The sequence below is a fragment of the Blastomyces dermatitidis genome, assembly GCF_000003525.1.
Source record: "Blastomyces dermatitidis ER-3 genomic scaffold supercont1.15, whole genome shotgun sequence".
In the NCBI taxonomy this organism is placed as follows: Eukaryota; Fungi; Ascomycota; class Eurotiomycetes; order Onygenales; family Ajellomycetaceae; genus Blastomyces; species Blastomyces dermatitidis.
The window spans coordinates 650,125-788,490 of record NW_025544788.1 but is presented as its reverse complement, the minus strand read 5'-3'; the positions used below and the strand labels follow the sequence as shown (position 1 = coordinate 788,490).

Sequence of the window (138,366 nt, the reverse complement as noted above, 5' to 3'; positions counted from 1 at the left end):
TGTCACTATGTGTCATCAAAATCCAGAATGGTGGAATCACCATAAATTAACCCTACGATCTTCTGGTATGGATGTCTGACAGCCAGTGACAGGATCGAAAAGAAGTAGTTCCACGCCCCAGCACAACTGGATGAAAAGTACTCCGTAGTAAATCCTTTTTCGCGATGTTTTACAATGAGACATGGGACATGTTCAGCCGTTGGTGATTTTTTACTTTTCCTCCTCCCTCTTTCCCTATGATTTGACTAGCCAAGCAGACAGAAGGGTGACAAAACGATACCATGCCAGCCCTATCCTGCCACGGTCCACCCTTTTAACCCATTGGCTCCCGTTCAGGTAAATTTCTTGCCCTCGTAGCTCCTCCACAGGGATACCAAATTCTTCAAATCCGAGTGCAACGTTCGGGGGATTTAGGGTTCCAACAAGTCAGAAAATCCTACACCGTATTGCGTAAGTAGATAATCAGAAGCGAAAGCCTGATTTTTTTTACAGTGATGTATGAAGGCGGGTTGGGATATCAGAAGTGTAAGTTGTCCACCCACCCACTTACAAGGCGTTCTCCCTGGACACCAACTTTCCCAAATTTCCACAAATGCGGTGAACCACTGGTGCACCGTAAGCTCGAAGCAGTCCGCCTCAGTCATCAACTTTAAAGCCAGCCCAATCCTTCGAATAATAGTACTCCCCAGCTTTTCACAACCTCGTCCGTAAGAGAAGCCAAGCACTTCTTCCCCCTATACTCTGGGGATTCTTGGAACTTGACTAGGAACGCGATATTAATTCCTTCATATCTGTCAAGCCAGAATCTCATTGTTTTTGCCAAATTGTTCTAGCTCTCAGAAAACCCTACTTCAGCTACAGAGAAAGGGCTTGTGACTTTTAGCAGTTGGAGCATATGAGATCATGATATCTAGCACTTTTGTGGTAAACTCCGCTGGCTGGCTGTCAGGTGCATTGGTCTGAATCTCAAACAGCTTGACATGGTCTGGTACCCTGGATTCAATCACACGCCAAGTGGCTTTTAGAACATGGTGAACAGCACTCTCATGAAGGGATGATGCCGCGCGGTGGACAGATGTTTTCGAAAATTTTCTGTCAAAGAAAAGGTGGCCCGATGGCGCCGCCGGTCGTCCCTGGTATGATCAGGTGAGAAAGCTTGAAGGGCGAATATGGCCCCTAACAAAGAAAGAGGATGGAAAGAACATAACTCATTTTTCGAGGTATCAAATGTGTCAACAATCTTATGAAAAGTCACGCTGAGGGAGGTCGGTAAGATGGATGACTTCATCTGCACAGCTAGTAGGGAATCGACCGGCAAACAAATCATCTAATTGCTTGTGGGTAAGGTCCGATTCGCTGGTGAAAGTTCGTATCCAAGCTCGCGGCTTCATGGATCGATCATGTTTATCACGGCAGGATGCGTGGATCGTTGTCCCACTGCCACCAATAATCATACCAAATTTGTGCGGCAGTGCAAGGGGACAACTTACCACGGTGAGGGTTCAGACACAGGGCGAACGCCATCCTCGTAACCTCGTTGCAGGAAGGACGGTTGTTACATAATTCTCTGAGATAAGAGGAGTGACGATTGATGGTTTGTGGCGCTTGAAGAATTTCCAATCCAGTTGTTGAATTACTTTAGCAAGGTGGCGAGGTCCTGGGCTCCAGCCCCTATCCCACGAGACCCGCACCACCCTTAGGTATCCATGGATGTATCTTTAGCTGCCGCTAAGTTAGCTATTGTTAATTGTTATTTTAGGGCCTGTTCGGTGCGTCCGTACTTTTTGAACGCAATAGTGGATCTCATTAAAAATAGTGTATTTACCAATTATTAGTAGCAAGCCGGTGTTGTGTCACCACACTATTCCACCTTGCCCACTGCTCTGGGATGGAGAAAGGAAGCTCACAAAAACATGTTCTTTTTGAACAGAGTCCAGAGTCAGTTCAAAAAGAATGTGTTTTTGTGAGCTTCCTTCTAACCAATATTAGTTAACTATCTTCACTATGAACACTATTCTCACTATATTATCTCTAAAAGTGCTATTCTACACTATCATACACTGTTGAAGTTAAATACTGCTTATTCATAAGATCTTGGCAAGAGATGCAAGTACAGCCGCTCAATTCATCAAACATCTGGTCATTTTCATCTGTACTTGTAAAAAGCAGCTGTATTATTAGTACAGATGCTCTGTCCACTGAACAGTCATGATATTGAGGCTGTACTTTTTAAAAAAAGTGGAGATCTGTACAAAAAGAACAAGTACACACGGACACACCGAACAGGCCCTTAGTGTAATAAGTGTAACTACACAGTAAGGCCATTCATTGAGACTTACACTGTAGAGCATCATCACATGATCAATCATGTGACCCACACATCTAATATCAGAAGAAGTTGATTCCAATCATTCATCTTTTCATGCATTGCATGTCACATTAATAAACTTTAACTGTTTTTTTTTTTTTTTTTTTTTTTTTTTTTTTTTTTTTTTTTTTTTTCATAACAACATTTTTCAGAACAGCTTTATTATAAAATTTTATCTCAATTAATTTAAAAGCTTTTATTATACTAAATAATTCTGTATTATTATTAAATACTTTAATTTCATTTTTTAAATTTAATAAATCTGAGATATAATTATATTGTAGTAGAAATTTCTGTGATGATTCTTCTGTCTCTGTAAACACTTTTTCTGCTTAGTCACTGTTATTGTAACTTTCTATTGTATATTAGAAGAATAAATACAATTATATTCTTTCTCTATAGATATTTATTATTCTTCATTTTCATCATTTATAGTTTCAGTAATTTTTTACCATTAAAAATAATTCATATAAATAATTTTCCTTAATAAGTTCACCTGTAAATAGAAATTTTCTGCTCTATTCCAGTTTTCAATTCCATCAGACAATGCAGTTAAGTGAAGATTTTCTCTGTAGTATTGAAGAATGTGTTATTCATTCTTTATGTCTGTGTTATTTTGCTACATTCTACTTTGCACATTTGAATGAAGTTGTATTTCTTTCTGTTTATGTACTGTACTTGTGTTATCTTCCTTCTGAATTCTCCCATCCCATAGAATCACAGCCTCTATGGTGGATGGACTTCTCTTCCCAGTCAACTTTCGCTATTGAAGGATTTCGCCATGGCATCTCCCAAGAGTGAGGAGACAGAAGCGCGTTGGCTCCCTGAATTACCAGACGGCGCACATCAGCGTACTATCGACCCCAGGGGCGATCTGATTCTCGTTTCAAACTGTCCTGATACATGCCTCTTCAAAGTGTCATCAAATGTTCTCTGCTTGGCTTCTAAGGTCTTCCAAAATCTGCTCATATGCAATGAATCTCAGCGACCAGCTACTACCCTCGAAATAGGCATCGCTTTTACCACAGATGCCATAGAGATACTGCTTAGAATCATTCATCTTCAGATGAGGTGCATCCCGGAACGACTACCACGCATGCACCTGCTAGATATTGCACGCTTGGTTGACTGCTATGAAATGCAGGATTCTTTGGGCCCTTTTCTGGAGCTTTGGATCAATAATTCTTTCTACATAACTTACGCCATGGCCGACGAGGAGAGTGCCTTGGACTGGCTTTACATTATGTTCGTGTTTGATGAGCACTTTCATTTCACAATGGTAGCTTCGCACCTCATGTGGACTAGTACCGGGATTGATTTGGAAGATGCCCCTGAAGGCTTTCGGTCTGTTCTCGGTCAGTATGGAGGTTTTGTTGCCACCGTATCCCTCCCGAGCCTCTGTTATAGTAGGCGAAATTTATTTCCATAGCTAATATCGAAGCAGATGAGATTAGATGTGAACGTGACTTTTATCTCCAGTCGTGGCTAAATTCTATCCATAAGGATTATAAGGCCTACGTCGGTAGTTCTGAATGCCAAAACCGCACTTGTACGGCCCAGGAATTTGTCCTCGGTTACTTCACAAGGCTTTTGGAGAAATATCAACTTCTATGTCCTCCCCAGCCACCGTACAAGGGTGTCACATTGAACGCCGTGTCCAGAATTTTTATTGAATTTCGGGAAGGCCTGGAAGAAGCTCCCCCATGCCCTGTGGGAAACCGTCATTATCGCGTTATGGAAGAGCGGCCACAGTCCAAAGACTGCAAGTTGTTCAAAATTGAAAATTTTAAGCCGTATCGGCCTCATGCCCTTATACCATTTTATGGCCCGTAGTACGCCATTCTTCTTGTTCTACGGAGGCTCCGGGCAATCAAATGCTGACATTTTTTATTTCGTGGCTGATCCTGCTCCGGGCATCTTTCCTGTTTGCCTTCAGCACTGCAAACCTTGTCAATGTTTCAACACTTTGAATAAATCACCTGTTGTTCTCGTGCCGCATAGGTGCTGCTGCATTGATGTTTCTTCGGGCAAGCCACTGTAATGTTTGTTGATTTTGAGATGTAATGTAATACTGTGTGTTTTTGTCCGTCCATAGCTAGTTAGGGTGCAAAAAAGATGAGCTACTCTGGCAAAGATAATAGTCTTAATACTTAATATTCACTCATGGAGAAGAAAGTTGCCAAAGCTTACAAATGTTGAGGTGCCACATTTATAATCACATTGGAGATGAATTTGTCTAGTCATGAATGAAACTAGAGATTTGAGTTAACTTACAAGTTAACTAGTTGAGCATGGTTAGACATAAAAGATGTATCAGCAGAGTATCAATGGCATAATTTCACAGCCTAATAAAACACTCAATACATGACAACATCGATTTGAACTATGAGATATTCAGTTGCAGTGTCTGTACTCTGTAGAACCTCCTTCTACTTTTTACTTTTTGTGTATAAGAATAGTGAATGTGAGTGCTGTATATTAAACCTGTGTATCACTATAAACGCACTTTCTTAAGTGATGAGAGAAATTTTTAATCATGCTCAACTATACTCCCCGTAAGGATTAATGTCTAAGTATCATCTACGTATTCAGTAACGTTACATGTACATATCCTACCCCCTATTTAACTCCGAGCTAATCGCTGCACCATCGATCCAAGTTCCAAACATCTCAATACGAGAGAGAGCCTGGGGTGTCAAAAGCGGATGTTAAATAGCGATGCAGTTCGCTTCCAGGTTATGATTAAACAATTTGTTAACGCACGGGTGGACTATCGCATCATCAACCAACCGCCATGCAGCCCGCTGAACTACGCCGACACAAAGAACGAGGCAGGTATGATGCCGAGTCCATCGGCTCCGTTTTCTCGGACACTTTTATGGCGCATGTCTCGTACGTCGACCATGGCCTGCCGCAATGTCTACCCATGATCGCGCTGTTTCGGTGCGAGGAGGAAGGGGAGGCAGTCTACCTACATGGCCACCCGAGCTCAAGGCTTATGGAGCTCGTGCGCGCGAATGAGGTGAAGAGGAAGGCTAGGATCGAGCGGGGAGAAATACCAGATGAAAGTGGAGATGATCGGATAAAAGTTTGCATTACGACAACGAAAGGTTGGATATCTACCCAATCCCGACTCCAAAATGCTTATATATCGCTAACGAGCGAAAATCTAGTGGACGGGCTTTCCCTCTCCTCAGCTCCAAACGGGCATACGTTCAACTACCGTTCCGCCGTGGTGCATGGCGCATGTTCGCATGTCGGAGACCGCCGTGCGAAAGAAGATGTCATGCGCGGTGTGATGGACCACATCGTAGCCGGGCGCTGGGAAGACCTCAACCCCCTCGCCTCCTTCGCGCTGTCATTGGTATTTGTGATACGCGTCCAGGTCCAGCGGGGCTCGATGAAACACCAGAGCGGGATTCCCATGATTCAGTCGCGAGATCGAGCGAAGGATGGACCAGATCGGCAGGAGCTTGTGTGGACTGGGGTGGTCCCGTTGTATGAACACTTGGGCGCGCCGGTGCCGAGCGGGTTGACAGATGATGCGCAGATACCTGAGGGGCTCTTGAAATATATCCAGGAGAGAAATGAGAAGCAGGAAGGGTATGCGAGATCTGCTGCGAAGTGACGAAGGATATGACAAATTTAGCAATAATGAAGCTTGTAGAACATTCCCCCATGCTTAAAACTGAAATTATAACGCCTAAAGTACAGAAAGGGTTCATCGAGAAGAGAAGAAGCCTTTTTCTCCCAAAGAAGTATCTGTAATGTACTGTACATGGGTTGTGAGTAAATGGCTTAGGATGTACAGTACAAAGGGGGGAGGGTCACGCCGCGCCTTCTAGGGAAACAGTAAGCCCAAGTACTAGTACAGGGGAGCACTGTTCCATAAACAGCTTTTGGACACCAGTTGGTTGGATCATGAATGAGTTCCGACTGCCATCACTCCCTCCATACTATGGAGTATGAAACCCAAGATGTGACGCTCGAGAATGTAGCCACCTACCATTTAGCTACTGGCAACACTAGTGACTATCACGAATCAAAACCTACCTTGAGAATCAACCGTTCTGATTTCTAAACATAGATAGATCAGAGTGATCGAGCGAGTAATTAGCCGTCGGCGGCAACTGAGACATGCCAAGGACAAAATGAATCTATGAGATAGTGACGGAAGCAAACCTCGCAGTTATAAACTGCTTGTGATCCTTCCAGGACAAGATCTGATGGCTCTCTGCATTGTTAGCTTCGATTCCACATAAAATCCTTCTGCTTCTTATCTCGACTATCAAGTTCTCTATTATACCAAGGAACAACCATGGCCCGTGCTTTCTCTTCGACTGCTCGGACCCTTGTCAGATGGTTGGGCTATGATAAGGAGCTTCTCACGCCGGAGTTCCAGCAGGCACTAGATCTTATTCGGTCAATGGTGCTGTGAAGGTAACTTACACAACATTCTGAAACACTACTGAAATTCTGTACTCTAAACCTCTCTTAGAAAGTCGGCGAAATCGAATCTATCGAGATTTTGTTAGCACTCCTCCTCTCTTTCCTTTGCCTAGCCTACTAGGACGTGCTACTTACATCTGTTTACATGTAGGCACCGCAACGACGGTAGTAGCCCTGTCCATCCATCTCAATACCACCCTAATGATAAAGAGCTGATTATCAGCGCTCGGATCAAGCACCAATGGGCCGGCTCCAGCCCATCACATCTATGAGAACGGTACTGGCACCATCAGACTATGTGACTGGATCTTAAATTCAAAATCAGATATGAGCTGGCATTTCCACATCACTTGGGGTTTTCTCACCTCTTGAACCCTCACTGAATAAACCAGTAGACCTCAAGGAACAAATGAAGAGAAAACATCCCCATACTCAGTTATCGGGGGGCTGTATCTTCGCCCAACACAAAGTACGGAGCCTCGTGGCTGGTCCACACCAAATACCTTCGAAGATACAGCAAGGACTAAACGAGTAAAATAGATAGTGCCTAGTTTCAATCACGCATGTACTCTCTCGTGTACATGTCCAAGTCACGGGTTCTCAAGGCTCGGATTTGTGATTTATTAGGTACAAGAGCTGAACCAAGGTCGGCATTTTCCTTTTCATGAATGCGCATGGATCCATTCATCTTGAACAAGTTCCTCCGCAGAGCTTCGCTTGCCTGGTTCCCACTGCACCATTTTCCGCATCAGACACAGAAACTTCTCCCTGTCCTCCGGTTGTTCCTTGAGGGTGGTTTCTCTCTCCTCGAGTGAAACTGGATGTTGCAAAGGGATTCCGGCGCAAAATTCACCTAAATAAGTTAGACAGAACAGAGAAAAGTTGAGAAGGGTGAAAGGGGATGTAAGTAGGAATGAAAAGGGGAGGGCAGAAAAGCAGTTTGCCTACCTTTCTCTGAAAAGAATTTGCTTGTCAGCCTACCCTGAGCAAGGAGGCTAGGCGGTGTCGGCCCAAGAAGGGCGATCATCTCAGCAAGATGTGCTCTACTTCGGTAGATCTGGAGTTCCGGATCATGTCCAGTAAAAAGAAACTCGCCTTCGAACATATCCCATGCCACACAGCCTGCGTTCCATATATCAACGCTGTATGACCATGGAATCTGGAGGATCACCTCTGGTGCTCGATAGAAGTTTGGTTGGATATCTTCCAAATGCTCGTCAATATCTCCAGGCATGGCTAAGCCAAAATCGCATAACACTGGGGGGGCAAAGTTCTTTGGCATTCTGAGTTGGCGGGACTCGCAGATGATGCGACCATCATCTAGTTCTTTCCGCGGACTGGGTGTTTGAAGCTCGCTTTCCTCAAAATGGGCGAAAACCGAATCATCAGCAATGCCGAGCATGATGTTGTCGGATTTGATGTCATAGTGGATAATCTTGCATTTAGAATGCAAAGAGTCTAGAGCTAAAAGGAGATACTTTAGTACGGCAGCCATGACTGGAACTGGTAGTCTGTGAATTGGGTTGCGGCGAAGAAAGGTCAAGACACTCTCCCATAGGGGAGGATGTACAAGGCATTTATGTTTATCCGTGGGCCCATTAACATCAAAAGAGTCGAGAAGCATCCCCACAGCTTTGCGACCAGGATGAGATTTTGAGCCTCGCTCCAGACATTTGTACATATTGAGCTCGCCATCTAATTGCTGGCCTATAGATGTAGATGTAATGAATATCTTGAGGGTAACATAATTACAGCAGCTGAAGATGGTTTTAGTTCAGGCATCTAACACAATGTTATTGGAGACTGGAGGGTCTTACTTCATGTCCCGCGCAAGCCACACCGTCGAAGTTGCTCCGTATCCAAGTTTACCAATGACTTGGTATCTCGCATTGAAGACCTCCCCAATACGAGCGGGAGTACCGCGTAGCGACATAATCTGGGATTGTCTCTTCTTCAATTTTTTGAGCTAGTGGTATCCGGGGAAGTTCGAATTGGCAAAGCTTAGAGGCTTCCATCCTCCGAACCGGGGTAGGAAACGTAAAAGCGGGGGAAGCATTGATACAAATGCAGTAAAATCAAATATGACATGGATGATACAGATTTGAAGAGGCGATGCCGTTGGATTTGATGCTGATGATGTTGGCTGGCAAACCTTGGGGTGGTGGTCTAGCGCTAAGACCGTTAACTCTGTGATTAGAGATTTGGAAACTACGGCATAAGCATGGTAGTTAAGCGCGCGTTGTCGTGTACATATATATGTAAATGGCCAATAGGTTGCCCAAGCAGTTATGGCTGCGGTGTCGTGTATTTTTGGGCGCTAAGTCAGCCAGTCCCCACGGGAGCTTCGAAAGGCTCGGCCGTATATAGCTACCATGCTAGCTTTGGGTTATGTCTGTAGTTGGACTGTTGACAATAGCCAAGAAGGAATCCCAAGAAGGATTCTAAAATAAGAGAAATATCTCCCTTGCCTCTCAACGGCGGAGATGTTGTTTGCGGGGCACGCAACTTTACATCAAGATTCCGCTGCAACAGCTCCCGATTCTTGGATGCTGTGGGGAATGTTCTAACTCTCCGCCCCGCCCCGTCCCTTCCCGCTCCGCTCCGCTCCCGAACCCAAAATTCGCTAGGGAGCTAACTATAGCCCACGAGCAGCTCTCAAAGTTGCACGTCTAAATAACGGGATCACCGTGATATCCAGCCCGGTCTACACATGTACTTGCGGTGAAGTATTACGATGAACTACGCTACGTACACTACGGATTCCGTCCTCATTTTATAGACTAAAGTGTTAAGCTGAGTAATTATTACAAGACAGAGAGTTTCCATGCCGGATGCGGCCCGACTTAGGGCTTGGTCCCGCCAAACCCTAACCCTAATTCCGCTCCATCCCGACCATTCACGCCGACTAAAACCTACAGAGCTGCTTGTATTTTGGCAAATTTAGATTTACCCCCGATTGAACTTGAGGTCTATCAAAAGCCTGTAAAGCTAGAATTCTACTTTCAAAACACACCCATCCTCACGGGGCGGAAATGACATTTCCTTTCCTGGAATATCCCGGACACCGCTGGGCAGAGTTATGTCACTTAGTTCAGGGCGCAAGCATCTGCAAAATATGGGAAACATCCCCCAGTCAGGTGAACGACTTCCCAGAACACAGTTTAGATGCATTGGATGGCGAAGAACTCAAAAGGATATAAAAGATATAAATAAATTTGGGGCTTCCTGCCACACACAGACTACTGCCATCCGCCCGACTTGTCATAACTAGTTTCATAATCTATTGGTTACATCTACAATCTGGGGCCAGTTCTTGGCTACAGAGGGTTAATCAATATTAATACGCAGCGTACTCCGTACTCCGTAGATTAGAAGGAAATGGTGTCCACTATATATATGATAGGCAGAATGTTGTCTTTGTATTGGACAGTCTCACTTACACTGTGTAGAGATGTCAAAGAATCATAGACTTCAAATTGAGAGTAGAGAAGGATTTCCCCTGACCAATGATGCATGTACACAACAAAATCATGTCATTACGCTGTAGTAAAGACTGCTTGAGATCTGCATACACCTCAGACAGGGTAGCCAGATGAGTGGCTGGAAATAAATTCTGCCCCCGGACTAAGGTGCTGGGAGGTGGTCTCGTGCATAGTCTCTGACTGAAATAGGAGAATAATAAGAGGTATAATAATAACTAGTTACCTCTTCTGTCTTGAAACCTGCTGGCATTTGAAGTTAGTCTAAATAACGATTGCGGCACTCGCTATTCAAAATAGTTACACCTATAAATTTCTTATGGCATGCGGATAGATTAGTGTACTCCGTAGTTATATCCCCAGGCGTGGGAATGCTAGCATCATTCGTCCAATTCTAGATCACCTCAATTGACATCATTGACGGGGAGGGGAATTAATCAATGACCATGACCATGCTGAGAATATCCCTGCCAGCTCACCCTTTTTTATCAGCAGAGCTGCATATTAGAGATGAAGAGTACATGTACTGTACATACATCTGTAACTCCTGTTCCTGTTGCCGTGATCTGCAGCGCTCCGTGCATTGCATCCTGCACGGTGGAGTGAGTTACGCTGGAGCTATTATTATTGTCAATTTGTCTGCGCGAATTCTCAATAATTAGTTGCCAATCTGATCTAGTCCAACACCGTACTGTGTACATGTGTGCACCCGGCGGTCCCCTCTCCATCCTGGCCACCTTGCTCGCCAAGGGATTTTTTTTTTTTTTTTTTTTTTTTTTTTTTTTTTTTTTTTTTCCTTGAGAGAATATGGCCATACGAAGGTAGCTCGCTATATGTTGTGGGTAATGATCCATCTGTAAGTTAAGTTACCTATACTCCGTACAGTTAACCTATACAGAGTACATAAATACATATTTCATGCGCTGGCACCCGGGTCTTCATCCCATCCTCAGTTCAAGTCCCAATGGAATAGAAAATAATGCGCTAGGGATTTGCGGCGAGCTGATTCGCGCTTGGCTCTGACCAGCTTTCGTTTTTTCTCGCCGTTCCTCGCAGAACCTTGGGATGTTATAGGTTTCCCCCGTCCCGCCAAGTGCCCCGTATCCTTTCATATCCTTTCACGCCTGTGGCGCCGGATGCATCTTTTCACTATTTTCAGCCCGAATCCAGCGTGATTCACCGCTTGGCTCGACTTCGCTGGCGCTGATCCAGCTCCTGATCGGCAGCCAATGCCGAGATTTGTCGCTGCAGGCTTGAAGCTCTCTCTCTCTCCCTTGACTAGCTACGGAGTACAGTGGGGGGGTATTAAGTTTGAAACCCCCCCCCCCTGGCCGCCGAGATTACACTAACCTCTATATGCTGCTTTTTGCAAAGATCTTATAATTAATATTTTATATACCATCCTGCTACCTCTATAACTACCTTCACTAGATGAGGCATTGTAGCAGAAAGATTATATAGAATACTATCATCAATAGCATTCCATGCCTCCTTAGCTGCCTCTATTAAAGCTCTTTTTGTAGCTACGCTACTGTAAATGAGCGGATGTAAAAAAGGGGTAACTAAATAGTATGATAAAAGCAGCATTCCGACATAACTGGGTTTGGGTTAGTGAGATATTCTTGGCATCCCAGGCGTGGCGGGTTCAAACTTTTAATATCTGACACTGTACTCCGTAGTTAGTTACGGAGTAGCTTCCCTCAATATGATCGATCGTGCTCATTATTGCTCATACCCACACAATAGCTAGTTCGCTGTGTACAGTACAGTACAGAGCTGCTGTGTCGAACAGGATTCAGCAAATGCTCAGCAAGAAGAGGATCACTGTGATTTTGTTATTGCCTACAAAGGAATCAGGAGAAAAGACATGTACAAAGTAAGTTACTAGTTACACCTGTACTACATATCTCTTGAACTCTTTGCCGCCCTTGTCCCTTGATCCACATTCCTCAATCCTCTAGTAACTTCTATATTAACAGAAATATCCTTAGGCCAGCCAGCTGAAGCTATTCCGTCCCAATGGATGGCCTCTCAGTCCAATCTCTGCTACTATATCTAAAATTCCAATGACGCACCATTTTTCCTGTTCCTGTTTCCTTGTGCCGAACCAGCTAATCATGCAGGTATCTTGTGCTGCTGCAGACCAGATGCGGGTATGTATAGCGGCTCAGGGCCTAGGGTTCCGGCCTTTTTTTTTTTTTTTTTTGATTATGAACTTGCACCTTGTTTTTTTTTATTCTCAAAGAAAGCTAGCTGTATGCATCCCCGTCTCCTTTCCCGCCTTGTGTCACTTCCCCTGTCTCCCCACTTCTGGGTTATCTCTTTTTTGACGTTCTCTTACTCCTACACAGCAGAGTTTTCGCAGTCAATTGGGGCCCTGTCAACATTTAGATAGACATACCATCTATACCCGTACATGTGTAGATATTGACATATATCTCCCTTTTCATATCTTGAAAAACAACTTGCTCAACGGAAACGGCTTCTACTCTTCCTTGGTCCAAAATGCGGGCTCTCAAGCTTCTATTCGCCACGGCGAGTGTTGTTTCCGCAGCATGTCCCTATATGTCAGGGGATGGGCCTGACTCCCAGAATGGCCCCCTCGATCGCCGTCAAGAAGCTTCCCACGACACGGAGAAGTTTTTGAGCCAATTCTATCTCGATGATAAGGACTCGGTAATGACAACGGACGTGGGCGGTCCAATTGAAGATCAACAGAGTTTGAAGGCTGGAATCAGAGGCTCAGTGCTCCTTGAGGATTTTATCTTCCGTCAGAAGATTCAACACTTTGATCATGAGCGGGTATGTTTCTTTCAATTAATATATATATATATATATATATATTACCAATTTTAGTCGGCTAATGTGATTTTATGTAGGTTCCTGAGCGCGCTGTCCACGCACGAGGAGTTGGTGCCCATGGTGTATTCACCTCCTACAGGGACTGGAGGAACCTCACAGCAGCGTCCTTCTTGAACGCCAAAGGCAAAGAGACACCAGTGTTCGTGCGGTTCTCCACAGTCGCCGGTAGCAGAGGCAGTGCTGACTCTGCTCGGGACGTCCATGGCTTTGCGACACGTCTCTATACGGATGAGGGCAATTTTGGTAAGCTCACTCAATATTGGCATTATCAAAACCCGTCATAATATAGCATCTCTGACTATGTAACAATGTAGATATTGTTGGAAACAACATTCCAGTCTTCTTCATCCAGGACGCTATCCAATTCCCCGATTTGGTTCACGCCGTCAAGCCGAACCCGGACAATGAAATTCCCCAGGCTGCAACTGCCCATAACACGGCTTGGGATTTCTTTAGCCAGCAGCCCAGCTCAATGCATACACTCTTCTGGACCATGTCCGGGCATGGAATTCCTCGCTCAATGCGCCACGTTGATGGGTGGGGCATCCATACATTCCGCCTTGTCACTGATCAGGGCAAGTCGACTCTCGTCAAGTTCCGCTGGAGGACTCTCCAGGGAAGGGCGGGCTTGCTGTGGGAAGAAGCGCAGACTCTCGCAGGGAAAAACCCGGACTATCATAGACAAGACCTTTGGGATGCCATTGAATCCGGAAATTACCCTGAGTGGGAGGTACGAGATCCCCCTATTCATACTAAGTTCCGCCCTTGCCTTTTCCCTCTGTTATTCCTTCTTCTGTACGTATTACCATCTTCAATCCAAGACTGACTTTTCGTACCCTTTGTGTGTATAGCTCGGCGTCCAAATGGTGGATGAGGAAGATGCGAACAAATTCGATTTCGATTTACTGGATCCGACAAAAATCATCCCAGAGGACATGGTTCCCTTCGTCCCACTCGGAAAAATGGTCTTGAACCAAAACCCAAGAAACTACTTTGCTGAGACTGAGCAGGTTATGGTAAGTCCAGCCCTTGAATATACATATATACATACGTACAAATTGTTTGGTGAAGCGTATATCTAACCGTAATTCCGCAGTTCCAACCCGGCCATGTCGTTCGCGGCGTCGACTTCACTGAAGATCCCTTGCTCCAGGGTCGTCTTTACTCCTATCTTGACACACAGCTGAATCGCAATAACGGTCCAAACTTCGAGCAGCTCCCAATCAACAGGCCCCGCGTCCGTTTCCACAACAACAATCGTGACGGTGCCAGTAAGTTCCCTATCCCTTTTTTTTTTTTTTTTTTTTTTTTTTTTCCTATATCGATCCCAAGCATATTGTACCAACGACCCCAACAGGTCAAGCGTTCATCCATCTAAACACCGCGGCCTACACACCCAATACGCTCGCTGGTGGACACCCTCTACAGGCCAACATGACCCATCACAGAGGTTTCTTCACCGCACCCTCGCGTAAGGTCAACGGCCCGTTGACGCGCGAGCGAAGCCCGAGCTTCGACGACGTCTGGTCCCAGCCTCGTCTATTCTACAACTCCCTCACCCCCACGGAGCGACAATTCCTCGTCAACGCCATACGCTTCGAAACCTCCCACTTAACAAGCGAGGTCGTCCGCAAGAACGTCATCATCCAACTGAACCGCATCAACAACGACCTCGCCCGCCGCGTCGCCCGAACAATCGGCGTTGAAGCCCCGACCCCGGACCCAAAATTCTACCACAACAAAACCACCGTCCCCCTCGGCACCTTCGGCATGAGGCTCGAGAGACTCGACGGTCTGACAATAGCCCTGCTAACCACCGGTGATGCGGACGATGTCAAAATCGCCGAAAGCCTCCGCAAGGAATTCGAGAAGGCCAACAAGAAAGTAAATATCAGACTCGTAGGCCCAGTCCTCGAGCCCAAGCAGGGCGTGACCGTGACATACTCCGGCGCCGACGGTGCCCTCTACGACGGCGTGATCATTGTCGGTAACATGGTCACCAGCGACTCGACGTACTACCCCAACGGACGGCCAATGAGGATCGCGGAGGACGCCTACTTGTATGGAAAGCCCGTTGGCGGTGTGGGCCCAGGTGGTGATCAGGCTATGAAGGCCGTTCTGGCTGCGACTCGGGCTAGAGATCAATCGCCGACGCAGCCTGGTGTGTTTGTTTCCAAGGATGTGAATGAGGGGTTTGCGAAGCGGTTCTTGGATGACGGGCTGAGGGAGAATAGGTTCTTGAATCGGTTCTTGATGGATAGCGATGCTGATCACTCGTAAGTAGATAGTCTTGGGTTGTGTGGTTTTGAACGTTTGTGTTATAGCTCCTTGCTTCTTTTCTTTTCGGTCATGAGGTGGAAGTAAAAATTGTGTACTTCTATTTTTGTGTGATCTGAGAAGCCATATTTTTGGTTACTTTAATTATAGTTGTTAAATTCAGGGATGTTATGTTTCTATTCCCGCCTTCCTTTCTTGAATCGAAATAAATATGTTGCAAAACTGACATGCAGTCCAATAGAAAGGGGCGAACTGTCAGGAATCAGGCGTAATTTTATAATATAACTCCCAATTAGTTAACTAGTTATTATGATTAACAATATATATAAACCAACAGAAACAATAAATAACTACATATTAATCAATTACGCATTATATACCAAAAACATGATGCACATATGACCCGCAGGCTATATAGAAATACAAATCCCTCCTACTCCCCACCACCCAACCCCTCTCACCTTAAACTTCCCCTCCCCGCCCGCAGTATCATACCCGCCACCGAAACACTGAACCCGCGCCCGCCTCTGCCCTAAAGATCGACCACTCCGCCACACTCGCCCCAGTCCCATTCCCCGCATTCCGATCCACATCGTCCAGCGCCTGGTTGCCCCAGATCAACAGCGTCGCAAAGCGCGTGGCCGGCATCGGCTGAGCCAGGGTCACGTTAGTCGTGTTTCCGATATAGCGGGCTATGACGTTCAGGTCTGTCGTTGCTGGGTCATAGGGGTTTGAGACGGTGAGGGAGGGGACGTTGGCGACTGTGAGTGTGCCGGGAGTGGAGGGGACGGATAGTGCTGTCGATGGCGTGGACTCCTGTTCTTGTTGTACGGGGAGACTGAGTGGAGCATTGTGCAGGACGACCGCGAAGGATTCAGGGGGTGCCTGCGCCCAGTCGAAGGCGAACCCGGCGATTTGTTCCGAGATTTCCTCATCGGGGAAGGAGACGGTTAGCGCGGAGGTGGCGTTTGCGCGCTTAGGTTGCCATTTGGTCGAGGCGGCGCCGTCCACGGCCGCGATGGGAAATTGGCCCGGTTCGTACTCGTCTGGCGATGAGACGGGTCGGCATTGCACCATGTTTCCCGGGAAAGTGGCTTGGGAGCCGATTTGGCGATTGCGGATAGTGAGCGGACCGGAGCCCGGGAGCGAATAGATTGTTACGTTTGATTCCGGACCGACATGGACGGGGATAGGGGCGTCGGCGAACTTTTGATCAGCCGTTGAGAGGGGCCGGGTATCCGTGGCACGCTGGATCATCGTATGTGTGTAATTCGAGACTGCTTTCAGGGGCCAGCCGCGCCAGTAGAACGTCCGGTAGGATAAATGTGGGATTTGAGGAGGCAGGTTGGGATCGATATGCAAGACGAAATCTGGGAGGAGACGCAGACCCATATAGCCGAATAAGGCGACTTGGTTGGCGCCGCCGTTTCCAGTTAGGAATGGATATGCGGGGTGAGTGCCGCCGTTTTCCGACCAGTTGTCTATCAGCTGCTCAGAGAACTGGAAGAATGGAGCCCGGATATATGGGGAATATGAGTATTGGGCGTATGTGTAGGAGGAACAGCCAGAGGGAGAAATTTCGTTGGCGACAATGGAAAATATCGCATAGGTCATGCCGGGGCCGTCAGGGGATTGTTTTGCAGCATACTAGATAGGCATTAGCAGAGTATAACTCCATGCGTGGATTGGGGCGAAAGGATGGACAGCGGGGGAGCGGGTTTGCCGTTACATACATAATCCAGATCACTCAGGGCGTTTTGCGGCGAATATTCATCTGTATATCTTAACGGAAACGTATTAAGCACAATATCCGCTTGTTTCACTAGAGTGCTGCCATTCATCGTCGTGTATTCTAGGGTGACGTCTGCCCCAGGGTCTCTCAACACAAGTACGTTTTCCGCCATCTCATTCCACGTTTGATTCTGCTCGAGGCCAAATATTTGACGCAGCGAATTTGCGTAGAGCAGCGTTGTAGCCATCATGGGCATGGTGAACCCCCCTCCATCAACGTGATTAGCGTATTCGTCCTAGATCGCGGTTAGGATGTATTTTTAGACCAACTATAGAGTATAGGAGCTCGCAAAGAAGAGAAGAATCTTGGAGGATAAGCACATACCGGGTCTGTCATGTTAGTGAGCGTCCATGTCGTCCCGTTCTTCTCCAGGAGATCACCATATAGTATCGCAATCGCATTATAGACCGGGAACAGCTTCTCTTTAAAATGTTGGGTATCGCCAGTAGTCACCCAATTATTGATCATCTGGAGGCCAATGTCGCCATTAAGATGGTACTGATAGTCGAAGCAAGGTCCTGTGCCCGTACAATTCCCAAACCGCCCACTAGTCCATGGATAGATCGCAGCACCTTCGGAGAACCTTGTCTGATTCTTTGACGATGTAAACGCAGTGTGAACATTCCCAATGGCCTGTCCATATTTGGAGAGACGATAATTGGTGAATGATTGAGCCGCTTGTGGAAATGCAGTAACAAGACCCGGCTGCATCCATATATCCGCATCCCAGAAGATTAGGCCGCCATATGAGTCGGAAGTCAACCCACCCACAGAAACGCTGCCCTGGTGGATAGGAGCGTTGTTGGCAGCCTGGAGGGCGTTCTCGCTCACAGTTGACTGGAGAAGGTAGAACGGATTCGTGACGGCCGTTACAGCAGATTCGATGATGTGGCTATCCAGTGGTAGCCAGCCAGTTTCCGGAAGTCTAAAATCATCGACAGAGTCGTCTGGGAAAACAGTCGACCACTCGCCGATGTGAGACTCCAAAAGAGAATTATACCCAGCGTTTGCGGCGTTTGCAGATGCGTCCTTTGCCACTTGTCCAGGGTTTTCAAATCCATCGGAAGACGCAACACCCACAAATTTAGTGACGATACTTTTCTGGCCAGCGCGTAACTTAACGTCAGCGGCCTGGGCGATTGAAGATTGGTTGATGTGCACATAGGGCGGATTGGGGACTGATTTCAATGACTCCAAGTCAACTTCCTTTGAGCCCGTTAACGTGGCATAAATGTGAGCCGTCACATTGGGTATCCCCACAGGGCTCACGGAAGTGTAAATCGCGCGCCCATCCTCACCCGAGGAAACAAATTCCGTCCGCACAGCTGAGTACCCATCGATGACATTAACGACTTTCGCCTCCACATCTGCCGAAGGCGTAATAGCCATTTGCACAACGGCCTGATTAACATTCAACTTATGCGCAAAAAGCTGGTACGAAATATGAAACGATTCCTCCCTTCCAGCAGGGGACCAAGTATACTCCCAATTCAGCAGACCGCCTTTCATATCCAGCGTGGACTTGAAATTCGAGATCTCAGCGGCATCAACAGTAGCATCAAGATACTGGTTGTTCCCCAGGTCGAGAATCAATCCACTCCAATGCGGCACGCCGCTAATCACGCTCTCGCCGCCGTACTGGTTCATCCATGGGAAATTGCTACCGTTGGTTGACGGCTGGAGATCATAGAAGCCAGATATGGTCGCGAAAGTTTGCCGGCGCGAATACAACGGCCATCCGTTGATGACGTCGCCATTAACGGGGACATCGAGTTCGAAAAACGGGCCCGCTGCTGCGACGTTGATGCCTATGTATCCGTTTGCGATGGAGCCGCGGGATTGATAGTGACCCTGGTCGAGGTTTGTCGTAGTTAACCTCCAGTTATCGTTGTCCCAGGTGACGCCGGGGAATCTTGTCAGGTAGAGGAATTCAGCGCAGTCCGCCCTATCGCGTTTTGCTGCGGAGTCGGATGACATATGGTTTTTTGCGAAGACGTTGGCGACCCTTTCAGCAAATGGGAGCGCTAGTATGGTCGAAGTGTACAGGAGGAGAAGCGCGGACCTCCATAGTTGAAGCTGTTGGGGGTTAGTCGGTGTTTTTTGAAGTTGAGAAGGAGCAGGGAGAACCTGCAAGCTCCAGTTTACTCACAGTGATCCGCATGGCTGGTGAGCTGCTTTTTCACAGGTTCCCCGCAAAAGCAAACGAGGTGATTATAAAAAACAGAGATCTAATACTGCATCTCTTTGATGACGCGTAGCGATGAATTCTGCCTAAGCTCATGTAAAGCAACATAGAGATCTACATTCAGGGAAATGAAAGGACCTTTCTGGTAGAAAATGAATATAGGGAGCGCTGTTTAGACGCGAGAAAAAAAGACTAGGAGAACCACCGGAAATTTTTACAAGCTGCGGGGAAAGTATATCAGCCCTATTAAAAAGCTCTGAAATGACTAAAAGCCGGAGCATCGCTAGCTAAAGATGTTTCGAGAGTCTAAAAATTGTAAGTTGGGGTGAGATAACTCTAATGCGTTATACTGAAAAGCAAAATATGAGCGAAGGTAAAACGAAAAGCAAAATTTTCTGGAAAAACTGATAATCTCATTGGAGTCACCAATGTCGATCACTTCTTTGGTGATGCAACATCGTATCCCTTTGGCCTACCTGAGCATGGTGATGAAATTCTGCAGCTCATGAATGAATCTCGGAAACAAGGTAAGGACCGAAGCTCGAATGGTACCCCGAGCGGAAACGGGATTCCAGCTGCTAGCAAATGACGATTGCATGATAGCTTCAGGGTTTCGGCCAAATACCAAGCCCAAGAAATGCAGGGTGGGCGTATCTAGCGCGCAAGCACTAATCATGATCATCATGACAAAAGACCAGTTACGAGGGCAGGGATCTTCCAATTTCAAAAGCAAAACAAAGTTCAGGGAAAGTTGGGCCGACAGCGGGACAGGCACGATGACAATGCCTATTTGTTGGTGTTTGGACTGGAAGGTTCAATGTTGTACCAGGGAAACAAGAGACAGCTAATATATGGACGAATGAGAAAAGCTGTAGAGCATATTAATATTTGACGGAGAGCAAATCGAAAGAAATAACCTTAAAATAAGGTTCAGTGAAGCTTCTGGCTGGGATGGATGATGTCATCGTCGAGGCTTAGTCATTGCGGTTGGTTTTTCCCTGTTTCGGACATGTTAGGGCTTGCAATGGTTCGGACTTGAGACGACGAGTATTGTCTTCAGATATTTTTTACAAGGAAATAATATATACCGATCGTTTGTTTGGAAGAACCAGCTAGGCGGTATCTAGTCTGCCTCAGCGGGCCACTTGCAAGAAAACGGTAGGTCTCCCCACATCTTGAGGAAACCTATGAAAGTGTCCAGCTGGAAGAATGGCTCTATCCCTGCTACCTCCCCAAATCCAAAACATCATGATGGTCGCTGTTGGTTGTGTAATGCACTTGCTCGTCGAATCTCCACAAGTGTGATCAAGAGAGAGACATGCACTCGAGTTCCTGATGGGATGAGATTAATGTGCCTTTCCTCGCCCCCGGCACTATAGCCCTGATACGATGAGCATCGGCATCACAAAGCTACCGACCAACCCGCCTCATCCATACTGCATTACCAGGTCCTTGTAAAATCGACATATATCCAATCATTATTAAAAGTTTCACATATGAGCCTACCTCATCCAGCAGCATCAGCCATCTCACCAGCATCAGCGCCACCTTGACCGCCTAAGCTGCTAGCTCCTTCGGCTGGGCGCCCGCTCCGTCTCCGTGCTGTTGACTGTTTATTGGCAGCGATAATGGCCCGCTCGCCCACAAAGTGGTCTCCAGTCCATTGCGATTTGCAGATCGGACATGTCTCCGCTTGTTGGCGGCGGAAGAAGTTTTGTGTGCAGATGTCGTGGAGACGGCCGGGACATTGGCGCTGGGAACATCGTTGGCCCTGTGAAACAATCTGATTAGGAATTACCGACGTAGAAATGAAGCCCCGCAGATTAGGAAACAGAGAAAAAAAATTAAAAATTAAAAAAATAAAGAACCTCTCAAAACGTACCACGGTAATAATATCCTTACAAGCCAAACAAGTCTTGATCTTAGCAGTCCTCCTACCGGCCCCCGAACCATTATCATCCTCTTCATCATTATACGTCGCAACCAGCCACCCGCGCAACTCCATAAGCGCGCGGGGACTAAGCGTGAAATAACCCCTCCGACTCTCCTCAAACCATCCTTCCTCCACGAGTTTCTTCATCATATCATCCGCCTCACGTATCCCCAGCGATTGCGCCGCGCCGGCAGCGGGTGCACCATTCGCAGCAGCAGCGGCGGCGGACTCCCTCCTTTCAGAAGCCCTAGGCACCTTAGCCAGCTGCGCGACCTGCATGGAGGTCACGGCCATCGCCTCCAGCCGCGGGGTATTGTAAGTATCAAACATGGCGTCCAAGACGCGTTTGACGAACGCGATCTCGTTTGCGTTGTAGGTGGTGGCTAGTTGGGTGAGGGGGTCGCTGGTAGTGTTGACAAGGGCGTAGATGCGGGTGGTAGGCTCTGTCTGGTAACGCGTGGAGCGGATTTCGAGGTCGAAGGGGGAGATGGCGGTGTTTATTGTGGCGATATAATTTGAGAAGTCGGCTTGGGTGATGTCTTCGGGGAGGGTATCTTGGTGGTCTAGGTGTTTATGTGGTTAGAAGTGTTCAATTTGTTTAGCGGGCGTCCACGCCTGAGGACAGGCCCTTGGGAAAGTGTAGCAATGGATGAGAATAGATCGCAGAGAGTACCTCTGGCAGAAAATATGGCAGCTAGAACAGGTTTCGCTTGCTCGTATGTCATTGTTGAGCGAGCCATGAAGGCTTGCAGGAATGCGCGGTGGCTATCATTGTAGCTCTCGTTGGCTGACATTTAGACGATTGCCAGCGCCTTCAGTATCACCAGCGGATATATGATATCTGTAGCAGATATAAAACACTGGGATGGGAGAACAAAATGTGTAACGTTGGTTTTCAACTGAAATATTTTGCATAAATATGTTTTTCTCGGCGCGAGTAATTTATCCGTTTTGGGTTATTTATTAATAAGCACCGAAGTTCTCCTTTCCTCAAAACATCAGATGTTCTTCTCTGTAACGACAACAACATCCTATATAATATAGATACAGTATCAGTCTTAGGATGCGAATGTATGTGATACACCCATCTACATTAACTAGCAGGATAGGGGTGGGCCAAAATTCTCATGGCCTCCCCGTGCTTCTACACTGAACTTCCAATTGATCCTCTAACCTGCTCTATCCCCCTAATATCAAGGGAGGAAAATGCATGGAAATACTCAATAATGAACACCTGAATATTGAAAACAAATGCAGTTATCAGAAATCAAGGGTTCTTTACTGTATCTCTATAGCTCTCTCTACATAAGCAAAATCTATATCTTCGCCTTAGCAGGCCTCATCCCTGCCTCCAGCCCCAGCCCACTCACATCCGCAGTCGTCTTAACTCCCCTAATCATATCTGACATAACCTTCCCCGTTCCCAAAGACATAGAAATACCCCATGGCCCATGCCCCGCCGCCATAAAGACACCACCAGAAGGAGACACATCACCCGATCCCAGAGCCCAATCCCCCAAACGTGCCACAATCGGCCGCCCGCTCTCCGTCCACGGGCGGAAACACAGCGCTTCCCGCACGACTTCCAAATCATCAATGTTCGCATCTCCCTCTGCATCTCTGCTCGCCACGTTCGGGTCAGCCTTACCCATCAGCGTCACTGCCGTCTTGCGGACAAGCGCAACTTTGTCTGCCTCCATCATGCCATGGGCATCACTCGCGAGCGCGGGGAGGGGGGTTTCCGAGCTATTGAGGCCTGCGAGGTATATCTCCCCGCCGGCGCGCGAGAAAATTTCAGGACTAAAGCCGCAGGAGCGTGGGTGGGTTGTGAAAACTGCATGCGCCGTTCCGGCATATGTGTCTCTTTCATGCGAGAGGGTGTGGCGGGGGGAGCGGATGAGGATGGAGTAGCCTGAGAGGGAAGTCACAGGGATGCGGGTGGGGGATGTTGGGAAGAGGGCATCGAAGGCGCGGGGGGTCCATGCGCCTGCGGCAAAGAGGAGGTTTGTACAAGGGATGGTTGATTGGGTGTTCGTGCACTGGTGTTGAAGCGTTATGCCTGTAGTAGAACCGGATGAAGAGTCCTTGATGAGCCCGATTGCCCGCGCAGGGTTGTGGACCTGGACGCCGCGCTCGATACATTTTGCCAGGAGGAATTGACACAATCGTAGCGGGTCACTAATGCATATCCACCCATGCGCAGTAACAATTAGCATTTTCCAGCGGGCAATTCAGAAGCAGAAAAAGCAGAAGAAACAAAACCTGGAGAAAAGGGAACCTACACCTGCGCCACACCCGCAACATCACTGATCCTCTCCGCTCTCCCCCCCTCCTGCGGCGTCAACCACTCCGGCGCCGCATCCGGCTCCCCCTCCTTCTTCTCATCCGCCCTCACGGCCACTTCCGCCCGACTAGCCCCCTGCCTCAGCCAATCATCCCCGCTCGCTGACTTCTGCCCGTCCGCATACTGCACCTGCAACCCCACCGCGGTGCTGCGCATGTACCCCCATTTCTCATAGCCGCCGTGCTCGCGCGCAAGCTGTTCGTGTAGGTCGAAGGAGAGGGCGCCGAGGGCGGCTTGATCGGGCGCGAACCAGTCGCGGGTGACGAAACCGGCAGCATAACCTGAGGCGCAGTCGAAGAGGTGAGCTGCTGGGTCGATAATGTGGATTTGGTGTTTGTGTCTGTTGAGCGAGAGGGAGAGGTAGTATGCAGTGGAGAGGCCGATGATGCCACCGCCGATGATTACGGTGGACATTTTTTGTATTTTGTTATTTTAGTTTGTAATAATATATAGATCAAAGAGAGAAATGGAAAGAATGAACTGTACACTATCAGCGAGTGTATATAAATAACAAACAAGCCCTCCACAGCGCTCTTTTAAGGTATATATATATATACACCCCCTCCCTCATGAACACAAGCAGCAAGCAGACCAAAAACTCCGAGCGGTCGAGTTTCTCCAACCAAGTTATCGAAACCCCAGCCCAAACTTCGGCCCGAACAAAGCTTGTATTAAATTCAAGCTGTTGGCATGCGCTGAACAATAGAGGGAAAAGACAGGATAGCAACGGGTGTTGACGGATATAGGATAACGACTTATTTTTAATGAAGAAAACAACACATCAGAATGACAAAAATACGCCCTGTAGCTGTCAATTATTGCCGACGGAGGAGATGGTCGTGCTAGGCATTTCAAATATGGGCGGGTGTTGCCCACCATGGCGGGGATAAAAGTGAGACAATTGCAAGATTCTTTGGTGACTATTGAAGGAGCATTGCAATACAGATATCGATCTTCTCTGAAGCTGTACGTCTACTCACACAATGATAGCAGGAAGAGTCGTTTTGATGATGTTAATTACGGTGCATCTCGATTGCCATCAAATATTCTTTGTCTATTTAGCCATACGCTACAGTGTAGTGGAACAGATGATCCACCCATCTCATGATACCTAAAAGAAGCGAAACCTGTAGACTTAAATTCACCGACGCTCCATCCATATACACACTAGGAATCTATATAGAAACAGTCATATATGGCGAACACAAAATTGAAGTTCATGTTTGACGTATCAGGAAGAGCAGGATTGTTTAAACGAAACAACCGTTAATGCAAAGCACGTGTATGATCTGAGTAAAACGTGTTGGTGTAAGTGCGATATATCTTAAACCAGGGAGTAACTTATTAAGCTGGGGCTGGCTAGGAGGCAGATCGAATATTCCAAAATCGGCATCTTTCCACAGGGCGGTTGATTGGTCGGTCTCGTCTATTTGGCAAACTTAAAGCGCGAAAGTCTACAAATGTCAAGTCAGCAAGATTTGAATAAATCGGTGCAAAAATGACGAAAATAAAACTCAATTGAATAAACAATTTGAAGAGACATCAGTCGAAAGATGAAAAATGGACACATGTATTTAAGCATTAGATGCCAAGAATGGCACCTTTATATTTAGCATGGAGTGTATGTTTTAATCATTTGTCTCGTGTTCAAGACGTGGGGATATACATAAACGGGGGAAACAACATGGAAAGACCAGAAGTGGAATTATCCAACATACCTACGAATGAATATATCTCAAGATTTTTTTACACGAGTCTGATATTCCTAAACATAAGCGAACTCTAGCATTAGCAAGATGTTCATCAGCTTGCTCTGAAGGATCCATTGTAGCCTGCTAAATCATCCTGGATACAGGTAAGTCGTGTGCGTGTATCAGAGAATCGTAAAGGATTCGTCATTGAAGATCGGTATTTGATAGTACAAAAGTATTCGCTCATCATGATTGTTAGGTCACGCACACGACCAAGGCGAGGCCAAAACGCTGTTAAAATCCACGATCAAAACATACAATCACCGCTGGTTTCATGGTTCAAATGATGGACTGGGCATGGCATTGTGTACTACTGCATCTCCGGCCATCGAGCTGTCTCTAAGCATGGGACGTACGCTATAGCTTCTAAACACTGGGGTTAGCAGTGTTTCCCCTTTCCGATTGTATCCAGGAGAACATGTGGGGCAAAGGAGACAAAGAATAGAATCCTCGGGGAGAGAGAAAACTATGATCAGATAGTCCGTTTGGCTTGGACAGGTAAATCACCACGGGAGCTTGATGCTCGTTTTGTATGATAGGGGCGACAACAACGTTCATCATGATAAGTTGACGAGAAACAAGAGAAAAGAGAATATTACATACCATTTGGTTAGTGTGAGCATCGACTGTAAGGTGATATCATAATATCTGTCTCCATAAGTCAATTACCCAGTCAATTGACATGGGAAATAGGAAGCTGTTGTTGCCCATTTGTTTTGTGCTTTGTGTCTGGTGAGAAGAAAAGAAGAAAAAAGTGAAAATGAAATTTCCAAAAAGAGAAATTTAAGCCAAGTGTGGATCTTAGTCATCGTAGAAGGCGGTGAACGATTTCTTCCCACGTGATGTGGCAGAATGGTACGCGGGAACCACGACATAAAACATCTCCATCCAAGAGCTCATCAGGTGATAGACATCTACATCTATACATATCTATTGCTTTGACTCTGATCCCCCTCCGTGACGTACTAAACTAGGATCAGTAAATTTTGCCTGTTGAATAAATATGTCAGACCGAGAGTTTGGAGGTACGTAGATATTAGCCCCGCACCGCGCTTGTTCTCTCGTGCATCTCGAAGCTAATCTATTATCTAAAATGGAACAGGCAATGATGACCTTTCCTTGCCCAAAGGTACTACTATACTTCGAAATAGCCATATTCCGCTCCTTATGCATTCCCACATTCCTTGTGCAAAGTGCTTCTTACACTCCCTGCAAAAACCCTCTTAACCATCTATCCCCTTGTCACCGTTATAACAAAATAAAAGGACCCCACATCAGCTAACTTCGAAATCCCCGATAACAGCAACCGTTCAAAAAATAATAACCGAAATCCTTCCCACTTCATCCGGGCAGACCTTTGCTAAGGATGCGCGCGATCTGCTCATAGAATGCTGTGTCGAGTTCATCACCTTAATATCTTCCGAGGCAAACGATATCAGCGAGAAGGAGGCGAAAAAGACAATCGCATGCGAACACATCGAGAAGGCGCTAACGGATTTGGGTTTTGGAGATTATGTACCTGACGTACTTGCGGTGGCAGAGGAGCACAGGGAGCAGCTGAAGGTGAGTTCCATTTTCTTTCATTTGGATCTTTTGGCATGGATATATGAGACCGGAGGCTGCAATATAGTATCTATCTATCAGATGTAGAACCTAAGTTACCGGCAAAGAAAAGTAGCAAGGATTTTACTGATACCTATATCAAATAGTCCCGCGAGAAAAAAGTCAATAAGATGGAGCAGAGCGGCCTCACGGAAGAAGAGCTGCTCCGACAGCAGCAGGAACTCTTCCGCTGTGCGGGCGAGAAGTATAATGCGGGCAGTTGAGAGTGCGCAGCTTGCGTACGATAGATTTTACAGCATTCCTACTCTGAGGTTATTTGGTAAGTAACGTGTGAAGCTAAATATACAATATGCCCTCCTCCGGGGGGGTACGGGGAGGGGGTCACGCATCGTGTTTCCCCTCGTGATTTTGCTAGCTAGCTGACCATAATAATAATAGTTGTTCATACCGGACAACAATAATCCGGGAGTGCTTTATACAACGCTAAGTGTGCATGGACATGTTAATTCTTCCGATTTGCACAACCCGTTTCTCCCCCCTTTGAAACGTGCCACCGCGGGACAACCAAAGAAGGGTGTCAGCCCTGCTCTTCCAGGCTCACCCTACCTACGAGCCTGAGTTGCCACGCACTATCCATTCCATCCTTCACACAGCAACGGGAATGGGAACGCGGCAATCATGCTAGGAACCAAACAGCCCTACCATGCATACATGCCCCGTGCCGCAGAAAAGGGGGCCGGGTAGTGGTGAATCAGGGGAAATCGTCCAAACGGTGCGAGCTGGCGAGGATTTGTTACGTTACTTCTACCTACTCTAGTTAGAGCCATCTCTGGATTTGGATCAGTTTCCGGCAGATTCATATTGTGTTTTATATCCACATTTATGTATAACTTATTACATTCCCCACATGGAGTCCCATTTACGATTTATTATGTATGATACCTTTCTTTTTTTCATTATAACATTTTATGCCCACTTCGCACGATAGATGGCATGAGTGACGGATGATATGATGTATCAGTGAACGAACTAGTTTAGAATCAGTCGATCTCAATTGGTGTAGTAAAAGATGTACTGCGTAGGTAGATATCTAGCTTGATACATTTTAAGGGCGACAAAAAAAAGAAGAGCAACCCGAAGAACAGGGGGGTAGAGAAAGCAAAACAAGAACAAGAGGGAATATATGTATCACGCCCCCCAAAAAAACACCAGTCCCATTCCCAAATTTATAAAAGGTTCCGCCGTAAATTTCCGAAAAGAAAAGGCAACAAAAATTCCTTTTTTTTCCACACTCGCTCGATCATCGTGGTTACAATAATACATATAGGAAAACGAACCCACCCACGCACCCTACAACCTACAACGAACAATCATGAATCCCCGCCGGCCCGGCCTCGTTATACTCCACACGGCTCAAAAACCCCTTACTAACCCCCTGATCAATCACAAACACAACCTTCGCCGCAACCTGCGCCCCCAAAAACGTCGCCTCCTCCATCCCCACATTCTGCCCGCCCGAGCCACCTAGCCCCGGAAGCAGCGACGTTCCCGCTCCCGCTCCCGCTCCCGCGCCCCCGGCACCCCCAGCTGTCGCACTAGCTGCAGCTGCTGATGAGGATACCTGCAAGCCGCCCACGCCGATTGCGCTGGATGAGCCGCTGATGCCTTGGTTCTTCCATTCTGGGAAGTATTCGGGAGGCTTGAGGAGGCGGATGGAGGTAGGTGTTTGTGAGTGGCCGGTTGAGCGGTGGTGCTGTTGGTGGTGGTGAGCGGCAGCTGCAGCTGCTGGGGAGTTCGTGCCGTGGGGGTCATGGGGATTGAGGTGGTTGGGGGTTGAAGGGTTGTTGGCGTGGGTGGCGGCGACGAGAAGGGGGTTTACGCCGTGGGCTGCTGGATGGTGGAGGGGGCCTGGGTTCTGGAGGTGGGCTGGCGTGTTTGTGCCGCCGGTTGGGAGTGGTGTGGACATTTGCGAGGGCAATTCGGAGGTGAAGATTGTTCCGGACGAAGGGGAGAGGACGTATTTTTGGGTTATGGTTGCGAGGAGGGCTTGGGGGAAGCCTGTGTTGTTTTGTATATGCCGTTAGCTTTGTTTTTATTTTTGAATTTTTTGTGTTTGGAGAATCCACAGGGGGGGGGGACACACCTTTTATTTTGCTGCCGTTTCCAAGGATGATGAAGGAGTCCCATAATTCGCTGCGCTTGGGCGCATCGGGGACTGAAAGGATGGTATGGTGGATTTGGGCGGCGAGTGTGTCGAGAATGCCGTAGCTGCACTGGTCCTTGGACTTCGTCTCGCTGGGGGTTAGTGCGAGGAATCGTTCAATCCCAACCTCGATATCGCGCCTCTGCCGAATATACTGGGCAGTAGTGCTCTGTGCGTTCACATCCTTAGGCTCAACTTTAACAAACTCATGATACTGGAACGTCGCCAGCTCCTTTTTGTAGTTGGGTAACCGAATTGGTTTTCCCGTAGCAGCATCCGTAGCTCCCTTCTTCGCAGACGTCCGCTCGGCTTTCTCCCGTTCTCTCCGGGCAAGATATTCGCTCGTATTACCACTACTAACGATAGCTGCCACGTCAAGAACGCCTTCATCATCATTGTCCTCCCCCATCACATTCGCCGCCTCAGCTCCCTTGCCCGCAAGCCCCGGGACAGGCTTCGAGGGGCCCGCTGCACCAAGCACATCCGACGAATTCGGTATTTGTGACGCCGTCTCCGAACTTCCCGGAAGTGGAATATTCGCAGGGAGGATTTCGCAGATATTGCTCCTCTTTAGTTGCTCGCACATATCGCGCGTTAAACCCTTGGGACCCAGCAACTCTTCCAGCCGGTCCGTCATCGCCTCGCCGCCGCAGTTCGCCAGCGCCAATCCCCTGCCATGCTCGTTGACACTGAAATCCGTCACGGCAGTGACGTCCGCCTTGCCATGACCGATGTCAATCACCGTGGCGTTTGCGGTGCCGTACGCGTAGCAAACGGCCAAGGCAGAGTCCATCAGACAGAACGCGGGCGTTTGGAATTTCTCAAAGACGAACTGAGTGATTGCCTCGCGATCCCGCGCGGTCCATACCGGCTGCGCGATAAACATGATGGGGGTGTGAAAGGGCGGACTGAGGGTCTTGAAGATGTGGGATAGGAGGGCGAAGAAACACGACCACTCGACGATTTCGCCGTTGCGGATCGGGTAGACGGCGCCTTCGTCTGACGTTGGATCTTCTTCGTATATTATTTGTTCCTCCTCTGGCTGCTCAGCGTTGGTAGCGGTGGTTCCCTCTTGGCCATTTTCAACGATGTTGGTAGTGGTAGTGGCGGTGGTGGTGTCCGCTTTCTTCTCGTCTTGCGTTGCATCTCCTGCTTTCGCGTCCTCTGCTGGCTGTTCTGCTTCGGTGCTATCTTTCATTTCAACATCTGATTTATCTTTCATTTCAACATCTGGTTTATCTTTCATCTCAACATCTGGTTGAACTTCAACACCATCCTCCTTTGGCGCATCGGTTGTCGCGGTGGTATCAGTCGTCGCAGTGGTAGTGGCGGGTGCGGGGACTGTCGCGGGCGCGGCCTTCCTCACCACGATCTTCTCACGAATTTTGTACGGTTCCCATTCGCCCTTCTTTTCAGCCGGGAACATGCGAGTCGGGAATCGGAATTTCGCAGGCGTGAAGGATTCGGGCAGACCTAATTGCGCCAGGGTGGTTTGCGAACCCGGCGCAATAATCTGGATGGTTAGGGGGAAGTTTTAATCAGCAGATGCATTGTGAGGAATGATTAGACAGGGAAAACGGGGTTCAAGCAGGGTTATATAGGTATAATGCATACCAGTATATGTTCATCTTTGAACGCCGGCATGGTGGGCTGCCTGTGCTGGGAGCTGTAGGAGCTGGTTGAGCGGGTCAATCGAGCTGGTCGAGCTGTTGGACGCGGTTTTGGAGCTTTGCGAAATGTCTTTTGGGAAGGGAACAAGAGGTGGCCAGGAAGGGTTTAGCGTGGTTGGAGGAGCTTTTGTCTCCCACTCTAGCAGCACGCATACTTATATGAATATTTTTATGTTAGTGATTATATACTAAGGGTTGTTGATATTACTTCAATTATGAGATTAGTTAGTTGTTGGATCTATACTAGCCTAGAATCATCACCGTCCTGGAGCGTAGCTCGCAAAGAAATAGAGACCAAAACATGAAATAAAGGCGTTATATACTCATAGGCATGTTTATCCGTATATATTCCTCACACTCTAACTTAGGACATTAACCGTTTATCAAGAAGGATGTCATTTCCAAGCCACTTGTCACACAAGCAAGAAGGCAAACCCATGATATTCACTGCAGGAAAGTCGGGCTTGAAGGAAACAACATCAAAGAAGGAAAGAAACAAGAAGAGGGAAGATAAGGGGGTTAGGAGGACATATCACCCCCACACGTTTACAAAAGGAAGACAAAAATGGATATCATGTTTTTGCGTCAAACTAGAATCTCAACGGTCCAAGGACCTGGATACTAACCCCTTACAGATAAACCGCCAGGATTCCAGGAACAAGAGCAGCGCCTGCAAGGAGCGCCGCGTGCCAGCTCCAGATACCGCTGCTCCCTGATTCGCCAGGTGGAAGGGCGACCAGATTGCCGCCACCGCTGCCGCCTCTGCCGCCTCCCGGTGGTTCTGGGACGTCAGTTGCGCTGGCGGGGGGGTCGAAGGTCGCCGTGGCGGTGTATGCACGGAAGGAAGATGAGGCGTCGGCTGAGTCTGAGGCATAGAAGGAGACGACGCTTGTTGTAGTGGTGGTTGTGGTTGTGCGGATTGTAACTGACGTGTAGAATGTGACGCGGTATGTCCTGGTAGATGTTAGTTATTGTTATATATATTCTTTGTATTCGCGAATTCCCTTGTTGCGCATGTAGCAATCGTATGCTAGCTAGCTACAACATGCATCGGGTCCAGGAGTTAGGTAGAGAAAGTCAACTTACCAGGTTACTGTCCACGTATAATAATCGAAACTGGGTCTTGTCCGTGGAGGGCTAGGTGGTGCGGGTGTAGTTCTGCTAGAACCGCCGCCGCCGCCGCCGCTACCACCACTCCCGCACACGCCTCGAGGGCAGCACCTAGGCCGGCCGTTGATGAGCCAGCACTCATACCCAGCCCTACAATGCCTACCCGCGGTCCGGCAACACTCTTCATTGTCGTTGATGCAGCCGTTATGGCAGCATTTCCGTCCGGGGCCGCAAACGATACCGCGACCGCAGCAGCTCCAGGCCGTCGAGGGGATACAGGTGCCGTCGGAGACGCAACAGTACTGTGTGCACCGTGCTGGACAGGCGCGTTTTGCCAGTGATATCAGGTCTCCTGAGTCGGCTAACGTCACGTTGTCCATCACGTCGCGGTCGCCGACCAAGATATCGGAGAAGTCTGAGACCACTTCGCCGAGCTCGAGAGCCGAGCAAGAAGCGGAGAGCGCGAGGAGCGCGAAAGCGGCTATGCGGGACCACGAAGGCATGGTGTTATGCGACGAACAATGAAGAGCGCAAAACAGAGATTGGATTGTCTATGCTGATATGGTCATGGAAAGGAGAGAGATGGGGAAGAAAAGTGATGCGTAAAAACCAAAAAAAGGAGGCATGGTGCGAGGCGTTCCCATTAAAAACCATGCTTGGTAAATCATCAATTCGAGCTTGGAATTTTTCTCTGGACATCTCTGAGCAATCAACACGCGAGGCTGAGCCTGATGTTGGGCTCAATCAGCTGTTCCATCATTTTGTGAAAAAAGGCCGCCAAGCGGCGGTGTTCTGGCGTGTGCCTAATGAATACGAGATGTTAGATGTAACTAAAGGACGAACTTCATCCCAATCAGCCAATGAGCTGGACGATGGTTTGGCGAATTCTTCTGGACGGTGGAGGTCCTTCCACGCTTCTCCTGCGCGAGTTGCTGCCAGAGAGCCTGTGCTTAAATTGGTAGGCTGATAATACGATGGACGTGAAAAACTAGCGGAGTTAGGTTGCGGCCGGTTTGGCACGTTGATGGCGATCGGCACTGCCACCGTGGCCGGCTTGTTCGCTAAAAAAAGATGACCAGGCTAGTTACCAGGCCAGGTTGGGCGTTCTTGATACCCCGCGCTGTGGGTTGGGTGAGCCCTGATCAAGCGAGACCGGATGAGATGCGTAGTGTCCTGTCAAATCGTACAGGATCTGCCCTCTGTGATGGATGGCAGATCGATGAGGAGAGCAAAAGAGCGGCGGATGAGGAGGAACAATAAGCTATATAACTAAACAATAATAATAATGAGGGGAGATTCTTTTGCGAGAGGTTTTGGAGTGATTTGTGTGTGGTGTGGAGAATAAAGTGCGGCTCCGCGTTTGAGGCGCAAGTTGCAATCGAAACCTCATTCAACACTTCTTCTTGTCCCAACGCCAGTGACGCCACAGCGAAGTGAACCCTGGAGTTGAAATGGGCAGCTTTGTTTTAATACGCTGTAATGACAGCTCCCCGGCATCGCCGACCCTTCAGGAAGCAAGAGGGCACTCGGAGCCAAAAACAGACCTCTTCCTTCTGATGTTGTGCTCTGTTGGGAAATTTCCGTAGGCAGTGTTTCCGATGACTGGGGAGAACAAGCCTCATCAATCATCTGGATCAAGCTTTGATCTGTTTTGATTCAAGTGCTTGAATCACCTGCTGTGCTTATGGCAGAAGACTCAGGATTGCAGAGACGGGAATCGCAATCGCAATATGTTATGTATGTATATGATATCAGCAGGCAGCACAAAAGACAAATATCATTCCCTCCAAATACTCATTGTGTCAACTCTTACGCAGGATCACATGTAAATTCATCATTGCTGAAATGCGGTGCGGTCAACAAAGGTAAACTATAACTATCAGAAGCGCAAAATATATTCGAGGCATGGAGCCCTGTCGCAATAGAAAGTGGCCGACAAGATGTGATGGATATTCCCGATATCTTATTAATGCCCGGCAATACGTTAAAAACGAAACAGTAGAGGACATAAAATGAAATAGCCGACGAACGAGAGCGGTAAATGCAAATGGAAAAAGATACAAGAAAATGCGTCTTTCTTCTTCATTTTGTCTCTGATCTAATGAGAAGTAATTGACTTATAGTAATCCGGGGATGAAACGTGCACTTTTTCTTTACCACCTTTTGAGAAACATGAGGCCACTTGATGAGACTCCCCAAAGACTCGCATGCTAGATTACCCTGGTGGTACTGGATGCATTGCATGATATCCGCATGTTTGTTGGAGACAATGGCAGATGTACGGAGTAATTAGGGCTAGTTTAATAAATTATACCAATACGAGCGTTTATATAAAATTACACTTATTTAACCACTAAAATCACCTATTGTGCCACGAAAGATGGACAAGGGATGGCCGTTGATTGGCCTTGCCTTGCATTGCATTTGAAGATCCCAGTTAACTAACTAAACTGAGCATCAAAAAAATCTGAAAATGGATAGGCAAAAAAAAGAACTTTTGGGGGCGAGGCCCCACATGGGACATTTTGTGGTCTCACACAGCAAATGAGAGCCATATCATATCAAGCTCTTGCAAGCAGTCGGCCTATTTGGTTCTTTTTCATTTCTCTCTTTCCAAAGATACAACACGTGGTTAGTTGTTCTTCCATCCGGCACATAGTACAGTACGGAGTAGATAGAAATGCCAGGCGTCCGGTGGGGGATCGATCATTAATCATTCGTCTTGCTTTCTGTGCATCGACAGGCATTCCCGAGGCTGAAAAGCCGTCCCAACGCATCAGGTACGTGTGAATGGTTGCTTTTTAAAGGTGCTTGGCGGCAGCTCGAGGCAATACTCACTATTGAGAAATGCACATAAATAGCCCCAAAGAACCATCTTCAATTGTATCCATTCTCTCGTATGGAAACTCATTTCCATTCAGGCTGCTCTCACACACGGTATATCTCTAGATGCACATGCATATTGTTATAACTACTCCGTACTCACGCGTCAATAAAGGCCGCATAAAACTCGGCGAAAATGTGCATGAAAGAGACGCCAAATACATACACTTGGAGCTAGCTGTGGGCACACCGCGCCGGAAGGAAACACCATTCTCCACTGGTGTGTGTGATCCCGCAACTGAGAGAGGTTCACCATGTCCAAATCCAGAACCAACTACCACCAAGGCTTAAAGCCGTGGTTACGCACAACGAAACGTCTGCCCTAATTGCTGCAACAAAAAGCCTCCTACTAGACCAAAGGATGGTGACGGAACAGGAGCTGGAGGCTCGAGCTCCGCATCCGTTGCTCAACCCCAAGGCGTTACTGTGGGTGCCTAGTTTGTAAGTCTAACTTGAGTGTTAGGTTTTATTTATTAATGACACTAATTCTAGAATTAGGCTCGTGGCAATTACAACTGGGAGGAGTGAGAAGTTAAAATCAGAAGGGTAATAGTTCAGGAAGTGTATTAGTGTCTTGCGGGATATAGCCTTGTAGCATAGAAACTTTCTGGCAACATTTATGGATTCGAATGATAGTAGAAGACGTTTTGTTCGGTGATTGTGAACGTGGGCAAAGCTAAAATGAATTCTTGAGATAAAAGCTGGGCCCACTGAGAAGATAATAGTATAACATCGGAAGCACCTTATTTCTACATGATGTAAACAACCTGTAGCCAGCAAATCCTCAACAACTGTTGAGCAACATTGATTCGTCCTCCCCTCTCACCACTTCATGCCAGAAAAAGCATTGCAGTCTTCATACAGCGATTTTATAGTGCCATAGCTATCTGTCCAGCATTTGTTGATGATATCATCGTAAACTAGGCCGCTTGTTGCAGGGAGATTCTCTGGCTCGGGCCAGCAATCATGTTCAAAATAATCATAGTAGAAGACCCGCCATGCTGCAATAGAATAAATAATACACCCAAGACTAAGTATATCAGCTCGTGACAATGGATCTTTCGCGCAGACCTCTTCCATATCAGCATCCAATGCATGCATTGTGGCGTTGGCAAAATCAACAACCTTCAAAGTGCCATTCTCAACAAGTATATTGTTGGGCTTGACATCTTGATGGAGAACTTTTTGAGAGTAGATATACCAGAAAGTCTCCACTAGCAATTGAATCCAGGTGGCGCGAATTGTTTCTGATGGCTTGTCATGGCTTTGAATATAGCATTCCAGATCTCCTTCCTTTGCATATGCCAACCTTATCGCACCGGTTACTTCGTCGTGGACGCCCAAGTATGAAATAATCCCTTTATGACTCCCCAGACGCTCGTAGACCAGTCGTTCGTTAATGATCATATCGCGGTACATCTGATTGTATGGATCATTATTCGGAATGACCTTCGGGTGTTTCACAATGGTATCTTCGTCGATTTCACAGATGATTCCGGAAAACCCAATTGATATACATTTCGGCGGCTGCTTCACGTGCAAGATTATCTCATTGCCAGACTGTTCGACGGTTGGGCGGTCAGCAACGACATAGTTTGACTCTTCGGGCGATTTGGCATTCTACATAATCAAGTCAGTAGGCGGCAGTTGTAGCATTATTAGCTCACTGACGTGCTGGAATTGTGCTTTTGTACGTCCAAGTTCAGCATCGTCGTTGAGAGTTGGTGTTGCTGTCGCGCCGCGGTAACGGGGTAGATAAATGCTCCTAATGAATTTAGAGATAAAACCCCAGAGCGACGACCATATGTGCCAGCGAAAAGGACTACTAAGAGACAGCATAGATGATTCTTCTAGTATCCTTTGATGGTCTCTGCTATGGTCAAAGACCAAGGGAAGGAAGGACAAACGAAGCCAAGAGGATGGTGGTGAGAACTAATTGTGCCGCTGCTTACTCATCACCTCTAGTTAGTGAGTGCACCACACCAAACAGGAAGCAGAAAACTTGACCTCGCTAAGTGCGCCACTTGACCTTGTTATGTAAGCTGACCTCGCAAATGTGGCCCGTGCCACTACCTGACCTCGCTCAATACATCTTTTCTTGTAATTTGAAACCACTTAATTATTTATCATCAATTCTACAATCAATTCAAAATCAATTGTTAATTACTTAAATATACAGATTGAATTTATTTTATTACTATAATTAATTAACAATTAATTCAGAATCAATTCAAAATCAATTCAAAATTAATTTAATACTGAAATTATTCTTGAATTTAATAATAATACTGTGTAAGAAGCCTACGCTGAATAGATCGGTATAATATTATAGGTCTTATAATAATATGAAACCCTTGAACGCGAGCATAGATGCGATGCCACAGTGGCTCTGAGCAATGTTGAAATTATAACAGTAACAGATAGCAGACATGCATGCAACTTAACAACTTCAATATGAAGAGATTCAATGATTAACTCATATAATTTCAACATTCACAGAATTGAATACAAAAGCACTGAAAGAATACTTAGATGCTTCTGCATATTTTAATACTTCTGACCTCACTTTCTACTCATCATGAAGAATGAAAATATGTAGAAGTATTTAAGTATTCTTTCAGCACTTTTATATTCAATTCTGTGAATATTGAAATTGCATGAATTAATCATTGAATCTCTTCATATTGAAGTTATTGAGTCATGTGCATGTCTGCTATCTGTTGTTGTTGTAATTTCAACATTGCTCAGAGTCACTGTGACATTGCATCTATGCTCATGTTTAAGAGTTTCATATTATTGTTTAACATGATTATATCAATTGTTGAATGTATGATATCTGTGAAATCTGAAGAAGTGTAATCATATTCTCATATATCTGAGTGTCAGAACTCTCAGATCTTTTACTAACATTCTCTTATAAAATCTTTATTGCAGAGTCAGAGTGACTGATGAGTAAGCTTCTATCTGAGAACTCAGTATCTGCTTAACTGTGTTTTTCTCTTTCTTACATGTTATTACACATTTGAATATCTCTTGATGAATAATTGTTTCTAATGAGACAATGTGTGAATAATCATTTTCTAATAAGAAGATGATGAATGTTTTTATAGTGTAAGAGATCTACACTGAATAGATCAGTATTATATTAATAGATCTTATTTAACAAAGAGAAAAATGTTAAAGAAGGAAAGAAAGAGAAAGTGTGAGAATTAGTGATTAAGATAGATATTTATACATGTATGTGATGGTGTACGCGGTGGAGCTTCAGGGTGGAAGAATATACACGCGTTCATAGCGGCCGAGGATTGGTGATTGAGAATGGCCGAGAATCGGAGCGTACGCATTCAAGAATGAAGTGGTTGGAATCTGTGAAGTGTAACGGAATAGTCTATATAATTGATCGGGCGCAGCCCGCCACATACTGAATTGATTATCAACTGATTTTCAATCAATTATTAATTACTTAAATATATAGATTAAATCTATTTTTATTACTATAATCAATTCAGAATCAATTTAAAATCAATTTAAAATCAATTCAAAATCAATTTAATAATATTTTTATCTTGATATATTTTAAAATTCTGTAAAATATCTTCTTATGTGGCGGGCTGCGCCCGATCAATTATATAGACTATTTCATTACACTTCATAGATTCTTCCATTCCCGATCGCCGATCCGCGGCCGCTATGAACGCGCGTAGCATACGCTCCGATTCTCAGTCATTCCTGATCACTGATTCTCAGCCGCTACGAATGTGTGTATATTCTTCCACCCCGAAGCTCCACCACATACACCACTACATACGCGTATAAATATCCATCTTGATTGCTGATTCTCACACTTTCTCTTTCTTTTCTTCTCTAATGTTTTTATCTTTGTTATATAAGATCTATCTATTATACTGATCTATTCAGTGCAGGCTCTCTACACTATAAAAATGTTCATTGTCTTCTTATTAGAAATGATTATTTATTAAGAGATATTTAAACATGTAACAACATATAAGAAATAGAGAAATAGTCATATAGTTAAGTGAACACTGAGTTCTCAGATAGAAGCTTACTCATCAGTCACTCTGACTCTGTAATAAAATCTTATGAAGAGAATAAAATCTTATAAGAGAATATCAGTAAAAGACCTGAGAGTTCTAATACTTAGATGTATAAGAATATAATTACACTTCTTCAGATTTCATAGATATTATACATCTGATAATCAATATAATCATGTCTAATGATAATATAGAACTCTTGAATATAAGTATAGATATAGTATCACAGTGACTCTAAGTAATATTAAAACTATAATAACAATAAATAGCTGATATGTATACAACTTAATAATGTCAATATAAAGAGATTCAATGATTATTATAACAAGAAACTCATATAATCTCAACATCTATAAAATTGAATACAAAAGTGCTGAAAGAATGCTTAGATACTTCTATATATTTTAATACTTCTAATCTCACTCTCTACTTATTATAAAGAATGAAGATACTTGTAAAACTGAGTATAGATAAAGATATCATCAGTTTATTAATCAATCAAGATTGATATATTAATAAATAATTGAAAGATTATGTGAAACAGAAGTTTCATTCATGAATAAAAGCATATAAATCAGTGTTATAAATATCTGATAATATTATGAAATATTTTGATATTCTGTTCTAAGACACTATTATATAACAGAAAGTATTAGATTGATTACAGAGTATCTGACAGAGAAACACTTCTCTTATAATATTTATCTCTGACTTTAATACTAAGATTCTAAAAGCAGGTGATTAGTCTTGAGAGAATTGAATAAAGATTAGCATACTTAAGAAGACATTAACTTTTAAACTCTTACAGACTCTTATAAGTGTAGATAAAGACTTAACTTATAAAGACTTCTACATACAGCTCTGAATAATGAATAACTGTCTTATCAAGCTCAAGAATATACAGAACAGTGACAGAAGATATTACATCTTAATAACTTATACACCTGTGCTGAGAAATAATAATAATGCAGATGTCATGAATTGAGTAGACTTGAATATCTATATATAAGCAAGAGTCTCTACTGTCTGAACAGACTTCTGAGTTTCTGAGATCACTTCTGAAGAAGTTGCTGATTGATGTTAATATAGAGTGTGTATCAACTATAACTGATCAGAACACATTGCTTTTAACTACTAATTAATCTATATATTTTCATATTTAAGAGAAGAATCAGTGTCTTCTTATTTGAAGAAGAGATCAGTGTCTGTCTGTATCAATCACATTGCATTAGAGAAAGATTCAGAGAATAACTATAAGAATGTTTCAGTGAAACAGAGAAAAAATTAGCTTCTGTTCAAATTTGTAAACAGAAGCTTGAAGAGGTCAGATGACAATGATTTAAAGAGAAGATAATAATGAATGTAATTCTTATATTCACTGTGATTAATAATATATATAATATAAAGATTATGATAGACAGTGATCTATACTACTATATAATGATAAAATCTTCAGTTATAAGACATTATAATCTTCAGTGTATTTCTCTATCAAAACTCTGACTTCTCACAGAATTTGATAATTTAAAAGATATTTATACCTGTTACATGATGAAGCTGATCATAGATATAGAAGAACATTAATATGAAAATGTCTATATATATGAAGTTAATAATCTTGATTATAATCTTATATTAGAACTTATCTGACTATCTAAATAAGATATCTTATTAAATACTTGAAACAGAAGCTTGATATTCTCTAATAATGATAGAGTTCATAAAGATAATATTCATAAGATCATGAATCTGACACAGATCTCTGTCAACACATATAAAATACTCTGAAAAAGAAGTCATCATTAAAATCACTGACAGAGTCACTGATAGTAAGATTATATATCAATCTATTCTATCAGTCTGACTGATATTAAAAAGACTCTAGAAAAGTTATTCTGTATTATAATAATAGATTCTTATATGAAACTCTCTTAATAATATTATAAATATCTAGATGTTTTCTGATAAGATAATATTATAAATATACTTCTCTTATAAGATTCTGAAGTGAATCACAGTATTAAGTTAGAGAAAAAGAATGATAAGAACTCTGAACTGTTATAAGACTCTCTTTATAATATATTCTGAGATGAACTTCTTCTTCTTTGAAAGATACTTAATGATCTGTTGAATAAAGAATTTATATATATTAGCAACTCTTTCACTGCAGCCTCTATTCTCTTTATAAAGAAATCAGGTGAAGAACTCTGATTCTGTGTAAACTACTGAGATCTGAACAGATTGACAAAGAAAGATTGATATCTCTTATCTCTTATCAATAAAATTCTAGCATGAATTGAGTGAGCTTAATAATTTATAAAACTAGATATCATCATCACATTTCATAAGATTTGTATCACTGAAGAAGATGAATAACTTACAGCATTCTGAACATGTTATAATCTCTTTGAATGAATAGTCACACTCTTTGAACTGATTAATATCTTCAGTATATTTCAGAAGTATATCAACTGAGCACTCTGAGATTTTCTTGATAAGTTTGTATCTGCTTATCTAGATAACATTCTCATCTTCACTGATAAATTCAGAAAAGAATATTAAGAACATGTGTAAAAGATATTATAATAACTATAAGAAGCAGAACTACTAATAGATATTAATAAGTATAATTTTGAAGTTAAGAGTATCAAGTATCTGAGTTTTATAATAGAAGCTGATAAGAGAATTTGAATGAATTCTGAGAAAGTCTTTACTATTCTTGAATAAGAAGCTCTATATACTGTGAAAGATGTATAAAGCTTCATTGAATTTACTAACTTCTATCAGCAATTTATACAAAACTTCTCAGATATTGTGAGATCACTTACAGATCTTACTAAGAAAGACTCAGTATTTTAATAATCAGTGAATACTGAAGCTGCATTTACATAGATGAAGAAGATATTTATTAATATCTCTTCACTAATAATATTTGATTCTGATTGTGAAATAGTTATTGAAGCTGATTTCTCTGACTATATAACAGAAGAAGTAATATTATAATATAATAATAAAGATGTTCTATGATTATATATCTTCATGTCTAAGAAACTGAGTCTCACTGAATACAATTATAAGATCTATGATAAGAAACTTCTTACAATTATATACTGTTTAGAAGAATAAGACTCTGAACTTTGAAGTGTCTCTGAATTTGAGATAGTCATAGATTATAAAAATCTTAAATACTTTATAACTATCTATAAACTTACTGAATAATAGATATAATAGTCTGAGTTTCTAAGCTGCTTTCATTTTATAATACACTATTATTCTGACAGTCAGAACTTGATAATAGATACTCTCTTATAATGAGAGTAAGATATATTATCTGATATAACAGATACTCACTGAATGAACTGAGAGTATCAGCTCTTAAATCTGAAGATATTAATTAATCAAGATAGAATGACTCACAGCACTATACATGCTTTTTCAATTAGAACTGATATTGATATCTTCACTTTCTCTACACTGAATGAACTATGATATATAGCAGCTCAGACTGATGAACTTCTTCAGACTCTCACTGAAGCAGTATATTAAGAAGTACTCTGATTTTCTTCAGAACTATGTATCAGAACTGATATCTCAGAATGCTTAATTAATAATAATAATACTCTATAATTTCATGAATGATGCTGAGTCTCTCACTTCAAACTCTTACATACTTGAATAATGTAAGAGATGTATAATTTATGTATAACTAGTTATTCAGGCTGTGAACAACTGTATAGAATGATCTTCTGAGAATTCTACTGATCTGAGATATTAAACAGTATCAGATACTTTGTCTGAAACTGTAATTACTGTTCTTCTATTATCTTATGAAAGAATCATAGAAAAGATCTACTAAAATCACTTAATATCTCTGATAGAATCTGATGAGATGTAGCAATTAACTTCACTATTAATTTATCTAAGAGTAAGAGCTGCAGAAACATTCTAGTCATTGTCAACTGACTAAGTAAGAATATAATATTAAAATCTTGTAATAAGATGAACACTGAATAAGTCACTGAAGTCTTCTTACAGAGTTCATTCTATCAGATGTATGAATTACTGAGATTGATAGTATCAGATTAAGACTGTTAATTCATGAGTACTCTCTGAACAAGAATCTGTTAAGTTCTTAAAATTATATACTGTCTGTTAACTGTCTATCACTCTGAGACTGATAATATATTAGAACAGATAATTCAGACTGTAAAGAATTATCTTCATAAGTTCTATAATTACTTATAAGATGATTGATATGATCTTCTTCTATATACAGAGATTGCTATCAATGATTGAGATACTATTTTAACAGATATAAGTCTGTTCTTTCTTATATACAGATATCACATGAAAGTGTTGAATCTTCTAGAGATTATACAGTTCATATCAAATCTCTACAGTCTGATTCAGATTGCTGATAATATAGTAATAAAGCTCTGAAATATCTATGACTGAGCAGAGATCTTCATAACAACTGTGAAATAAGATTAAGAAGATTAAATTAATATCTGATAAGATTCTGCAGAGCAGTATAAGATAGAAGATCTTATATAATTAAATCTTAAGAACATATAAATCACATGTTCATCTTGTATACTAGACTACTGCTATATCAGGTATAAAGTGATAGAAGTTCTAGATAGTTATAACTATCATCTTGACATATTATTAGAGATTTATAATGTATTTCATATGAGCTTACTCTGCTACACTATCACTGATTTATTCTCTTCTCAGCTAACTTCTAACTAACAGCTGCCAGACATCATAGAAGAAGACAATGAGCTTGAGTGAGAGATTGAAGATATTCTTAATAAGAGATTCTGCAGCCATAGCTGATAATATCTGATGAAATGAGTCAGCTATGATTAACTGATCTGAACTCTGAGTTCTGTATTATCTGAAACAGTGACTCTTGACTGATGAGAACTGCTTCTGAAAAGAGAGGGCTAATGTGACAGGCTGCGCCTGATCAATCATATAGACTATTTCATTACACTTCATAGATTCTTCCATTCTCAATCATCAATTCATGGCTGCTATGAACGCGCGTAGCATACACTCCGATTCTCAGCCATTTCTGATTGCCAATTCTCAGCCACTATGAACGCGTGTAGACTGACCGTGTGACCGTGTCTGGAACCAGGACCAGATTTTTTGATAGTCTCATTACCAATTCGACTGATCCCATTACACGGTTTTATCATTAGATAGTAGTTTCATACTGTCCCAGTGAGACTTACTGTCTACTCTTGTCACATTTTCCAAATGGGACTAGACTGGCCGCCGGGACCATGAATTTCACATTTGGTCCCATTTGGTCTGGTCCCATACATTTCTTGGCGTGAATCCCGCTGGGACTGGCTATCAAAAAAACAGGTAAAGTGACTATATATCAGATCTTAAAATGGAACCATGACTTGAAAAAAATGAGAAAGTGGTCTCATTTGGTCTCATTTAGTCCCATTCTTGGCATAAAGTTACTATTTTTAGACATTTTAAGGTTTTTTTTAGACTATTTTTAATTTTTTAAAAAGTAACACTTTTTGGTAACACTCAAATGAGATTTAAAGTCATTTAAAGCAATAAAAATAATTTAAAATGAGAAGTGGAAATCATGATCTCATTTGGAAAATGTGACAAGAGTAGACAGTAAGTCCCACTGGGACAGTATGGAACTACTATCTAATGTTAAAAGCGTGTAATGGGATCAGTCGAATTGGTAATGAGACTATCAAAAAATCTGGTCCTGGTCTCAGACACGGTCACACGGTCAGTCTAAATGAGACCATGATTTTCACTTCTCAATTTAAATTATTTTTATTGCTTTAAATGACTTTAAATCTCATTTGAGTATTACCAAAAAGCATTACTTTTTAAAAAATTAAAAATAGTCTAAAAAAAACCTTAAAATGTCTAAAAATAGTAACTTTATGCCAAGAATGAGACTAAATGGGACCAAATGGGACCACTTTCTCATTTTTTTCAAGTCATGGTCTCATTTTAAGATCTGATATATAGTCACTTTGCATGGTTTTTTGATAGCCAGTCCCAGCGGGATTCACGCCAAGAAATGTATGAGACCAGATCAAATGAGATCAAATGTGAAATTCATGATTCCAGCGGTCAGTCTAAACGCGTGTATATTCTTTCACTCTGAAGCTCCATCACATACATCATCACATACACGTATAAATATTCATCTTGATTGCTGATTCTCATACTTTCTCTTTCTTTTCTTCTCTAACATTTTTATCTTTGTTATATAAAATCTATCTATTATATCAATCTATTCAGCGCAGGCCCTCTACACTTTATATTCTATATAAATTTATCTGTTTATTTAATTGATTATAAATCAGCTATACATGCTTTGATTGATTGATGAGCTGAATGAATAAGTGAATTAAAAGATTGAAAGTCAATTATCAACTGATTATTACTGTATTATGCAAGGTCAGAGTCATGATTATATAATAAGATTAAGTGATGCACTTAGTAAGGTCAAGTTTTCTATATATACATATTAAAATGATAAAAACACTGAAATAATAAAAATCAAGAATTACATTCTTATTAATAATTATAGCTCTTTATATTAACAATCAGTAATTAATCTATAATAAATAAATTATCTACATCATTCTCAGTATATGTATTATCTCTAAATCATTTCATTTTCTTCTCAGTTAGTGATGAGAGTGAGTTGTTATTAATTTTAATGGAATTAATTCTCTCTATCTCTTCTTATTCTACTCTTTTTCTACTTTATTTTCTTTACATTGTATGATTTTTCTATTTATATTTTTAACAGTGAGAACACTCTTTAACTGAATCTGTCAACTGTGATTCAGAAGAATGTACAATCATCAGATAATAACGCAGCCGCTTCTGAACTACTAGTGTATGCATATAAATGTAAAGAGGTCATAGCAGCTGCTAATTAAATTAGTGTACAATATTACAATATATAAGAAGCCGGCATATGTCTGTAATTGTATGCTGACTTAAGCAATCTTTGAATCACATCTGATAGTATGTCTAAAAACTGGTAAGAAGTGCAGACTTCTTCAGAGCATGATAATTCTGTCTATAAAGTGATTCATAGTTATCATATCAGTGTGATTCTAGAATGTTTCAAAAGATAGTGTATGAAGAGCAGTGAGTGAAAGAGCATTCAATTGATACTGCTTTACTTGTTGAGAAAAAACTTCACACTCAGATAAATGTTATGTATATGAATGAATAAGATATGAGAAAAGAGATAAGAGCAGTGAATCAGATTCAAAGAAGACTGCTCTTCACTTAAAGAGATAAAAGAGAGAATGATTATCACTGAAGTTATATAATAATAACAGAAATCATATAATAATATAGTGATAGAATGATATAGTAATATAATAATACAGTGATATAGTAATATAATGATAGACATTGTATAATCAATGAGAAAATCACTGAAATGAATATCTTCTCTAGCTGATATAAACAACACTCTTCTCTGCTACCTGAATTAGAAGATTATTATTATTATTATTCTTCAATTATAGATGTATGCAGTCAGAGACTATGACATCTACCTGAGAACTTTAGTTCTCAGGGTTTTTTCTATGTCTGTAAAGTTAACTATTATACATTCATCAATTTCAGATATGCAAAATCAGAAAATTCCAGCCCAGAATACAAAAACTGTTTACAAATTGCAGTGTTTTAACATCTTTTGATACTTTGAAATCATTTGACAATATCATGACAAAAGAAAAGAGAAAAAGAACACAGTCTCAAAGATAGACACATTAAATAAATAGATAGAAAGAAATTGAAAGAAAAAGATAAAGAAAAAGATAAAGTAAAGAGAGACTATAACAAAACAAATTATTAAAAGAGAGTGTATAGCTGTTTTAACAGACTATATCTGATTTATTTCCTCCTCTTCATACTCAGATAATTCTGAATTTAGCCATTTTCTTGTAGCTGCTTGAGTTTCTGATAGAAAGTCTATTAAGTATTTAATTCCTGTCTCAGTTGAGAATAAGAATCTCATATTTAATTGATTTAGATCATACTTCTCTTTCAATCTGGCTCTGAGACTATTGTATAATGCACAGTGCATTACAATATGCTCAGGATTCTCATTTGTATTGCAGAATGAGCATTCTATTGAGTCAAATCTATCATCAAATCTTTGTATATAAGATTTGAAATAGTCATGTCCTAGTTTCAGCTGTATTATAGATGAGAATATTTTCTTTTTACATTTAATTGAACAAGATTTCCACTTGGGTTTTGTTTCAAATCTTGAATAATGTATACTCTTCTTTTGTTTCTGCCAGCTTTCATTCCACTTGTCTAAACAAGATTCTTTTATTTTTCTCTTTATAAAAGACCAGGACACAATTTTTTGAATAGATCTGCTTAATTCTGCATCCTTTTTTGCAGCTGAATCAGCCAATTCATTACCATGGATATTCATGTGAGCAGGAACCCAGTGTAGATGAATTATCAGCTTTGATGTTCTTCTCTTTTGAATTTTCAAAACAGAGTTTAAGATCAGTTCAAGATTCATTTGATCATTATGAATCTGACTATTTCTAAGTCTTTTTAAAGCAGCTTGACTATCAGAGAATATCCATGTCTCTTTCAAACAATTTCCTCTTTTATGAGATTTTATTTCAATGAGTTTGAAAGCTTTCACTATTACAAATAGTTCAGCATCAAAGACTTCACATTCAGAGCCTAGATTCCAGAAATCTGAGATAAAATTAATATTATCTTCAGTATAAGCAATGCCTGCGTCTAATCTATTCAAGTTCTCATTTTTTGAGCCATCTGAATAAACCAGAATAGAGTCTTTTATATTGATTGTAGAAATTCTCTTCAAATGCTGTTCATATTCTTTCTCTTTTGATAGTTCACTTATTTGTAAGTCTATAAGAGATTCAAGCTTTTCTCTCCAGGGAGATAACTTCTCATGATCAACTTTTTCAACATTTAAAGAAGAAAATTGATTTTTAATCAGAGAGCATAGTCTGTACAGTTGAGAAGGCATTTTCTTTGAAGAATTATTTTCATTTCAATCAAGAAATCTATTCCAATCCAGTTCATTTCCAGAGTTAATTGATGGAAATGAAGAAGAGACTCTTTCTCTGATTATATGATTTGAGCTCATCTTTACAACTCTCAGAGTATAGTTCATACAGGCCTTTTCAAATCTAATAGCAGGAGGAGGAATTGAAGCTTCAATTTTCATTGCTTTAATAGGAGATGATTTGAATGCTTCCAGAATTCTTCTCAAGGCTCTGTTTTGCAGACTTTGAAAGAGTTCAGTGAAATTCCCTTGATTATTCCATCAAACTTGAACTCCATAATCAGCTACTGATGTGATACAGGCTATATATAACTGTCTCATAGCCTGAAAGGATAGACCTCTCTCTGTATTTGATAGTCTGATTATGTTGTTCAATAGTCTTTCTGCCTTGATAGTTCTTTGTTGAATGTGATATTTAAAATTCAACTTGGAGTTTAACCATACTCCTAACCATTTGACATTTACACTGGGTTTAATCTCTCTATTTAAAAGAGTTAGAGATAGTTCTTTCTCATTGAGTCTAGGAAAGAAATGAATTAACTCAGTTTTATTCATATCAAATTGAATTTGATTGATATCTGCTCTAACAAAGATTTCCTTTGCAGCTTCTTCAATTACTTTCAAATTCTCTTTGATAGTTTTTGAGCTGTAGACTAGACCAATATCATTCACATAACTCAGAGATCGCACTATTCTCATATTTCTATTTTTGAATAGATATGCAGTGTATATTACAAATAAAATGGGTGAGATTGAAGATCCCTGTGATACTCCTATTTTTATCTCAGTCTTGTCTTGTTTCATTCCATCAAAGAAGAGTTGTATAATTCTTTTAGATATAAAACAGTTAACCCATTTTATTAGAGAAAGTGGCAGTTTTAATATCTTCAATGTCTGAATTAACTTTGACTTTGAAACATGATCAAATGCTCTCTTTATATCAATAAAAACTGCAGTTGAGACCAGACCCTCATGCTTTGCTATTTGAATATCATGAACAACTGAGAGAACAGTGTCAATTGCAGAACACTGTTTTCTACCTCTCATTTGTTCACTGAATAAAAGAGAATCATCTATAGAGCTTATAAAAGATAGTTGAGTAGCTATTATCTTTTCTAAAACCTTTCCTAAACAGTTCAATAGAGATATTACTCTATATGACTTAGGAATTGAAGTTTTTCTATTAGGTTTTGCAAGAATCACTCCAGTGGCTTCTCTCCAGCATTCAGGATGATATCCATTTTTCAAGAGATTGAAAAAGAGCTCAAAATATTCATTCTTTAAGTAGGAATATGTATTTTGAATAATCAAGTGATTAATTGAATCAGGACCTGCAGCAGTTTTAACAGAACTTGAGAAGATAGCTGACTCTAATTCATCTTGTGTAAGATCACGCCATTCCCAGTCATTTTCATCAATGTAGTTGAGAAGTGATATATTCTCTTCCTCTGAATCTGAATCTGAGTCTGATGAGTTCTGAAAGAGAATTCTCATGAAAGCTTGACATTTTTCCTCAAAAGAGTTTGCTGTATATGATTCATTCTGAAACTCATATTCTAAGGCTGGAAGTTTTGCTACACTTCTTGTTTTAATATAGTTAAAAGCTTTAAAAATTTCCTTTCCTTGTGCTTCTTCAAGAAATTTATTCCAGCAGTCTGTTTTAGCTCTTTTGATATCTGAAAAATATTCATTTCTGACAGCTTTGAACTCTTCATCAGATATTACATCATTTTTCCAATCTCTTCTAGCAGTAGCTAATTCTTTTCTTTTAGATGAGATATTCTCATTCCATCAAGGTTTTGAATACTCAGAAGATTTTCTTTTTGGAATATTATCTCTAACACTTGTTAGAATAATAGATGTAATAAGCTTCACTCTATTCTCAAGCATTTCATTTGAGATATCTTGACCAGAATTCCAATATAGCTCATTCTGTCTTTCAGATTTTAGCAGTTTTATGCTTTCTTCAACTGCTTTCCAATCAGCTTTTTCAAAGTTATACTGATTAGAGAGAAGAGGATTTTCACTCATTTGTTTTTCACTCAGTTCAATATCAAATTAAATAATCTCATGATCTGATCCTGATGTCTCATTTGAATCAATAAACCAGTTTACAAGTCTTCTTTCCATTAGATTTTGTGACATGAAGGTTAGATCTATAATAGACTTCTGTTTCATGCCTTTTCTAAAGAATGTTTGTTGATCAGACTTATTAACCAAATCTATTGAATGCTCAAAGATTCATTTAATCAGATTATCAGCTCTCACTGCTCTCTTGCATTCTGAATTTCATCAGGGATGATGTGCATTGAAATCTCCTGCAATTATAGAGTTTCTTGATGAAGTTATGTTCAGAAATCCTCTATCAATTGTCCAGATATTGTTATTTTCCTTCAATGACTTTTCATTATAGATATTTATGAGCTGTATAGTATCAAACTCATTTTCTTTATCTATAATATCACCCACCAGAATATCAGGGTCAGACATGATATCAAATCTTAGATTAAATTGATATCTTGATCTCTTTCTTCTATAGATCACTACTCTTGACTTTATCTCAGACTTTTGAGGTAAAAAGCAGTAGTAGCTTGAATGAGAAATAACATATTTTTGCTCAGCATCAAAATTCGGCTCCTGAAGCAGTATAAAATCAACTTTTTATTCAAATGCAATTTGAAGACAAGAATAAATACAATTTGAGTTTCTATCCACATTATTTTGAATAAATGTGATTTTTGAAGAGTTTTTAAACTTTTTTTGTTGTTTTTGTTGTATATTCATACTAAAAGAGAGTAGAGTAGAATCTAATCACTATCATCAGATAGTAGATTATAACTGTTCTGAAAAGTAGAAATCTCAACTGCTTGCATTATATCTAGTTTATCACCAGAGTCATTTCTCAATTCTCTAATCTTAACAGAAGTTTGAGGATTCAAGTTCTATTTACATTTAGCTGAAGAGTTGAAGTTTGAAGACTTAGATAGTTGAGAGTTTCTTCTTTTTGAGCTTGCAGTTGTGAGTTTACTGACTTGACTCTTCTCTTCAGTTCTAGATTGACTTTGAGCTTCATCTTTTCTCCAGTTCTTTTGAGTTCTAGGAGCAAACATACATTCTTTTGAGCTAGATGCATGTTTTTCTTTGCAATTAGAGCACTTAAGCAGAGTGTGTTGACAAATTTCACCTCTTTTTGAGCATGTTTCACATTTATGCTCACTAGTTTTGTGATCTCTGGCACAGAATGCACATTTTGAGTCTCTAAAACATGAGATTGCAAAGTGTTCATATCTTTGACAGTTTGAACACTGTGTTTGAGCTTTGAGGTTCATCCTTGAGTCTTTGTATTCATGAACTCTCATTTTCAAACCTGCTACTCTTACTTCAGAGATCTTTGACTGTTCAAGTGTTTTTGTATATACTAGAACAGAGACATTTCTCCTGCTTTGTCTGAACTCAATTGAATTTAGTCATACAGGCTCCTTTCTCAGTTGAATAGAGTTGTATTCTTTCAATTCATTTTTGAGAAGTAGCATTCCTTCTTCACAGTCAAAAATTTCAACTGAAATATCATGAAGAATGAATTTGTCTCACTTTTCATCTCTTTCAGGTAGAATTATTGTGTTTAACAAAGATTCTACTGCTGACTTCCAGAGATTCTCATTCTGAATAAGGAATTCAGCACTGAATTCAGGCATTGTAGTCAGAATGATGGAGTTTTCAAAGAATGATGGTTCAATTGAAGCTATAACTGGTTTTTGAACTTCAATATCAGTCATTAACTGAGAAAAGAACTGCTGGTTAATTTCATTTCTAATTCTGAAAATGAGATTTGAGTTTAGCTTGTTTCTTTGCAGAATGTCCTGGTTTGAGACTTTGAGAATAAGTCTTCTATTTCTGGAGATTTGAAAGTTTTTCTCTTTTTGCATTTTCTTTTCCACTTTTCTATGAATAGAGGCATGAGCAGTATTCTTCTCAGTTTTCTCAGAATTTTGAGCAGGTTTTGAGACAGTAGATTTAGAGATAGCAGGTTTAGAGACAGCAGATTCAGCTGCTTGAGCATATGTTTTCTTCTGATTCAAAGAAGGAGAAGAAGAAGAAGTAGAAAAGAAAGAAGAGCAAACTGAAGAGTCAGTGATTGTATTAGAAATTTTCAAAGTTTTTTGAACTGTGTTTGAAATTCCAAGTTTGAACTTGATCACTTCCTGTAGTTGTCTAGCCTGAGCATGAAGAATTAACAGAACTTCTTCATTCATCTCACTCAGACACTGCTTTCCAAGAATTTTACTTACTTTTTCAAGTTTCTGTATTTCAAGAACTTGTTGTTTCTCTATCTCTTCTTTCTTTCTTCTCTTCAGAATTTCAATCTCAGGAATAGCATTTGAGAAAGCATCTTTTTCCACATCAACTGAGTGTACTTTTGAACTCATTGTTCTTACTCAATAAAAAGTTGATCAGACTAATTCAATTGAGATATTTATTAAACTCTTTTGAATTGAAAAGTTGGTCAGACTGTTTCAATTAAGAGGTTTCTAAGTCTGTTTTCAATTGAAAAGTTGGTCAGACTATTTCAAAAGAAGAATCGCAGACTTTTGTGTATAAAACACCTGATTTTTTTCACACTAGTTCAGTAACTAGGTTAGATTTTTGAAGAGAATCTAATAAACTAAAATTGATTTTTAAGATAAATCAATAAAATCTTTACAATCTCTTTCTTGGGATATAGTGAGGAAAAGTATGATATCAATTGATAGTAAATCAGATGATATGACAGTTTTTGAGAGAAAAACTGACAAAAAATAAATCAATTTTTTGAAGAGAAATTGATTAAAACTATTCAATTTTATTCTAAATTATCCAATTCTCCTCGCACAACAGGTGTGCAACTCAAATCAGTTAATAAAGAGTGTAAAAAAGAATTAAGTATTAATGAAAGCTCTTCAGCCACTGAAAAAGTAATTCTTACTTAAAAGAATATGAAATTATGACAGAAAACAACTCTGTTTTTAATTCTTTGTAAGAATATTGTGTAAAACCCAGAGAAAAACACCTTACTTTTTTAAGAGAAGTAAAAAACTATTTCTAAAATCTTTTTTTTGCATTAACTGCTGCAGAAGAATGAGATAGAAACTGCTAAGATATGCACTACTGTATATCCCCTACCAAGACTTTCCCTCTTCAGAGTCTTGATATTATAGAGAATATAAGTCTGTTTCTATATGATAATATAAATATTGCCAGCGGGATGTAGAGGAACTGGTTATTTATATCTCAAAATAGAAGACTTTGTCAATGATTATATCAATATAGAGTTAATTCTCAAATTCAATAGAAACCTAGTGTTGCTGTTCTCAATCCCTTGCAGAATCTATTGAATATTGAGGTATTAAAACTAGATTTAATATATCTCACTGTGCAGGGATCAAAGGCTCAGTCAGACCTTGGGGTATACTGATTTTATAGTTGTCGTGTCTGCCGATTATGTATTGAGTACAGTTGCTGAGGTATCTTTTTGTACTTTTCTGTCGGGGATGGGCCAGATTGAGAGGGGTGGTACGAGGGCGAGACTTGGCGTTGATGTTCAGATACACTGAAGACAGACCGCGGAGGTTGCACTTCAGAAGTGGCCGTTGGTTATGTGCTTGATATTATCGCCGAGGTATCTTTTTGTATTTTTCTGCCGGGAATGGGCCAGATTAGGAAGGACGGTACAACGGTGGGACTTGGCGTTGGTGTTTTGGAACATCAAAGATGGACAGGGTTTTCGCGGAGGTCGCTCCTCAGATATCTCCACAACTACAGATCGGGGATCTTCCAAAATCGAGAAGATTGGTGCATATGGCTAGGTCTCTTCACCTTACAATTTGTATGGCACTTTGGCCCGGGGTTGTGGTGTGGTAGGGGAGAACGGGGGATACTCCCACACAGGAGTTTTGAACAACGTCCGGTTCACGTTTGGCTGGATAACTCCACCACCACACAGGGTATGCGGTCGGCGATGGGGTCAGAATGCTCGTATGATCGAGGGCTTTTCGATGGATCTATCGGCGGGTTCTTATTCGAAAAATCGAGCGAGTTCGTGGTGGAGCGGTCCCCTGAATTAGAAGATATATAGAATCTCTCAGAGAGTTTACTCAAAGCAGTAAGAAAAGTGACTGAGACTGTTAAATCAGAATTGAAGCTCTGTACATATATAAGAATTCTAAATGAGATTAAGGCCTTGTGTATACAGTGACAGACTGAGACAGAAGTCAAATAACAATTGACATTTACTGTGAATTAAGTATTCACTATGAAGAGCTTTGCTGACACAATCATCATTATTAATAAGAATAGAGAAAATCAGATCTTAGATCTATAGCAGAAGATTAAATGTTTATATAGACAGATAACTACACTGAATCTGAAGATTTTATTATGATTATTTATAATCTCTTCAGAAGTGTACATATTATCAGAGACTGCTATGTAGAATGAGAATCTGAATATAAAATATATTAAGCTGAAAGATCTGTCAGAGTTATTAAGCTTTAATAACAACTGAAAAAATAATGCTATAATCAGCTGACTAAGTCAGATATAATTATATTATTGAATTGAATATGAACTCACAGACAGACAGTTAATGAAATTTCAACAAGTTTTAAAATCTGCTGTGTTTCTACACAGAAAAGCAAAGTCATTATAAATAACTGATAAAAAGATAAATCTCAGACTCAGAGTGATATTCATTCTTATAAACATGAAATGAGTTTTTCAAATGAATCTTACATAACTTTGAGAAAGTGAATATATAAGATAAGTATTATAAACACTTCACTGAGTATAGATAAGTGAGTAATCTTATATTATACTTTATACACTTCAGCTTACACTATCTTGTATTGAATGAAGAACTTTTAACATCTTTCTATTTACAGATCTTCATTCATGATCTTACATCTAAGTTAAGAGTGAAATGAAAATGCTTAATCTCACAGTCAGACACAGTGAAGATAGCATATAATATTCTCATTATATGTGGTTCGGAAGAACGTACGACTGTCGGATAATAACGCGGCCGCTTCTGAACTACTAGTGTACGAATGTAAAGAGGGCCCTAGCGGCCACTAATTAATTTAGTGTATGAGATTCAATATATAAGAAGCCGGTGTACGCCTGTAATCATACACTGGCTTAAGCAACCTTTGAATCACATCTGATAGCATGTCTAAAAACCAGTGAGAAGCACAGGCTTCTCCAGAACATGATAATTCCATCTACAAAGCAATTTATAGTTATCATGCCAGTGTAGTTCTAGAACATCTCAAAAGATAGTGTACAAAGAGTGATGAGTAGAAGAGCATCTGATTAATACTGCTTCACTTGTTGAAGAAAAACTTCACACTCAGATGAATGCCATGTATACAAATGAATGAGATGTGAGAAAGGAGATGAAAGCAGTGAATCAGATTCAAAGAAGTTCACTCCCTACTCAAATGAAGAATAAAAAGAGAGAAGTGACCACCACCGGAGTCATACAATGATAACAGAAATCATATAGTGATATAATGATACAAGTGATATAATAATAGACATTGTACAATTAATCAGAAACCACTGAAATGAATATCTTCTCTAGCTAATATAAATAACACTCTTCTCTACTATCTGAACTGAAAGATATGCAGAATCTCTCAGAGAGTTTACTCAAAGTAGTAAGAAAAGTGACTGAGACTGCTGAATCAGAATCAAAGCTTTGTACATATACAAGAATTCTAAACAAGATCAAGATCTTGTGTACACAGTGACAGACTGAGACAGAAGTCAAATAACAATTGACATTTACTGCAGATCAAGCATTCACTATGAAGAGCTTTATCAATGCAATCATCATTATCAATAAGAATAGAGAAAACCAGATCTTAGATCTGCAGTGAGAGATTGAATATTTATATAGATAGATAACTACACTGAATCTGAAGATCTTATCATAATTGTTTATAATCTCTTCAGAAGTATACACATCATCAGAGACTGCTGTGCAGAATGAGAATTCATATATAAAATATATTAAGTCAGAAGATCTGCTGAAGTCACTAAGCTTTAATAGTGACTGAAAAAATGATGCTGTAATCAGCTGACTAAGTCAGATGTAATCATATTATTAGATTGAATATGAACTCATAGACAGACAGTTAACAGAATTTTAACAAGTCTTAAAATCTGCTGTGTTTCTACACAGAAAAGCAAAGTTATTATAAATAACTGATAAAAAGATAAATCTCACAGATCTGAAATAATATTCATTCTTATAAATATAAAATGAGTTTTTCAAATGAATCTTGTATAACTTTGAGAAAGTGAATATATAAGATAAGTATTATAAACACTTCACTAAGTGTAGATAAGTAAGTGATCTTACATTATACTTTATACACTTCAGCTTATACTATCTTATATTGAATAAAGAGCTTTCAATATCTTTCTATTTACAGATCTTCATTCATAATCTTACACTTAAGTTAAGAGTAGAATGAAAATGCTTAATCTCACAGTTAGACACAGTGAAGAAAGCATATAATATTCTTATTATATAGAAACAAGTGAGTCAATTGCAACAGAAAATACTGCAATTGAGTATATTTCAGTGAAGAATAAGTAATCAGACTTCTATAACACAAGTTATACACTCAGATATAATAAATCTAGATCTGAATATCATTACTAAAGTACTGAATTCTCTGAAAAAGAAATCCTCTGAATGAAAATCTTGATATCATGAACATCAAGCTTGCTTTAACTGTAGACATCAAAATCATGATGCAAAAGATTACACTCAGTGTGCACAGTTAAGAGAAGTAAGAGAGTCAAAAAACTAGTAAAATCAGTGAGCTCAGAGACACTCACTGATATTCTATAAAAAGTCTTTAAAGTGAAAGAGATGCCTGTATTAGATGACTCTCTGAATTCTATAAATGTCAAGAGAAAGCAGGCTTCTGACTGAGATACAGATGAGAATAATGAAGTGAACACTTATCTCAATGTCTTGAGACCTGAAATGTTAATATATAGAAGACACTTAAGTAAGAATTGAGAGATAGCTGCAAAAGTGTTAACAGATACAGAAGCTTCTATATAATATATTAATGATTATATAATCTGAAGATTAAAAGAGGTCTGTTAAGTGAAGAATTCTCAATACATAAGATTATCTGATAACTGATATTTGATATCATCTGTAAGAGTAAGAGTTCTCTTGCACTTTGAAGAATGATCTTGCTATATTTAGATGTGAGAGCTGCAGAATGTGAAATACAACCTTATTCTCAGACTTAATTGATTTCAAAGATTCAACTCACAGATTCAATGATGTACATGTTATATACAGTTGATCAATAGAAAGAAAATGATTCATACAATTCTATCAACTAATATGAGAAGAACATTTCATATCTCTGATATAGAAGAATTAAATCTGCTTATATATTAATAAGTAAAGAGAACAATTCATAAGACCTTATCTGAAAGCATTCTGTATATTATACAGAATCTGAAAGTGAAGAAAACTAAAATAAAGAATATACAGAAGAACAAGTGTATGAAGAAGCTTCTGAAGAAGTATGAAAAGATCTTTCAAACAGATCTTTCACTGAAATTATCATTAGAACAAGGATTTGTACATAAGATTGACATGAGAGATATAAAACCAGTCAATCAGAATGCATACTCTCTGTCACAAACACATCTTGAAGAACAGAAGCATCAGATCACTGATCTTCTAGAATATGATCTTATACAACTCTCATCAAGCACATGAGGCTTTTCAGTTCTATTTGTAAAAAAGATGAATGAGAAGTGATGAATGTGTATTGATTATCAAGCACTTAATAAGCTTATAATCAAGAATGAATATTCACTGTCACAGATTCAACAACAGTTGAATACAGTTGAAAACACTTAATATTTATTAAAGATCAATCTTCTCTCAGAATACTGACAGATCTGTGTAGATGAACTATCAGTTCTGTGAACTGCATTTAATACATAATGAGAGAAGTTCAAATTTCTAGCAATGTTATTCAGTCTGATAAATGTATCTATCATCTTTCAAATAATGATGAATACAATTCTTCATAAACAGAATGAAACCTCATGTCTTATATATCTCAATGACATTCTAGTCTTTTCAAACTCATATAATAAATATCTGAAGTATCTCAATGAAGTGCTTATAACTCTGACAGAGTATAAGCTCTATATCAAATCAATCAAGTGTGTGTTTGAAATAGAAGAATTGAAGTTCATAGAACATGTAGTGAGTGATGACTGTATATATCTTATCTCAGAGAAATTGAATATTATAGTGAATTGACTGCAGCTGAGAAATGTATATTATATATAACAGTTTCTTGAGTTAATCTCATACTACTGCAGGTTCATTAAGGATTTCACATAAATATCTGCATCACTCTCAGATCTCTTAAGAGAAATAGATACAAATCTATGAAAGAAGAAGTTTCATTCAATCATCTGAAATGCTGCATGTGAAGAGGCTTTTCTCACACTGAGAGAACACATAATAACATTCTCAGTACTTATTCAATCAGATTATGATAAATCTTTCTATATCAAGACAGACACATCTGAATGAGCTATCAGAGACACTCTTCTACAGATGAGTAAGAACAGTAAGCTGCATCTGATAATATATGATGATAGAAAACTATCAGATATCAAGCTTAATTATTCAGTGTATGAAAAGAAATTGCTAGTGATCAAGCACACACTGACATTGTGAAATAGATATATTGATAACAGGTATACAACAACAGTGATCATAGATCATGAAAGTCTCATCTATCTATAATTAATAACAAAACCTTTTAAACACTTAGCACATTAAATCTCAGAGTTTTAAGCATACAATCTTCATATCAAATACTGAAAGGAATTGAACACAGTGATGCTAGACACAATCAGTCACAGACTTAATTTCATAAATAAGAGTTCTGTGAACCAGATATAAGAGATGTTTGCATTAAACACACTGAGAGAATGCAAGAAATCAGAATGAGTGAACATTATAATCTCTTACTTGAAGAATGACAAGATATCAGATGACAAGCATCTTATGAAAGTAGTAGAAGAGATGCTTCTGAACTTCAAGCTGAGAAAATTGAAAAACAACATTATGCTTTACTATAATCTAGAATACACAGAAGCTCTCTATCTAGAATCTTCATTTAGACACAACTTGATGACTCATATGCACAAGAAATTCAGTCACTTAGAAAGCTCTGAACTTATGAGTGTACTCAAATCAAGAGTATACTGATCAAGCATGACTGAGAACATTCAGATATATACTCACAAGTGTCTGAATTACCAGGTTATGAAAGAATCTAAGAAAGGATTGAAATATGAGAAAGTATAACATCAGATGAAATGTACAATACAACTGTTTAAACAATGAGAAGTGAATCTCATAGACATATTACTGCAAATATCAAATGAAAATCAATGAATAATCACTGCTATTGATTACACTACTGACTGACCAGTCATGAAAGCAGTTTCAGAGATGATAGAGAAGATGATAATAAAGTTTCTACATAATGAGATCTATATCAACTATGAAATGCTGCACAAGATTCTAACTGATAACAGTGTGAATCTCATAGAAGAAGTAGTGAGACATTTCATGAGTCAGTTACAGATAAGATATTGTAGAACAATATCATATTATCCGCGAATGAACAGAAAGATGGAACACTTGAATGAAATCTTGAGCAACATGCTGATAAAATATCTAGTGAGCAAGCCTACAAGACTATGAAATGAATATCTCAGACAGGCGCTATTGATCACATGAATTCAACAGCATGCAGTCTTCAAGTGTTCATCATTCTACCTGTTGTATGAATTGCATCCGCGCATCCCGGAGAATGCTTCGGAAAAGGTAAGAGAGAGAACAGTTGCAGATGCAACAGTCATGAACACAGAATCAAGATTGAAAGAGATCAGCCACACACATGCAAAAGCTAATGAGTTACTTCTGAACTGAGCAATTCAATTAAAAAGAATATGAGACTCACTTGTTAAGAAATTAAGTCTCAAGATGAGAATATGAGTTCTTGTACACAATGAGAGTTCTGAGAAGTTTCAATCTAGATGATTTAAGTTATATAAGATACTCAAATCACATTCTCTGAGAATGTACACATTGAAAGAATCAGAGAGATGAATCTTATACAACTTAATCAATAGTTTATAACTTATGAAAGTAAAGATGTAAGATCTGAGTGAATTATAATTATCTACAGCACTATTATTAGTGTTGAAAAAGAAGAGACTTACAATTAAAAAGTCTTGTGAAGTAAGAGAAATTATAGATGCTTATAAATCAGATAATCTCACTTATTCTGATCTTTTCACAATTATAAGAAAAGAATGAAAAGAAATGAAGAAATCAGATGAATATCACACTTTAATAAGTGATGAGACTATAGTCAGTCATATAATAACATGCTGTAGACAGTGAGCATAACACAGCAAAGAGCAGTCTCAAAGTAGCAGACTTGCATATGAGTCAGATTACAGAAGAAAAAGAAATTCAGAGTTGAATTTGACTGTTTACACCAGTTCAATTACAGAGATTACAGAGAATGAACTATCTGAAACATTCACAGATGTATAAGACTAAGTCATCTTAATCTCTGAAAACACTCAGAGATTGAGTGAGATTAGTTTCAATGAGCTGTTCACTGTAGTAATCTGAGTAAGTGAAGAGAGACAGTATAATGTATGAGACAGAATTATAAAAGATGAAAGCTGCTGAACCTAGTCACTGAATACTGTATTATATAGAGATTATGTAAGAGTAGTGACTAGCAGATAAAGAAAAAGTATAAGAAAAGAGATGATGAATTAATCATCAACTGTAAGAGTCAGCTGCAAAAGATAAATATTATCATACATATCTCATTCATTTTTATATATTACATATTTAATCTATTTTCAACATCACATCATCTGAAAAACATCAAAAACAAAGAAAATCTCAAAACTTGAGATCTGTAAGAAATTTGAGAGTCATAAGTCACTCTTATAATAACACTGTGCATGTCTCTGATTTCTCTACCACTCTGTATACAACATTAATGTCATTTATCACAAGATTGACTGAAATACCAATATAGAAATGCATACATGTACACATAGAGAAATTGAAGAAGAGTGCAGAATCTGCAGAATCAGAAGTCAGAGCAGAGAGAGTGAAGACAGAAGAAATAGAAAGAGAAGATACAGAACTGAACAAACAACAGAAGTCATCTGAGACTGAACACTTATAACTCAGTGTGCACACAACCTTCTCTGCAGAGAAGAGAGAAGAAGTAATAGAAGAAGCTTAAGAGCAGAAGAGAGTAGTCTCAGCAGTGTTATTATCTTTAATTAAAATGACCTCTGGCACCAGAGCAACTAAGAACTATTGTTAGTGTATGAAATTATAAAAACAGAGATAATAAATTACTGAATAAATACTCACTGATCTTAGAATTGTACATGCAATTGCAACATGCACAAGACTTCTCAGAAAGAGAGAGAGAGACACAGAGAAATACAGAAAGCAGAACACAGTGTGTGAACAGCTCATTCTCATAATAACATTTCAGACAAGGTATACAAGTCTCATACCTGCAGATATAAAAGAGTATGACATTCACATTTCTGTTTCTGAAAACACAGATATCTTTTGCCTGTATCACAAAGTCAGATGACAGATATTAGAGAATAGACTGATACAGATCTATTATTCTGAAGAAATTTATCAGAACAGATATCTCTGTAATATTGAACTTTACAGTTATAAAAAGTTTCTTAATATTTATGAATACTATGACTTTGTGCACAGTAAAATCTATAACAATTTTCTTTAAGAATAGAAAAATCAGTGTCAGAAAGAAAAGATGAAAAAGAAAAAGACTTACAATCTTAACACTGTTAAGAGAGAGAGTGATTCTCTGATATGAATGAATAATTGTCTCATTACAAATATTTAAAATAAATGTAATAATCAGCATCTGCAACTGAGCTTCAGATAGTTATGTCATACACAGTCTTCATACAATAAATTATTCTAGAGATTAACAAGAAGAGCAGAAGTATATACACTGAGAAACATGATTCACTGAGTCTATGTAATATTTTCTTGAAATGAAGAGAGCTAGTAACAAAGACAGAGACAGTAAAATCAGAAGTAGTGAGAGTAGAGATCACAGAAACAGAGATAGTGAGAGCGGGAGAATCAGACACAGAGACAAGTGTAGAAGATTGAGAAGTGACAGAAGAGATAAGAGAGAACACAGAAGACTTAGTCACACATGACACAGACAATTTCTTTATTATTATGTTCTTCAAGTTCTCAATCAATGATTTCATATCAGATTCACTATTATCAACAGACATGAATCTGTCAATACATGAAGATTCTATGTAAATAAAAACAATATATCAGCATCTGTGTCTATGCAAAATTGTGTCAGAAAATGTGATCAGAAACCCGCTGAGAAGAGAAATAATTGAGAATGTACAAGAAGATGAAGAGAGTGTACAAGAAGATGAAGAAGATGTGTTATCATTCATAATAATACATTATTCTGATGATCATTAGAAGATAAACAAGTTCTGATCACATTTCACAACACATTACACTTACTGCTAACAAACTGCTCAGTATGAGCACTATGATGACACTTATTATAAGAACAGAAGATCATCATCAGAAATGTGTATAATGTGATAGATAAACAGATGAAAAGAGTTAAACAGAAGAAGAAGTAGAAATCTTGAATAAGATGATAACATTTGATAATGATGATGATAAAGATGATGATTGAAGAATGAGAAAAGTTAGTAAATGAGTGATATAATATAGTGAAAGTTTCTTTGTAAGAGTGTACACAGAACACTAGCTGAATCAGAGATAGGTCATATAATTGTGAAACACTAGTGGCAAGCTAATCTGCATGAAGCTAGAGTGTACAACATGGTCACATGAGCATGACTGAATCTGATGAGAGAGAATGTGATTCAGAAGAACATACAACTGTCAGATAATAACGCGGCCGCTTCCGAACTACTAGCATACAAATGTAAAGAAGGCCCTAGCAGCCACTAATTAATTTAGTGTACGAGATTCAATATATAAGAAGCCGGCGTACGCCTGTAATCATACGCTGGCTTAAGCAACCTTTGAATCATATATATAGAAATAAGCAAGTCAATTGTGACAGAAAATACTGTAATCAAGTATATTTCAACAGAGAACAGATAATCAGACTTCTATGACACAAGTTATACACTCAGACACAATAAATCTAGATCTGAATATTATCACTAAAGCACTGAATTCTCTGAAAAAGAGATTTTCTGAGTGAAAATCTTGATATTGTGAGCATCAAGCTTGCTTCAACTGTAAATGTTAAAATCATGATATAAAAGATTACACTCAGCATACACAGTCAAGAGAAGTAAGAGAGTTAAAAAACTAGCAGAATCAGTGAGCTCAGAGACACTCACTGATATTCTATAAAAAGTCTTCAAAGTGAAAGAGATGTCTGTATTAGATGATTCTCTGAATTCTGTGAATATTAAGAGAAAGCAGGCTTCTGACTGAAGTATAGATGAGAATGAAGTGAACACTTATCTGAATATCTTGAGACCTGAAATATTAATGTATAGAGAGTACTTGAATAAGAATTAAGAGATAGCTGTAAAAGTGTTAGTAGATACAGAAGCTTCTATATAATATATTAATAATTATATAATCTGAAGATTGAAAGAGATGCACTGAGTAAAGAATTCTCAATGTATAAGATTATCTGATAACTGATATTTAATATCATCTGTAAAAGTAAGAGTTCTCTTACACTTCAGAGAATAATCTTACTATATTTGAATATAAGAGCTGCAGAACATGAAATACAATCTTATTCTCAGACTTAATTAATTTCAAAGATTTAATCTGCAGATTCAATGATGTACATATTATATACAGTTGACTGATAGAAAGAAAATGATTCATACAATTCTATCAACTGATATAAGAAGAACATTTCACATCTCTGATATAGAAGAATTAAATCTGCTTATATATTAATAAGCAAAGAGAATGATTTACAAGATCTTATCTGAAAGTATTCTGTATATTATACAGAATCTGAAAGCAGAGAAAATCAAGATAAAAGATATACAGAAGAATAAGTGTATGAAGAAGCTTCTGAAGAAGTATGAAAAGATCTTCTGAACAGATCTTTCACTGAAATTATCACTGAAACAAGGATTTGTATATGAGATTAACATAGAGAATATAAAATCAGTCAATCAGAATGCATACTCTCTGTCACAAATGCATCTTGAAGAACAGAAGTGTCAGATCACAGATCTTCTAGAATGTGATCTTATACAACTCTTATTAAGTATGTGAGGCTTTTCAGTTCTATTCATGAAAAAGATAGATGAGAAGTGATGAATATGTATTAATTACTGAGCACTTAATAAGCTTATAATCAAGAATGAATATTCACTATCATGAATTTAACAACAGTTGAATATGATTAAAAATACCTGATATCTATTAAAGATTGATCTTCTCTCAGAATACTAGCAGATTCATGTAAATAAACTGTCAGTTTCATGAACTGTGTTTAATACATAATGAGAGAAGTTTGAATTTCTGATAATATTATTCAGTCTGATAAATGCATCTGTCATCTTTCAAATAATGATGAATACAATTCTTTATAAACAGAATAAAATCTCATATCTTGTATATCTTGATAACATTCTAGTTTTTTCAAACTTATATAATAAACATCTGAAGCATCTCAATGAAGTGCTTATAACTCTGACAGAGTATAAGCTCTATATCAAATCAATTAAGTGTGTGTTTGAAATGAAAGAGTTGAAGTTTATAGAATATGTAGTGAGTGATGACTGTATACATCTCATCTCAGAGAAATTGAATATTATAGTGAATTAACTGTGACTGAGAAATATATACTATATATAACAGTTTCTTGAGTTGATCTCATACTACTGCAGATTTATTAAGAATTTCACATGAATATCTATATCACTCTCAGATCTCTTAAGAGAAATGAATACAAATCTATGAAAGAAGAAGTTTTATTCAATCATCTGAAATGTCATGTGTGAAGAGGCTTTTCTTATACTGAGAGAATATATAATAATATTCTCAGTGCTTATTTAATCAGATTGTGATAAATCTTTCTACATTGAGATAGATGCATCTGAATGAGCTATTAAAGACACTCTTCTACAGATGAGTAAGAATGACAAGCTGCACTCAGTGACATATGATGATAGAAAACTATCAGATGCTGAGCTCAATTATTCAGTGTATGAAAAGAAATTACTAGTAATTAAGCACACACTGATATTATGAAATAGATATATTGATAACAGGTATATAATAATGATGATTACAGATTATGAAAGTCTTATCTATCTACAATCAATAATAAAATCTTTCAAACACTTAGTATATTGAATCTCAGAGTTTCAAGTGTATAATCTTTATATTAAATACTGAAAAGAATTGAATACTGTGATATCTGACACAATCAGTCACAGATCTGATTTCATGAATAAGAATTCTGTAAATCAGGCATAAGAAACATTTATGTTAAACATGTTAAGAGAATGTAAGAAATCAGAATGAGTGAATATCATAATCTCTCACTTGAAGAATAATAAGATATCAGATAACAAGTATCTTATAAAGATAGTAGAAAAGATACTTCAAACTTCAAGCTGAGAAAATTGAAAAATGACATTGTGCTTTATCATGATCTAGAATATATAGAAGCTCTCTATTTAGAATCTTTATTTAGATGTGACTTGATAGCTTATATATACAAGGAATTCAGTCACTTAGAAAGCTCTGAACTTATAGATATACTCAAATCAAGAGCATACTGACTAAGCATAACTGAGAATATTCAGATGTATACTCACAAGTGTCTGAATTATCAGGTTGTAAAAGAATCTAAGAAAGAGTTGAAATATGAGAAAGTATAACATCAGATAAAGTGTATAATACAACTGTTTAAATAATGAAAGATGAATCTCATAGACATATTATTATGAACATCAAATGAAAATCAATGAATAATCACTGCTATTGATTATGCTACTGACTGACTAGTTATGAAAGCAGTTTCAGAGATAATAGAGAAGATGATGATGAAGTTTCTATATAATGAGATCTATATTAACTATGAAATACTGTATGAGATTCTAACTGATAATGATGTAAATCTTGTAGAAGAAGTGATGAGGCATTTTATAAGTCAGTTACAGATAAGACATTGTAGAACAATATCATATTATTCATGAATAAATGAGAAGATGAAATACTTGAATGAAATCTTGAGTAATATGCTGATGAAATATCTAGTGAACAAGTCTATAAGACTATGAAATAAATATCTCAGACAGATACTATTAATCACACAGATTTGACAGCATGCAGTCTTCAAGTGTTCATCATTCTATCTGTTATATGAATTGCATCTGCACATTCTGAAGAATGCTTTGAAAAAGATGAGAGAGAGAGTAGTTACAGACACAGCAGAAATAGCAGTTGTAGACATAACAGTTACAGACACAGAATCAAGATTGAAAGAGATCAGTCATGTATATGTAAAAGTTAATGAGTTACTTCTGAACTGAGCAATTCAATTGAAAAGAATACAAGACTTACTAGTTAAGAAATTGAGTCTCAAGATAAGAATATGAGTTCTTATATACAATAAGAGTTCTGAGAAGTTTCAATTTAGATGATTTGAATTATATAAAATACTTAAATCATATTCTCTGAGAATGTATGCATTGAAAGAATCAGAGAGACAGATCTTATATAACTTAATTAATAATTCATAACTTATAAAAGTAAAGATGTAAAATCTGAGCAGATTATAATTATCTACAGCACTATCATCAGTGTTGAAAAAGAAGAGACTTATAATTAAAAAGTCTCATAAGATAAGAGAAATCATAGATACTTATGAATCAGATAATCTCACTTATTCTGATCTTTTCACAATTATAAGAAAAGAATGAGAAGAAATGAAGAAATCAGATGAACATTACACTTTAATAAGTGATAAAACTGTAGCTGATTGTATAATAATGTGTCATAGATAGCAGATAAAACATAGTAAAGAGCAGTCTCAAAGCAGCAGACTTGTACATGAGTCAGATCACAGAAGAAAAAGAAATTCAGAGCTGAATTTGACTATTTATATCAGTTCAATCACAGAGATCACAGAGAATAAACTATCTGAAACATCTGCAGATATATAAGATTAAGTTATCTCAACTTCTGAGAATGCTCAGAGATCAGATGAGATTAGTTTTAATAAGCTATTTACTATAGTAATCTGAGCAGGTGAAGAGAGACAGTATAATATATAAGATAGAATTATAAAAGATGAAAGCTGCTGAATCTAGTCACTGAACACTGTATTATATAGAGATTATATAAGAGTAGTAGCTAGCAGATAAAGAAAAAGTGTAAGAAAAGAAATAATGAATTGATCATCAACTGTAAGAGTCAGCTGTAAAAGACAAATATTATTATATATACTTTATTCATTTTCATACATCACATATTTAATCTATTTTCAACATCATATCATCTGAAAAATGTCAAAAATAAAGAAAATCTCAAAACTCAAGATCTGTAAGAAATTTAAGAGCTGCAAGCTGCTCTCATAATAACACTGTATATGTCTTCAATTTCTCTACTGCTCTGTGTATGACATTAATGTTATTTATTACAATATTGACTGAAATGTCAATATAGAAATGCACACATGTATGTGTAGAGAAATTGAAGAAGAGTGCAGAACTCACAGAATCAGAAGTCAGAGCAGAAGAGATAAAGATAGAAGAAATAGAAGAAGAAGAAGATATAGAACTGAATGAATAATAGTGAAAGTTATCTAAGACTGAATACTTATAACTCAGTATGTGCACAATCTTCTCTGCAGAGAAGAGAGAGAAAGTGATAAGAGAAGCTTAAGAGTGAGAGAGAGTAGTCTCAGTAATGTTATTATCTTTGATGAGAATGATCTCTGATACTGAAGCAACTAAGAATCATTATTAGTGTATAAAAATTGTAAAAGTAGAAATAATAATTACTGAATAAATATCTGCTGATCTTAGAATTGTACATATACTTACAACACATACAAGACTTCTCAGAAAGAGAGAGAGAGACATAAGAAAATACAGAAAGTAGAACACAGTATATGAATAACTTATTCTTATAATAATATCTCAGATAAGATGTACAAGTCTTATATCTATAAGTGTAAAAGAGTATAACATCTGTATTCTCATTTCTGAAAACATGAATATCTTTTATCTATATTATGAAGTTGAATGATAGATGTTAGAGAATAGACTGATATAAATCTATTATTCTGAAGAAATTTATCAGAGTGAATATCTCTGTAATATTGAATTTTACAGTTATAAAAAGCTTCTTGATATCTGTGAATATCATGACTTCATACACAGTAAAACTTATAATGATTTCTTCTAAGAACAGAAAAATCAGTATCAGATTGAAAAGATGAAAAGAAAAAGACTTATAATCTTAATACTGTTAAGAAGAGAGATGATTCTCTGATATAAATGAATAATTACTTTATTATAAATATTTAAAATGAATATAATAATCAGTGTCTATGATCAAGCTTCAGATAGTTATATTATATACAGTCTTTATATAATAAATTATTCTGAGAGTTAGTAAGAAGAGTAAAAGTATATACACTGAGAGATGTGATTTATTAAGTCTATATAATATCTTCTTGAAATGAGAAGAGCTGATAATAAAAGCAGAGACAGTAAAATCAGAAGTGACAGAAGTGAGAATTATAAAAACAGAGATAGCAGAAGCAGGAGAACTAGATACAGAGACAGATGTAGAAGATTGAGAGAAAGTAGCAGAGAAAGAAATAGAGAAGATAGAGAGAAATACAGAAGATCTGATTATATATAATACAGATAATTTCTTCATTATTATATTCTTCAAGTTCTTAATTAATGATTTAATATTAAGTTTACTATTATCAGCAGATATGAATCTGTTAATATATAAAGATTCTATGTAAATAAAAACAAACATATCAGTATCTGTATCTATGTAAAATTGTGTTAGAAAAATATAATCAGAAACCTGCTGAGAAGAGAAATAGTTAAGAGTGTATAAGAAGATAAAAAGAGTGTATAAGAAGATAAAGAAGATATATCATTCATAGTAGTATATTCTGATAATTATTAGAAGATAAACAAGTTCTGATTATATACATTTTATAATGTGTTATACTTACTGCTAACAAACTGCTCAGTATAAGCACTATAATGATACTTATTATGAAAATGAGAGATTATTGTCAGAAACACATACAATATAATAGATGAACAGATGAAAAGAGTTGAATAGAAGAAGAAATAGAAATCTTGAATAAGATAGTAATATTCAATAATAATGATAATAAAGAAGATGATTGAAGAATAAGAAAAGTTAGTGAATGAGTAGTATAATATAGTGAAAGTTTCTTTGTAAGAGTGTATACAGAATACTAGCTGAATCAGGAATAAATCATATAACTATGAAATGCTAGTGGCAAGCTAATCTGCATGAAGCTAGAATGTATAATATAATCACATGAGTGTGATCAAATCTGATGAGGGAGAATGTGATTCAGAAGAATGTATGATCATCAGATAATAACACAGCTGCTTCTAAACTACTAGTGTATGCATACAAATGTAAAGAGGTCATAGCAGCCGCTAATTAAATTAGCATACAATATTACAATATATAAGAAGCCGGCGTACACCTGTAATTGTACGCTGGCTTAAGCAACCTTTGAATCACACAACAACTTGTTTTAACTCTGTGATATTTATTCATAATTAAATAGTTTTTTAATTCAATTATCTGCTGTTTATTAAGTTCTGTGTGAGATAGACTAGTTTTGAAGATCTTTTTCAGACAGTCTGTCAAACTGAGTGATTTCAAATTCAGAGTATTTTTAGTATTTTGAATAACTTTTTCTGTAATATCAATCTGATAACTATATTAGATATTAAAATAATCTATTTTTTTTATAAGGAATTCATTAATATCAATAAGTATTTAAAAATTCTAAAATTCACTCAACTGAAGCTAAATATATACTGAATTTTTAAAAATATAACTTGATTTCGATAAAATATTATCATTATTACTTCGGCTGGAATAAAATTGCGCTCTATATAAATTGTGCAATTGCCAATTGTATACCAGGACAGTATAAAGCTCAGTAAACACGATCGCCGTAGAAAGCTTTACAGACAGGACTAGCTCAGCTGCAAAACCCAACACTTACGGCAAGAATTTCACGCCTATATCATGCCTAGGTTATGTTTACCACACATGGCGAATCACGAACCTGGGAAGTTTACAAGGTTTTATTCCCGGAGTTTGAAAACATAGGAAGTGTCACGCATGCCGTGGAACGTCTCAACGCACTCTAACCCAGCATCCTTAGTCCATTCCAAAAGCTCGGGTTCCTCCCATACTCGCAACGAAAACGCCACCCTATCGTTCTGAACCACCTCCTCTTCACTAGACTCTAGCCTGCGGATGACGTGGAAATCATGGTAGTGTGTCTTGACAAATCCATCCACCTTGATGTCGTCAGGGGGAAACTTTTTATATATAATATTCGGGAACGTCTTGCTTGGGAACTCTTCCCCCTGTTGCAATCTCGTGGAGGTTTTCGGAGCGGTTGGCTCTTGAGTAATGGACCTCTTCGAGATGAGAGGGTTCATAATGGGGAAGTAAACGCGCCCCGAGCCAGGGCGAAGAAGCGAGGCGACCTGAGCGAAGAAACGTTGCGGCTCATCGGGGCCGATGAGATGGCTGATGCTACCGGCCGCGAAGAAGAGGAGGTCAATGCCGCCGGCATAGTCCTGGAGAGCTGGCGATGAAGCCACAGTCGCAGCGTCACCTATAGCAAACACAATTTTGCCAACTCGCGCCATGCTTGAGAGGGTGGCCTGCGCTTTCTCTGCGCGATCTAGCATTGCCTGCTCCGTGTCCACGCCAATAAAATGGACATTTGATAGGTCGAGTCCATGGCGTTCGCCATCGTTGGCAAGATCGATAAGGATACGGCCCGTGCCGGTCCCAATGTCTAGGACAGCAAAGGGAGTCTCGGGGGAAGGCTTTGGAGAACGTGTTGATAGCTTCTCCTTGAAGACGGGTGGATAGGAGGGTGCGCCGTCCTTTAGGTCGAGGGTCTTACCATTCTCTTCGGCCCATATGTCATAATATTCAGCATTATAGGCCGAATCGTAGAAGGTACTTTTACGGGCTTCGATGTCGTTGGGTGTCATTTTCGCGGTTGTGGATGGTCTTTTGGAGTAAATGAATGGGATATAGAGCTGATTCCCTATTTATGGATGGAAATGAATACTTCGGTATAATCTGCAGCTCATCAACGCATTAAAATGTATATGTACCAGGGCGACGTGACTGGTCACACTGCCCGCTAGTCAATCAACCATGGGGGGAGGGGGGATGTAAAGATACTAGCTGATTCAAGGATCTAGCATTTGCCTGAATTGATATATTAATAACTGCTAATGCGGAGCGATGGGCACAACCAGCAGAATATCTCTTTCTATCCTTATCCTTCATATTTTCGAGCTTGAAGCTATTGGGGTCGTGCGATCATCCACCACTTTCCCATACTCATTCAGCAAACTTTTCCGCTCAGGTAGTTGAGCATATAGCGGTATTTCATCGAATGGTGAAAATCATAAAATTCAGTGCTGCTGTGATTAGCACTCAGTGCTTCCAGCTGAGCCACTCCTAATTTTCATAGCTTTGCTGCCCCGCCCAGTCTCAAATTTCAGCGTGTTGCAAAGAGAACCGCAGGGGCTCTCACTCGCAGCTACGCATAGTATACGGAGTATGCGTATTTCAATGGGCTAGGCCGCTCTTCAGATTCTCGTCCGGACTGGTTTGCGTGGGCGATATTTTCAGAAGAGCTACAGCACACATCTCTGCAGTGTGATGGCAGGGTTGTCAGATCATTGCTGTACGCCATAGCTTGTCTTGGATTCTGGCAAAGAAAATATTCCCGGGCGGGTTCGTAACCGCTGGCGATGCCAGTGCCGAATGCAGTCCAAAAAAAGTGCGCAACTTGATTGAACTGGATAACCTCATGTAGGGGTCCTAAAAGAGACGACTTTGTGTTGCACAGGACGTGTTGTTCTGGACCTCACGCTAATGGAATGAATCTATATTTTGAGGCAAAACTCATAAAACCTACACGCAGCTAGCATATTTAAGCAAGAAATATGATCTACCCCACTACTATGCCTTTCCATGAAAATGACTCAGATACTGACAGCTTTACACATCCCTCATCTTGTCTATTTCAGTTATAACTCTTCACTATCCAGTCTAATTACACTGTTGAACTCTAATCACATGTAAATGAAGAAGAAAAAGAGATATAAGAATGACAGACTGAACACAAGGCCTTTTTTGTTCAGGTAATTTAAATACAGTGTGCAAGATTATGCAAGTGAGTCTTTTATAAGAGCCTACATGAGGTTAAACAGGCAACCGAACACTCCCTGAGTATCACTGTGAGGACAGACATGGTACAATGGAATTGAGAGAGGTGGACACTTTGCCTGGGCGTAGATGAGGAATATTTTCATTTCTCTCCAAGTCAATAATGAAACTCTACATAAAATCTAGAGTGGTTTCTCCCTAGTCTATACAATTAAGGGCCCTTCAAGCGAAAGGTGCAAGGCAAGAAGAACTCGCTAGCTAAATCATATTGAGTATATAGGGAATTTAAAATGCACAGGCTGCGAAGAAAAGTCGGGCTGAAAAATCACTTTTTGTGTCCCAGTCGGGGTAATTTGACGGGAACGGTGAGCGCAAGTACAAGGACCCCCCAGAGTACGCTCGACAAGAAGGTTACACGAAGTGCCATTTCATAGGCGCTGACAACTATTGACGATATGAGTTAATAATATCTATCCTCAGGGATTGGATTTATTTGAGGAGAAGACGTACCCTGGGCTTTATGGATCGTATCCAATTGAGCGATTTCTTTAATAGACTTTCGAACACGGAGAATTATATCCGCTTTATCATGGCCGGTAACAGTTTGGCGGAGGAACGCACCCAGAGCGTTTTGGAAAATCAAGCTGCTGACTGCCACGCCCATCACCCACCCTAGAGAACGGAGTAGGGAAAGAGTTGTGGTGATAACAGCCTGGTCCTCCTGGGCGCTGGTCGACAGTACTCCCATCATGGTGGGCGGATACAACGCGCCCTGGCTAAAGGCCGCCATTGCAATAATGAGCACGGAAACCCAATCTGGGGCCTTGACACTGAGAATCCCGGAGCAGGTGGAGCTGCCAATCAGCCAAAATACCCCTAGAAGGAGAATCGGCTTCAGTCGTCGGGTTCTTGCCATAAGAATACCGGTTAAGAGGCTGGAAATCATTAACCCAACAGATGCGGGAAGTAGACGGAGCCCCGAGCTCGTCGGTGACTCCAACTTGACTGCCTGAAAGAAAAGAGGTGCGTTGAACAAGATTGTGTTAATAGAGATACCAGCAAGGAAGTTCCCGAGCATTAAATTCGCATGCGGGCCTTTTGATAGGAGCGGCAATGGGATAGCAGGGTTGGAGGACAAGCGTTCAACTTTGATGAAGGGAACTGAAACCAAGCAAAATACGATCAATGAAGAGATAACAAGGGGATGTCTCCAGGGGAAAACATTGCCGCCTAAATTTAGTCCCAGCATCAGGGCTGTGACACCAAGGACAAGGCAAAAGGAACCAGCAATGTCTATCGTTCCAAGTGCTTGTCGGATGTTAATGTTGCGTTCGCGTGCTAACTGGGGACCCAGGTTTGAAGGCAACGTAAAATATGCCGCGGCGAACAGTACACAGAGCAAAGGTAGTTGTATTCCAAACGCTGCTCTCCAGCCGAGGGTATCAACTATCAACCCCCCGAATGCCAGTCCAAGGCAGTTCCCAAGGCCGTACGCAAGACTGAGGTAAGACTGGTACATCCCTCTGTGCTCAATATAGATCAAATCCGAACAGATAATGGACCCCAGAGCGATGATTCCGCTCGCACCAACACCGCAAAGTAGTCGTGCGCAAAGGAAGCTGCTGAAACTCCATGCTGTCCCGCACCAGGCCGTGGATATGAAGAATATCGTAATGGAAACAAGGTAAGGAACGCGTCTGCCAAATATATCGGATATCTGACCAATGATCGGTTGAAACACCGTACAGGTTAAGAGGAACCCCGTAGATAGCCAGGATGCTGAGTTCGCAACATGGAAATGCGACGAGATGACGGGATGGATGGATTCTAAAAGAGAGCCGTCAAAAAAGGATAGAACGATAGAGAGCAGGAGGCTTCCGAATATCACCCAGAACTTGGAGGGAGTAATGTCGATGAAGTGGGTGTCGTGTATGTTGTCGTCGTCGGCACAGACGCTCGCTTTAAGGAAACTTTTTGGTTCACAGCCATTGCTCGTGCCCGTTAACTTCCCATTAGAGGTAATGTTTTGTCTGATTAAGGGAGTTGTTTCATTCTCGCCATTCCTCTGGCCAGACTGATCAGACATTATCGTGTCGCGTCCGTGATATTAGGCCAGTTTGAAGGGATATCGCCTTCGCCGGTGTAAATTGAAGCGGTTTATATTAAACAAAAAAGAAAGTTCAATGACACAGGAGGAAAATACCGCTTGGTACTACGCATAGTAGATGCCGACATTTGTCCAGCATGCCGCGCCGTGATCCAGAGTGTACTACTCCCCTCGCTCCCTGCCAAGATGGTCAAATACAATTCAGACTTGGGGGGAAGAATGGAGCTTACCTGGAAATGCCGATCCTGCAGAGTTTCGGTTGGTTCTCCGAGCAATGGCTGGCTGGCTGATTAGTGGCTCCATAACTTACTCAAAATTGGGAGTTCACCGTGGCTACATGGTGAGCAGCGAAATTATGTTTAACGTTATCTTCATCGTGGCGCGCATTGATACGTCTACAAAGTACCTCGGACACCGACTTCATTTTTGGAATTTCGGCCTATGAACCAAATAATCCGACTCCCTTCACCAATTAACATGACATGACTTGGTATGGTAATGGCAGTCCCAGCCGGACAGATTGAATGTTGGTTTGAATTGACGCTGAGGTCGCAAAACAATTCATTAGGGTTAATTAACTAAGTAGTTAACTAATCAGTTAACTAACGTTATAGTTAGGGCTATTCTGCTTACTAAGTTCCGAATCGGGTAACTAACTAACTAACTAGCTAAGTTAGGTTACGATTGAGCCCTAGATGATATTTCTTTCTGCGCGAAACGAGTAGGGAGGAAATGCAAAATCATGTCCATTATTAACAATTATTGGAAGCCAATTGGAAAGACCACCTATGTAACTGTCCACAAACATCTCTTCAAATAGCTATCGATCTTTTGCGTGTCGTCCAGCCTCGCAATGGTTCCCACATACCCGTCTGGCCGAACCACAGTGACTGCACCCAACTTCATGTCAACGCCATAGGCGGAATATCCTTCTGGATCAAGATAATGCAGACGCATTTCAGCTTCCCGTTTGACAGCTGGCGGAATATCTGCCCATTCAAAAGAAAAGGAGTTAAACGGCACGAAAACCACTAGCTCTACCGTTTTTGGAACAAACGAGGGCAGTATTTCTTGACAGATTTCGTTAAGCGAAGATGCAGAGTTCCCGTCGGGATTTTTGAGAAGATCGTCGGATGCAAAGACAAGTATGCGGAAGCGTCCGTCTGAGGGAAACTCGTCCTGTGAATGTCTGATATCACCATCTGCAAACCTCGTAATAATCCCATCTCCGAGCCGGCGTCCCTCCCTCAAAACTCCATTTAAGAAGTTGGAACTGTTTATCGGCCCGTCCGAGGTCCCGGTCTTCTCGTCAACTAGGAATCCTTCATCATATTCAATGGCACCAACCATGAAAGCAAGCAACTCCAGTTCTAGAAAATTATCCGCCTTGACACTGTCCTCTGATTCAATCATGTACCGGCCTTCATACCAGTCGCGGTCATAATCGACAAGCTTCTTGGCATTTTTCAGGCGGTCGTGGGAAAATGTATCTAGAAGCTTTTCCGGCTCTGGAGTCAATCCGTTGATTGCGTACATGAGCTTCCAAGATAGATCGTAGCTGTCCATTAGGGCAACATTCATCCCTTGTCCCATAGCTGGAGAGTGGGTATGACATGCTTAAGTAACAGGCTGTTAGCACTGTTTCGTCCTCTCATCAATCTGGCAAGGGAATACTATGAAAGGATTGTACGAACCATCTCCTACAAGGAAAACGCGTGAATTTCCAGCCTTGTCTTTCTCGACGAGACGTTCGGCTACCCGCCTCCCCACTTGATATGCTGTCCACCACTCAATGTCCTGCTTAGGCCGGATATAATATGGATGGAATAAGTCTCTTGTGCGTTGCAAAATGAGCTCCGGAGTAACCTTGGCTCTTCTTGCACGCTGGGATTCCTCGGTGTTCACCACAGGCGCAGAGCTGCCCGGCTCGATAGGATCATCGTCAGCAAATGGCACGTATATCCGGGTTAGGTATTCTCCATCATTCTTCCTTTCGCGGGGAATTATCGAAACAATGCGGTTGGTAGACGTTAGATGAACAGGTCTTCGAATATCCGGGAAATCGGTGTCAACCACCATATCAATAGCACCCCAAATATCGCCAATCGAGCCTCCGGTTTGGTTTATGCCAATCGATTGTCTTACGACAGAATGAGCCCCGTCTGCTCCAATTAGATACTTTGTTCTAACTTTGCGTTTCTCGCCATTCAGCTCAAGGGTTGCCTTCACTGGAAAATCAGACTCTACACCATTTTCAATCTGGACATCCACAATCCGGCAGTTCCAAACGACCCCCCTTTTTGAATATTTTTTGAGATTATCATGGAGAATTCGTTCAATCCTCCCCTGTGATATCAACAGCATAGCCGGTTTATACCGCCCCTTGATCTGGCTGGTGTATTGCGAGAACTGCCGAATGAAGCCCGTGGGAGCGCTGGGATCCTTAATCCACCTGGTGAATTCGTAGGCACGCAGCCCCTGATTCCAGATCTCATCAGCTATATCTAAGCTCCTAAAGACTTCCAAAGTCCGTTGCATCATCGCATCCGCATGTCCAACTTTGAGTGCCGATGGACTCGAGTCAATACATAAGCGGGAAGAGTCTGGAAGCCCGTAGCGTGCGAGTAGAAGGTTTAGGAGAAGGCCCGCTGGCCCCGCCTAGGAGGGGAAGTTAATGAAATGAATTTGATACTGCCGCATGCCCTTAAGTTTGCTACGTACACCAGCAATGACCACTTCATATGTCTCAACATCATCCTGCGGTACAGTGGGCAAAGGAGTCTGTCGAGGGAGCGGTTGAGCAATTGTTTCGTTGAGCGTCGCTTGATGCTTGATCGTTTCCTCTTCTGTGAAGGGCTTCATTTTCGGTCGGAGGAGTTATGTTTATCAAGGAGAACTGAATGATATAACTTCAAGAAATAAAGTTATTCTTGCGCTTCTAATCACGGACAGTGCAGAATATAAAGATTTCCCTATTGGGAAAGGAACTTTATGGAAACGAATAACTCACGCAAAGACTGTTAGAGTGCGGAGTACACAACCGTTTGTTTTGGCGTAGATGTGATTAAAAGGCCGATCTGCTGCTTATATCCTACATGGATCAGGAACTCGCTATTATTATTAAAACTGCGTATGTTGTGTACTGTAGTCCGTACAGTGTCATACAAGTGGAATAGGGGGGCATTTCCGCCGTCTTTCCCCGCAACTGATACAGGTAACTATTAGACACACTCTCTCCACTAGCACTAGTAGAGGTTACGTTATTCCGTGAGAAATGTACTCCATACGGCCCTTGAAGAAAGGTATTCACGCCTCAAAGAGTAAGTGACCCGGCTCGAAGGGCACACATGCATCTAAGGCGCAATTTTTGGTTTTTCGTCAGATGTGATTAGTTAGTTGGCTTTTGCATGAATCTGCAGGTCATCCGAAAAGAGCGCCCTCTCGCAACAAACGACAGGGAGGCTTGCAAATGGGGCCCCTTGGTGAATTTGGCTCTACCAATGAGTTTCAGCTCTTTTTCAGGGTCAGGGATTATCAAGATCCCATTCGCGCACACAAATTTACATTGAGGCTAACTTACAGGGGATGCTAATCCGGAAATCAAAGGCAAAAAATAAACGCAGCTTCATCATCAGGCTGCAGGGCGTAGTTTTAACCATATTACAGCATACTGGACCAAAAAACAAAGTGGACTGGCTCACTAAATATTATGATTTCGCTCAGCATTTCCCCAAACAGCTGATATCCTGGAACACATTGAGATGTTGGAATTTGAATTTGAGAAACTGAATGATACATAGTGCTACAGTAGATACGTTGTTCAAGCAGCCCATAACCAAACTCCGGCGGAAATTGCAGCAGCGGGTATCACATAGGTGCCAACTGACTTTGCCGACCCCCATACAGTATTCCAAAATTCTGCCTCCACGTTGGCGTTAAACATATCGGCGGAATTTGTTTTGGGAAACGAACCATCCGGGACAGGAACTCCCAGAAATTCACAAAGCGGCTCCCACCCATCGCCAAAATTAAAATCAAGAAGTTGATCTTTGGGAATAGTACTCCTGACCTTCTCATAGTGATCTATGTAGGCCTGTCGGCATCGTTCTCCATAGTCGTTGTTGCAAAGTACCTTGAAAGACGTCTCCATCATAACCACGACCGGGCGGGTCATATCAGAATCAAGGAGCTTCAAGGCCTGGGTGTGCCAGCGCTGGATATACGGGAAAATCGTTTTATGCATCGAATTCATCCAGGAATCGACGCTGCGGTTGGTGAGAATGATTTTGGCGTCCGGGTAAGCCTGGTGTAACTCGTTCCAGAAGAGGCAACAGGGCATGTCGAGGCAGGCATCGTATTCGCCCAAGAGACGGTCAAATTCGTCACGACCATAGGGACGGCCTTTGTTGAAGAAATTGCAGTTCATTGCTTCAGTCCAGAGTGTGAAATATCGCTTGGGATCATCCATTTGCTCAGTCAAATGGCAGGTTGTAAAGCCCAGCTGGCGAAGAGCGATGTTCATTGCTATTAAAGCACATCAGCTATTCAGTTACAATGAGATCAAGATCGATGAAATGACTTACACATCGTTCCTGTCCTGCATAGTCCCGCGACAATGACCTTCATAGGCCGTTTCCTCTTGTTCTCTTCTCTGTCAATTAATCTCGACATTCTTGCGGCGATATCCTGGTGGAAGTCAAAAACGAAATGGTGTATTTGGCCGAAATTGTAACAAGGAGAGAAGCATATGCATTACAACATATACCCTTCGAGAGCCTGGCAGTCTATCTTGCATTCTGGAAGATGCTTTCCTGCTCCGAACGCCTCCCGGCTCAGATCCGATCGGGCTATTTCTACTTTTGTACCACAACGCGCTCCCAAAATTGGGATGCTGATTGTAAGGACTTCATGTTGTGGATACCATGCAGAGATTCATCGCCCATTTTTGCGATTTTCCATTCTCCCAAGGGGGGCTGCAAAACAGGAATCGAGGGGAAAGCAGGGTGAAAGTTATGTACTCCGCTACTTAGTGCACAGGTTCAGCGCAGCCACCAAGCTTAATTGATGAGTGACCAGAGGAAGAGAGCGATGCCCTAAACGAACATTTAAACGAACATTAGTCCGTACCAGAACATATAATATATTTTGGATCGATACAATAGTTCGACGGCATCGGACAACTAAGCGGTCTGAAATATCACTTTTTTCGGAGTGATCTAAATGCGATGTACTGTGCAGAAGATGTGCAGAGCTGAACAATTGAGTTGTTCCAGACCGTTTCAATTCCAACTGCATATAGCTAAACCGATAGGCTAAAATCGAGCGAAGAGCAAATGCAAAAATACTAGTGGACCAATAAACTAAGACTTTCGCGGCATGGGCCTTTCTCGAACAAATCATCATCGTATCCTCATGCAGGTTCCAGTTCCCAGCCTCATCATTCAGGAAGTTCCTCAAACGGTAAAACGTCGTTTGAACCATTCTTCAGCACTGATCAACTGAAGATCTGGCCCCTCTTGACCCCTGGCACAAGCTCCGGCCGCCTTCAGCTGCGCCGCTGTATCGGACTCGGTGGCTTTCTCGCCAAAATATCGTCCACCAGTGATCTGCGTGAACCCGAACATCAATTTCGCATCTTCGAGCTCATGGATCCCATGCGTATCGAAGGCTTCCCAGGATGGCATGAGAGGATCGTAGCGGGATTTTTTCCCGGTCACTGAAATCTTGTCAATAACCGCCGGCAGGCTATTTCCCGTTTTGTGCTTCTGCATTGGACCAATGCTAATTTCTACACATACCTTGCTGGAACGCTCCGACCAATTCGTCAAAGCTACGAATATCGCTCACTCCATGGATGACATGACCATCCCACTTCTCGGGCTCCAAAAATAGGCCGTGGATTATGTCACCGTAATCGTCGGTCATGCTGAGCCATGGAACGTCCTCCATCCCTCCCCACATCGGAGCCTTAAACGTGAGGTACCCTTCTGGGTCGGGGAAGTGAGGAAAGCCACCAAAGACTGGGGCAACTTCCTTCGACAGGAAGTTCTCCAAATACCACCCAGCGCAGATGAATGAGGCAGTGGAAAACTTTCCAGTTGAGCGAATGTAATGTTCGATCTTGTTTTTCACTGATCGTCACACAGAGCCAATTAGTGATGGACCAGAAAGGTAAATCTGCGGGTGGCTTACTGTCCATGGCTTTCATTCGGACCTTTCCCCCGGTCATTTCTGTGCAAGGAGGACCGGAGCTGAAGACGATATGCTTCACGCCCGCTTCAATAGCACCATCGATAATGGTCTTTCCCATGTCAAACTCAGTGGGAGCGGTTGAGTCGGTGAAAATCTGACGAATCCCTAAGCATTTGGCCCCCGCAATGGTGGAGGGAATAAAAAAGAAAATATATGGATATCTAGATGGTTACCTTGTCATCCGAATTGATATTGACGAATGCTCCCCAGGCACCTCCAAATGCCTGGGCCATCTCAGCGGGATTGAAGCCATTAGCCCTGACGACTGTAGCACCAAGATCAACCAGCGCCTTGCTTCTCTCTGATTCAGGATTGCGGGTAATGGCGCGAACTTGGAAATTGGCCTTGTTCCCGAGAAGGGATCTGACAACAGAGCCACCCTGGTTGCCTGTAGCACCGAACACTGCTATGATTTCGGGAGAAGCCATCGTGTACGTTGGATATAGAATGAAGTTATCGAAGTCTTGCAGAGAGTTCGACGGAGGGAATTTTTTTTAATCAAGAAATGCTCTCTTTATCAGTCGTGTTCTTTCAGCCCGCCCACCTTAGCAATCTCCGGCAGTCCGACGGCACGGAAGGCTACTTACATGGATTTATTTACTCTCCTAGGCGGGATCCAAATTTGATTCACATCTTGACAACACACTCCCATTTCTCAAAAATTGGGTTAATGGCTTGAAATGATTAGCAAGGGACGATGATCAGTCACAGCCACTCAATTATGAGCCAAACACATAGCATGTTGCTTCGCAGCGAGGCGTAGCTGGCTTGTAACCAAGGGGGAAAAAAAAAGAAAAGGAAAAGGAAAAAGGAAAAAAAAAGGCAAGCTCTAGTCCGGAAGCTCTCCGCCGAATCTCTACTGACTGGTAAATATAAGTTTGTTCAAAGAGAATAAATTGTAGATGGAGCTTTCTTGTGACATTCTTCAAACATATTGCAAATCTCCTACCCTCAATTAGCTTTCAACACTCCTAATGATGGGTTCCGAATATAACCACCTCGTTCAACGCGGTGATGGCTTGGGTCAACTTTTCGAAGGTCAAGCACTTCTAACTCCTGACGCACCCGCAGTTGTCGACGGCAATTGCATTTCGACTTACGCAGAAATTCGCTCCCGGAGCATACATCTAGCATCCCAACTCCGAAAAAACGAAATTGCCCTGGAGGAGCCCATTGGGATCATTGTTAACCCCAGCGTCAACGATGTCATTACTCAGATTGCAGTAATATATGCTGGGGGTAGCTGCGTTCCCCTTGACCCAAACCTTAGCGACGAGCAGCTCGAGTCCAGATTAAAAAGGCTCAACACACGGTATCTCATTGTCGATTGTGCAAATGAAAATCGCCTATCGGGCTTCCATCAATTGGTCGTCGGCGACGAGAAAGCTGAGAATGGAATGTACTGCGCAGAGATTCCGCCTGATCTTCCTGTTTCAACGTCACTCGAACACCGCACCCATCTAATCCATACGTCTGGAACCACGAGTGAGCCCAAGGCGGTCCAAATCCTTGCTCGATCCGTCCTGGAAGTTGTGTATCACTTCCCCTTTGCTCCTCTAGACGCGGAAGATGCTGTTGCACATGTAAATAGCACTAGCTTTGATGTCTCCCTTGTCGACGTATGGGCTCCTCTGTTACGAGGCGCTCGCATCGTTCTCGTTTCCAAGAACATCCTTCTCGACCCCTTCGCGCTGGCCGACACAGTAGAGAAGTTCCAAGTAACAGTTATGGCCACAACATCTGCTGTTCTAAATCTCGCGGCTGTTGTCCATCCATCTGCCTTTTCTGGTCTAAAGATGTGGATGATCGGAGGCGAAGTTGCTCAGCCATCGGCAGTGAAAGCGATCCTAGAGAACGGACCACCAGGCCAGCTAATCAACGCTTACGGCCCCACTGAATGCTGTGCATTTGCCCTTGCGCACAGAGTTACCCTGGATGATACCAAGGAAGGCTCGATCAGTATCGGAAAACCTATTGGTGCGACATCGGCATTCATTCTAGATGAGTCTCTGCGTCCTGTGAAGGACGGCGAGGTTGGAGAACTATACCTTGGTGGGCCAGGCGTCAGCCGCGGCTATGTGAACAACCCTCAGAAGAACTCCGAAGCGTTTGTCGAGATTAACGGTCTGATGGAATCGGCGACATCAAAGATGTTTTATCGCACTGGAGATTTTGTCAGCCGGGGCCAGTCGGGTCAGATTTTCTTCGTTGGCAGACGAGACAACCAAGTTAAAATCCGTGGATTCCGTATTGAATTGGAGGCCGTTGAGACAGCGTTGCTGAAAACGGACCGTTTCTCGGATGCCGCTGCGTTCAAAGTCGACACTTCCGGTCATGGAACAGGAGGAACGTTGGTTGCATACGTGGTTCCAAGTTTTCATTCGACGGATACCCTCGTCGGAGTCGCCGATAGGCTGAAGATTATGCTTCCGGAATACATGATCCCACGTATAGAGCTGATCGACAAATTGCCCCTCAATTCCCATGATAAAGTCGATCGCAAGAAACTAGTCACCATGTACCTGGAAAAAGCCCAATCCCAAGCAGTGTCGCTTTCAAAACACCAAGAATCGATGACAACCATCTGTCGCTTACAACAGCTTTGGTGTGACACATTAGGATTGGGCATAACAAATTTTGAGGATCACGATGACTTTTTCCTCTTGGGCGGGACTTCTCTCCAAGCTGCTGTGTTAATTCACCGAATTCGAAGTGAGTTCGACATCGATATCTCGACGTTAACCCTTTACGACAACTCCACACTGATCGGGCTAGCTGCTGTAATCGACAGCTTCAGGAAGGGAACATTCATTGAGAAGGACGAGCGACAACTTTGGCTGGCAGATGCCAAACTAGGTGAAGGCATAAGTATTCCGAACAAATCTCCTCTAAACTGGCGCCGCGATACAGAAGGCCGTGTCTTCTTGACAGGTGCCACCGGCTTTGTGGGTGCATTTTTCCTTGTACAACTACTCGAGATGCCGGATGTCCATCAGGTTGGATGTCTGGTGCGCGCTTCAAGCGTTGAGACGGGTTTCATGCGTCTTCGCAAGATCCTTGAGAAATATAAGCTCTGGAATGAATCCCTCATGGCGAAATTGCTCATTCTTCCTGGGAACCTCGAGGACGACAATCTGGGATTTAGCAAAGAACGCTTTGAAGAAATCACGGAATGGGCGAGCGTTGTGTTCCATTTTGGAGCCCGTGTAAACTATATCCAACCCTATTCCGTTCATCGTGCCGCCAACGTCATTGGGACCTTGAACATCCTACGCCTTGTTAGTACCGGGAGGCCTAAGACCCTTCATTATGTGTCGAGCATCTCCTGCTTCGGGCCCACAGGTATGATAACCGGCGCCTCAAAAGTTTCCGAAGACGGTCCTCTTTTGCCTCACCTTGATGCGCTGTCATACGACCATGGATACGCCCAAAGCCAGTGGGTTGTCGAATATATACTACAGAATCTGATCAGCCGGGGATTCCCAGTAGCCATATACCGACCAGGATCAGTGACCGGTCACACCGTCAGCGGTGTAGGCAACCCCGATGATTTCCTCTGTCGTTTGATAAACACATGCTTCGAGATTGGATGTTGCCCACTGCTTCCTGGTCAACGGAAAGACGTTGTCCCGGTTGACTATGTCTGCTCGGCCATTCTGCACATTTCCTCGTCGAACAAGAACCTTGGGAAGGCATATCACATAGTCCCACATGCGTCAGAATATGTTTCCGTAAACGACACATTCGAACTAATTGCACGATGCGCAAATCAGAAAATGGAAGCTCTGCCATACTCTGAATGGGTCGAGAAGCTTGCCAGTAAGCCGAACAGTCGTCTGAAGCCACTGCAACCAATGTTGCAACAAAAGTATTATAAGGGACTCACCCGGTGGGAAATGTATGAGAACATGCCAGTCTACTCGACTGATAACACCGAGCGTGCTCTTGAGGACTACCCAGGCGGACTACCCTGTCCACCTCTCGATGAAAAATTAGTTCGCCTCTACCTCGCGCAGTGGGAAGACGACAAAAGCCAGGCTAGTCGATCAAGAGCCAAGCGGCCAAGACCTGCCGACGATGGAATTTTGGCCACAGAGAGGGTGGGGGTGAAGCAAATACGTGCCTCGACTGGGAGTTGAGCTTTTCATGTATGTCCTCATTATTATTTAGGTGTTTATTTTGGGAATTCCGGCTTTGTGGAGACTGCAGGGAACAAGGTAACATTGATCGGCTAGTGAGATAGGGCTGAAGGTGGTGGGGGAGAGATGTTTTCATGCCGTTTTGCTTTCATTCCAATGTAGTCCATGGAGTCTAAATTAAGGGTATGTTTTCTTCTTGACTGTGTGATTTTTTTTTGTTTTAGATGACTGATGTTTCACCATTGGTCAGGCTGTCGATGGAGGTATGTGAAAGTGTAGAGATAGGATAGCAGCAGTCGTTGAAGTAGATAGAAAAGTGGAACAGCTGTTGCTTCTTGTTCTTACCCTCGTGCGTCGTCATAATCAAACCACAACGAAAGGTTCATTGCGACCCCCTTCACGCTCTATGGTGCTGATACTCACACAAAATCGTTTGGAACTTAGGAGACGGAACAGAAATATTGTCTTCGACCCTCAATCGGAAATTCTTGCGAGGTTGGTTAGGGTTAGCTAAATTATCCTAGCCTCAGCCCCAGCTTGTATGAACTAAATAGAGTAGTAAACCCGCAAGCTAATACAGTAGTAATAAGTCTCCGTTATAAGCACTAGTTGTCGGATCTCCAACAAAAGAGAAGGTAAAATTAACATCAAGCGGGGCTCACTTCAGTGAAATGGGCTAGAAATAATTTAGCGCTCGAATCACGAATCGAGGTGTATCCTGGCAACTGCTCTTGGGTTTGGACGATTTTAACTCGTCCGTTTTCGGGAATGCGACTCTCCTCGCAACAGCTTGAAATGTTGCTGTGGTTACATTCATGGGTCCTTTGCTAGACAGCGGCACCGCACCGTTTTCGCAGTCTGGTATAAATAGGAGACCATGGGATAGGAAGCATACAGGAGGGATAGGTTGGCGCAAGTAACTTTACAGACTCCAAATTCACGAAAAATTTGACGAAAGGGAACAAGGATATCAAAGAAAAATCATCTATCAAGAGACATGGCTCCTCATCAGTTTACCATTCCTCCTGAGTTCCAGGGCGATCTCAAATATGTCGAACCTCGTCATGCGCGGACAGACGAGGAAATCATCTCGGCTCTCAACGCCTTTACGCCGGTGGAGTCAGAGAAAAATATCTGGGCATTCTGGGATTCAGGGATCCAATCTATGCCCGGTTGGTGCAAGCGCAACGTGGCAAACTGGTCTCGTCTTTGCGGTCCATCGTGGACAATTCGTGTGCTAGATGCCGTTCCTGACTCCCCCAACTACGCGTTAAAATACCTACCGGCAGACATGCTCCCTGAGGCATTCACCAAGGGGACTATGGACGGTCCGTACACTGGCCCACATAGCGCGGACTTTCTGCGCGGCGCATGTTTATATCTCCACGGAGGGGTGTTTATGGATGTAGGGATCCTGCTCGTTCTCGACCTTGATCGAGTGTGCTGGTCTACGCTTGCAGACGACAGTTCTCCCAAGAACGTTGCCGTGCCCTGTATGTATGATGGGGTGATGGCAAACCATTTCGTGGCTAGCCGTAAAGGCGACCCATTCATCAAGAGATGGCACGACCTATTTGTTCATCTTTGGGGTAACAGAACGTCTCACGCGGGAATGGCTAGCAGTCCGCTCCTGTCATATGCTGCGCAACTGGACCTCACTGCAGCAGCGCAGAACGGATACCAGTTCGAGTTCTCAGTTGACGCAATGACCGTGTTGGAGTACATCACCCAGGTTCTTTGCTGGGGGCGCCTGTGCAGACTCGAAGACGCGGGGGACGGGTTCAGCTGCGCCGATTATGCTGCGGATAATATCCTCTGGTTCGATTCTCTCAAGGAGGATTGGGCGCTTGAGACTATTGTTGGTTTCCGCGGGCAAAATGCTTTCGACGCCCTCTCTACACGTCTAGACGTAGACCCGGAATCTGAGGAGTACAAAACTGCGTATAAGGCGGTGTGGCGTGTGCTCACACATTCCTCAATGCAGAAAGTCAGTCATGCCAAAAAATTATCACCATCACCCGGATTAGGATATCTTTGGGATGACAAGGACGGCGCCGATTGTGAGCCAGGGACATTTGGGGAACTTTTGAGATATGGAAGTGTGTATTTTGAACAAACGAGGGAGAGCATTGCCATTGTTCAACTTGAGAAGCGGAAGGATACATTTAGGAAAGGAGTGTTTGAGCCATGAAAGATCGTGAATATTCGCTTTGATCCGCAGTATAAACCAGGGACAGGGGGCATCAAGGTGTTAGCCCAGTTTATTTTGCAGCTCCATACTAGGTGCCCAGCTTGAATGATAGAGTATATTCACTTATCAAACCAAATTTTGGTTCTGTAAAATAAAAATAAAAAAGTTCCTGGAGAAAATCAGCGAGAAGGGAGACCGCGCAAAAGACCACATCCACATTACCTTGGATAGCTATGTTTCGCAAGCTATGACTGTAAAATATGGCGCCGAGTTCCCGGATCGCAGGGAAGGATTAAATCCTCCGTCTTTCGTCTAAGAAACATCCAGATGATTGGTTCATGAAGGGATGATTTGTTGCGGTCTCAACATGTATGACAAGGACCTTAGGCGCCAGTCGTCGCCCCATAATATGGCTAACACGACGTCCATACGGCATTCAGCAGCGAACTATCGCAGCATTGACTAGGAGGTGGTCGTTCAAAATACCGGAGCGGCACAGGATCATAAGAGAGCGTGGAGATAGTTGCAACAGGTCTGGGGCTGAACGGCTGAAATGTTGGTGTACAGTACTACATATGTACCTCAGAAGGTATGTACATACATGCCGCTTGCTTCCCGAATTAAATCAGGTCTGCTAGAAATCCACTCCCTTGCCGCATGGGCACGAAACGGGCAGTTCAGAGCTGCACACGTTCATGTATTCCAGTATCCATAACGCCTGGTCAGGGTTAAGAGCAACATCCCGGACAAGTTATCGCCTCGCGGAGAGTGTAAAACAACCCCTTGGCAAAAGAGTAAATGTGACGAATGGCTAACTATCCGCACCGCCCGAGTACTTTTCATGACCAATTCATTCTCCAGCCTGGTGCGTGCGCTGTTAGGGTCCTCGCAAGTAGTTATTCCTATGGAGTTGATGTAGCTCTAGAGCTTCAGGAGCTTCAGGGGCACGCCTAGCTAGCTCACGATCCTGCAAATTTCACAGCGAGGCATATGCTTATACACCCCCATTCACCAATATCCACAAGGCATACACTCAACAGGGGTTGTACTCCATCTATCATAGAAGAAATAGACTTCCTGTCGCACTGGCAAGCCGCGATAGTTCTCCGGAGGGACGAACAGCTGAGCAAATGGGTAAAAGGAGAATAATTAAACACTCATATAATGGTCAAACAATTAAGTTGAGTTGAGTGCGATCTCAAACTCTTCAAGTCAAGCTCACCCTTTTCACCTTCGTCGTTCGTTAATGACCAAATGTTGACAGCCCGGGTCAGTCACACCGCCTAGTTCAACTAACTTAAATATTTAGTTAAATAATTGAATGCGGCAGAATAGCTACTAGCTGCTTGACCTCAACCTCAGGCCACCTACTTGCCATCTGTTCAACTGCGCAGGTTGGTAACAAAAGGGGTCAAAAGTAAAGCATATCGCACCACCCGGTCAATTGGCTGTCTGTCTATCCATAGTTTCAACGCACATATACCCCTCAGAATCGACTATGAAGACCCCCTTTGCGGAGAAATGTTCCTTAACGGTTGTGCCATCTCAGGCGTGGAGACAAAGATGGTCTACGCATTGATCCCTTTATCATCATCATTATTCTGCTGCGATTCGTTCTTCCCAAGAGAATAATACGCGGCGTGAGAACTAAAGCACGGTCTCAGCGCTCAATATCAAAGCTCCAGTGTAGCCTGCAACACCAAGTCAAGCCGCCCCTAACCGCGGGGAGAGGGTTTCACCATGGCCTAGCCATCATCCAATCCCTTTGCTTTTAGCTACTCTTTTCTCTTTATTTATTCCAGAACCGCGCCCGTCCGGCGTCCGACGGTCTGTGATAGACCGTGAACTTGGTACCGAGTCGAGCCCAGGTACACTACAATAATCTACCTAAGATCAAAACTCGCGTGGCAGGCAGCCTTGGAAAGTGGATAATAACTCCCGGACGGCAGGTCACCGAGCCCGGTTGACAGACAGGATTCGATTCGATTGCGGGGTTATGCAGCTTTGCAGCTTCTCTTCATCCGCAATAATCCTGTCTGTCAAGAAAGGAGGGGAGGGGGTGGTGGAAGTCATATACCAAAGACTCGTTCATATAACTCCTCCACTTGCATTAGCCACAAGAGAGTCGTTGACTAGCTTAGCTAACTGGATAGACGAATGCATCATTATTTGGCAGAAAGGGACAGACGATAATCATACCATTCGCCCCAGGATTCGAGCGCACTTTTCAAAATCAAGCTGGATGAAATGGCTGGTATCAGTCCCTCATCAATGGCTCGGCTTGGTCAGCTGAGTCGCAGAAACCTAGTTATCAAAACGCCGAAGATTCATCCATGGCCGGCCGACCTTTGCCTCGGGTATATCCAAGGGCGATATACAGTTCGTGATAACTCATAACTCCTTGGAATCTGCAGAAAGCTGGCCATTGGTACGATGCAAACCCCCATTCCTCTGTCTGGAACATGATACCTCTTCTGTATGATGGAACAATAGGCTTTTCCACGAGGCTCGAGAAACTAAATAGCTACAGAAGGATTCTTTCTGTATTACAGAGTACATAGTGACGATAACCAACCGTATCCTGACTGGCTTACAGCCATCTCTAAGATATACACTCAAGCTCTATCGGTTTCAACAAACGAAACCTCTCTAAACCTCGCAAAAGATGTTGGCAAACGATTGCATGCCATCATTCCCATTGTATAGGATACATGTGTGCAGTTTTCAATTGCATATGCCACTACGGGATGGATGCTCCTGAAGGAGGGAAATGGAAGAGATATTTGATATCATATATATATTCGTGTATGCCGTGGAGTCATTCGATATATCTCGTCAAAGAGTCATAGTCATACTATGCCTAAAAAAACCGTGTATCCAGAAAACCAAATACCAATAACCCTGCACCATAACGACACACAACCACAACCAAGCAACTGTCTCTCCAGCCATTGATAGAAATCTCATCCTGTCAATGCAAAAACAATCAACTTCGCACCTGGATGTCCATCCCTCCTCACCTATCCTAACCCACCACTAAGCTCGCCAATATCATCAAAACACCAATCATCCCGCCTGTCACCGGTTTCGATACACCGCTTTTGAAAAGAGGCATCGCGCGGCGGGCTGTCTAGATATTCGCGAATGATGGATGTACTGGGCCATTCGCCGTCGCTAGCGGCAGTGCTAGCGCTACCACCATCACCAGCACCAGCACCATCACTATCGTCATCGCCGCTGTTGGAAACACAGCCTGATATGGGGATTGGGAGTGAGAGGTGGTGGTGGTGGTCTGCAGGGTAATAGTACTCATCGATGATGGCATGCCAATAGTCCCAATCGACCTCCTTGTTCGTGACCTTGCCTAGCCAGCCGTCGATGTCGGTTACCTGGGTGGATATGAGATCGCTCGCACGCTTGGTGTTGTGTTGGAGTGGGGGTGGGATGTCAGCCTTTGTTCACCAGGGCCCATTTGCGGTTCGGTTGCTGCTTCTGCTGTGAGTTGTATGCTGTAGTTGTAGATGGTGAGCTGAACAATGGCTTCCTGGGAGGTGGTCGGAGTAAGGATATCTCTGTCCGTGTTCATAATAGAGGGAATCAAACACATCTCGATGGTAATCTCCACATTGCCAAACACCGTCTTGTTTCTCCATTGACCAGTCCACAGATGCCCAGCCCGTAGAGCAATTTCGTCGATTGACCGGCTCCCACAATGGTAGTTGGCAACCAGCTCCATCGCACTCATACCACTCATCACAATCCCCATGATCATCAGAGCGCCCACCCCCCGCAAGCAAAAACACATCAACAGCCACAGAAATAACCAGCTGCAACTCATCAATGACACATTTCAACGCGCCATGCGCCACTCGATCAAATGGACACCACCGTATAGACACCGGGAATCCTAAATCCTCCTCTCCCACCCCAGCCCTCACAGACAACACCCTCGTCTCAAAATCATAAACAGCACGCTGACAATGGTATACATTATCGTCTATGACATCCACAGTCTGGCCGTCAACAGTACCACCACCACCACCTCCTCCTCCTCCTCCTCCCGCCCCTCCTCGCCATACATTAGCCAAAGAGCGCAGGCAGAACAGCACCTGCTGGATATCGTCGCAGGTGGCTGCGAGGTTGATATCGTATATCTTCCAGCTGCGGCAGGAGAGCATGAGGCGTTCGGAGAGGGTCATGAGGGTGTTTAGGAGGTGGGTGGGGTGTTTGGGGTGTTTGGGATTCATGGTTGATGTGTAGGAGTACCCTAAATGGGTACTCGTTGAGGGGATATTTTTTATTCTATTTTTTATTCTTTATTCTATTTTTTATTTTTATTTTTATTATTCTATTTTCTATTTTCCCGTTGATAGTCTGAAAGGCTGATCTCATACAGACCCAGAGAGTAAAATGGGAGTAAGATGAAAAGAAAGAAGGCACAGCAAATATCAGAAAAAAATTTAGGTGATTGAAATGGACAGGATACCAAGAAGATATCTATCTGCTGTGCAATGAACTATACACATGTATGTGTATGCATGATAAATACCAGACAATGATGGGGGGAAGCCAATGACCTCACAGAACCCATGAGCTCTTTGTATAGAAGAGATCCAGCATCAAATTGTAAAACAAGGAAAAGGCAGGAGCATAACAAAAAAGAATATAAAAGAAAGGCATCTGATGAGGATAATGAATGGCCCCATCCAACACTTGCCTGCCTACCATCTTGTACATAGTACGGAGTACAAACCCTCTGCATGGCATAGCACATAGCATGGTTTAGTCGAGACAATTCCCCTTCGTGCTTCAAGACAATGAAGCACTCCCTCTTCCTCCCACTCTGAGCAACAGGAATAGCATCCCTCCCCCATGCTTTGCTACCGTATAGCAGAAGAAAAAACGAAGGGTTGGCTCTGACCCTTGTGTGTACAGAATCTGCCTCCAATCAAGCATGTCAGCAGTCAGTTTCTTTAGACCAATAAATAATAAACAAAGACAACCCGGTCCGAAACAAGAGGTTTTCGGGAAGGAAGGCAGAGGAGGTGGAGGGTTATCCATCTACAGTATCTATCGAAGGCGGAGTGAGTGATGTTATGTTATTCTATCTGCAGCGCCGGAGAGTTCGTGTTGGTATTGCGGAGTACATAGATGTTTGGTTGTTTGGCCGCAGCACAATCTCATATCTGGTACCAGGAGCCACAAAAATCGTATTGTATTCCTGGGATAAGTTAAAAATAGAAACATGATGGTCATAGCCTCCTTTTGCCACAAGTTCAACAGGGACAAATGAAGATTGGCTGGGGGATTTGATGGCTCATACTGCGTACACAGTACTTCCGTAGATGCACTCTGTTTGCCAATATCCAGCACAATGACTACATGCGTTGTCAACCACACTGCAAGCTCTTTTGTATGTATGTACAGTACATAACTTAGTATGCTCAGATCAGTCGAAGTCATTGATGAATCTGGTTTGTATGTCTTTGTCTTTTCTTTTTTTCTTTTTTTTCTTTTTTTTCTTTTTTCTTTTCTTTGAGAGACAACTATGAAAAGTGTACTCCGTAAATCTAGATCAGATGCATATAGACAAATCTAAAAGAGAGACAGACCTAATAAACTATCTGACTCATATACAAGTGAAACCAGGTTTTGTTTCTTTAGAAAGAAGATGAGAAAACCTATGGTATACTGTAGAAAGACACTCCACTGTTCATGACCTGCTGATGCTGGAAATGATCAAAAAGTATACATATCAGACACTGTCATGATTCATTCATTGTTTCCTCATTATTCTTTGGAAAAATAGCATCTACAAGCTTTTTCTTGCTGCTGAATGCTTAGTATGTCTGCAGTGTACGCAGTACTACTGTACATGTACGTTCAGAATGATAAGAATAGCATCAGCAGTTGCAGAAGACATTGAATAAAGAGGAAATCTATTTCACTCTCACTCTCACCTCTCCAGATCATATCGAAGAAGTTCTTCAAGAGCAAACTCCCCTTCTCACTACACCTTTCTTGGTCCTTGACTGATTCATCAGTTTTAAAAATGATATCACTGCCTCAGTACAGAGTATTCTGGTAGGTAACTAGTGCTTTAATAAGAGAAGTAGCAAATAATAAATTAGCCCCTGATTATGTTACGCTGTACACGGCTTTTGGCTTTCCCTCAGCCCCGCTGGAATTCTCCCCAGAGAATGCCTGCCCGCCCCTGGCCGGGGTAACTATCATGAATAATTTATTATGTGCGAACTCTGAACCTCCTAACCCAGCCCTGGGGACAAAATAACCTGTTGTTTGTTACTCGCTCGCATATCCATGGAAGAAGGTCTTTTATTTCTCTCTCATCTTTGCTTTAAAATTTTCCAAAGGTTTGGCGCCTTTTTATTTTTATTTTTCCTCGCTGAGGATACGATAACTACCCTGGATTAGGCTTAATATTTAATATGGCCAAGGTGCGACCGTAGTGTACCTACCTGTACATGCACGTTGCTGCTGAATGGTGGAAAACTAATATTCAAATTAATGTAACATGGAGTACGGAGTACGGAGTACTCTGTAACATAAATCGAACTACCTCATTGAATTGGCGTTTTTCTTGGGTTATAATCGTTATTGATATCGATCGATTACATATTCGAATACGGAGTATACATGCTATCAGCGTTGTGTTGCAGGATAAAGATCATCCGGCGACATTGATATATGGTGATTCATCGACGCTGGAGGAGGGGGGTTGATCGGGGTGAGGCTGAAGGACAAGAGAGAGACCTAAGACAACCAGAAAAGGGCCATTTACATTATTACATACGGAGTACGGAGTAGAGTAGATAGCCATACTACCCTAGTAGCCCACTCACGCATAACCACTCATTTCCACTACTCTATTACTTACTGTGTAAAGTTGGTAACAGCGGTAAGTTGCAAGCTGTAACCTGGGTCAGGGGCCCGGAGTGCCAGACTACTACTACTACTAGACTAGAACCAATAATATTAATGCCTGCCAGTACGGGAGTACAGTACGGACTACTCCGTATACATGTATAGTAATGTACCTTGTTCGTAGCCCAGAGCCAGGTACCGGTACGCGCCCCACCAAGCACGAAATGCCCCGTTGCTCCGCGCCACCGCTAAACCGCATTGGGATGCAACCACGGCCAGCGAAACAACGCTAGGCTTGTTTGGGCAGGTGCCCCTTTCCGCAGTTTGAGCCAGCGTGGCCTTTAAAAGAGCCGCGGATTCCCCTCCCCTCCGACGACGGCGAACTTCAGCTCTCAACCAACACCACGGCCAACCACACCGAACTATCTTCACTTCTGACTCTGCTGAGATAGAAATAGAACAGGACACTTGTCCTCTTTTTGGTGGGATTCTCTCCAACCTATGTGATAATGCCGCCCTGGCCCTAGCCATCTCCTTTCCCCTCGACTTCTTTCAACTCGCCTTCAGTTTCGCCTCTTCTCTCTCCCTGGGTATACTCAATACAGGACATACACAAGCCGCATCAAAAAAAAATAAAAAATAAAAAATAAAAGAACTCAACCAAAATCATGGCTACTCCGTTCTCCTGTCTGAGCTCCATGTCTCCTCCCCCCTGCTCAGAACCCGTCCAGTTGACCGTCTCTCCCGCGGAGACTACCCTCTCCTTCGCCACTGAGCAGGTCATTGCTCAGGTCAAGACGGAACCAGCTACCCCAAAGCCCGAAGAGAAGAAACCAGTCAAGAAGAGAAAGTCGTGGGGTCAGGAACTGCCCACCCCCAAGACTAATCTGCCTCCAAGGTATATTTCCCATCCGTTTTTTATCTGACGAAAACAAAAAAAATTACATGGAAACCAAATACTGACGGGGGTTAAATATGTAGAAAACGAGCCAAGACTGAAGATGAGAAAGAACAACGCCGTATTGAGCGCGTGCTCAGAAACCGTGCTGCGGCTCAGACTTCGCGGGAGCGGAAGAGACTCGAGGTCGAGAAACTCGAGGGCGAGAAGCTCGAGATGGAACACCAAAACGGGCTGCTCCTACGCCGCCTGGCCCAGATGGAGGCGGAAAACAACCGCCTGAGCCAACAAGTCGCCCAGCTCTCCGCCGAAATCCGATCCTCCAGAGGCTCCTCTCCGCAATCCATGGTCTCCGGCCTGGCCTCGCCAACCCTCGCCCCGATCCTCCTCAAACAGGAACGGGACGAAATGATCTCATCCCTCGACAAAATTCCATTCCCCACCCCGTCCATGTCCTCCTACTCGCCAAGCGTGAAGGGCTGCGATCTCATCGACTCCTCCGACATGACACAACATCCTGCAGCGATGTTGTGCGACCTGCAGTGTCAGTCGGAGGAGTGGCAACCATCGACAGCTCCTCACCAGGCGCAACAGCAACCTCCCCAAGCCTCTCCAAGCCTCTGTTCGACTCCCGCCACAGCGACTTCAACCTCTCCACTCCCGCTCCAGCAACCACAGGCGCCACCACAACAACTCCTCTTCAACCTGGCGGTGCTCTCGATCATCCAGCACCTCTTTCAGATGATGACTTCCACCGCCTATTCTACCCTTCTAATCCCTCTGACTCAGATCTTTCGCTCCTTGAAACAGGGCTCCCCTTTGACCTTTTCTCCAGCGGAGATCCAGCAACACTTGCCTTTGATTCTCTGGTTGATTTCGACGCCGACCCTCTCGACCTTCTCGACGACGTCGACAACACCAACAAAACCTCATCGACGACAACACTCGGAGCCTCCGACAACGAACCGTCCAGTCTTTCGAATCCACCTCCTCACCCGCCTTCTAGCGTGCAGCCCAGCTTTGGCGCGTCCACTTCGCGATGCGACGAGCAAGGCATTTTTGCAGCTAGTTGCTAGCGGTGGGGTATTGGATTTTGGCAGCCTGTTGGCGGCTTCGTCGTCTGGCAGCGCTCCGGTGGGCCGTGGTGATGGTGATGTTGATGTAGGGAGTCGTCCTGTAGGCTATGAGTTGTTATTGACCATGATCTGGGCGATTGATTGTATTGAGCGGGCCAAGGCACGGAAATGCAAACAACATGTCAAGGGTATATCGATGTTGTCGATGCGGAGTCAGAGGACACTCGAGAGCCGGACGCGGTTTTCTCGCAGTGGTTCTGGCTCTGGTAATGGTGTAAGTCGTGCGTGGATCAAATTTCAGACGGTGTTAGGGAATGGTCCTTCGCGGAATTCCTCGAGTTCTGGTTCTGGTTCTAACTCCAGATCGAAGGAGGGATGGACCTGGAGAAGAGACCAGAGACGGTGATGATTGATATGAATTTTTTTCTAGCGGGCCTTCTCATTTTCACCTTTTGATTCTTGGCTTGAGGTTTTTCTTTTTGTTTTTTTTTTTCTTCCTTTTTTTCCCTTTTTTCCCTTCTCTTCTTGTATATTGATTTGTTATTTATTAACTAATCTATTCTTTATATAAACAAAAAGAAATATTAATCTCTTTTCTTGTTAATTATTTATTAGATGCGATCTATTCATTTTCATTCGCAGTACAAGCTTGTCATGATCACTCCCATTTCCGTGTCACCATACCCCCTCTTAAACCTCCCCGTTCATCTGCTCGCAATCCCTTCCCGTCTAGGTATTGCAGGTAGCTCCATTTCCCCCTCCGTGCCCATGTCATCCATTCACACGTTCATTCACGTGCTCAGCACATCTACTTCTACATACCCATTGACCTGATAAGCGGAGTACAGTACATCTACCGTAGTATACAAGTAAAGAAAGGCGACGAGAGTCTTTCCGCAAAACAAACCATCACAAACCAACCCCAACCCCCCACCCCAGTCCCAGTCCAATCGCCGCCCATCAATCACCAACAAACTGACCCCCTCCCCCTTAGAACCCAACAACCGCTCCTCAACCACATTCCTCCCATCGCACCCGATTGAGTACCTGGCCGCGACGGAGCCGGGCGCCGATGGCGATAAGTGGGATGGCGCGCATGGAGGGCGGCAGGCTGTTTTGGAGACACGCACGTTTGGCGATAGCTGTTGTTGTTGTGGGTGGGATGGCGGGAGGTAGTGGATGACAAAGATATTACCTAAGTGCGACTCCGGACGACGTCGATCCAACCAAGTGGAAGTTGCCTATATCTATCAATCTCTCAGGGCTATGTTTGCGAACAAGAACAGAATATCAACTTCCCAGAACAAACAACATAAGAAGGTCCTCCCTGTACAGAAGATATAGCTCTTCCAATATGCCTCCCGTAGACCCCTTAATGAAGGCCTTGATGGAGGTCAAGGTACGTTCTGATTCCGCCCATCCTCCCCACCATTGTTACCATGTTAATTCCCCTCTCCCCAACTCCGCTGTGTATCGATATGTATATTCCTGCCGTATATGCCATATGTATATGCATTTCACTCTCGTCCACTACCATCCCGCCAAAATTTCCCCACAATAGTGCCTAACCCCTTCAAAACTAACCAACCTCCCCCCACAGATGCTCGCCTCCCGCTCGCGCAAGGAAGCCGAAAAAGCCAACAAAACCCGCCTATCCGAAGAAAACAAAGCCTCCCGCGCCATGAAAAACCGCGAATTCCAAATCGCCCAGATCCACTCCCAATCCGCCGTGCGCGAGCACCACCGCTACGTCTCCCTGCGCGCCGAAGCCGCCGAGGCCGAAGTCCTCGTCAACGACCTCAAAGCCGCCTACAGCACGCGCGAGCGCGCGCGCTCGCTCGCCTACGCCTCCAAGGCGCTCGAGGGCGCCTCGCGTACCATCAACCTGGAGCGCGTGCTGGTCACCGCCAACTCGTTCCTGGAGCGCAGCCAGGATTTCAAGATTGCGAGCTCGGCGATCCGCGATGTGTCGCAGGGGGTGCAGGAGCAGAGCTTGGGCGGGGAGGGGAAGGAGGAGGTTGAGCGGCTGATGCAGAAGTTGGCGGATGAGGCCGGGGTGGATATGCGGGAGCATTTGGAGGCGAATGCGGCGCCGGCGGGGGAGGTGGGGGCGCGCGAGGGGGCGGGGAAGCAGAGGGAGGAGGAGGATGGGTTGGATGCGAGGTTGAGGGCGTTGAGGGCGTAGAATCTTTTTCTTTCTTTCTTTTCTTTTCTTTTTTTTTTTCTTTTTTTTCTTTTTTTTTTTTTTTTTTTTTTTTTTTTTTTTTTTTTTGCCGTTTATTACTTCTGCTTGCGCTGGTTCCGCTCGGGGTATCTGTTTATTACCCCGTCTCGCTCAGCGTCCTCCTCGCTTACCCTTTCCGTTCTCCTCGACAGTCTGTTGTCCACCCTCCCTGGTGTACCTACCTGGGTGTTTCAAAAGCCACCATCGATCCGTCGCCCCCCCTTCCATTTCCATGTCTAGATTGCCGATTACCAAAATCTCCCAGGCCATCTCATCCCACGTTAACGTACCCTTAGAGTACGTACGGACGTTGTTACGTTGTTACGATTTACCCTGACGACCAAACATGCGTCCTAGCCATTGCATACCGCTCCCCCACTTTTTCGCGTCCCTTCGCCCTATCCTGTCCTGCAAACTAAATTCCATGTATTTCCTACCTTATGCTCTGTTTTCCATATTCTTCGGTGTTTTTTTATTATGATTTTTTGTTCTTTTTTACAGGGTGCTTATCACAGGCGATTTTTATTTTGCGTTCCATGGTTTGTGCAGCTTTCTTTTGCTTTCCCTCTTTTTCTTTTCTTTTCTTTTCTTTTTTTTTTTTCGTCTTTATTTCCATTCTATGGACGTCATCGAATTTAATATAGAACGAATGCCTTTATTTGATTAAAATTACATGACATAGAACGATTGGAAGTAATCATTCTAGGAGCTTAGAGCAAATAACTGTTTCAAATGGAGATGGGGTGAAATATGTGCGGATTGTGGAGCAAGATTCATTCGTACCTCATCTGTAGAATCCGATCATGAGACGATATGGGAATGTATGTATATATGTATATGTATGCATGCCGAAAATCCTAGGCAAAGCTTTTAATTCATCATGGACATTAAACCTTTCGTCGCTGGAAATAATCCAAAAATCCCCAAGGGAAAAATGGATGTGAAAAATGAACATGAAAATGGACATGAAATTATATGCCGCTCTATCCATCCCCATCTCAAATCCCCATGTCCATCGTATCATCACCGCCATCACCAACTCCAGCTCCCTCCGCATTCTCAGGCAAAACAACCCCCCTCCCTCTCCCTGCCAACAACTCCCTCCTCACCTCCGGCCCAATATCCTTATGCCCCCGCACAAGTAACAGGTCCAACAGCGCCTCCCGCTGATCCTCGGTAATGTCATTCCGATACCGCTGCGCAAACACAAGCAGCGACTGGTGCCACAGGACGGGTAACTTATAATTCTTCGCTGCGGCCGCGCGCGCGGCGTCGGTCATGTCTGTATCGCCCTCCAGCCCCTGCTCGTGCTGCGGCGGCGGGGGCACCTGCTCCGTGGCCCGGAACCGCAGGAAGTGAAACACAAGCGCATCGATGACTTTGTAGGGCAGCGCGTATTTCTTCTCCAGGAACACGCGGATGAACATGTTCAGCGCGCCCGTGCCCTCGGACGAGAGGGCGGACGCCGTCTTCTCGGCCGCCATGTCGCACAGGCGCAGCAGGGCGGCGGCGGAGTGGAGCACGGGGATCGAGACGCGGGTGATCACGCTGGAGACGATGTGTGCTTCGCGCAGGGTGCAGGTGCCCGACTGCACGAGGGGGAAGAGGAAGCCCTTGAAGAAGCAGGCGGGTTTGTAGAGGGCCTTTTTCAGCGCGTTGTAGATGTGCACGTGCAGTTTTTTGGTTTCGTGGATGTCGTCGCGGACGCGGTCGAGGAGGACGGTGTTGATGAATTCCTGGGCGATGTGCGGTTTGGCGGAGATGAAGATGCGGGTGGCGGCGTAGATGGTGTTTGGCGTCCACTTTTCTGGCTGCGTGATTTCGAGGAGGGTTTGCCATTGGGGGAGGGTGGGGAGGATTTTGAAAGGGTTTGGGGAGGGGTCCGGATTTGTAGCGGGAGAGGAGGAAGCCGACTCTGTGGATTGCTTATGTTAGATGTATTGCCTTTTCGTGCGTGAATTATGATGTTTCGTAAGAGATATGGAGGGCCGCACCTTTGATAGACCTCTACGGCTTTAGCAGGGAGTTCAACAGCGTCTTCCATTGTGCCGCCTCCAATAATTTGAGGCTGGCTACCGCTTTTTTCGGCTTCATATGCTGCGATTTTTTCAAGGATCAAATCTGCTAGGTTGGTGCTTTGTCCTTGCTCTTCGTCATCTGGACTGCGAGGGTTGAATATGGGATCTTCTTCACCGCGGGGTACGAATTTGTGGAACGTATCGAGGTCATTGGGGTCAACCTCCTAGAAGTTAAATAAATTGTGTTAGAGACGATGCTCATTCAGAACCACTTTTCTCTCAAGAGATATATTAGCATAATATACATACCACTTCCTCAATCTCCTCCTCAACATCCCCCCACTCGTCCTCGCCATATTTCTCCGCATCCTCGTTTCCCTCCCCGTCATCACCCTCAGCGCCAAACCGAGATTCAAAATCAAAGGCCGTGTTTCTCTTTACTCCCGCAGCAGCCAATGCGATACGGGATTCCTCCGCATCCTCGTCTGCAAGATCCTGACCTATTTGCAGGATCTTCCTCGAGGTCTTTGAGTCAAGATACTGGTCCCCTTCATCTTCGTCCGGGCGCGACTTTCGCTTTGCTGACTTTGTGCGCAAATGGCCGCTTGAAAGGATATCGTCTGCGAGCGGCGCATGTCTGCGCTCAGCAGTAGTAGCCCTCGACATGGTTCCTAGTCTCTTCTTATATGTCCTTTTTGTTTGTCATTCAGTGGAGGTTACGTTCTATTCGTGGCCTGCTGAAGGGTCCTGTAGTTGGGTTGGCTCTCCTTGGGTCGCGAAATGGTGTTCTCAGTTCAGCATATAAAGAGAACCCTGCGCATAAGGAGGTTGCAATGAAGGGGTATGTTGTAGTTGTAGATACAAAATGCAGTCTGAAGGTCTTTCTTTTTGTAGATTTTAATAGAAATTGTGGGCAAGAGGTGAAGTCACATGATTTTGATCAGAGGTGGTGACTCAGCATTTGCATTCTAAAAGCGGTCTAGTTGCTTCCAATCAGCCAATCATTGATGTTGGTTGGTACCCATAAATGATATAGTCACCTCTACTAGAATTCAGAGTACGGCCCCACTACTTCCCATATCCAGCGTATTGGGAGAAACACTAAACTTCCTTTGTTCATGTCACTTTCCAAATCTAGTCAGGGCTACCCCTCTAAGTAGTTAATTACCGTGCTTTCATTGTTCCCTTTTTGAACTCACCCCAAACCTTATTTAAGCCGCCCTGAATTCCGCCTTTCCTAATCAGTCTTCGCCTTCTTCACTCAACAGTGGCAATATCGATGTTCAACCCAGACAACAACAAGCTATACTGGCGACAACGAGGGCAATCACGGCAATATCCCACTGCAAGACCTTTAGCTGCCCAATATTTACGGTCGTACGAATGCCAATTGGAATAGATCTGCCGTTTCATTCAGCAGAGGATACCAATTCCGTCAAGCGCCTTCTGCTCACGAGTTGACAACAACAACAGATTAGAACGTCGCAGCCCCGACCACTTCTACGGGCTGGCAACAACAGCAGCCTGTTTTTTGGTCGTTGATTGATTCAGGGCGAGGGAACGTATCAATTCCTAGCTCTGCACCGCCGCAGCAACTTTCCGGCGCAAGCCAATCCCCAACCACACAGGTAGGGTAGGGTAGACCAGACTCCCTGCTGCGTATAACCCACATGTGAGAATCCCGCTTCCAGTGCAACAAAAATTACTACACTCACTATTCCAATCAATGTCACTGACTATCTCTCTTTTCCGCCATCGAAGTTACCAGCACAGCGCGAACTTAGACCGGATTTAGGCAGGACAATAACGGAAAAGCAGGCCCAGGGACATATACTCCCCTACGTACCCGTGGACGGCAACCTGTACTATCTACCCGTAGCCCCCCTGCGCGTATACGGTGAATTGGGGATAATCTAGGTTTAGCAGCGATTAAATACTCCTACACGCCCCAACCAATTAAGTGCATTAATCTTGTTTGGTACTTGGACGGTGTGTCAGTTTTGCTACTGTGGGGAAACAGATAGCACAACATTCGATGCTGTGGATGGGCCATTGAATAGTGTACAATTTATTTATTTTCCCCACAGCCCAGGCCTTGCTTGGAGGCGCTGCCTTTGTCTTCTCATTATCTTTGCCTATGGTATCGTCAGCCTCGAGCTTTACAGACCTAGATTAGAAAGTCACTGACGGGAGGGACCCCTCTTGGTCAGGTTGGTAGCCTCTACTTGTGCTAGGTTTCTTGTTGAGATGACATTTACATCTTGTCAGCTCTATCCTCAGCAATTGCCATGCTGTTGCTGATACGCAAGCTCTCAGATTTCCACACTGACAAGCAAACAAGCGAATTGTCCAAAGATCCATATTATCTACAAACCACATAGCATCCTGAGTATCGTCACCATGGTGTCGTTGCCCCAACCCCCCAATCCATCCGTCTCTGCAGCATCTTCTTCAACTCCTCCCACCGTTAACCCCTCCCTAACTACCAACAACCCCATCGATGCCAATCAGACACCTCCCCCTCCGTCCTCAAATATGAACAATGACCCTTCAACTCAAAATGGTCGGGCGAAGAGAAACAAACGCGACAGTCGGAAGAAGCGCGAAGCAAAAGGCAACCTGGAAGTGGGAGTAGACGGTTCCGCCCCCGTGGCTCGCGAAAAGAAATCCACCACTTCATCATCTAGTTCTGCTATTCCTTCCTCTGAGCTTACCACGCTCATGCCCATTCAGCTTGCGGATCCGCGGCCAACAGATGTTCTACCTCCCAGACCACGCCAGATGAACTTCTCCTGTGAAAAACATTCTGAGGTACTAGGCCAGTCATGGAAGTTTTATGAGATTGCTGATAAGTATGTTCATGCCTCTCAATGGCCAGATATTCTTTTTCAATGAGCAGAGAAACTGATAAAATTTATCTCTCAGACTAAGCAACAGAAACGGATTCCGCTACACCTATGCTGCCATGGACCCTTCCTTCCCACACATAAAATACCGCCAAACCGATGTACCCCCTTACTACTCCCGCTTCAGCTATGAAGACTCTCCCGCAGCCATCTGCTTCACTGAAGACGGCTTAGCAGTCACCACAAACGAACCCTGGCACTCTGCGCGAGCTAACGTCTGCGCCCGTGAAGGCTCTTATTACTACGAGGCACGCGTGATCAGTGGCATTGTAAAAGGCTCCCAGCAGACGCCGAGCGGTTCGCCGCGGGGTAACATCCGACTTGGTTTTGCCCGTCGCGAGGCAGATCTGGACGTTAATGTTGGCGTAGACTGTTACGGCTATGGCATCCGTGACGTGAATGGGGAAGTCGTCAACCGGATGCGGTGCGAATACTTTTTCCCAAAGGACGAAGCCATAAACGAAGGTGACGTGATTGGTATGCTCATCACGCTGCCGCCTCTATCGCTTCATAGAAAGATTGTGGAGGGTACCTATGACCCGCCTATCGATGGCGAAGGCAGCGACACAACCACACCCGCAGCCACCACCACAACCCCTCTCCCGCCCGCCTCCAATTTAATCCGCGACCGCATCCCCTTCCACCTTAAAACCGACTTCCTTTACCAACAATCGCACATCTTCCCCTCCAAACACTTGCGCGACTACGCATTCAACCTCAAAGACACACCCACCTACGGCGTCCCTTCCCCAACGAACACAGAAGACCCCTCCCTTCGCACCCTGCCAGGGTCAAGTATCACAATTTTCAAAAACGGCGTCAAAATGGGCACCCCGTTCCACGATCTATTCGCGTTCCTCCCGCCCGCCTCACGCGCGACGCAGGCGAGTAATAACCTCGGCGTCGGCAAGAGGGAGAACGCGGACGATGGGATGATTGGATATTTCCCTATTGTCAGCTGTCATGGCGGCGGGGCGGTGGAGGCGCGGTTTGAAGGGCCGTGGTGGGTTGGACCGCCCTCCTCAACTGAAATTGAAACCGAAACCGAAATGGATGGAAATGGCATTGCTCAGGGACCGGGACAGGGACAGGTTATAAAGAGCTTCGGGGAGAGGTATGATGAACAGATCGTCGAGGACGTGCTTGCCGATATCGTGGATGAGATTGAGGCGTTGTTTATGGGGTGGGGCGGTGATGGGACTACTGCTACGGCGCCGGCGGAGGCTGCTGCGGCAGCGACGGCGGTGGATATGGCTGTGAACAGTGCCGATGGCGCTGGTGTTACTGATAGTGCAGCCGCGGCTGCTGGGCTGCTTATGGATGATGGTACGAGTGTGAGTCTTAGCGTTGGGACGCCACAGTATGGGTCTGTTGCGGGCGAGACGGTGGTGTCTGAGGATGTTGAGATGTCGATGTAAGTAGTAGGGTTATATTTTTGTATGATACCTATGTATATACGTCTTCTTCATGGTTTATGGCGATGAGTGGCGGAGGGATGGAAGATATGATGGAAAGAAATATTGGTTAAAAGCATTTGCGTGTTTTGTATGATTACAAAGGTCGTCATCAATCTGCTAAAAAAAAGAGTACCCTACGTACTTCTAATTAACCTCTAGTTATTGGGGTAATTTAACATATATTTGCGGTAAATGGAGTAAAAATGAAGAAAAAGGACTTTAAAAAATACATATCTACTCCTATCCATTGTACCCATGGCTATATTATATACAAAACCGCTCTATAGTCATACAACTTCTCGCCGTACCTCGCAGTAGTAGGCAGGAAAACATCAGATATCCACCTACAATTAATTACTCCACCTCCATCCCCTCCAGCATCTCCCCAACATGCAACACCATGTCATCATCCCCAAACTGCCCGATGACCTGGATACCCACAGACCCAAAAGCTTCATCACCATCACCATTACCATCGCCATCGCTATCCCTCAGCAACCCCCTCGCCTGCACCGGCACTGGCACCGGCACACTAAGCGCCGGCAACCCTGCCAAACTCGCCGGAACCGTAAATACATCATTCATATACGTCTCCACGGCGCTCGCCCGCTTCAGAGACTCAATCGACGGCGGCAGGGTAGGTGCGGTGGGCACGACGAGCACATCGACGCCGGCACCCTCTTGCAAACAGCCCTCCCCGCCTTCATCCACAGCATCAGCTTTAGTGTTAGCCTTAAGCGGCAACAACGGATTCCCCACCCGAAACACCCTCTCAAAATCCCCCTGCACAAGCCTTCGCACCCGCTGCGCCTGCAGGAAATAATTATCAATCGCATCCGCGCTGAGCGAAAACGCACCCAGCAACACGCGCCGCTGCACCTCGCTGCCAAAACCCTCCCCGCGCGTGCGCGCGTACAGATAGCCTCCGGGCCCCGCGTTGTCGGGTGCGCTGGTGTCGCGCGTCCCGTAGCGCACGCCGTCGTACCGCGCCAGGTTCGAGGAGGCTTCGGCGGGCGCAAGCACGTAGTAGGCGGCCAGCGCTTGTTTGGTGGCAGGGAGCGAGACGGGGTGGATTGAGTGGCCGAGCTGGTGGAGGTGAGTTATGCTGAGCTGCCAGGCTGTGCGGACGGCGGGGGAGAGTTCGTGGATGTTGTATTCGGTTGGGATGCCGATACGGAAGCGTGGTAGGGATGAGGGACGGGTTGTAAAGGCAGTGGTGAGGCGGGTGCGGGTTGTTGGGGGGAGGTTTGTGGGGTCGAGGGGGTCTGGGTGGTTTATTGTTTCTGCGGTGCGTTCGTTAGGAGGAATATGATGGTGGTTGGTTTTGAGTTGGGGATATTGGGGGGGGTTGGACATACTGAAGACTTCACGGATAGTGGAGATATTTGACCCCAGCACACCAACGGTGTCTAGGGAATTTGCATAGGCTACCACACCAAATCGCGAAACGAGGCCGTAGGAGGGTTTGAACCCGACAGTCCCTGTGTATGCGGCGGGGAGCCGTACAGAACCTCCCGTATCTGTTCCCAATGCGCTGTATGGGATTAATAGGGGAGATGATTTCTGCGAGAAAAGGACTAACAAATCAAGAAACATACGCATAACATTGACCCGTTGCAACAGCAATAGCACTCCCCCCGGAGCTCCCGCCAGGGGAGATTGGCTCCCTTTCAGCTTCTGTGACATTGCTCACCGGCCCGAAATGTGAATTCATGGAGTGTGACCTATGTGTTTCATTCAATAGTCAGATCATCCAAAATTCCTCCGCATTTCCAAATAGCATATCCCCCCTTAGCAAAAAAAAAAAAAAGCCCTCAAAGCTTACCCCATTCCAAACTCATCCAAGTTCGTTTTACCTGCCAGTATCGCCCCAGCTTTTTCCAGGGACTCTACGACAGTCGCGTTGAACGGGCTAGTGTATGAATCGAGAATTCTCGAGGCGCAAGTTGTGGGCATGTCGCGGGTGCATATGTTATCCTTGATCGCAACCAATTTGCCGTCCAATGGCGACTTGACCGCACCTGTAAAGATGAGCAGTATATTAGAAATAAAATGTCACATATCCTAAAGGAATAGATATAGGCGTGCGCATACATACCCCTCTCCCTCCGAACGTCTGCATCCCGCACGCGGTCCCGCCATGGGCCCGGACGGGCGCAGTGCAGCGGAGTTATGAAGGCATTGAGGCTGGCATATGTCTTCTGGTTAGCAAGACATCTCTCAGCTTCGCGCAGAAGGGACATTTATGTCTCTGCGGCGGATAATTGGGGGGTGGGTGAATTTAAGAAGTTGAAAGTAATCTTCAATCAATAAATTCTCCTTAACTTCATCAATTGTTATTATGGAGCTGGGCTTAGAGCGGAAGATAGTTATTCCGATGGGGCTTGACAGAGTTAAAAACCAACTTTTCCTAGTAAAATATCATGTCCACCCCTGTCAAATCCAGTCATACAGGCTGCAGAGCCTGTTCATCTGATATTAATTTTCATTCTTTTCTTTACAAATGTTCTCTACTATATTTACATTTTTTATACTCTTTTCTACATTTATTACAATTTATACATTTATTAATATACATTATTTATTATAGAATAACTGTGGCGGGCTGCGCCCGATCAATCATATAGACTATTCCGTTACACTCCACAGATTCCACGTACGCTCTGATCCTCGGCCATTCTCAATCGCCACTCCGATTCTCAGCCATTCTCGATCACTGATCCTCGGCTGCTATGAACGCGCATATATTCTTCCGCCCTGAAGCTCCACCGCATACACCACCACATACACATATAAATATCCACCTTGATCACTGATTCTTACACTTTCTCTTTCTTTTCTTCTCCAGTGTTTTTATCCTTTGTTATATAAGATCTATCAATATTATACTGATCTAATCAGTGTAGGCCTCTGACACTATAAAAACACTCATCATCTTCTCATTAGAAATGATTATTTATCAAGAGATATCTGAATGTGTAACAATGTGTAAGAAAGAGAAACACAGTTAAGCAGACACTGAGTTCTCAGATAGAAGCTTGCTCATCAGTCACTCTGATCTCACAATAAGATCTTATGAAGAGAATAAGATCTTATAAGAGAATATCAGTGAAAGACCTGAGAGTTCTGACACTCAGATGTATGAGAATATGATTACACTTCTTCAGATTTCACAGATATTATACATCTAATAATTGATATAATCATGTCTAACAATAATATGAAACTCTTGAATATGAGTATAGATACAGTGTCACAGTGACTCTGAGCAATATTAGAACTACAATAATAATAAATAGCTGATATACATGTAACTTAACAATGTTAATATGAAGAGATTTAACAATTATTATAATAAGAAACTCATGCAATTTTAATATCTACAGAATTGAATATAAAAGTATTAAAAGAACACTTAGATGTTCTTCTCAACTGTACAGACTATGCTCTCTGATTAAAAATCAATTTTCTTCTTTAAATGTTGAAAAAGTTGATCATGAGAAGTTATCTCTCTGAAGAAAAAAGCTTGAATCTCTTATAGACTTACAAATAAGTGAACTATCAAAAGAGAAAGAATATGAACAGCATTTAAAGAGAATTTCTACAATCAATATAAAAGACTCTATTCTGATTTATTCAGATGACTCAAAAAATGAGAACTTGAATAGATTAAACACAGGCATTGCTTATACTGAAGATAATATTAATTTTATCTCAGATTTCTGAAATCTAGACTCTGAATGTGAAGTCTTTGATGCTGAACTATTTGTAATAATGAAAGCTTTCAAACTCATTGAAATAAAATCTCATAAAAGAGGAAATTGTTTAAAAGAGATATGAATATTCTCTGATAGTCAAGCTGCTTTAAAAAGACTTAGAAATAGTCAGATTCATAATAATCAAATGAATCTTGAACTGATCTTAAACTCTGTTTTAAAAATTCAAAAGAGAAGAACATCAAAGCTGAGAATTCATCTGCACTAAGTTCCTGCTCATATGAATATTCATGACAATGAATTGGCTGATTCAGCTGTAAAAAAGAGTGCAGAATTAAGCAGATCTATTCAAAAAATTGTGTTCTAATCTTTTATAAAGAGAAAAATAAAAGAATCTTGTTTAGACAAGTGAAATGAAAGCTGGTAGAAATAAAAGAAGAGTATACATTATTCAAGATTTGAAACAAAACTCAAGTGAAAATCTTATTCAATTAAATGTAAAAAGAAAATATTCTCATCTATAATACAGCTGAAACTAGAACATGGCTATTTCAAATCTTATATACAAAGATTTGATGATAGATTTGACTCAATAGAATGCTCATTCTGTAATATAAATGAGAATCCTGAGCATATTATAATGCACTGTGCATTATATAATAGTCTCAGAGCCAGATTGAAAGAGAAGTATGATCTAAATCAATTAAATATGAGATTCTTATTCTCAACTGAGACAGGAATTAAATACTTAATAGACTTTCTATCAGAAACTCAAGCAGCTATAAGAAAATAGCTAAATCCAGAATTATCTGAATATAAAGAGAAGGAAATCAATCAGATATAGTCTGTTAAAACAGCTATACACTCTCTTTTAAGAATTTGTTTTGTTATAGTCTCTCTTTACTTTTTCTTTTTCTGTATCTTTTTCTTTCAATTTCTTTCTATCTATCTATTTAATGTGTCTATCTTTGAGACTGTGTTCTTTCTCTCTTTTCTTTTGTCATGATATTGTCAAATGATTTCAAAGTATCAAAAGATGTTAAAACACTGCAATTTGTAAACAGTTTTTGTATTCTGAGCTGGAATTTTCTGATTTTGTATATCTGAAATTGATGAATGTACAATAGTTAACTTTACAGACATAGAAAAAACCCTGAGAACTAAAGTTCTCAGGTAGATGTTATAGTCTCTGACTGCATACATCTATAATTGAAGAATAATAATAATAATAATAATAACACTTAGATGTTTCTGTATATTTTAATACTTTCAATCTCACTCTCTACTCATCATGAAGAATGAAAATACTCATGAAACTGAGTGTAGATGAAGATTTCATCAGTTTATTAATTAATCAAGATTAATATATTAATGAATAATTAAAGAATTGTATGAAACAGAAGTTTCATCTATGAATGAAAGCATGTAAATCAGTGTTACAAATATCTGACAATATCATAAGATATTTTAATATTCTGTTTCAAGACACTGCTATATAATAGAAAGTATTAGATTAATTACAGAGTATTTAACAGAGAAACACTTCTCTTATAATATTTATTCCTGACTTTGATATCAAGATTCTAGAAGTAGATGATCAATCTTGAGAGAATAGAATGAAGATTAACATGCTCAAGAAGACATTGACTTTTAAACTTTTACAGATTCTTATAAGTGTAGATAAAGACTTAACTTATAAAGACTTCTGCATACAGCTACAGACATTGAATAATTATCTTATTAAGCTCAAGAGTATACAGAACAGTGATAGAAGATATTACATTTATACATCTGTATTAATAAATAACTCAGTCACTTATACATCTGTATTAATAAATAATTCAGTGACTTATACATCTGTACTGATAAATAACTCAGTCACTTATACATCTGCATCAAAGAATAATAATGATGCAGATGTTATAAACTGAATAGATTCAAATATCTATATATAAGTAAGAGTTTTCACTGTTTAAACAGGCTTCTGAGTCTCTGAAATCACTTCTGAAGAAGTTATCAATCAATATTAATATGAAGTATATATCAATTGTAACTAATTGAAACATATCACTTTCAACTGCTAATCAATCTATATATCTTCATACTTAAGAGAAAGATCAGTGTCTTCTCATTTGAAGAATGAATTAGCATCTGTTCATGTCAATCATGTTATATTAGAGAAAGATACAGAAGATAACTATAAGAAAGTCTCAATGAAACAGGAAAAAGATTAGCTTCTATTCAAATTTGTAAACAGAAGCTTGAAGAGATCTTCATAATAACTGTGAAATAAGATTAAGAGAATCAAATCAATATTCACTGAGACTCTGCTGAATAATATAAGATAGAAGATCTATTATAACTATTATCACACTGTTACTGATCTGTTTTCTTCTCAACTGATCTAGACTCTGAGTTCTGTGTTATCTGAAACAGCAGCTCTTGACTGATGAGAACTGCTTCTGAAAAGAGAGAACTAATGTGACAGACTGCATCTGATCAATTATATAGACTATTCTGTTACACTTCACAGATTTCATATACACTTCAATTCTTGATCATTCTCAATCACTGATTCTCAGCTGTCACTCTTAGACTGGCCGCTGAGACCATGAATTTCACATTTGATCTCATTTGATCTGGTCTCATACATTTCTTGGTGTGAATCCCGCTGGAACTGACTATCAAAAAAACATGCAAAGTGACTATATATCAGATCTTAAAATGAAACCATGACTTGAAAAAAATGAGAAAGTGATCTCATTTGATCTCATTTAGTCTCATTCTTAGCATAAAGTTACTATTTTTAGATATTTTAAGGTTTTTTTTAGACTATTTTTAATTTTTTAAAAAGTAATGCTTTTTGATAACACTCAAATGACATTTAAAGTCATTTAAAGCAATAAAAATAATTTAAATTGAGAAGTGAAAATCATGATCTCATTTGGAAAATGTAATAAGAGTAGACAGTAAGTTTCACTGAGACAGTATGAGACTACTATCTAATGTTAAAACTGTGTAATAAGATCAGTCAAATTGGTAATAAAACTATCAAAAAATCTGGTCCTGATCTCAGATATAGTCACACGGTCAGTCTAGTCACTCTGATCAATTATATAGACTATTCTGTTACACTTCACAGATTCTACATATGCTCTGATTCTCAGTCATTCTCAATCATCACTCTGATTCTCGGCCATTCTTGATCACTGATTCTCGGCTGCTATGAATGCATATATATTCTTCCGCCCCGAAGCTCCACCGCGTATATCATCATATACACATATAAATATTCATCTCAATCACTGATTCTTACACTTTCTCTTTCTTTTCTTCTTCAGCGTTTTTATCCTTTGTTATATAAGATCTATGAATATTATACTGATCTAATCGGCGTAGGCCTCTGACAATAACTAACTTTTTTATATAAAAAACACTGTAATATAATATTATATATATTTCATTGAAAATATTTAAATACTCTGATTTATACAGCTTAGATTAATTTTCAAATCTTTATTCTTTTTTTCATTCTGCTCTTTTTATATATTTTTATTACAATATTTACAATATTTATACTTTTCTTTATATTTATTTTTAATCTCTGTATTTATAATATATACTGTTAAATTCTCTATAATATAATTTTATATTATGATGATGAAGGTGATATAATATAGTAGTTGATTGTATTATTGAGATCTATCTATTATGCGGTCTTTTTATATGTGTAGACATTCATTAAGTAATTAATGAACATCTCACTTATATAAAAGTAGTCAGTCTGTAGAGAGAGAATCTGACACCTCTCTTAATTATCACTCTGCTAAGTAGATATTTACAACTCAGCAGAGTGATTCTATAACTAGAGAAAGAATATTATATACAAAAATAGTAGTGTCTTTCATCAAAGATTTCACAGAGAACTAACAAGAATTCAAAGAATAAGAAAATAAAGAAATAGTAAAATAAATAAATGAATGAATAAACTACTGTAGAAGTAGCAGGCTGATAAAACTCTGTATCTGTCAGAATATCTTCAGAGCTTTTCTAGCTGTAGATATTTAAATTTCTATATTAATTAGAGTATCTTTATAAACTTTAACTATTAGAGCTTTTATTAGAGTGTCTGCAGTCATCTCAGTGATATTTATTTATATAATTTTAATAATGTCTGCAGCTGCAGTATCACAGATATAATGATATTTAATATTAATATAATATACATTGTAAGTGATCTTTTCACTGTTCACTACAGTAATTACTTCATTATTATTAATATATAGAGAAACTGTAAAATTAAAGAATAGAAATCTAAGCTTCATAAGTAGTCTATATAGTCAGATTACAGTTTTAAGACTCTCAGAGACAGATATATACTCTGCTTCTATAATACTCAGTATCACAATCATTTACTTAGTGAATTTTCATACAATTAATCTGTTAGTGAGATAGATGAGAAGATCTGATATAGATTTACAGTCACTGATATTATCTACTCAATCAGAATCTGTAAAGACTTCAAAGTTAAGCTTTTCTACTCTAATAGTATAGTAAATATAGTGATCAGTTATCTCACAGATATAGTAAAAGAGCTGTTTAACTACAGCTCAGTATGTTTATATAGACTTGTTTAATTAATAGATGAGTTTAACAGTTGTAAAAGATATATTAGAATAAATATATATAATAAGATATTGAAGTAATTCAATAACTTACTAATATTTAAACTTATCAAAAGATTCAGAGTCAGAGAGTAAGTTAAAGACAGATTTTATAAGAGTTCTTACAGCTCAGAAATCAGTCATTCTGAATTTCTTTAATATTGATTTAATATAGATGACTTATAATAGCTTGATATTACTGTTATTCTTCTCAATCTTTATATTTAAGTAATGATTTACAGATTTCAGATCTTTCATCATAAATTAATCAGTGATTTAATAAAACATCTATTTAATAGTATTCACATTGAAATCTATTAACTTGATATTATTTATATAGAGAGTGAGAAATATCTGAGAATCTCTTTTAAATCAGAGACTTTTATCATGATAAGAGAATTTGAAGCTGATATTCTTAAGATAACTTATAAGTAGATTGAATTACAAGTAGAGAACCTGTTTGAGACTGTAGAGAGACTGTAGAAGCAGGTATATATAACTAGTATTATTATCAAATTCAGTCAGTTACTTTATATAGAGCTGCTTATTAAATAACAGACCTGTATTCAGAAATACTGTGATGAAATTAACTTAATAAATATTTCAACTTTTTACTGCTGTCACTGCAAGTATAGTACAGATAACAGAGACAGAGATGACAGAGATATAGATATTATTAAAATTAACACTCTTTTATTGATAAAAATTCTGAACAATTCATCTTATCTTATAGAATAATATATCACTGTTTACATCAGTTTTAATATAATAAACTTAGTGAATGTCAAGAATCTGAGTTTTAACAGTTAACTTATTCATAATCTTGAAAATTTTATACTCAGCTGCAGAGTCAAGCTCTTTCTTCATAACAGCTACTTAAGCATCTTTTTATGAAGATATAATTATTTTCTTATATATTTGCAGAACTTTAATTCCTGCAACAGTCTCAGAACTCTGATATATAACACAGATCTTGAATACATGATAGAGCTGAAATTTAATGACACTGAATATCTTCAGAGTAATGAGATTGAAAGTTGTGATATTTTTCTAAGATCTCTTGTATCTTTTTGAAATTGCAGATGACTTCTTACTAACTTTCTTTCAGAGATATTCAACTTTGCAGTCTGTAACTATAGCAGTGAATAAAAGAGAGATGTTCTTCATTAATATCTGTACAGAGAGAAACTCTTTCTACAGAGATGCAGAGATCAGTAATAAATTAACATAAAGATAATTATTACAGATGAGAATATCTGTAGTCAGTGTGTAAGATATATCAATTATGTTATAATTATTAAGTGCTGAGCTCACTAGCTGTGATAGTATGACATTCTCATTAAATTTCACACTGCTGAATATAATAACTTCATCTTTTACAGAATTTCATATTCTATATATCATTTCACTATAATATTCAATCAGAATCATTTATTCACTATATTTAGTGAACTTATTATAATCTTTTCAGAGATCTTCTTTAAGAATGTAAATAGATGATTTAACTGTCTATAAGTCACTGCTGTGTAGAAATGATCTGTCTTTTCATACTTTATAGAGAGTTAGTGAGATCTAATTCTTCAGTTAGATTATATCTGAGAATAAGAAGTTGCTTATTGAGACTATATTAATATATAGTATCACTGTAAACACAGCCTCTGTTTATAGCTTGACTGATAGACCTGCCTGTATTATTATGATATGAGCTTTTAAAATAACAGTTTGAATGAACTATTCTGCAACACTATCTTAATTGAGAGTATAGAGCTCTGTTAACTCTCATTTGACACTGAATTCAGTAAGAACTGCTTGTATTTATTAGCCACTTATTTCAGCAGCTTTATCAGAATATGCAAATGCAACTTTTATACTCAGATTCTGAAGATATTTAAGATGAAAATCAATAATATTCAGCAGCTGATCTTTGTTCTTGAGAAAATAAGCAGTCTTATAATATATAATATTATTCACTATAAGAAGTAGGTATCTGTAGTCTTGAAGAGATAAAGAAAAATTGTCAAGAGTGCTGAAGAATTTACTGTCTTCTATAATATCAAAGTACAGACAGACACTGCAGGTATTTTTTCTTATTATTATTATTATTATTATTATTATTATTCTTCAATTATAGATGTATACAGTCAGAGACTATAATATCTATCTGAGAACTTTTAGTTCTCAGGGTTTTTTCTATATCTCTAAAGTCAACTATTATACATTTATCAATTTCAGATATGTAAAATCAGAAAATTTCAGCTCAGAATACAAAAACTGTTTATAAATTACAGTATTTTAACATCTTCTGATACTTTGAAACTATTTGACAATATCATGACAAAAGAAAAGAGAATACAGTCCTAAAGATAGACATATTAAATAGATAGATAGAAAAGAATAGAAAGAAAAAAGTAAAGTAAAGAGAGACTATAATAAAATAAATTATTAAAAAATAGTGTATAACTGTTTTAACAGACTATATCTGATCAATTTCCTTCTCTTCATATTCAGATATTTCTGAATTTAGTCATTTTCTTATAACTGCTTGAGTTTCTGATAGAAAGTCTATTAAGTATTTAATTCCTGTCTTAGTTAAGAATAAGAATCTTATATTTAATTGATTTAGATTATACTTCTCTTTCAATCTAACTCTGAGACTATTGTATAATGCACAGTGTATTATAATATACTCAGAATTCTCATTTATATTGCAGAATGAGCATTCTATTGAATTAAATCTATCATTAAATCTTTGTATATAAGATTTGAAATAGTCATATTCTAGTTTCAGCTGTATTATAGATGAGAATATTTTCTTTTTATATTTAATTAAACAAGATTTTGACTTGAATTTTATTTCAAATCTTGAATAATGTATACTTGTGGCGGGCTGCGCCCGATCAATCATATAGACTATTCCGTTACACTCCACAGATTCTACGTACGCCCCGATCCTCGGCCATTCTCGATTGCCGATCCTCGGCCGCCACCCCGATCAATCATATAGACTATTCCGTTACACTCCACAGATTCCACGTACGCTCAGATCCTCGGCCATTCTCGATTGCAGATCCTCGGCCATTCTCGATTGCCGATCCTCGGCCATTCTCGATTGCCGACCCTCGGCCATTCTCGATCACTGATCCTCGGCTACTACGAACGCGCATATATTCATCCGCCCCGAAGCTCCACCGCGTACACCACCACATATGTGTATAAATATCCACCTTGATCACTGATTCTCGCACTTTCTCTTTCTTTTCTTCTCTAGCGTTTTTATCTTTGTTATATAAGACCTATCAATACAATACCGATCTAATCGGCGTAGGCCCCTTACAATACTCTTCTTTTATTTCTATCAACTTTTATTTCACTTATCTAAATAAGATTCTTTTATCTTTCTCTTTATAAAAGATCAGAATATAATTTTTTAAATAGATCTGCTTAATTCTAAACTCTTTTTTACAGCTGAATCAGTCAATTTATTATTATGAATATTCATATAAGCAGAAACTCAGTGTAGATGAATTATCAGTTTTAATATTCTTCTCTTTTGAATTTTCAAAACAGAGTTTAAAATCAGTTCAAGATTTATTTGATTATTATAAATCTGACTATTTTTAAGTCTTTTTAAAGCAGCTTGACTATCAGAGAATATTCATATCTCTTTTAAACTATTTTCTCTTTTATAAGATTTTATTTCAATGAGTTTGAAAGCTTTCACTATTATAAATAGTTCAGTATCAAAGACTTCAGATTCACAGTTTAAATTTCAGAAATCTGAGATAAAATTGATATTATCTTCAGTATAAGCAATGTCTGTGTCTAATCTATTCAAATTCTCATTTTTTAAGTCATCTGAATAGATCAGAATAAAGTCTTTTATATTAATTATAGAAATTCTCTTCACATGCTGTTCATATTCTCTCTCTTTAGATAGTTCACTTATTTACAAGTCTATAAGAGATTCAAGCTTTTCTCTTCAGAGAGATATCTTCTCATGATTAACTTTTTTAATATTTAAAGAAGAAAATTAATTTTTAATCAGTGAGTATAGTCTGTATAGTTGAGAGAGCATTTTCTTTAAAGAATTATTTTCATTTCAATCAAGAAATCTATTTCAATCCAGTTCATTTTCAGAGTTAATTGATGAAAATGTGATTCGGAAGAACGTACGACCCTCAGATAATACGTGGCCGCTTCCGAATATGCTTACAAATGTAAAGGAGTCATAGCGGCCACTAATTAATTTAGTATAATGTATATAAGAAGCCGGTGTACGCCTGTAATCATACACTGACTCAAGCAATCTTTGAATTACATCTGATAGCATGTCTAAAAACTGATAAGAAGCACAGGCTTCTTCAGAGTATGATAATTCTATCTATAAAGCAATTTATAGTTATCATGTCAGTGTGATTCTAAAATGTCTCAAAAGATAGTGTATAAAGAAGTGATGAGTGAAAGAGCATCTAATTAATACTACTCTGCTTATTGAAGAAAAACTTCATACTCAGATAAATACTACATATGTGAATGAATGAGGTGTGAGAAAAGAGATGAGAGTGATAAACCAGATTCAAAGAAGGCTGCTCTCTACTCAGAAGAATAAAAAGAGAGATAACTATCACTGAAGTCATATAATGATAACAGAAATCATATCATGATATAATCATATAATAATATAATAATAGACATTATATAATTAATGAGAAATTACTGAAATGAACATCTTCTCTAGTTAATATGAATAACATTCTTCTCTGCTATCTGAACTGAAAGATATGCAGAATCTCTCAGAGAGTTTACTTAAAGTAGTAAGAAAAGTAACTGAGATCACTGAACTAAAAGTGAAACTCTGTATATATATAAGAATTCTAAATAAGATTGAGATCTTATATACACAGTAACAGACTGAGATAAAAGTTAAGTAATAATTGATATTCACTGCAGATCAAGTATTTATTATAAAGAGCTTCACTGATACAATTATCATTATTAATAAAAATAGAGAAAACCAGGTTGTAGATCTGCAATAAAAGATTAAATATTTATATAGATAGATAATCACACTGAATCTGAAGATCTCACTATAATTATTCATAACTTTCTCAGAAATGTATATATTATCTGAGATCACTGCATAGAAAGAGAATCTGAATATAAAATTTATTAAGCTGAGAGATCTGCTGAAACTATCAAGCTTTAATAACAACTGAAAAAATGATGCTGTAATCAGCTGACTAAGTCAGATATAATTATATTATCAGATAGAATGTAAACTTACAGACAGACAGTCAATGAAATTTTAACAAATCTTAAGATCTGTTATATTTCTATATGAAAAAGTGAAGTTATTATAAATAACTAATAAAAAGATGAATCTTACAGATCTGAAATAATATTCATTTCTATAAATATGAAATAAGTTTTTCAAATGAATCTTACACAACTTTGAGAAAGTGAATATATAAGATAAGTGTTATAAATGCTTCACTAAGTGTAGATAAGTAAGTAATCTTATATTATACTTCACACACTTCAGCTTATACTATTTTATATTGAATGAAGAGCTTTTAATATCTTTCTATTTACAGATCTTCATTCATGATCTTATATCTGAGTTAAGAATGAAATGAAAATACTTAATCTCATAATCAGACACAGTGAAGAAAGTATATAACATTCTTATTATACAGAAATAAATAAGTTAATTATAACAGAAAATACTGCAATCAAGTATATCTCAGTGAAGAATGAATAATCAAACTTCTATAATACAAGTCACACACTCAGATACAATGAATCTAGATTTAAATATTATTACTAAAGCACTGAATTCTCTGAAAAAGAGATCTTCTGAGTGAAAATCTTGATATTATGAGTATTAAGCTTGTTTTAACTATGAATGCTAAAATCATGATGTAAAAGATTACACACAGTATACACAGTCAAGAAAGTTAAAAAACTAGCAGAATTAGTGAGCTCAGAGACACTTGCTGATATTCTATAAAAAGTCTTCAAAGTGAAAGAGATATCTATGTTAGATAATTTACTGAATTCTGTAAATATAAAGAGAAAGCAGGCTTTTGACTGAGATATAGATGAGAATGAAGTGAATACTCATCTCAACATCTTGAGATCTGAAATATTAATATATAGAGAGCACTTGAATAAGAATTAAGAGATGACTATAAAAGTGTTAACAGATACAGAAGCTTCTATATAATATATTAATAATTATATAATCTGAAGACTAAAAGAGATCTGCTGAGTGAAGAATTTCTGATGTATAAAATTATCTAATAACTGATATTTAGTATTATCTGTAAGAGTAAGAGTTCTCTTGCACTTTAGAGAATAATCTTACTATATTTAAGTATGAGAACTGCAGAATATGAAATATAATCTTATTCTTGAACTTAATTAATTTCAAAGATTCAATTCACAGATTCAATGATGTACATATTATATACAGTTAACTGATAAGAAGAAAACAGTTCATACAATTCTATTAACTGATATGAGAAGAACATTTCACATCTCTGATATAGAAGAATTAAATCTGCTTATATATTAATAAGTAAAGAGAATAATTTACAAGATCTCATCTGAAAGTATTCTGTATATCATATAAGATCTACAAGTGAAGAAAATCAAGATAAAGAATATACAGAAGAACAAGTGTATAAAGAAACTTCTGAAGAAGTATGAGAAGATCTTCTGAATAGATGTTTCACTGAAATTACTGTCAGAATAAGAATTTGTACATGAGATTGATATAAGAGATATGAAATCAGTTAATTAAAATATGTACTCTCTATCACAAATGCATCTTGAAGAACAGAAGTGTCAGATCATAGATCTTCTAGAATGTAATCTTATATAACTCTCATCAAATATGTGAGGCTTTTCAGTTCTATTTATGAAAAAGGCAGATAAAGAGTGATGAATGTATATTAATTATTAAGCACTTAATAAGCTTATAATCAAGAATGAATATTCACTATCACAGATTCAATAACAGTTGAATATAGTTAGAAATACTTAATATCTATCAAAGATTAATCTTCTCTCAGAATACTGATAGATCTGTGTAGATGAACTGTCAGTACTGCAAACTGCATTTAATATATAATAAAGAAAGTTCAAATTTCTGATAATATTATTCAGTTTAATAAATGTGTCTGTCATCTTTCAAATGATGATAAATATAATTCTTTATAAATAGAATGAAATCTCATATCTCATATATCTGAATAACATTCTAGTCTTCTCAAACTTATATAATGAATATCTAAAGTATCTTGATAAAGTGCTTACAACTCTGACAGAGTATAAGCTCTATATTAAATTAATAAAGTATGTGTTTGAAATAAAAGAGTTAGAGTTTATAGAATATATAGTAAGTGATGACTATATACATCTTATTCTGAAGAAATTGAATGTTATAGTGAATTAACTGTGCCTGAGAAATGTATATTATATATAACAGTTTCTTGAATTGATCTTATATTACTGTAGATTTATCAAAGATTTTATATGAATAGCTGCATCACTCTCAGATCTCTTAAGAGAAATGAATACTAATCTGCAGAAGAAGAAGTTTTAATCAATTATCTGAAATACTGTGTATAAAGAGACTTTTCTCACACTGAGAAAATGTGTGATAACATTCTCAGTGCTTATTCAATCAGATTGTAATAAATCTTTCTACATTAAGATAAATGCAACTGAATGAGCTATCAGAGACACTCTTCTACAGATAAGTAAGAATAGACTGACTGCTGAGATTATGAATTTTACATTTGATCTCATTTGATCTGATCTCATACATTTCTTGACATGAATCCCGCTGGGACTAGTCATTAAAAAAACATACAAAGTGACTATATATCAGATTTTAAAATGAAATCATGACTTGAAAAAAATAAGAAAGTGGTTTCATTTGATCTCATTTAGTCTCATTCTTGGCATAAAGTTACTATTTTTAGACATTTTAAGGTTTTTTTTTAGACTTTTTTTAATTTTTTAAAAAGTAACACTTTTTGATAACACTTAAATAAGATTTAAAGTCATTTAAAGCAATAAAAATAATTTAAATTGAGAAGTGGAAATCATAATCTTATTTGAAAAATGTAATAAAAGTAGACAGTAAGTTTCACTGAGACAGTATAAGACTACTATCTAATGTTAAAACTGTGTAATAGAATCAGTTGAATTAGTAATGAGACTATCAAAAAATCTGGTCCTGGTCTCAGACATGGTCACACAGTCAGTCTAAGTAAGAATAACAAGCTGCATCTGATAATATATAATGATAGAAAACTATCAGATACTGAGCTCAATTATTCAGTATATGAAAAGAAATTGCTAGTGATTAAGCACACACTGATATTGCGAAATAGATATATTGATAATAAGTATATAATAATGATGATTATAGATTATGAAAGCCTTGTCTATCTACAATTAATAATGAAATCTTTTAAATACTTAGTATATTGAATCTCAGAGTTTCAAGTATATAATTTTAATATTAAATACTGAAAGAGATTGAATACTGTAATATCTGATATAATCAGTTACAGACTTAATTTCATAAGTGAGAGTTCTGTGAATGAGATATAAGAAAAGTTTGTATTAAACACACTAAGAAAATGCAAGAAATCAGAATAAGTAAATACAATAATCTCTCACTTAAAGAGTGACAAGATATCAGATAATAAGCATCTTGTGAAAGTGATAGAAGAGATACTTCTGAACTTCAAGCTGAGAAAATTAGAAAATAATGTTATACTTTACTGTAATCTAGAATATATAGAAGCTTTCTATCTAGAATATTTATTTAAATATGACTTAGTAACTCATATGCATAAGAAATTCAGTCACTTAGAAAGCTCTGAACTCATGAGTATACTTGAATCAAGAGTATACTGATTAAGCATGACTGAGAACATTCAGATATATACTCACAAGTGCCTGAATTATCAGATTATGAAAGAATCTAAGAAAGAATTAGAATGTGAGAAAGTACAATATCAGATAAAATGTATGATATAACTGTTTAAATAATAAGAGATGAATCTCATAGACATATTACAGTGAATATCAAATGAAAATTATTGAATAATCACTGCTATTAACTATGCTACTGACTGATCAGTTATGAAAGCAGTTTCAGAGATAATAGAGAAGATAATGATGAAGTTTCTATATAATAAGATCTATATTAACTATGAAATGCTGTATGAGATTTTAACTGATAATAATATGAATCTTATAGAAGAAGTAGTGAGGTATTTCATAAGTCAGTTATAGACAAGATATTGTAGAATAATATCATATCACTCACAGATAAATAGAAAGATAGAATACTTGAATAAAATCTTAAGTAATATGCTAATAAAATATCTAGTGAACAAGTCTACAAGACTATGAGATAAATATCTCAGACAGATGCTATTAGCCACGCGGGTTTGACAGTATACAGTCTTCAAGTGTTCATTATTCTATCTGTTGTATGAATTGCATCCGCGCATCTCAGAGAATGCTTTGAAAAAGGTAAAGAAGAAAACAGTGATTACAGATACAGCAGTTGTAGATGCAGCAGTCACAGATGCAGAACTAAGATTGAAAGAGATCAGTTATACACATCTAAAAGCTAATGAGTTACTTCTGAACTAAGTAATTCAATTGAAAAGAATATGAGACTCACTAGTTAAGAAATTAAGTCTTAAGATAAGAATGTAAGTTCTCATACATAATGAGAGTTCTGAGAAGTTTTAATCAAGATGATTTGAGTTATATAAAATACTCAAATCACATTCTCTGAGAACATATGCATTGAAAGAATCAGAGGAATAAGTCTCATATAACTTAATAAATGATTCATGCCTTATAAAGATGAAGATGCAAGACTTGAGTGAATTATAGTTATTTACAGCACTATTGTCAGTGTTGAAAAAGAAGAGATTTATAATTGAAAAGTCTTATAAAGTAAGAGAAATCATAGATGCTTATGAATCAGATGATCTCTGTCACACTCCCGGCCGCGTCAAGACTCTGTTGCGGTTTTACACGGCTTATCACTTTCATGTGAATGATTCCATTCATCCCGCAGGCCATTCAAACCAGTTTTCAATCACTCTATGACATCATTCAGATATATCATAGAAAGATCTGATTGATAAATATGAGAACTCTGCTTCTATACAAGGTTAGCAGATTACTCTTTCTTGATAGTGAGACACTGCTGAGGTATCACTTCAGCTATTCTCACTCATGAAATAAAAGAAGAGTATTCACTTATATTATCTATATAGAGTAGCTAGATGCTGATTTCTCATTAAAGAAGTCAGTGATTCATTTTTCTTCTACTGAAATATATATAAGAGTTACTGTGTTTCTTATACAATCTTCTTAGTATACTAAGTATTATATCTGTGATATTCTTGCAATAACTCTGTAGTCTATAAGCTCACTATTTAAGTAAGATAGTCAAGTCTACTTATACAGCTTCTTAAATAACTATCTCTATATAATATCACTGACTAGTCACTGCTTCAGTTCTATTATATTACAATTTGAATTACTTGATCTGATTATAAGTTTGAATCAGTTAAGCTCTAATAGACTGATATAATCTTATATATCTGTACTGAGACTGATCTGACCTCACTCTCTGAAGAAAACTTCACATCATTTTCTAGAGTGTATACATCTCTACTCTGGCAGAAATCTGAGATTTCTGAACCTGCTATATATTTTGATATAAGCTCTCTCACTGCTCTGCTATCACTGCAGTCTTTACACACCTACATTTATTATGAAGATAGAGAGATTAAGATCAGAGATTCTTCAAGTTATAAGAGAAATATATTATCTGAATTTCACAGCTTTATCTATATTCTTGAATGAAAATTTTATCTTAATCTGAGTCAGTTTAATACTTATGAGATATAAGTAATATACACTGTCAATCTTCTTAAAGATATCTCTGCAACTAGACTGGCCGCCGGGATCATGAATTTCACGCTTGGTCTCATTTGGTCTGGTCTCATACATTTCTTGGCGTGAATCCCGCTGGGACTGGCTATCAAAAAAACATGCAAAGTGACTATATATCAGATCTTAAAATGGAATCATGACTTGAAAAAAATGAGAAAGTGATCTCATTTGATTTCATTTAGTCTCATTCTTGACATAAAGTTACTATTTTTAGACATTTTAAGGTTTTTTTTAGACTATTTTTAATTTTTTAAAAAGTAACACTTTTTGATAATGCTCAAATGAGATTTAAAGTCATTTAAAGCAATAAAAATAATTTAAATTGAGAAGTGAAAATCATGATCTCATTTGGAAAATGTGACAAGAGTAGACAGTAAGTCTCACTGAGACAGTATGAAACTACTATCTAATGTTAAAACCATGTAATGGAATCAGTTGAATTGATAATGAAACTATCAAAAAATCTGATTCTGATCTCAGACACGGTCACACGGTCAGTCTATCTGCAACTACTTAAATCATTAAGAAGAGAAAGCTTGAGTGTATCAATATTATCATGACTTGAGAAGAATTCAAAGACTTTCTACTGAATTAAATTAAAGATCACTGTAACTGCAGCTTTACAGCAGTACAGTGATTCAACTTATTATATTAATAAAATAATAAGAATTCTTCTGATTTCAATGTAAGATTTAAAGAATATTGAGAGAAATTAACTGATAATTTAAATCAATTAAAAATACAGCTTTATTTTATAAAGCTGACTTATAAGATGTAAATAATAATATCATAGTATTAGAGTTCATTAATTAATTATACTGAGCTTGTTAACTTAACTTTCTAAATCTATTTAAATAATTAATACTCTGAGAAAAAGACTAATAAGATCTCTTCTAAATAATTAATAACAGAATCTAAATAATACTGTGATAACTCTAGTGTAGAGAAAGTAAAGAAGAATTCTAGATATTGTTATTCTTCACTCACTGTGAAGAAATATTAAAAAAGATTTGATAAATATCTCTGTTTTAACTGCAGAGCTGATAATCACTATACTAGTAATTATAACAAGCTGAAGAAGAGAAGAAACTGAGAAGATATCTTCTTAAAGTTAACTTCTCTTCTAGCAAATATATTCATGAAAAATAAAGAAGAGAAAGAAATAAAGAATTGATAATTTTTATATCTCTGAGTTTATATTATAATTATAATATATACTCTGAATGAGAAGATATCAGTGAGATATCTACTTAACTCTGAATTAAATATTAACTTCATATTCTATTTCTTTTCTTTAATAAAGAGTTGAAAGAAGATAGATCTGTCAGATTATATAAAATTTACTAATAAAATAAAGTATCACTGTTTTGATATAATTTAAGCAAAGTATATAATCACAGACTTAGAAGAAATCTTTAAGAAGAGTAGTCTATTTCTTCACATTATTAACATCATAGATAAGAATATCATTCTAGATCTTTTATAATTAAGAGAAAACAATTCTCTTATTAACTGAGTCACTTAGATGTAACAGTACTGTCTCACTAATAAAGAGATAGTAATAGAGAAATCTGAAAAGTTTCATCAGAAGAATCTTGAGAAAAAAATAGAGTTGATATACTATATAGCAGATAACTGAGATTTAAGAACACATAAAGAAGTCATCACTCTCACTGCAAGATTAGCAGCAGTATTCATTATTAAAGATGAATGTATATAATATCTCTTTACAGATTATAAGAATATCTTTTTAAAAAGAGAAGTAGTGAAGTTTTCTGATATTAAGATATGATATAAGATTCATCTTGAAGATGATATAATAATACTGTACAGATCTCTTTATAACTTATCTGTAAAGAAATTGAATATTCTGTATAAATATCTTGAGAAAGTACAATCAAAGAACTGAATACACTTATTAAAGAGTTCAGCAGAGATATCTATACTCTTTATACTCAAGAAGAACAGTAGACTATATCTATATGTAGACTACAGAAATCTTAATAAGATAATAGTTAAGAATTACTATTTATTACTGTTAATTAATAAGATGATCAATTGATTATCTGAAGCAAGAGTATTCTCAAAGATTAATATACAGAATATCTATCATAGAATCAGAGTTAATAAAGATAATATTTAGAAAACAGCTTTTCATATTAAATACAGTAATTTTAAATATCTTATCTTATTTTTTAATCTCTGTAATACTTCAGTTATCTTTCAGATCTATATAAATGAGACACTGCAGAGTCTTGTTAATATCTTCTGTATAGTATACTTAAACAACATTTTAATCTTCTCAAAAATGAAGAAAGAATATGATATTCATGTTTGAAAAGTATTAAGTTACTTAAGACAGTATTAACTCTATATAAACACTGAAAAATGCTCATTCTATATGTAGAAGATTGATTTCTTAGATTATATTATTAGAATGAACAGTATTTCAATGAACAGAAGCTGAGTCTCTGTCATTGAGAACTGACTAATACTGTGAATATACTGTGAGATGCAGATATTTCTAGAATTTATGAATTTCTACAGATAATTTATCTATATATATTTATAGATTACTGTCTTTCTTACAGATCTGTTAAAGAAAAGTGTGAAAGATAGAAAAATAGAATTATTTACTCTCACTCAAGACACTGTACAGATATTTACAGATATTATAATACTGAATCACTTTAATCTTAACTTACTTAGTCAGTGTGAGACTGATATATTTAGAAATAAGATCTGTGAAATCTTTTCACAGTTAATATCAGAGATCTTTTAACATTGAAAGAATCAGAGAATAATAAACTCTGAGAATACAGATAATGAAATATCTATAAGAGAAGACTTTTTCACAGAGTCTATAAGATATTATAAATAAAGATCAGTGATCTTCTTCTTTAAGAAGTTATCACTTACACAGAGAAGATATAATAACTCATGATTAAGAGATATTAGTAATTATTAAATTCTTTAAGATCTGATAATATTATCTTCAGAGTAGTAAGTACTCAGTGTAAGTTCTCACTAATTATATAAATCTATGTTACTTCTTAATAACAAAGAGCTTGATAGAATATTAAGTCAGATAAGTGAAGCTGCTTTCAGAGTATAATTTCTATATCTGATACTGTTCAGATTAACTTAACTCTGCTGATACACTGTCTAAATAGTCTGATTATAATATTGTTAATAAAGAGAAGAATTCTATAAAAGAATCTCTACTATCACTGCAGAAGAAGCTGACTGCAGATAGTTAGAATTCTCTGAAGCTTGAAAACAGCACTAGTAAGATAGCTGTATGACTCAGTATAGAAGATGAAAGAAAACCTGAGTTCTCACAGAGAACACACTGAAGATTATAAGCTTCTTATATTATATCTTACTATTATTAAATTAATAAAGAATAAAACAGTCTATAATCTTTCAATCTAACTACTTTTGAAATTCATTGATAAATTACAGAAGAGAGATATCTCTACTATAGCTTAAATTCAGAAATTAAAGAAGAAAGAATCTGATTTAAACTTAAAAGAGATAGACTCTGAGTGAGACAGTACTACTAAGAAATTAAGTCACTGATAACTAGAAGAATGTAAACTTCTACTACTGAATGATTTAGTCTTTATCTCTTGTAGTAGAGCAGTGTGTCAGAAGTTATTAAGAATTCATTATAATAATTCTCATGCAGAACACTTCAGATTAGAGAAGACTAAGAAGCTTTTAAAATGTAAATATATTTAAGATAAGCTCTGAGCAGATGTCAAAGAGTATATTAAGACTTATAATATCTATCAAAGAATAAAGATCTTATAGTATAAGTAATACAGTGAGTTGATATCACTGTCTATTTCAAAGAACTTATGATAGAATCTATTAATAAATTTTATAGTTGACCTACTGAAGTTAACAAGAGTTAAAGAATATAACTCAATTTTAATCATTATTAACTACTTTATAAAGATGACTAAATATATCTCTACTTATAAAAAGATTAAAGTCTCTGAATTAACTGATCTATTTTTAGATATTATCATTTATAATTACAGTGCTTTAAAGTTATTAATAACAGATTAAGAATCTCTCTTCATCAGCAAATACTGATCAGTTCTTTACTATTATCTTATAATAAGATGTCTTCTCAGTACTGTATTTCATTTACAGACAGATAATCAGACTGAATATCAGAATCAGATATTAGAACAGTATCTTTAAGTATTCTATTTATATTATCAGAATAATTAATCTAAACATCTTCTGATTACTGAATTCATGTATAATAATATAAAGAATATAATCTTAAAGATATCTTCTTTCTATATTTATTATAAATATAATTCTTTATTATTCAGTGATATCATGAACAATATTTTAAAGAAGAGAATGAACAGTCAGAATATTAAATAAATATAGAGAACAGAGTATCTCTCAGTATCAGAAGTAAAAGTAAGATTAAAACTTTTGAATAAAATTTATAAGAAGATGATGAAAAGTATTCACTATGCTTAAAAGTAATAGATAGAATACTATAATTAAAAACATCTTTCAATGAAGTTCTTGATAGAGAATCAAGTACTACTTTCAGTAAAGAATATTAAGATAATAAGACTATATAAGAAGCTCAGTGAGCAGTGACTAGAATCTTTTCTAATAATAAGAGTAATGAATAAGCAGATATATAAGTTGAAATTATTCTCAGAATTAAAATCAATTCATTTTATTTTTCACATTTTCTATTTAAAGCTCTATAAGTAATGCTCTGAGATGAAGCTGTCTCAGCTGAATAATATTAAGATTGAGAGTGATACTGAATATCTTATAAAGAAAATATTGAATAAGTGAATACATTATAATAAGCTTCAATATCTTGTAAAATGAGAAGATTATTCATTATTAGAGAATTTATGAGAATTATTTAAATATTTGAAAAATGCTGAGAAATAGATTACAAGCTATGAGACAGTTAGTAGAGATTGCTCTGTTTCATATCAGAGATGTTGAACAAGAAATATTACTTAAGACTTCTCATTTTTTCTTAAAGAATTTTTTCAGAGATAATCTTATAGTGATAAGCTGATGTCTTATAAACTCTGTAGCACTCTTCTTCTATTTTCTTTCAAACAATTTTTAGAAGTTTAATGAGACTACACAAGTGTAAAATTTCTGAAGTGATTAAGAGAAAGAGATATTTAAAATTAATAAGATTAATATTATTAATTCACAGACTGCTATTATTCTAATAGAATTGCAGCTCACTGAAAAAGTAAAAAGAGAATCAGAGTCTACTCATCAATAATCATACTCTTATTAAACTTATTCTTCACTGTTGAAGTCTCTGATATCAGTATCTTTATCTGCTGAGAAGTTAGCACTGTGATACTGCAGAAGAGTATGAGAGATATATAAAGTTATCAACTTATTAATTTATAAAGCATCTCAGTTATCTGCTTCAATTGAAGTGAGATTCTCTTCAATCAGTGATTAATCTCTATAATGCTTTCATTAGTAGTACTAGCTGATCTCTTCTTAAAGTCAGTTATTCTGAGATATTTTTTCATCTTAGAGACTTATGTCTTCATCTTCTTTTACAGATAAGTAAGAGAGATCTTCTCAGTCTTAATAGAATTTATCAACACTTAAAGCTCTGAGATTCTTACTCTGTACTGCTTGAGTATCTGAGCTTCTTGTCAGAACTGATATAATGTCTTCTTGTAGAGTAGATAATACTTATAGAAGTCATTGTTACAGATATAACAGAAATAATAGAAGTGAGAGAAGAGATAGATATATAAAATTCTCTCTTTCTTCAGCTACTTAGCATAGTGTAGATAAGTAATGATACTAATCAGAGATCACACTAAAGTCTTCTTACAGAGAGAAGATAAAGAAATTACAGAATTCTGTAAATTCAACTCAGCAGTATTCTGAGCAGAGCTCAGACATATCACAGAAGAGAAACTATGAATTAAGCTTCTCAGAGTCACTGTCTATGAAATCAAGCTCTTCTCAGAGTTCTCTCTGAATGATCATACAGAGTTATACATCACTGTGTTAATTGAGAAGAGAAGTGATATCACAACAATGATAAGAGAGATAGAGAATGAATCAGATACAGATGAGTTAATCAGCAGAAGAGATAACATCTCACTGCAAGGTATAATGACTACTGCTGCAGCTGTAAGAGAAGTAGAAGAAGAAGAAGAAGATATGACAATGAGAGCAGTACTTCTGTAATCTGTTAATACTGCTGTCTCTGTCTTCAACTGAGCTTTCTTAACAGTCACAGAGACTGCAGTCACATCATGAAGATGTTTAATCACTAGAAAGTGTCAGAATAAGTCTCTTATTATCTTTTAAGAATGATACTCTCATACACTCACTATTACAAATTGAGAAGAAGAAGAAAAATTATATTATAAAGAAAGAGAAATCTTTTTAAAAAATCTTATCACTACTGTTAACTTTGTTTCTAAAATACATTACTTTTATAGAGAATTTCATATACAGAATGAAATATGATGAAAGATCTGTAAGTGTAAGAAATCCCGCTTCTCGCGGATTCTTTACTTCTATTTCTATCTCTCATGTAATCAATAGAGTTAGCGGCCCTTGGCTACACACAACTATATAGACTGGAGTTCATGAACACTATTCATAACTCAGCTTGAATGCTATTATATATTTAACCTCTATATTTTATCTTTCTATCATGAATACTTCTAGCAGTTAACAGTACATATCACATCAAGCTGCAAACACCTGAATAATTATCTGTGAGTAGACTGACCGTGTGACCGTGTCTGAGACCAGGACCAGATTTTTTGATAGTTTTATTACCAATTTGACTGATCTCATTACACGGTTTTAACATTAGATAGTAGTTTCATACTGTCTCAGTGAGACTTACTGTCTACTCTTATCACATTTTTCAAATAAGACCATGATTTCCACTTCTCAATTTAAATTATTTTTATTGCTTTAAATGACTTTAAATCTCATTTGAGTGTTATCAAAAAGTGTTACTTTTTAAAAAATTAAAAATAGTCTAAAAAAAACCTTAAAATGTCTAAAAATAGTAACTTTATATCAAGAATGGAACTAAATGAGATCAAATGAAACCACTTTCTCATTTTTTTCAAGTCATGATTTCATTTTAAGATCTGATATATAGTCACTTTGCATGTTTTTTTGATAGCCAGTCCCAGCGGGATTCATGCCAAGAAATGTATGAGACCAGATCAAATGAAATCAAACATGAAATTCATGATCCCAGCGGCCAGTCTATCTGTGAGCACTTATTCTTACATTTCAAGCTCAGTCAGTCAGTAACTGTCTGTTATAACTGAAAGAACTAGAAACTTGTATACTTCAATCCCTGCAAACTCTACTGCAGACACTCAGAAGCAGTCATCTGAATTATGAATAATTCTCATAAAAGAAGTTTTAGAGACCTTATTAATTACTTATGAGATATCATTCTCTGCATTTGTGACAGAGAAACTCTCTGTACTCATGAATAAATCAATCTCAGTGAAGAATATTCTTGAGTATCTTCTACAGAATCAAGCTATTTTTCTATAAGAAATACTTACTATCTGTAAACACTCTCAAACTGAGTCTCTAGACATGATCTTCAGAGATATTTATAAACTGAAAAGAAACTTTCTTAAGCTGTGATCACTTAAGATCACTTATTGAATTACAATCTATAAAAGCTTTTATAAGTTTGTATTTGAAATTGACTCACAAGCTTAGCTATATGACATGAAAGATGAAGAAGCTATTATCTATGTAATAACAGATCTCTATTATACTGAAGTCAAGAACTGACTGAATTATCTAGAGAATGATCACAAGAGATCTCACTGATCTGTTCTTAAAACCTATCTAGAGAATAAGTTAAGAGACTCTGTGAACTGAACAGAGAATACCTGAGCTGTGATTATCAATATTAGAAAAAGAGATGAGAAATCTGATGAAGACTACTCACAGCACTTCATGAAATTGTGATATGAATTGAGATCTGTGAAAACAGAGCTCTGAAACAAGATCTGAATGATGATATTTATAAAGAGACTGAATAAAAATATGCAGAATAAGCTTATTAAGTAAGACTTTAAGTTCTTGACTCTGAAGAAACTGATAACTCTTATTCATTACTTATAAATCACTGTGAGAGTCATAGATCTGTGAAGAGTGAATCACTGACTGACTCTATGAGAATCAGAATAACAGAGAACAGATTTATCAGAAAAAGATAATAAGATACAGAGAGATTCATATCTGACTGCTGAGTAGAGAGAGAGAGCTTTATAAGCTTCTGTAAACAGAGTATATAACAGAGAGACTAAGAAAAAGAGACTCTGCTTTATCTATTCTAAATCAGAATATCTCTGCACAAACTGTCTGAATAAATTAAAATAGAAATTTAAGAAGTTGTGAACAGAGTTAGCAACAGTCTTCTTAAGAGTCTTGAAGCTGACACCTGAATCTGTTACTTCTCTGATGAAAATACTTGCTTATAGAAAAAGACTGCATCACAGTACTACTGTCTCACAAGTATAAAAAGTATTAATAAACTCAGAATCTCAGGTTACTATAGTGTCTCTAAAGCTCATGAAGTAAATGAGCTGAATGATGAAAACTGAGAATCTGCTCTTATAATAAGCAGAGTGTGAGAACTCAGACCTGAGAGCTGAGAGACTTATAAGAATCATCTTTGAATTATAAGATATCTCTGAAATCTGAAGAAGATTTACAGAAACTGTAATTATTGCAGACATCATAGATAATATATACTTAAGACTCACATGACTTTAAAGACATAATTCATACATAGCTGTCTGTGAGTTGAGTTTATACTTCTGATCAGTGTTAGTAGACTTACTTATAAAGATAGAATCAGTTAATACTGTAGAGTTAATTAAAGAAGACAAGCTTATCTATATAATAACTTTGTGAATATCTGAGAATCTCACAGTCATGAAAACTGAGCTTCAGATATCAGAGAAATATCAAGATCTCACAGAGATATTCAGCTTAGTAAAGACAGCTGAGCTTTCTTCTTACTATGAGAAGAATCTGATAATAAATTTGATAGAAGAGTAGAAACTCTTCTGAGAACTAATCTATAAGCTCTTTTATTATAAGACAGAGATCTTACAGATCTATATGAAGAAGAATCTGAAGAATGACTTTATTTAATCTTCACAGATCTTCACAGAAGTCTCTGTGATATTTATAAAGAAGAAGAATAAAGATCTCAGATTATATATAGACTACTGTAATCTGAACTTTAAGATAATAAAGAGTTACTACTCTCTATCTCTAATTAAGAATATAATCAACTATCTTATGAAAGCTGTTATACTCATATAACTAAATATAATTAATATATATACACAGCTGTGAATATAATCTGAGAATAAATGAAAGACTGTTTTTAGAACTGCACTGAGATTATTTGAATATCTAGTAGTGTCTTTTGATCTGACTAATGTCTCTGCAGTATTTCAGTCTTTCATTAATAAAATACTTTATATAGATTTGAATATCTTTGTAATAATATATCTGAATGATGTGATGATATACTCTATAAAGAAGAAAGAACACACTGAGCATGTATAAAGTGTGTTAAAGATCTTAGATAAGACAGAACTGTATATTAAGCTTATAAAGTATAACTTCAGTGTCTGTTAAATTAATTTCCTAGAATATGTAATTACTGCAGATAGTATTCAGATGAAATTCTTATAAGTTAAGACTATTCTATTATAATCAGAGTTAACTAGTATTCATGAGATTCAGATCTTTCTGAGCTTTGTAAATTTCTATAAACAGTTTATCTTTATATTTATAAGAATCTTCTTAACTCTTACAGACATACTGAAGAGTGAAAATAAGAAGAAGTTATTCTATAAATAGAGAATGAAAAGATTATTGAGAAGAAAGAGCTATAAGAACTTTCTTATCTTAGAAGCTTACAGAGTCTTTATAAGATTAAAATAAATATTTATAGATATAGTGATACTGTTTCACTTTGATCTCTTACTCTTAACTAGATTGAAGACAGATGTCTTCTTCTTTATAATTTCAGAAATAGTCTTATAACTATAGTTAAATGAGAACTGAGTTTCAGTAATCTTTTTCTTATAAAAGATGTAATCTGCAGAGATTAACTATAATATTCATAATTAGAAGCTTTTTACAATAGTGAAGTTCTTCTGTTACTGATATCACTACTTTGAGAATCTTATAACAGTGATTACTGTTAGAACTGATTATAATAACTTATAATAGTTTACTTCAATCAAGAAACTCTCATAGCAGTAGATTCACTGAACTTAGAGACTGAGTAAGTTTTGATTCAAGATAGAATATATCAAGAGAACTAAGAACTTAGCAGACAGACTCTCTCACAGATCAGACTATATTAAGAAGATCAGAGTGACAGATACAGAGAGACTAGAGAAGACAGAAAAGCTTTATAAAATGCTCAGACTAAGTGTTGTAAAGAGATTGACTGAAGAGTGTTTCAATTCTCTGTAAGAGAAGAGAAAGAAGAGAGAAAAGAAGCCTGTATAACTACTCTCTATAACACTGAGAGTCAACACTCTGAGAATCTCTGTAAGAATTCTTGAAGAGAGTATCTATAATCTGAAGAATTTACAGACTTTGAGAAGTACTGTGAAAGACCTGATATAAGAGAAAATAGAGTATAAGTCTTTGTAAGATCTTCTATTCAGATTGTCTGAACTGTAACTGAAGAATGAATATACTCAGTATATTTAAAAACTGCTCACAGCAGAGATCAACTCTGCAGAAATAAAGAATTAAAGAAACTTAAATAATCTCTTATAAAAAGAGAATTAGATTTATATATCTATGAATAAGTTTCTATACATAGAACTTATTAAAAGATATCATGACTCTTCTCTAGTAAGTTATTTTACAGATACTAAAACTTATAAGTTACTTATAAGAAAATACTTCTGACTGAAGATGTAAGAACTTATAAAGAAGATAGTGAATTCATATACTATTTATCAGAATTTATAAGTAGTATAGTTCAGATTATATAAAGAACTTACTTCTCTACTTATTTCACAGAAACCTTGAGAACAGCTAGAAATAAATACTCTTATAAGTCTCTCTGAAAGTAAGAACATATATAATGCTTACTTTGACAGTATGCTGATAATAGTGAATTACTTTATTAAGATGACACACTTTATACTCATCTATAAGAACTTAAAGTCAAAGAATTTAACTTATATCTTTGTCTGTAATATAATCTGATTATATGAATTATCTATAAACATTATCTTAGATAGAGAATTAATCTTTACAGAAAAGTTCTAATCTGATCTGATAATTATATTAAAGATCTTATAAGATCTAAGCACAGCTTTTCATTAACAGACAGATAATCAGATAGAATATCTGATAAGTATATTAAAACAGTATCTGTAATACTTTGTCAATTATAATTAGAATAACTGAGTGCATTGATTATCACTTACAGAGTTTGTATATAATAACTCAAAGTATATCAGTACAGATAAAATTCTCTTTGAGATACTCACTGAAACTTATTTATGAATGATCTTGATAAACTTATGAGAGTATACTATAGAGTGTGATAATACTCATAAACAGACTGAGAGATTAGAAGATTCAGAAGAAAGTCTGTGAATTCTTGAGAAAGACTCAAGAGTATCAGAAGAGATACTATAACTTCAAGTATATTATAAAGAGTTTCAAGAAAGATGATAGAGTCTGACTGAGTCTAGAAAACATCAGTATATAGAGATCTAGTAAGAAGCTGAATCTCTTACAGACAGAGTCTTATAAAATTATAAAGAAAGTTAGTTTACAATTCTACAGATTGAAACTGTTATCTGAGTTATAGATATATAATGTTTTTCATGTCTCTTTACTCTGTGAATATAAGAAATTCTTAGAAGAGAACTCTGTGACTCATCACTCTATTTATAAAATACTCAAGAGTGAAAGAGAATATCAGATTAAAGAAATTATTAACTCAGAGAAGTGAGATCACAAGCTCTGATTCAAGATTCAGTAATAAGAGTATTCTGATAAGATGAATAAGTTTACTTAGAAATTATCTAAGCAGATAAGATATCTATAGAAGATGAGACATGACTTTCATACTGTAAATTCTGATAAGTTAGAATAATATAATCTTCACTAAGAATCTGATTATAACAAAGACATTAACACTGTTATTTACAAGCTCTAGTTTATAAGATAATGAGTTTCTACTGAGATAAACAGTCTGTGATATATATAAAGAGAAGAAGAAATCATACTCTTATTAAAGTTAAAAAATAAGAAAATAAAAACAGAACTGTGAACATAATTTAGAGATCAATAAAGAAAAAATAAAGAAAACTTATACTTATATTCTCAATATCTGTAAAACTTAATTCTCTCACAACTATTAATTTCTCTCTTCAAAGAAGCAGAGAGTATTATATCTGTGATACAGATAATTGTTATATTTAGTACAAAGATTATCAGAAATGTACAGACTTCAGAGAAGCTGAATATCAGAATATACACAGTTACAGCAGAATCTTGAAGACTGATCATCTACACATGTAATTAGATATCTCTTACAAAGCTGTATCTGCTTCTTCAGTTATGCTGAAGTATTCAGTCTGAAAATAATTAAGATATAGAGAGAGAGCTCAGCTGCTCAGATTAACTTCTGTTATGAATTCATGATATTCATATTATCTTAATTACTCAGATTTTATAAGTACCTGGAAATTCATCTCTCATTGATAATGAAATTGTGGAAATGTGCTGTGGCATGAGAATCATTGATAGAAAACCTAGGCATATTTGCATATACCTGGTCAGAGATTATGCAGGCAGAGAGAGAGTGATTGTAGGCCTGTAAGACTGCAGAAGACACTGATAAAACTGAGAGCTTTATAAGAACTGTCAGCTAGAGTCTGTAAGAAATTACTTATAAAAAGACTTATAGCAAAGAAGATTATTATTATTATTATTCTTCAATTATAGATGTATGCAGTCAGAGACTATGACATCTACCTGAGAACTAAAAGTTCTCAGGGTTTTTCCTATATCTGTAAAGTTAACTATTATACATTCATCAATTTCAGATATGCAAAATCAGAAAATTTCAGCTCAGAATACAAAAACTGTTTACAAATTGCAGTGTTTTAACATCTTCTGATACTTTGAAACCATTTGACAGTATCATGACAAAGGAAAAGAGAACACAGTCTTAAAGATAGACATATTAAATAGATAGACAGAAAGAAATTGAAAGAAAAAGATAAAGTAAAGAAAGACTGTAACAAAATAAATTATTAAAAGATAGTATATAGCTGTTTTAACAGACTATATCTGGTTGATTTCCTCCTCTTCATATTCAGATAATTCTGAATTTAGTCATTTTCTTGTAGCTGCTTGAGTTTCTGATAGAAAGTCTATTAAGTATTTAATTCCTGTCTCAGTTGAGAATAAGAATCTCATATTTAATTGATTTAAATCATACTTCTCTTTCAATCTGGCTCTGAGACTATTGTATAATGCACAGTGCATTATAATATGCTCAGAATTCTCATTTGTATTGCAGGATGAGCATTCTATTGAGTCAAATTCATCATCAAATCTTTGTATATAAGATTTGAAATAGTCATGTCCTAGTTTCAGCTGTATTATAGATGAGAATATTTTCTTTTTACATTTAATTGAACAAGATTTCCACTTGAGTTTTGTTTTAAATCTTGAATAATGTATACTCTTCTTTTGTTTCTGCCAGCTTTCATTTCACTTGTCTAAATAAGATTCTTTTATTTTTCTCTTTATAAAAGACTAGGACACAATTTTTTGAATAAATCTGCTTAATTCTGCACTCTTTTTTGCAGCTGAATCAGCCAATTCATTGCTATGAATATTTATATGAGCAGGAACTCAGTGCAGATGAATTATCAGCTTTGATGTTCTTCTCTTTTGAATTTTCAAAACAGAGTTTAAGATCAGTTCAAGATTCATTTGATTATTATGAATCTGACTATTTCTAAGTCTTTTTAAAGCAGCTTGACTATCAGAGAATATCCATGCCTCTTTCAAACAATTTCCTCTTTTATGAGTATAGCAAA

The 138,366-nt window shown here is 39.3% G+C and overlaps 29 protein-coding genes across 34 annotated transcripts; 13 read left to right on the top strand and 16 right to left on the bottom strand.

The window, feature by feature from the left end:
- Positions 1-1,114: 1,114 nt before the first annotated feature.
- BDCG_09421 (uncharacterized protein) lies at positions 1,115-1,563 on the top strand (the record flags this gene model as incomplete). The annotated part of the gene is made up of 2 exons (XM_045425212.1): positions 1,115-1,136; positions 1,304-1,563. 2 exons carry the CDS (start codon positions 1,115-1,117, stop codon positions 1,561-1,563), a joined length of 282 nt encoding a protein of 93 aa, XP_045273758.1.
- A 1,101-nt stretch (positions 1,564-2,664) lies between these two features.
- On the top strand, positions 2,665-4,588 carry BDCG_09420 (uncharacterized protein). The gene is made up of 2 exons (XM_045425211.1): positions 2,665-3,723; positions 3,813-4,588. The coding sequence occupies exons 1-2, from the start codon at positions 3,150-3,152 to the stop codon at positions 4,199-4,201; spliced, it is 963 nt and encodes a 320-aa protein (XP_045273757.1). The 5' UTR covers positions 2,665-3,149; the 3' UTR covers positions 4,202-4,588.
- Positions 4,589-4,716: 128 nt separating this feature from the next.
- Positions 4,717-9,038, bottom strand: BDCG_09417 (serine/threonine protein kinase). 3 transcript variants are annotated; one of them, XM_045425208.1, is made up of 6 exons: positions 8,635-9,038; positions 8,570-8,574; positions 7,766-8,281; positions 6,953-7,670; positions 6,818-6,885; positions 4,741-6,591 (listed from the first exon to the last, which is right to left on the bottom strand). In XM_045425208.1, the coding sequence occupies exons 1-4, from the start codon at positions 8,748-8,750 to the stop codon at positions 7,480-7,482; spliced, it is 828 nt and encodes a 275-aa protein (XP_045282933.1). In that variant the 5' UTR covers positions 8,751-9,038; the 3' UTR covers positions 4,741-6,591; positions 6,818-6,885; positions 6,953-7,479. The 3 variants fall into 3 exon arrangements, with proteins under 3 accessions (XP_045273754.1, XP_045282933.1, XP_045282932.1); XM_045425206.1 differs by having other exon boundaries at positions 4,717-6,885; positions 6,953-7,125; positions 7,183-7,670; positions 7,766-8,574; XM_045425207.1 differs by having other exon boundaries at positions 7,766-8,574.
- On the top strand, positions 4,724-6,613 carry BDCG_09419 (flavin-nucleotide-binding protein). The gene is made up of 3 exons (XM_045425210.1): positions 4,724-4,832; positions 4,929-5,478; positions 5,542-6,613. Exons 2-3 carry the CDS (start codon positions 5,163-5,165, stop codon positions 5,994-5,996), a joined length of 771 nt encoding a protein of 256 aa, XP_045273756.1. The 5' UTR covers positions 4,724-4,832; positions 4,929-5,162; the 3' UTR covers positions 5,997-6,613.
- On the top strand, positions 6,641-7,089 carry BDCG_09418 (uncharacterized protein; the record flags this gene model as incomplete). Its single annotated transcript, XM_045425209.1, has 2 exons — positions 6,641-6,790; positions 6,969-7,089. The coding sequence occupies exons 1-2, from the start codon at positions 6,687-6,689 to the stop codon at positions 7,087-7,089; spliced, it is 225 nt and encodes a 74-aa protein (XP_045273755.1). The 5' UTR covers positions 6,641-6,686.
- Positions 9,039-11,990: 2,952 nt separating the features above from the next.
- On the top strand, positions 11,991-15,775 carry BDCG_09416 (catalase B). Of its 3 annotated transcripts, none has more exons than XM_045425204.1 (7): positions 11,991-12,449; positions 12,648-13,098; positions 13,176-13,401; positions 13,473-13,888; positions 14,010-14,174; positions 14,255-14,429; positions 14,516-15,775. In XM_045425204.1, exons 2-7 carry the CDS (start codon positions 12,802-12,804, stop codon positions 15,436-15,438), a joined length of 2,202 nt encoding a protein of 733 aa, XP_045282930.1. In that variant the 5' UTR covers positions 11,991-12,449; positions 12,648-12,801; the 3' UTR covers positions 15,439-15,775. The 3 variants fall into 3 exon arrangements, with proteins under 3 accessions (XP_045282930.1, XP_045273753.1, XP_045282931.1); XM_045425203.1 differs by having other exon boundaries at positions 11,991-12,551; positions 12,651-13,098; XM_045425205.1 differs by lacking the exon at positions 11,991-12,449 and adding an exon at positions 12,485-12,551.
- A 149-nt stretch (positions 15,776-15,924) lies between these two features.
- On the bottom strand, positions 15,925-19,388 carry BDCG_09415 (acid trehalase; the record flags this gene model as incomplete). The annotated part of the gene is made up of 4 exons (XM_045425202.1): positions 15,925-17,082; positions 17,169-17,462; positions 17,552-19,303; positions 19,377-19,388. 4 exons carry the CDS (start codon positions 19,386-19,388, stop codon positions 15,925-15,927), a joined length of 3,216 nt encoding a protein of 1,071 aa, XP_045273752.1.
- Positions 19,389-19,699: 311 nt separating this feature from the next.
- Positions 19,700-20,097, bottom strand: BDCG_17978 (uncharacterized protein; the record flags this gene model as incomplete). The annotated part of the gene is made up of 2 exons (XM_045427017.1): positions 19,700-19,718; positions 19,889-20,097. 2 exons carry the CDS (start codon positions 20,095-20,097, stop codon positions 19,700-19,702), a joined length of 228 nt encoding a protein of 75 aa, XP_045282929.1.
- Positions 20,098-20,919: 822 nt separating this feature from the next.
- On the bottom strand, positions 20,920-22,179 carry BDCG_09414 (DNA repair protein Nse1; the record flags this gene model as incomplete). Its single annotated transcript, XM_045425201.1, has 3 exons — positions 22,019-22,179; positions 21,295-21,908; positions 20,920-21,183 (listed from the first exon to the last, which is right to left on the bottom strand). Exons 1-3 carry the CDS (start codon positions 22,137-22,139, stop codon positions 20,920-20,922), a joined length of 999 nt encoding a protein of 332 aa, XP_045273751.1. The 5' UTR covers positions 22,140-22,179.
- A 145-nt stretch (positions 22,180-22,324) lies between these two features.
- Positions 22,325-26,193, bottom strand: BDCG_09413 (FAD dependent oxidoreductase superfamily protein). Its single transcript, XM_045425200.1, has 5 exons — positions 26,044-26,193; positions 25,699-25,806; positions 25,408-25,454; positions 23,628-25,143; positions 22,325-23,523 (listed from the first exon to the last, which is right to left on the bottom strand). Exons 4-5 carry the CDS (start codon positions 24,101-24,103, stop codon positions 22,662-22,664), a joined length of 1,338 nt encoding a protein of 445 aa, XP_045273750.1. The 5' UTR covers positions 24,104-25,143; positions 25,408-25,454; positions 25,699-25,806; positions 26,044-26,193; the 3' UTR covers positions 22,325-22,661.
- A 250-nt stretch (positions 26,194-26,443) lies between these two features.
- Positions 26,444-27,266, top strand: BDCG_09412 (CBF/NF-Y family transcription factor; the record flags this gene model as incomplete). Its single annotated transcript, XM_045425199.1, has 3 exons — positions 26,444-26,465; positions 26,744-27,003; positions 27,150-27,266. The coding sequence occupies 3 exons, from the start codon at positions 26,444-26,446 to the stop codon at positions 27,264-27,266; spliced, it is 399 nt and encodes a 132-aa protein (XP_045273749.1).
- A 768-nt stretch (positions 27,267-28,034) lies between these two features.
- Positions 28,035-31,046, bottom strand: BDCG_09411 (chromatin remodeling complex subunit). Its single transcript, XM_045425198.1, has 3 exons — positions 30,821-31,046; positions 29,147-30,719; positions 28,035-29,061 (listed from the first exon to the last, which is right to left on the bottom strand). The coding sequence occupies exons 1-3, from the start codon at positions 30,848-30,850 to the stop codon at positions 28,361-28,363; spliced, it is 2,304 nt and encodes a 767-aa protein (XP_045273748.1). The 5' UTR covers positions 30,851-31,046; the 3' UTR covers positions 28,035-28,360.
- An 8-nt stretch (positions 31,047-31,054) lies between these two features.
- Positions 31,055-34,223, bottom strand: BDCG_09410 (uncharacterized protein). The gene is made up of 2 exons (XM_045425197.1): positions 31,963-34,223; positions 31,055-31,830 (listed from the first exon to the last, which is right to left on the bottom strand). The coding sequence occupies exons 1-2, from the start codon at positions 32,487-32,489 to the stop codon at positions 31,506-31,508; spliced, it is 852 nt and encodes a 283-aa protein (XP_045273747.1). The 5' UTR covers positions 32,490-34,223; the 3' UTR covers positions 31,055-31,505.
- BDCG_09409 (uncharacterized protein) lies at positions 32,639-34,309 on the top strand (the record flags this gene model as incomplete). Its single annotated transcript, XM_045425196.1, has 2 exons — positions 32,639-32,944; positions 33,058-34,309. 2 exons carry the CDS (start codon positions 32,639-32,641, stop codon positions 33,244-33,246), a joined length of 495 nt encoding a protein of 164 aa, XP_045273746.1. The 3' UTR covers positions 33,247-34,309.
- Positions 34,310-34,802: 493 nt separating this feature from the next.
- BDCG_09407 (serine/threonine protein kinase) lies at positions 34,803-36,827 on the bottom strand. Its single transcript, XM_045425195.1, has 3 exons — positions 36,541-36,827; positions 35,036-36,489; positions 34,803-34,957 (listed from the first exon to the last, which is right to left on the bottom strand). The coding sequence occupies exons 1-2, from the start codon at positions 36,706-36,708 to the stop codon at positions 35,692-35,694; spliced, it is 966 nt and encodes a 321-aa protein (XP_045273745.1). The 5' UTR covers positions 36,709-36,827; the 3' UTR covers positions 34,803-34,957; positions 35,036-35,691.
- A 14,772-nt stretch (positions 36,828-51,599) lies between these two features.
- BDCG_17977 (uncharacterized protein) lies at positions 51,600-52,439 on the bottom strand (the record flags this gene model as incomplete). The annotated part of the gene is made up of 2 exons (XM_045427016.1): positions 51,600-52,082; positions 52,302-52,439. The coding sequence occupies 2 exons, from the start codon at positions 52,437-52,439 to the stop codon at positions 51,600-51,602; spliced, it is 621 nt and encodes a 206-aa protein (XP_045282928.1).
- Positions 52,440-53,695: 1,256 nt separating this feature from the next.
- BDCG_17976 (uncharacterized protein) lies at positions 53,696-54,124 on the top strand (the record flags this gene model as incomplete). Its single annotated transcript, XM_045427015.1, has 1 exon — positions 53,696-54,124. One exon carries the CDS (start codon positions 53,696-53,698, stop codon positions 54,122-54,124), a length of 429 nt encoding a protein of 142 aa, XP_045282927.1.
- A 16,149-nt stretch (positions 54,125-70,273) lies between these two features.
- Positions 70,274-72,405, bottom strand: BDCG_09406 (uncharacterized protein). Its single transcript, XM_045425194.1, has one exon. The coding sequence runs from the start codon at positions 71,473-71,475 to the stop codon at positions 70,546-70,548; it is 930 nt and encodes a 309-aa protein (XP_045273744.1). The 5' UTR covers positions 71,476-72,405; the 3' UTR covers positions 70,274-70,545.
- A 587-nt stretch (positions 72,406-72,992) lies between these two features.
- Positions 72,993-78,028, bottom strand: BDCG_17975 (uncharacterized protein; the record flags this gene model as incomplete). Its single annotated transcript, XM_045427014.1, has 9 exons — positions 77,785-78,028; positions 77,496-77,683; positions 76,469-77,432; positions 75,581-76,390; positions 75,408-75,430; positions 75,181-75,352; positions 75,005-75,060; positions 73,178-74,741; positions 72,993-73,111 (listed from the first exon to the last, which is right to left on the bottom strand). The coding sequence occupies exons 2-9, from the start codon at positions 77,634-77,636 to the stop codon at positions 72,993-72,995; spliced, it is 3,849 nt and encodes a 1,282-aa protein (XP_045282926.1). The 5' UTR covers positions 77,637-77,683; positions 77,785-78,028.
- Positions 78,029-78,594: 566 nt separating this feature from the next.
- Positions 78,595-79,445, bottom strand: BDCG_09403 (uncharacterized protein; the record flags this gene model as incomplete). Its single annotated transcript, XM_045425193.1, has 2 exons — positions 78,595-79,298; positions 79,358-79,445. 2 exons carry the CDS (start codon positions 79,443-79,445, stop codon positions 78,595-78,597), a joined length of 792 nt encoding a protein of 263 aa, XP_045273743.1.
- A 738-nt stretch (positions 79,446-80,183) lies between these two features.
- Positions 80,184-85,821, top strand: BDCG_09401. 2 transcript variants are annotated; one of them, XM_045425190.1, is made up of 4 exons: positions 80,184-81,848; positions 81,904-85,348; positions 85,416-85,670; positions 85,756-85,821. In XM_045425190.1, exon 2 carries the CDS (start codon positions 82,001-82,003, stop codon positions 85,163-85,165), a length of 3,165 nt encoding a protein of 1,054 aa, XP_045282924.1. In that variant the 5' UTR covers positions 80,184-81,848; positions 81,904-82,000; the 3' UTR covers positions 85,166-85,348; positions 85,416-85,670; positions 85,756-85,821. The 2 variants fall into 2 exon arrangements, with proteins under 2 accessions (XP_045282924.1, XP_045282925.1); XM_045425191.1 differs by having other exon boundaries at positions 80,384-85,545; positions 85,610-85,670.
- BDCG_09402 (uncharacterized protein) lies at positions 80,228-81,454 on the bottom strand (the record flags this gene model as incomplete). The annotated part of the gene is made up of 4 exons (XM_045425192.1): positions 80,228-80,490; positions 80,573-80,905; positions 80,967-81,120; positions 81,200-81,454. 4 exons carry the CDS (start codon positions 81,452-81,454, stop codon positions 80,228-80,230), a joined length of 1,005 nt encoding a protein of 334 aa, XP_045273742.1.
- A 44-nt stretch (positions 85,822-85,865) lies between the features above and the next one.
- On the top strand, positions 85,866-87,568 carry BDCG_09400 (capsule polysaccharide biosynthesis protein). The gene has a single exon (XM_045425189.1). The coding sequence runs from the start codon at positions 86,163-86,165 to the stop codon at positions 87,354-87,356; it is 1,194 nt and encodes a 397-aa protein (XP_045273741.1). The 5' UTR covers positions 85,866-86,162; the 3' UTR covers positions 87,357-87,568.
- A 2,808-nt stretch (positions 87,569-90,376) lies between these two features.
- BDCG_09398 (uncharacterized protein) lies at positions 90,377-91,603 on the bottom strand (the record flags this gene model as incomplete). Its single annotated transcript, XM_045425188.1, has 3 exons — positions 90,377-90,745; positions 90,819-90,900; positions 91,104-91,603. The coding sequence occupies 3 exons, from the start codon at positions 91,601-91,603 to the stop codon at positions 90,377-90,379; spliced, it is 951 nt and encodes a 316-aa protein (XP_045273740.1).
- A 3,003-nt stretch (positions 91,604-94,606) lies between these two features.
- BDCG_09397 (bZIP transcription factor HacA) lies at positions 94,607-96,742 on the top strand. The gene is made up of 2 exons (XM_045425187.1): positions 94,607-95,139; positions 95,223-96,742. The coding sequence occupies exons 1-2, from the start codon at positions 94,910-94,912 to the stop codon at positions 96,619-96,621; spliced, it is 1,629 nt and encodes a 542-aa protein (XP_045273739.1). The 5' UTR covers positions 94,607-94,909; the 3' UTR covers positions 96,622-96,742.
- Positions 96,743-97,387: 645 nt separating this feature from the next.
- BDCG_09396 (SNF7 family protein Fti1/Did2) lies at positions 97,388-99,043 on the top strand. Its single transcript, XM_045425186.1, has 2 exons — positions 97,388-97,614; positions 97,816-99,043. Exons 1-2 carry the CDS (start codon positions 97,570-97,572, stop codon positions 98,398-98,400), a joined length of 630 nt encoding a protein of 209 aa, XP_045273738.1. The 5' UTR covers positions 97,388-97,569; the 3' UTR covers positions 98,401-99,043.
- BDCG_09395 (bystin) lies at positions 98,771-101,340 on the bottom strand. The gene is made up of 3 exons (XM_045425185.1): positions 100,767-101,340; positions 100,434-100,681; positions 98,771-100,354 (listed from the first exon to the last, which is right to left on the bottom strand). Exons 1-3 carry the CDS (start codon positions 101,121-101,123, stop codon positions 99,679-99,681), a joined length of 1,281 nt encoding a protein of 426 aa, XP_045273737.1. The 5' UTR covers positions 101,124-101,340; the 3' UTR covers positions 98,771-99,678.
- Positions 101,341-101,571: 231 nt separating this feature from the next.
- Positions 101,572-106,681, top strand: BDCG_09394 (histone-lysine N-methyltransferase). The gene is made up of 3 exons (XM_045425184.1): positions 101,572-102,129; positions 102,219-103,309; positions 103,383-106,681. The coding sequence occupies exons 2-3, from the start codon at positions 102,858-102,860 to the stop codon at positions 104,779-104,781; spliced, it is 1,851 nt and encodes a 616-aa protein (XP_045273736.1). The 5' UTR covers positions 101,572-102,129; positions 102,219-102,857; the 3' UTR covers positions 104,782-106,681.
- Positions 104,834-107,156, bottom strand: BDCG_09393 (aspartyl-tRNA(Asn)/glutamyl-tRNA (Gln) amidotransferase subunit A). Its single transcript, XM_045425183.1, has 5 exons — positions 106,919-107,156; positions 106,646-106,841; positions 106,419-106,544; positions 106,179-106,354; positions 104,834-106,103 (listed from the first exon to the last, which is right to left on the bottom strand). The coding sequence occupies exons 1-5, from the start codon at positions 107,061-107,063 to the stop codon at positions 105,175-105,177; spliced, it is 1,572 nt and encodes a 523-aa protein (XP_045273735.1). The 5' UTR covers positions 107,064-107,156; the 3' UTR covers positions 104,834-105,174.
- Positions 107,157-138,366: the final 31,210 nt, after the last annotated feature.

Excerpts from the sequence above, each read along its gene's own strand:
- BDCG_09420 (XM_045425211.1), top strand. The coding sequence starts at position 3,150 with ATGGCATCTCCCAAGAGTGAGGAGACAGAAGCGCGTTGGCTCCCTGAA. Across the intron at positions 3,724-3,812 it reads AGGCTTTCGGTCTGTTCTCG|ATGAGATTAGATGTGAACGT; the intron begins GTCAGTATGGAG and ends ATATCGAAGCAG.
- BDCG_09419 (XM_045425210.1), top strand. The coding sequence starts at position 5,163 with ATGCAGCCCGCTGAACTACGCCGACACAAAGAACGAGGCAGGTATGAT. Across the intron at positions 5,479-5,541 it reads TTGCATTACGACAACGAAAG|TGGACGGGCTTTCCCTCTCC; the intron begins GTTGGATATCTA and ends GCGAAAATCTAG.
- BDCG_09417 (XM_045425206.1), bottom strand. The coding sequence starts at position 8,750 with ATGTCGCTACGCGGTACTCCCGCTCGTATTGGGGAGGTCTTCAATGCG. Across the intron at positions 8,575-8,634 it reads TGGCTTGCGCGGGACATGAA|CTGCTGTAATTATGTTACCC; the intron begins GTAAGACCCTCC and ends AACCATCTTCAG. Across the intron at positions 7,671-7,765 it reads CAAATTCTTTTCAGAGAAAG|GTGAATTTTGCGCCGGAATC; the intron begins GTAGGCAAACTG and ends TAACTTATTTAG.
- BDCG_09416 (XM_045425204.1), top strand. The coding sequence starts at position 12,802 with ATGCGGGCTCTCAAGCTTCTATTCGCCACGGCGAGTGTTGTTTCCGCA. Across the intron at positions 13,099-13,175 it reads AACACTTTGATCATGAGCGG|GTTCCTGAGCGCGCTGTCCA; the intron begins GTATGTTTCTTT and ends GATTTTATGTAG. Across the intron at positions 13,402-13,472 it reads TACGGATGAGGGCAATTTTG|ATATTGTTGGAAACAACATT; the intron begins GTAAGCTCACTC and ends GTAACAATGTAG.
- BDCG_09413 (XM_045425200.1), bottom strand. The coding sequence starts at position 24,103 with ATGTCCACCGTAATCATCGGCGGTGGCATCATCGGCCTCTCCACTGCA. Across the intron at positions 23,524-23,627 it reads GTTGCGGGTGTGGCGCAGGT|TGACCCGCTACGATTGTGTC; the intron begins GTAGGTTCCCTT and ends GATATGCATTAG.
- BDCG_09411 (XM_045425198.1), bottom strand. The coding sequence starts at position 30,850 with ATGCCGGCGTTCAAAGATGAACATATACTG. Across the intron at positions 30,720-30,820 it reads TCAAAGATGAACATATACTG|ATTATTGCGCCGGGTTCGCA; the intron begins GTATGCATTATA and ends CTAACCATCCAG. Across the intron at positions 29,062-29,146 it reads AAACGGCAGCAAAATAAAAG|GCTTCCCCCAAGCCCTCCTC; the intron begins GTGTGTCCCCCC and ends AAAACAACACAG.
- BDCG_09410 (XM_045425197.1), bottom strand. The coding sequence starts at position 32,489 with ATGCCTTCGTGGTCCCGCATAGCCGCTTTCGCGCTCCTCGCGCTCTCC. Across the intron at positions 31,831-31,962 it reads TATACGTGGACAGTAACCTG|GACATACCGCGTCACATTCT; the intron begins GTAAGTTGACTT and ends AACATCTACCAG.
- BDCG_09407 (XM_045425195.1), bottom strand. The coding sequence starts at position 36,708 with ATGCTGTCTCTTAGTAGTCCTTTTCGCTGGCACATATGGTCGTCGCTC. Across the intron at positions 36,490-36,540 it reads CAAAAGCACAATTCCAGCAC|AATGCCAAATCGCCCGAAGA; the intron begins GTCAGTGAGCTA and ends TTGATTATGTAG.
- BDCG_09406 (XM_045425194.1), bottom strand. The coding sequence starts at position 71,475 with ATGACACCCAACGACATCGAAGCCCGTAAAAGTACCTTCTACGATTCG.
- BDCG_09401 (XM_045425190.1), top strand. The coding sequence starts at position 82,001 with ATGATGGGTTCCGAATATAACCACCTCGTTCAACGCGGTGATGGCTTG.
- BDCG_09400 (XM_045425189.1), top strand. The coding sequence starts at position 86,163 with ATGGCTCCTCATCAGTTTACCATTCCTCCTGAGTTCCAGGGCGATCTC.
- BDCG_09397 (XM_045425187.1), top strand. The coding sequence starts at position 94,910 with ATGGCTACTCCGTTCTCCTGTCTGAGCTCCATGTCTCCTCCCCCCTGC. Across the intron at positions 95,140-95,222 it reads AAGACTAATCTGCCTCCAAG|AAAACGAGCCAAGACTGAAG; the intron begins GTATATTTCCCA and ends TTAAATATGTAG.
- BDCG_09396 (XM_045425186.1), top strand. The coding sequence starts at position 97,570 with ATGCCTCCCGTAGACCCCTTAATGAAGGCCTTGATGGAGGTCAAG. Across the intron at positions 97,615-97,815 it reads AGGCCTTGATGGAGGTCAAG|ATGCTCGCCTCCCGCTCGCG; the intron begins GTACGTTCTGAT and ends CTCCCCCCACAG.
- BDCG_09395 (XM_045425185.1), bottom strand. The coding sequence starts at position 101,123 with ATGTCGAGGGCTACTACTGCTGAGCGCAGACATGCGCCGCTCGCAGAC. Across the intron at positions 100,682-100,766 it reads AGGAGGAGATTGAGGAAGTG|GAGGTTGACCCCAATGACCT; the intron begins GTATGTATATTA and ends TTTAACTTCTAG. Across the intron at positions 100,355-100,433 it reads GCCGTAGAGGTCTATCAAAG|AGTCGGCTTCCTCCTCTCCC; the intron begins GTGCGGCCCTCC and ends AGCAATCCACAG.
- BDCG_09394 (XM_045425184.1), top strand. The coding sequence starts at position 102,858 with ATGGTGTCGTTGCCCCAACCCCCCAATCCATCCGTCTCTGCAGCATCT. Across the intron at positions 103,310-103,382 it reads TTTTATGAGATTGCTGATAA|ACTAAGCAACAGAAACGGAT; the intron begins GTATGTTCATGC and ends TTTATCTCTCAG.
- BDCG_09393 (XM_045425183.1), bottom strand. The coding sequence starts at position 107,063 with ATGTCCCTTCTGCGCGAAGCTGAGAGATGTCTTGCTAACCAGAAGACA. Across the intron at positions 106,842-106,918 it reads AGACGTTCGGAGGGAGAGGG|GTGCGGTCAAGTCGCCATTG; the intron begins GTATGTATGCGC and ends TCATCTTTACAG. Across the intron at positions 106,104-106,178 it reads CACTATCCGTGAAGTCTTCA|AAACAATAAACCACCCAGAC; the intron begins GTATGTCCAACC and ends AACGCACCGCAG.